Source organism: Callospermophilus lateralis, chromosome 15 (genome assembly GCF_048772815.1).
Source record: "Callospermophilus lateralis isolate mCalLat2 chromosome 15, mCalLat2.hap1, whole genome shotgun sequence".
Classification (NCBI taxonomy): Eukaryota; Metazoa; Chordata; class Mammalia; order Rodentia; family Sciuridae; genus Callospermophilus; species Callospermophilus lateralis.
In genome coordinates, this window is record NC_135319.1 from 17,765,352 (window position 1) to 17,909,530 (window position 144,179).

Consider the following 144,179-nt stretch of genomic DNA (forward strand, 5'->3'; position numbering starts at 1 on the left):
GGATGTTGTAAGACCAAAACCTGGTTCTAAAGCTGGTGGGTCTTTGGAGTATTAGGCAATATGCTGAAATTCTCTGGGACACATTTCACCAGGTAAGTGGTCTTTGACTCATTTACAATGCATAATTACTCTTAAACCAGTAAAGCCCGAAAAAATCCTTTTTATCAAAATAGCACTGCTCTGTTATTAGATGAAGGACAGATAAACCCTCACTGCCCACTGCCCTTACTTCTCTGACTGGCACTGCTCTCCCAGCTGGGCTTCCATGGAGCTTCCTCATTAGTGTTGCTGCCACTGCTGGGCACAGAAAATGTCACTGAGATGGTGACGTGTCAGGGGCAGCAATGTGGTTCCCACCATGCCACGGTCCTTGCAGGAGAGAAAGGGCTGCGACTCCCTTTCGTGCTCCATGCCTCCAACGGCCCACACACCTCTATCCCAGCAACTGCTTCAACCAACCTCCTCTGAGGCAGTGAGCAGCTTCTTTAAACCTCTGATTATTAATAAATAAACATCAATTTGTGAAGTCACAAGAATAAGACAAAATAAAAGCACAAAGACTATCTAAGACACCAAACTCCATAAAGAATGAAAAAACAAAACCAAGTTCATCATAACAAATTCCTTTGCAAATGTGTTTACATTTTCTCAGGCTGCCCTAACAAAATACACCAGACTTGTGGCTTAAACAGCAGAGATTTGTCATCTCATGGTTGTGAAGGCTGGAAGTCTGAGATCAAGGTGTCAGCAAAGCCATGCTCCCTAAGAAGGTGCTAGAGAAGGATCTGTACCCAGCCTCTCTCTTCGGCTTGTAGAAAATCCACCACTTGTGGGTTTTCTACAAGACACTACAGATGGGGTGGGACCTGTCTTGCCTCTGTATGTCTGTCTTGGTACCCAAATTTTCCTTTTACAAAGCCAGCAGTCTCATTTTAACTTAATTATCTCTTTAATAACCCTTTCTTGAATGATAGTCACATTCAAAGGTACTGAGGATTAGGATCTTAGCATTTGAATGGGGAGGGGGCACAATCCAGCCCATAACAATGTAAATAATAATAATTGGGTTTATGTTTATCTTCTTAGTAAGATTCAGGATGCCTCTGTCACAACCTAGCCCAACATCATGGGTGACCCAGCAGCCAAGGAGAGGGCAAGAGGGAACAGAGAACACTTCTTTGGGAGCCCAGAGCCTGCCTTGCTCAGTGGACTTGGCTATTCTCTGGGTCCTCTGTTTCTCCAGCAGTAAAATGAGGTTTGGATAGAAGGGCACCTCAGGAGTTTTCTATCCCTGAATCACTTTAAGTCAGTTTGTCACTGATCGTGAATGATAAGGGTTGCTCTCCCTGGCAGCTTAGGGCAGGACACACAAAGGAGGTAAATTCTGCCATCAAGAACAAAAGACTGAATTCCCCATCCAGTCTAGCCCTACTGGAATTGTGCTTGGGGTCCTTGTGGTCAGAGGCCAGCTGAAACAGAGGGCATACCAGTGGAGAAATGACTAGGATTTAATGTAGGAGCAGAGTTGCAGGAGGATATCAGAAACCCACAGGGCATAGTGAGAGGCTGGCACAGAGGAAACTGTGATCCCCATTCTGTCTGAAGATTCAGGGACAGTGAGCTGCTGGATCTTGAGACCTGGTAGAGTCATGGTTGTGGGGGGAGGGAACCCAAGGGAATCTGCGGGCTTAGAGATGGGGACATAAGTTTCTTGTCCTCCCAGTCTGGTTCTCTCAGGCTTTCCAGGTCCAGGGACAGGTATCAATGTGCTCTTCTGCCCCCAAGAGCAGATGTGTAAAGAAAAAGAAAGGAGCACCTGGGAGCAGGCACTATCTTACCTATTGCATTATCCTCCACCTCTACCCCAATATGACCCTCACCACAGAGGAGTGCAGGAGACGCACCACTTGTCAAGTTCTGCAAGACAGCTAACAGTCTGCAGATGGGGTGGGGCCCATTGACTTCTATGCATAAGCCCAGCTTGAAGCTTCCAGAAGGTGAAGACAGAGAAGCAGCCCTCTGACAGGCTAGGGACAGGGCAGGGATGGGTCAAGAAAGGCATCTGGCTCACATCACCTTGAAGAAAACAGCAGATCCTAGGTGGTGGGTGATAGAAATGAGCAGTTGCTCAAGTAAACCTTACCAAAGCCAAAATGTTTAAAGTGATGGATACATTAACTATCCTGATTTGACCATTCCACAATATCCTGTAACCCTGTATACATTAAAACATCACACTGTACCTTGGAGATATTTATAATTAGGTGTTAATAAAATAATTTAAAAGTAAAAATATCAATTAATTAATAAATGCATGTAGACTCAATATCAGGAGGTTCCCAGAGCCCAGGTCCTGGCATAGGGCTTCCTGCACAGGCCTCAGGTAGGCCCTAGCCCAGCACCCCCGCCCTCCCTATCTGGCCTTTTCCACAGCTCCTGAGAGGCCTAGTGAGAGAGATCATAAGCCAGAAAATCAGCGAGTTTCAGAAAGAGGACTGGGAGGGCCCAGACTGGACGCCCCAACACTCCCAGCAGACTCCGGGCAGCCCATGCACTCCCCTCCACCCCACCCCAGGCAGCAGGCCCAGCTGGCCCCATTTCTCATTCCTATCGATTATGGTGGCAGAGACCACAGCACAGAATGTAAATCAGTGTCCCTGGGGTATTTAACCCGAGGAGGGTTAGTTGAAAGTGGCATCCCTTATAAGTTCTGTATCTGATGTTTTTATATTAATTCCTATAGTAGCTAGATTAATTTTTATCCCACTGACTGTTATCTCTTCTTCATTGACTAGGAGACATTTCTGAGAAGTGCATATCTTGGTGAGTATCAGTCATTTAGTGGGGTGCTTCCCCTGGCTGCAAGGTTTTTATTAAAGAACAAAAATTCCTTGGATCCAAAAATTCAGTCTTTGGAAAATATAATGCTCAGTCTGGCTTGAGTCACTGTCAACGCTGACACCATCTGTTTGTGGCACTACCTGGGAGCCCCAAACCATGAATACCAGGTCCCCCGACTTCTCTCATCCCTTCAGCTTTCCCAACCCCAGAGCTGGCCATAAACAAAATAGGAGTCAGCCTTTACCAAGTGACTGTGATTGACAGAGGAACCCCAGAGATAAGCACATCATCCCTTGCTCTATGCTAGGTGCCCACCTCACATCTCATGGAGTCAGTGCCCACCTTCTTGAAGACAAGATGGAACTGTCACTGTAGCCATGTTGTAAGCAAAGGAAATGCAATAACCAGAAATTCCCTGAAGCTCAGTACTGTATAAGGCATTGACCTCAGGTGAAATCTTGCCCCAGGCCATAGAAATGACCAGCCTCTTGCTAATGAGGCAAAGGTACTGAAAAGTAGATTCCCAGGGTCCTGGGTCTGTCAGGAGGATTCCAAATAGGAATTGGGAGGAGCCCAGAACTGTCTTCAGATGCAAGTGCCTGCAGTTGGCAAGGCAGGTATGCTTTGGGTCCCAAGTGAATGCCAGGGCTATGGGCATAAATCAGGAGGATTGAGACTGAGTGCCTGAAGGAGCTGCAGGGAGGAGAAGCAGGTTGGCATTGCTGGGAGCAGCTGGCCAGGCTGACATAGGGGAGCCTCCACCCTGAGACTCACGGCCTCTTTCCCATCCCACCTTGCTCTAGAGCAGTGAATCCCAAATGTGAGCCAGGAACCAACAGCATCCACATACTCCAGGAACCCGTGACAAGTGCACACATACACCCATACTGTGGGGCTGTGAGAACCGCAAGGGATGTGGAGCAAGGGCTCCAGAGGAAGAATACCTGGACTTGCCTCTCAGTGACCTCACCTTCAAAAGGAGGACCCTACCACTACCAGGAGAGTGTGGTGGTCCTGGATGAGTTAGAGGTTCCATACAGTTTGTAGGTTCTCACCCATGCCTCACTGGGCTGGCCTCTGTTTCTAAAGGAGATTATTCAGGCCCCAGAACCACCCTCATTTGGCATTTCTTCCAGGAATCAGACATATATCATTAAACCCCAAACCTTTAGGATTTAGAAATTACTGATAAATAACAAATGCAAATGGATAACCAGGCAACCCACCACAATTCACTGAAGCTGTGTATCAGCCCTGGGAAATAAAGCAGAGATCATTTCCTCTCATCCTGCACACAGGTCATAAGAGCCCCAATGATGATATGTCATTTTATGGAGCTGTTTTTAATTTATAGAAAACTGCTTCCAAGACACAACTGTTTAAAAAATAAAAAAACTAAAAAAGTTGTCGTGAGTGGTAGCTAGGAAATCAGATGCATGCAGAGGTTTGGATTCCCAAATGATGAGATGGGAGTGATCCTTTAGATGACACTGGGTATTTCCTCCAAATTTTTCCTATCCATTTGTTAGGTGGTCTCCTGATGAGGTTTCTTGGCAAGTCCCAGAGACTGAGGAGATGGATTTAGGCACCCAAGAGGGGAGAAAGTGAGGAGTTGACACTGCAGGAGAAGCCAGTGTCAATTCCAGCTACTCAGCATCCACAGCCTTGTTTCGCTCAGACATCAATCCTGTTTATGCACAATCTCTGGAGATCCTCACAAGTGAGGCTTTAGCATGGTGAGGGTCTAAGCCCTGGAGGCTAGGTTGGGAGGGCAAAATATCCATACAAATGGAAAACCTGAGACACACTTTCTCTGGTCAACTCTCTTGGTTCCAGCACCAGAGCTGCTGAAAATGTGACTCTAGGTATGCATAAAACTCACCCAAGCAGAACATGAGCTTCATGGGACCCCTTCCTGCAATCAACATAGTCTCAAATGTTTCTGCTGCCCTGGAAAAGATAATAGAGATACCTGTCCCTTCTTTCTTAATAGCCCTTCTAGGAGCCCCCAGCATTACAAACCCACCCGGGATTCTCCTCTTTCATTCCCACCTGCTTGTTTTCTGACAGCCAGGTCCTAGGTGTGCCCTCTCCTGCCTAGGCTCCACATACCTACATCATGATATCCATGGCCCAGCAAAGACAAGCTTTCAATGGGCCCAGCCTGGCCCAAGGTGACCCAGAGCTGCAGTAAATTTGACCAGGTATGTAGCTTTTTAGTGCTGACTTCATTCAAAGATGAGTTGCAATTTGGGTTGCAATTTGAGGTAGTACTTACCCCCTTACACACAGTCCTGTCAAAGAGGGGGGTTCTGAGAGCAGAGAAGCACATGAGGGGTACACCCAATCTCATGTGTGGCCCCTGGGTTTGGCAGAGGGCAGCTGTGGGACCTGGCAGAGCTCAGGATGGGCAAGTGGGGGCCCGTCTCTAAGGCGGAAGGGAGAAGCTTCCAGACATGATTGCATCTGACCTTCTCCTTGAGTCTCCTGTCTCTGGCACAGGGCCTGCAGTGAGCTCAGCTCCTTCACACTCCTGGGCTTCATTGTGGGGAACTTTGTAAAGTTTCCAATCCACAGAAAATTACTAACCTCTGGGAGCCTCAGGAGGACCCACATCCTCTACACAGAGCCCTTCTCATCCTTGAGGACCACCTGTCCAGTCTCTTCTCCTGCAACAGTGGTAAGTTGAGAAAGGGAGCTGCTCTGAAAAAGCAGGATGCTTCCAAGCTTCCTAATCAGATTACAAGAGTACTTCCACCCCAGCCCCACTGACTTGGAGCTGAGGTCTTTAGAACCTTCCTGAGCATACCTCAGCTGAGCAATCCCAGTTTAGGCCAAATCCCAAGGGAACCTGGAGAAGGCAGCTCCTCCTCCTTGCTGTGATCCAGCTATCTTTGTGTTTAAAGGGCCAGAGGGAAAAGAATGTTCCTGAGCTTTTTAGAGAGAATCTCCACAAAACACTTCCTGATGCTTGTCTGACACTAAAAACCTATTAAAGTCATAAACTTCTCCTGCGGAACGCTTCTCAAAAATGTATTTATCTAAAGGGCATCTGTGTTTGGTCTCCAACGCAAACGCTTCAAATGTCGGGCCCCAGGTGATTTATTTGGGGCTCCTTGTTCTCTCTCTACTTGATCTGCTGATTTCAGCTCAAGTCCCTGGCTGCATTGTTTCTTCCACTGATGTTTATAGATGGCTTCTATTCACACTGAGGAGCAGCCCAGAGGGACAGAGGAGCCTGTGAACGTGCAATGGCAGGAGGGGAGGCTAGAGGAGTGAGGACTGATACTCATGGAAGACACCCACCCCTCCTGTCATCCTGAGCATATGCCTGTGCCTGTCTACCTGGAACACCATTCGTGTAGCAGACATGTGACCAGCAGCTGTCCCCTGCTGCACAAGATGCTAGGCGTTCAGCAGCCAGTGACCCACTGTCCCCACTGCAGAAAACAACAGACCAGAGAATATGGACAACAATGATGAATGTGACACATGGTGACACTGAGGGCTAGGAGGCCACAGTCATTCCAAAGCCACTTGCTGGGGCTCCAGACAAACCCAACACAGTTACACTAGGAGGCACACTAGGCCTGGAGCAGTATGTCCACACAACATATGAGCAGCCGCTGAGAAGAGTGTTAACTTCTGAGTGACAAGGAGTTGGGCAGCAAAGGGACTCTGAAGGAGGCAGTTGGGGCAGGGGCAGCAGCCAGAAAGTCTGGGAGTCTATGCAATTACAGATTGGGGGAACAGGGGACTTTCAGGAGCAGAGGGCAGAGGTACCGAGAGCCTAACCATAGCTAGTAGGCCCTTGGGCCTCAGGCTGCAGCACAGAGTCCCCTGACAGCCCTTCATCACTGCATCTTAATATGCACGAGCTCATCAGCCCCTTTCCAAAGAGGCCCCAGAGAGCAGGGCCCTGCCCAGGCTAGGCTGTGCTGTGCTCACTCCTGCCTGCAGTGGGAAGAAATTACAGGACTGGGGAGGCCAGGCACTGGGCATGGAGAGAAATATAATATTTCCCAGATGGGCGGGTGCCCAGGGTGTACCCCTGAAATGCCACCCTTCTCCTCTGGGCTATGACATTTTCAAGCGACCAGAAAGTCAGATCAATGAAGGAAAACTACTAAAGCACTCTGCTGGTACCTCATGGGCACTCCCAGCACTGGGCTGGGGGCTCTCAGTGGGCTGTTTCTCTATTGTCACTCCACTGGGTTCAGGGGTGTTATGCCAGGAGTCCTCCCTTTCCCTCAAGCACCCAGGGAGGATGGGGAGCTGTTTATCAGAGCCATGCTGCCTGATAAGTATGCTTGCCATGTGTGGCTATTTAATTTTATGTTATTTTAAACTCAACAAAATTAAAAATTCAATTCTTCTGTCATACTAGCCACATTGAGCACTATCCATAGCCAATTTACACCCCCCTGTTCCTGCCCTCCAGTTCATGACAGCTTCCCCATGTGCTTCCCCAGGCAGACACCACCTCAGCACCCTCACCATTCCTAGGGTTACAGCCCACCAAGATCCTGAACAAGAACAGCTTGCAGAAGCCATTAGAGGGCATTAAGTCAATGGACTTCCTATTTGTCAGCATTCCAAAAACAGAGCAGGTTTTTTTTAACCCCTAGATAGGCCAGAGTTGGAACTCTGCAGATTACAGAGGCATGAACCCTTTGAGAGACCAAAGGAATGCTGGGACCCCCTGGAAGAGGAGACAGAGGTTTGTCGAGGGTACTCTCTTCTGGGAAGATGAACGATGGCTCCTGCCCCTGCTGGGGCAGTGCAGAGAATTCCAAGGCCCGTTGGCCTTCCCATTTCCTGGTGTTTACAAGGCAACATCCTCCATCTCCATCTTCTTTACGCAAAGTTGGCTCCCCACCACCTACCAAAGCCTAAGCCTGTGTCCTTCCCTAATCTCATATGCACTAAATGTATATTTTGTGTTTTGGTGACTGTCCATGGGAAACACCATGAAAGGAGAATCTTTGTTTCTTTCACTGCAGTGTCTCCATTTCTGAAACTGGCACCTGGAATATAGTAAATACCCAATAAATAAATGAAATTTTCAAGAAGATCATATGGGAAGTGTATAGATTGCATGAAATGTGTGTTCACATACGAGTTTTTGGGCAAAAACAAGTCACAACTTTATTCTAAGTTGATCATTTTAGGTTCCATAACTGGGAAGAAGAAACACTGAGGTCATCAGGAACCTGGACTGGTGGCATGACCCCCTTCTATGTGCCCCCATTGAATGGCTTCTCCCCTTTGACTCAGCATCCTCTTCACAAAACTGGTTCTCTACAGCCCTCCAGCTCAGAACTCTGATTGTGCCTTTCCACAGCACACTGCTACCTGATCACTTCCCCACCCCCACTCCCCACTGAGCTAGAGACCAAATCGAGAAGCATCATCCATCTTACCTGAAGGCTTTGCCATTTTAGCCTGGAAACCTGAGGAGAAGTCATAAATAGATTTTGCGATGGTAAAAGTAAGCTTAATTTTTCATTTATCTCCAGCTAATAACATGGGTAGGTCCTCCCTCACTTCTAGAAGCCAAAAGGAAAAGAAAGGGCTTCCTAGTGGCAGGATAATTTGTCAGAAAGTTATGAGTGAGTCAAGCAGGGCTATATAGGAAGTGTATATTGAACAATATGACACACTGGCTTCTAATTGCTGCTGCCTTTCTGATCAATAATACATGTTTTCAAAAAGCCTTCTGTTTGCATTTACACAATGGACTGTAACTACTGCAAAGGATCCATTAAGACCTATTTTAAAAAGTGCATTCGTAAAAAGTTGTCTAAATCTGCATTACAAGGCAGATTATGAAACTGCCTTGGGAGATGTTTTTTTCTAAAAGGCATTCAGGCCATATCTGCTGGACTTGCCAACTGACTCCCCGGCTCTCTCATGGTTTGCTTGCAAACCAAGAAGGTTCTTTCCATGGCTCCAGATGATGACTTAAGCACTGTCAGGCTTGAGGTCCCAATTCATTCTACATAGGTCAGCTGTGCCTCTGGGTTGGGACACTGTGTGAGCAGTCTCCAGGAGCCTGGGTGGTGCAGGCATGAATCAATCTACCACTTCTGCCTGTATAATTACAAAGTTAGCTAAGTAACCCCTGCAGCAAAGTGGGCTCTTGGATTCTGAAGCTCTCTCTCCTTCCAGTCCTGAGAAGACCATGGGCTAAATGGGGAGGGCTGGAAGCCTATGACCAAGCCTTTGGTTTGGGCAGGCCAGGCTTATGTTTGGCATAGAGATATGAGTTGTTACATGTGCAGGTGGGAAGGCCAGAGGAGAGGAAAGCCAGCTGACTTTCTGTGCTGCCTTAACAATATACACTGACTTCTGTGGCCTGATGATTTCAGCTTCTATAGCTGGTAGAAATAAATGATAATAAAAATATGGCTTGTATGTACTGCCATGGGGCCCTGTCTGAGGGTTCTGTGCAGATGGAAAGGCTTGATCCTTGGACAACCTGGGAAGAAGGAATTGTACTTTCCCACTGAGGCCCTGAGACCCCATGGCTAGACTAGCCAACTGAGCCCCTGCCAAGGTCACAATTCAGAGCCACCTGAAAGTTTCACACCATACTCCTGCCCCTAGCCTACCCCCCAGTTTCCTAGATATGAGAAAATCCTGGGAGAGGAATGATTTAAAAAAAAAATTCTCAATGTGCTCACACATTCAGTGTCTATGAGTCCATCCATACATCATTGGATTTTATCCTCAAAACAATACTACTTGGCAATTACTGCATTGTTATTCCCATGTTACAGATGAAGAAACTGCAGCCCAGAAAGTCCTATAGAAGCTGCTGAATGACATAGCCAGCCTGGTTCTTGTGCTGGGTGAAAGAAATGAAAACAATATTCTTCTAGGAGAAGCAGGTAGGAAGAAAGGAAAGAAGGAGAAGGGAAAGTAGAAGAAATTTAAAAGAGTAACCCCAGTACAGAAGGGGTTCATGGAAGGGTAAACCAGGCAAAGAGATGAGGACAGATCAACTGGATGGAGGTGGACTCTGTCTAGACCCACAGGTCCACTGATGGTCAGGAACACCCTGTTGCCTTTGTTCAGGACCCAGAGCCTAAGGCCTCGGGTATCCTACCCATGTCAGGCACCAGAGAGGGTGCAAGGAAGGTTTTTTTTTCATAGGCCAGGCTCAGGCCGTGTCTGCAAATGCCCCCCATGGGCACCTGAGGCAGGAAGGCTGGTGGAACCTCCACAGAGTCACACCAGTAAGCCCAAACCTAGTGTACTGTCTGTTTGTTAATGGGGATAGATTATGTGAAAAGGAGGGTGGCCTGACCAAGGACCCCCTGCTGGGGTAACCTCAAAGCCAAATTACAGGCAATGGCTTTCTTCTTGCTGCTGTCCTTGAAGGGCATCAATAGCAGGGCCAGGAAGGCAAACCATGGGGGAGCAATAGACTTGCCCCCTACTTTGACACCCCATGAGATTGTAGAGTACAGTGGTAGGCAAAAGTGGGGAACTGGGTCACTCAGCAATTCATTAACAGTGTTCATGATCAGCCTCAGAGTCTGTGCTTCTAACCACTATGTCACACTGCCTGCAGGAGACTTAGACCCCTGCCTATGCCCACTCTGAGAGGGCTTGGTCAGAAGTTCTAGGAATACCCCTAGCATTCCAGTGCCTCCATGGCTGGGTCAGCTCTTGGATTTGTTTCCTCTCCTTTATAAGATCACTAGGGTTGGCATTTATGTCACTGTGCTTGGCCTTCTTGGTGCCTCTGGAACCCCCTATGCCTACCTGGTCCATGGTCCCATAACATCCTGCTCTGTCTCCCACCCCAGCAATAGCTCCTCCCTACCAGGGCATCTTTGTCCACACTAAGCTTGACTTCCTGCTCTCTGGCCAGTGCTGTTTGGGAGTCAGGCCTGCGAGCTCCAGATGCACCTCACCTGCTCAAAAGCCATGAATGAACCTCACATTCCCACTGGCTGTGGGAAGACCATGTGAACTGCCCACCCACTGACTCATCGGAGCCACCAGAGGGGAAATACTAGCTTAGACCCATTAGGAAATTGATAAAACTGAGGCTCAGAGAGGTTAAGCAACTTGTGCAAAGTTACCCATTTTAAGGGCAAGTCCAATTAGGTCTGATCACTCCAGAGCAAAAACCTGCATCAGAACCTCCTAAGAAACTTTTTTAAAAAGATGTAGATTTGGGGCTGGTATATGGCTGGGAGGTGGCCACTTCCTAGAATGTGTGAAGCCCTGGGTTCAATTCCTAGCAGCATGCACAAATTTTAAAAAATGGATTTTTATGGAGGCGTATGCATAGGAATCTATGTACTTATAAAAGTTGCCCTGTGGGTAGAGCCTAGTACCTACCACATTGTGGTGTGCCTTTGTCTAGCTCCTAGAACAGAGGGTTGGGGCAAGGGTGCCAAGGCCAAGTACCAGGGAGGCCTGGGCAAAACAATGGCTATGATCTTCTGAGCATTTACTGTGTGCTAGCATAGGGCTTCACCCTCACATGGACCCCCCCTTTTTATCTTCACTCCTCCCTCTGACAGAGATATGTTTACTAGAGGAAACTGAGACTCAGAGAAAGTTGATTACAAGGCATCAAGAAAGGGAGTTGAAGCCTCTTGCAGACCTCTCTTTCCCCCAAGATGAAAGGGAGCAAAAAATGGGGCTTCCTAGATAATCACAGGTTGGAACCTTTGGATTCTACATTAGCACAGCCTCTACCTCCCATCGTTGGACCACAGGGCATTGCATCCATTTCTTCTCTGCTAAATGAGGCAGCTCCCTCCTGCTGCCTTGAGTTTCTAGACCTTGAATGAATGCCCTGGGTCCAGTGAGGACTGAGTCACCTCTCCCTAAAGTCTCTAAGATCAGGAGACCCAGAGTTTCCTGTCTGCCCTCTACTGGATGATTCCCTCTCTGGTCAAAGCCCCTGGACAAGCCTGTGGGGAAAGGTATGCCCCAAATGCATATGTGCCCAAGGGCTCATATGGAAGTCTCTCCCCTTCCCAGATCTTTTTAAAGGAAAGGGTAACAGTCCCACTATGATATCATGTGTTCATTCAGGACCCCCAAGAGTGAGGGTAGGGAGAGGGTGAAGACCTGAGGGAGGCCAGGCAAGTCCTTGAGACAGTCACAGAACCAACTAACCACCCTCTGGGAGGTGTGGAAGTGAGGCTATAAGCAGGTGGGTCAAGCCACCCACTTCACTCTGCATTGTCCTAGGAGGCAGCCACAGAAAGCCAGTTGTAGAGAGTACCCCAGCACTTTCCTGGTCACAGGCCTCAGTGTACAACCCTGTGGCCCATAGCTCCAGAGATGGGAACTGTCGGCATCCTAGAGAACTTCCTGTGGACAACTCTAGCTCCATAAGTCTAAAGGCCCAGAGCCCTAGAGGTATATGGCAGATAGAATAAGGTCCAGTGTCTGCAAGGTAGCTCTCCTGGGCTGGCAGACCTGTGAAGTGTGGCCCACCCATCAGCAGGCAGACTGTGGATATCTTGGCCCAGCCCCAAGTCAGCCTCTGTCTTGGCAGCTCCTCCTTCTGCCTGCCAGAGTGACTTCACTTTGACTTCATATCTGCAGAGTGATGTGCAGATCGCTTATTCAGCCCTGAGATCAGCCAGGGATGAGGGTGGGGCTCTGCACACAGCAGAAGACAGCTTGTTCAGGGGCACCCTTGGCCCAGGGTTCTGGACTTGCACACTACAAGGCCCCATTGGCTTCCATTCCTCTATCCCTCTGCACCTAGGTGGAGGCCAGACCTCAAAAAGAAGGTGCAGGTTGGGTGAGAATGATGGACCTTCCCTAGAGGCCCACAATCCACATACAACCTCACTCCAAGACCTTCCATTTAGGGTACAGAGGCTTCCTCTGTAAATCCATGGGCAACATTTCTTTGAGGAGGGGGAACTCAATTCTAGGCTCCTGCTACCCACTTTCCTACTCTGTCTGTCCTACATCCTCAGAGTTGTTCTATTTAGAGGAGGGCAGGGCACCCACCATGCACCCCATTAGGCTACCAGTGTCAGATCTCTTTGAAAGGTGTGCCTGAGCCAGTTTCCTGGTCCCATTGGTTATTTCAGACCTAGGGTTCACAAACTAGACCTAGGGGACCCCCACTCTTTCCACCAGAAGATATTCTAAACTAGAAGACTACTCTCCCGCCTTCCTTTCTCTGCCGGTTTCCTCCACTCCTTATGCCTCTGGCCCCAGAAAAGGCCAAGCTCGCATGGCGCATCCCTCCTCTGAGAAATGGCGGAGGATGCGCTCCAAGCCCGGAGCCTGTGAGAAGGGCTCTGGCCTAATCTCTAAGACTATTTGGGCGCACCGGCAGCCAGTCAGCCAGACCCTGCATTCCCACGTGGCTTCTCTGCCTTCTTTGGGCGGCCAGAAAGGGCGAAACTCAAGGACCACAAGCAGGCAGACAAGATGAGAAAGTGGATGTATGTGTGCATGTTCCTGGATCCAGGCGACGGATAGCAGACCCGCACCGCACCCCATTCCGCAAGCACCCGGTTCTCCCAGGCGCCTGGGCCAGGGCTGCACAGCACGTCCCATATCCGACTCCTACCGGTGCCCCGCCTGCACCCCGCACTGACCCCAACTATACCCGGAGCCCCGCCCCTAATCCGCACCCTGGCCCCGCCCGGCCCGCTCCCCCACACACACACCCGCGCGCCGCCCCGCCCCTGCCCGCTGCTCGGGCTCAGCCCGCGACAGCCTTGCCTCAGTCCTGGGAGCGGAGCCCAGAGCGCAGCAGCCGAGAGCGCCCCGGAGTCCGCGCCCAGGGTCCCGCCCCGACGCACCGCGCCCGCAGTGTCCACTGTGCCCGCTGCTTCACGGACTGGCATGGGGCGGCCGGGTTGAGCGCCGCACCTCACCGCCAAGACCCGCCACTCTCCAGCCGCGGCCCCTGAGCGCACCGGCGATGGCGAAGGCGACGTCCGGCGCCGCGGGGCTGCGGCTGTTGCTGCTGCTGCCGCTGCTAGGAGAAGGTGAGTCCTGGCTGGCGTCCTCGGCGGCTGGGCTGAAGTTAGCGCTGCGCGCTGAGCGGCGGAGGGGACGCTTTCAGAACCGCGTTTGTTGGCGGCGGGTAACGGGCAGCAGGTTGCGCGGTGGCTGGTCGGTTGGCCTCAATTGGGAGTGAGGTTGTGATGGCCGGAGGCGGGCAGAGCGCCGCGGGCTCAGTGCTGGGCGGGTCTTGGCGGAGAGAGCGGGACGCGGGCGGGTTGGCGAGGGGTCGGTGTCCAGAGCCCAAGCAGCAGCCGTGCGTCTTAGGCTGGTCTTGCCTCCAGCCGCAGCTACGTCTTGGAGCAAAGCGGATGGACCATTCAGGCATTTGGGCACAGACAGGAGCTAATGGGTCAGGTAGCCACAAGATGCCTGCGACCTGCGCGGGGAGTTCTATTTCTGCAGAAGATCACTGTGTCCTGGTTTTCTTTTCGCGCTTCACTTCCGTGCATTCTCCTTCAGCTCTGTTGTCCCAGCTGGCTGAGTGGAGCGGAGGCTCTTTCATAGAAGATTGCTTTTCTCTTGTATTTTTGTTGCCCGCGTCTTTAAAATCCTAAAAGCCTATGGTTTCTGGGTTGTCTTCCCCTTGAGGGCCCTCGGTGGCCCGAGCCCCACCCGGCAACCAACAGACTCCTGTACCGCTGGCCTAGACTTACCTAGAGGGGCGGTTTTTGAGCTATAGGACGGCTCAGAGCGCTTCCGACCATCTTGTGGTATATGCGCTGTAGGATCCCAGTACTAGGTGTGGCCTTGGAAGTGTTGGTCACTGCCCCCACTGCCAACCTCAGACATAATGAACAACAAGGCTGAAGAACTATTGACCGACTGTCTTGGCTGTACATTTTAGAGTCCCTCAAACTCTTCCTAACTTGACCCTCTCCTAGAGTACTTAACATAGGCACCAAGCATCAAGTTTTCCTAGGAGAGGGAAAGAGCCCCGGCTACCCTCCCCCACTCCTTACAAAAGGAGGCTTTGGAAACCGAAGTCCAGTCACCCTGCCTCTATCCCCAGGTCCTTCACAGACTTTATATTCACAGACCTTCCCAAGGTTTCATTTGTGGTTCTGGTTCCTCAGCACAACAGAGACTGGGGTAGAATGGGTGCATGGTAGAAAGAGAAGGCAGGGGAGAAGCCCATTCCTTTCATTGGGGAAGAATGGAAATGGGGAGTCTGTTTCTAGATTTGGGACTGTGGAGTCACAGTCAGCAAGGGGGAGGCAGGAAGGAGGCTGTGCACAGGATAAAAGTAAACACAAAAGTTAACACCCGAGTTCTAAAGCTGTCCTGTGACTTTGGGTTGCAATTTTGCAATGTGGGTGTGTGGTTAGTTGTGGGAAGCTCATGTGCTGGGCAACCTCCCCATGCCCTTCCAGCCTTAGCTGGGTGTCCACCAAGTCCTTAGGGACCAGCCAGGGGTGGGGTGGGTCTGGCCTGTGGCACTTGTGGGATGGCAGGTAGCCTTCTGTGCCAAGAAACCTGACACTTGAGCTAGGTAATCACAGTCATCCTCCCCAATCCTAGGAACATAAGTCCCTGTCACCCACCACCTCCCCTGGGATGATCAAGAAACCAGGATTAGCGGCACTGGGGGTGGAATGGCAGCCTTGCATCCAAGAGGAGACAATTGGATCCTTTAGAGAGGCCTTCAAGGGCTCTTAATCAGAAGCAGCAGCTGTGGGGCTGTGGAGCTTTGCTCTATTGGAGCTGCTCTAGGCTGCTACTAGGGAGCCCTCGCAGCTCACTGGGCACACACAGATGGGGAGCAGCTTGGCCTCCAACGCCCTCTTGTGGAAGCAATGGTCTAATGGCCCTGCCTGTTGCTCAGGAAATGGGCTGGGTCTCTAGAGGTGATGGGCCTTCCTTAGCTTACATTCACACTCACTTATGGTCATCACCAAGTCACTCTGCACCCTTTCTAATGAAGACATGCTCATGAGATTTATAGACATGTACTCTCACACATTGTGGCCTTGCTCCTTATACCCCCACCCTCAAACAGGTACCCCTGGAGACCCAGCCCCTCTCTACCTACTCTGATGTCTCTAGGATCTCATATGTACACCTAAGGACACACACCCCTAACCTCCTCATATACTTGGACACTACCCATCATCCCCAGTTTTCCTGGAACTAGAGTTGAGGATCCTCCCTCTAAAAGTTTTTTGAAGTTTGGGCTTTTCAATGCTCAGCACAGCTACAGCTCCATCCATTTCATGGAAAAGGACATGAGTCCTGGCATCTGGGGCTCCCTCTGCATGTCCCAGGCTAACCCACTTCTGCCCTCCCACAGCTTCTCAGCAAGTGTCTTGCCCCTCATCTTCCTGGCCTGACTTCTTGGATCCTTCAGAGTGATCACCCAGGGACACAGCTTTATTTCGTTTTTCCTTTACATCCTCCCCTGTCTTTGGCCAGTGAAGACTTGTCCTGCCTTACCGGGTTTACCTGAGCCATGACCTATCTCCCCCATCCCAGCCACTGAGCCCCTCTGGTTTCAAGGAGCTGCCTGCACCCCTCACTCTGGACTAGGCCAGCTGGTGGGTACATGAGGGCGGAGCTTGAAAGCAGATAGCAAATGGGAAAGTTTATTGAGTCCATTCACTAAATTGCCTTTATTCTGTAGAATTGCTTTAGGGACTAGCTAAGTAAATCACTGTTTCCTTGGTGGTGTGAAGAAAATGGGAAGCATTCACATAATGGGGCGCTAATGGCCTTTTAGCCAGGGGAGGAGAAAACTAATTTAAATTATGGTATCTGTTGAAATGGGAGCCCAGGGTGCCAAAGGGATGGGAGGCCCGGAAGCCACCACTTCCCCTGGGGCCTTCCTTTCTCTGCAGCCTAATAGAGGACCCTCTAGGTCCTCTTGCCTTCACTGGGGAAGGATGATGCCAGCAACAGACTCTCTATTGGGGCCTCACAGCATGCTGATCCTTGGCATCATACTGCCAGTTTATTAGCTCACTTTATTTTCCTGACACCCTACAAGGGCTTTGGTTTTATTTTCCCATTTCACAGATGAGAAAACTGAGGGTGCCCCAGTCTATGGACTCTGGAGCCCATGGAGAGCACAGAGGGATTCTTCCACCCCTAGTCCTCTACCTTTCAGCAAGCCCCTTCTCAGGCCATTGGTGATGGGTACTAGGGTGGAGCTGAGGAGGGGTCCTAGGAGAAGAAATGACTCTGTACCTAATCACCCACTCTTCAGGGCTCTGGGTACCCTGGGGACATCCTGGCCCAGATCTCAGTGTGACATGTGACACTGTGCTCACATACCTAAGCAGGGCCCCCTCTGGATCTCAGCAGAGTTCTTATACGGGTATTGCTTTCTTTGATGTCAGGGTCTGTTTAACTGGGAATCAGTACCAGGCATGGTCCTATAAGAGCCAGCCCAGAGAAAGACAACATGTGCTTTGGGCATGACAGGAAAATATCTATATACTAATGTGGTGCAGCCATGTGGCCAGGATACCCAGAATGTGGTCCTTGCACCCCTCATCTGCCTGGGCACCAAGCATCTGATAGAGCTGCTATGCTGAGGAGAGGGATAGAAGGACAAGAGGACTAGGCTTTAGGGGTGTAGAAGACTGGGACAGACTGGGAGAAGGAAGCACCCAGTTGGTACCCAGGAAGCAAGGGCAGAGTTGAAGAGGCAATCCACCTCTCCCCTCCTGTGGCACTTCCTTCCATCCTTGGGCAAGTGGCCATGTTTGCACTGTAGAATTCCCGTTCCTGTGGGGATGGAGGAGGATTCCTTCTGGTGCCGGGGCTGTACCTCCCTTCCCTGCAGGTCCTATCAGTCTGAAGATCTCAGTTCAGGCCTCCTTCTTTTCCATTTCTGCTGTGCTCTCCTCCTCTTTCTCATTTCCACAATTGTTTTCTTGTGCAAGTGACTTAATAGTAACAATAATGTAACAATGATCAGCAGATGAATTCCCCCCAAAGAGGAAGTACACTGTGCTCAGGGCTTTTCTACTGCTGTGGATGCATTTGGGGAGACCAGCAGAAGGGCCCCTTGAGTTGATATGTTGTTGCTTCTCATGAAGAGAAATGTAAAGTAAATCCTAAGCAGTTAACTCGTGTGTGTGTGTGTGTGTGTGTGTGTGTGTGAGAGAGAGAGAGAGAGAGAGAGAGAGAGAGAGAGAGATTTCACATAGAGGTCTACAACAGGCAGCAAGGCAAAGTTGGCATGAGAATGAGGGGTGGAACCATAGGTGAGATGCTGGCATGGGGGACCTTCTTTCTTCCAGGGTCTGCAAGGGCTATTCTCTGTGTTCTGTGGTATGGGGATGCTTCAGTCCCACGGAATCTGTGGAGTCAGTGTGACTGACTCAGAGGTCAAGTTCACAGGTCTCTCTAGAAGCTATGACTTGGTACTGCTCTCTTAGGCACTGAATCTGGTTGGGCTAGAAGGGGTTAAAGTCTGCTTCAACCTTCCCCATCCCACAGTAACAACCCTGGGTATAGATTTTAGGGGCGACAGAGAGTGTGCCTCCTAAAGCAAGGCTCTAGTGCCCCCTCTGTGAACCATGGAGAATAAGGCTGTCTCCTGATTGAGGCTCTAGAATACTGGGGAGTCCCTGTGGACTGAGTCTTCCTCCTTACTTCTACCCAGTCCCCCCACCATCTTCCTTCCCTGAGCTCTGAGACCATAGACAGGTTCTGAGCCAGCCTAGGCCTCTTTCAAGCTCTGGCCTTCTAACTGCTTGATTTTTATCCCCCCTGAAGACTGACAGGTATAAAGCCAGTGAATCCCTGAGCTGTCCACGTGAGACCATGTACAGTGCAGGAAAGGACAAGAGGAGACAGCAAGGTACTTCTGTTCTTCCCCTGATGAAGCTGGTTCTTCCCTCTAGAAGCCTAGCTGTGGAGTAGATGACACTGATGGGACTTGAAGGTGGTTGTTCAGGCACCACCTGGACCCTGAGGAAAGCAGGTGGCCAGCCCAGAGCAAACACTTCTATTTGAATTTGCTTTGTGGGTGGCTCCACAAAGTACAGCACCATGAGCACTACCACAGAAGAGTCACTGGTGCACCAGGACAGTGAGTGCTCACACGGGGGTCTGGCTGGTGTAGACTTTTCTCCTTGACCTCACTGATACCTAGTGGGGCTGGGCCTGGGGCTCTGCAGCCAACAGACCATTTAGTTCTGGGACCTATTTAAGGGAGATGTCTATGGCCCTGCACCTCAAGTCCTGAATAACATAAGTTCCTCTCCCAGTTTGGGGTGGTGGCTGCTGCACCTCACTGTGGTCCTGGGCCTTAGATCCTCTGTAACATGAAGTGCTAATGTCTGGGTTTTGCAAAGCCCAGGGTGCCCAGGATATATCTAAAAAGTAGCATGACCCTGGAGCAAGAGGTAGGAGAGGCTGGACAATGTTCAGCAAAACTGATTCCAATTTCCCATGTGTGCCTTTGTGATTCCAGAAAAGTCTTACCTTTGAGTTCCAGAAAGGGGAAGAAAAAAAAAAAACTTACCATGAATTTTCTACCTCTGAGCCTTTGGACCCACCCATTCTACAGAGTTTTGAGGCACCAGACCTAAAGGAGACTATGTCATTTTGCTTGTGTTCCATAAGTCAAAATTCCATCACAGGGCCCTTCTTACTGCAGGGGAGGCTGGTGGTACAGAGAACACAGGTTGCATCCCATGCACATTCCTCGGGTGTCTCCAAACTTTCAGTCTACTCACTACTTTTCCATGTAGGCCTCTCTGAACATTGTTCTGGTCAACACAGGAGGGCTGGGCACAGAAGCTGGGGGTGGGAAGAGGTGGCAAATTATTACAATTTTATTTATGTATTTATTTGGTATAATTCATGTAACTGTTTCTCAATGAACAGTATAGTAACACTTGGCACATTTAGTATTGTATGGGCATCACCTTTTTTTTTTTTTTTTTTTGGTTCCAACATATTTCCATCACTCCAAAAGGAACTCTATTACTGTTCCTGTTTTCCTTCCCCCTGCCCTGGCAACCACCAGTCTGCATTCTGTCTGTGGATTTGCCTATTCTGGATATTTCATGTAAACAGACCTTGCACCTGGCATAACTCAGCAATCTTGTTTTCAAAGTTCATCTACTTTGTAGCACATGCCAGGATGTTATTCCTTTTTAAGGATGAATAATATTCCTTTATATGGATATACCACTTTTATGTATCTGTTCATCTGTTGATGCACATTCGGGTGTTTTCCACTTTTTGACTTTATGAACAATGTTGCTGTGAACTTGATGTACAAGTATTTGAGACCCTGTTTTCAGTTCTAAGAGCGAAATCGCCACCAGGAACAGTGGTGGTGGTTCAGCACTGAGCTGAACCACCTGGGGCAGCAGCTCAGGAGGCTGAGGCAGAAGGATCGTAAATTCAAAGCCAGCCTCAGTACTTTAGTGAGGCCCTAAGCAACTTAGTGAGATTCTGTCTCAAAAAATACAAAGGGCTGGGGATGTAGCTCAGTGGTTAAGTGTCCCTCCAATCCCCAGTACAAAAAAAAAAAGTATAATTTCTATGACCCACCTATGTTTTGGTTTTTGAGGAAATATAAACCGTTCTCCACAGTAGCAGGATCATTTTACATTCCCACCAGCCATACGCAAAAGTTTACAATTTGTCCACACCCTCACCAACACTTGTTAATTTTTGCTATTCAGTTTGTTTGTTGATTTGATTGATTGATTGAGTTTAATCCTGACATAAAGTAGGTACAAAGTGGAATCTCTTTGTGGTTTTGGTTTGCACTTCCCTACTTACTAGTGATGTCCAGGACCTTTCCTTGTGTTTATTGGTCAGTTGTGTATCTTTGAAGAAGTATCTGTTCAAGTCCTTTGGCCATTTTTTAATTGGGTGGCTTGTATAATATGGTTTACTTTGGTCTGTCCTAGTTTCACCAAGTACGGCATCTGAGTCAGTGCCTGAGCCTCAGGTCCCTCATCATAAGGGTCACCTGATGTCCTCCTGTGGGCATCGATTCACCGTTGCCCCCTGGGAGCGTGAGGTTCTCAGAAGACCTGGACTCTAAGGCCACTTGAAGCACAAAGGTACTGGAAGGAATGGTGTCTCAGCTAGTGCAGGAGAAGCCAATGCCCTGGAACCTCCCAATAAAGGACAGAGGAATGGGAAAGTGCCAGGAATCAGCAGCCCCCACCCCCCACCCAACAAGGCAGACTACATAGGAGCCCAGGGCTGCCCTCTCTCACTCAGCCTCTATCCAGACTCTAAAAATAACCAGGCAGATCCGATATAAATTGATTACCGTAATTGTAGCTGTGATGTCATGCTCCTAGCCCTGGAGCCCTATTCCAGAGATGGCAGTGCACACAGAGGCAATGGCCTCCTCTTCTACATCCCTAGTCTGGAGGCCAGCCTGGGGATGGGAAGGCCTTGTCCAAGGAATGGGAGGAGGCTTTTATGGGTCCCAGCAGTCTGATTTGGTGCAGGGGACTGCAATTGGTGGAGAACTGGTCTCCCTTGGCAGGTGCTCTGTGTCCAGCCTGCCCTAATAGGGCTCCCAGGAAGAGGTTCTGTCCCCATTCACAGCTGGAGATGTAGTCAGAGAGGCTGAGCACTGAGCTGAGCCACACACAAGCAGTGAAGAAAGTGGGCTTGGGCCCACACCACCCCTGTGTTTCTACTCTTCATATCATGTTGAAATCTCTTCTTTGGATCTGGGCTCATGCTGTGTCTTATTGTCAGAGTCCTAGGAGAACACTTGTGGTCCTAATCCTGTTCTGGTGCCATGTCCCTCAACCCCAAGGGGCCCCATAGATCAGAGCCTGCCCCAATTTCCCTCACACCCACCATCCTGCCTCTCAGCCTTTGGTCAGGAGGCTTATTCCATGAATGTTCCTGCACAAACTTCACAGGGACTCAAAGAGGGGCAGAACTTGAGCTGAGGGAAGCCTTAACTTTCAGTGCAACACTCTCATTTTGCAGGTGGGGAAACTGAGAGTCAGAGAGAGAGATGAGTTGTCACACCTGGGGTATCAGTTAAGGACTTGTAACACAACTCTCTTCATCCCCTTCTCTGCATGACCACTCAGGTCCTGGGGTGGGGTTCCCTTTTATTCCTGAAGTTGAAGCCTTCAAGATCTTCACACCCAGAAGCTTAATCACAGGGCCCAGATGCCGGTGATATGCCCCCAGCACTGGTGTGCCATGGTGCCTCCAGGATCCCAGCTTGTCTAGCCCCAGGCACTGGTAGGGCTAGAACCTGATCTCTCAAAGGCTCCCCAGCTTCCTTTTCTCCATCCTCCTACCAGAGCAGACACTGGGGCCTTCTTTGTGCCTTCCTCCCCAGAGAGACACCTGCTTCTGCTCTAGACACTGAGGCAGCCTCCCTCCTGAAGGCTGTAGCTGCTATTGTTTTAGCCCATGATGAGGAGGACACATCTGAATCATAGGGCTGGCCTTCCAGCCACCTCCTGAGAACTGCAGCAGGGCCCAGTCACTTTTCAAGGTGCCTCTTATGGATACTGTGCCCCCAAGGACTATCCTTCCCCATTCTCCCCCTCCCCTACTTCCCCAAGGTGCAAGTTTTGTATAACTCTACTCGAGTTCAAAAGCAGGAGGGCCTCTATACCAAACGTTGCAATATCCACCTTCCCAAGCGTTTGGTAACACCAGGACCTAGTGAGGGTGGAGGGAATAACCCCTCCAGGCTCAATTCTCTTCTGTTCAGTGTGGATGGGCATGTGAGACCTCTAGCACTGAATGGGTGCCTGGAAGGTGCTCCCTCCACACAAGTGACCATTATTTGCCTGACCCTAGTGGGCAGGCACTGCCTAAGCAAACTTCCTCCTGGTCTCGCCTTCCTGGGCCTTCACCCCATTTCACTGAAATATTAAAGACTCAGTTTGTACAAGGAGGTTCTTGAGGCACCTGCATTTTTGAGGAGGCTGAGGGAAGGTTATTTACAATGGTTACTATGGTGGCATTTTTTTGGTCTGGGACCTCAGGCAAGTGACCTGGAGTCCCAGGTCTCAGGACCCTGGCTTTTCTGTGTGTACAGCTGTCACTGAGCAGAAGAGCCTGGGCTAGACTCTAGCTTAAGTGCTAGCTCACTCTGTGTCCTTGGGCAAGGTACTTAAACTTTCTCTGCCTCAGATTACTCCTCTGTGGGACAGGAATCCTAATAGCCACTACCTCGGACAGTTGGTGGTTTGATGCACATGACATGTTTAAAACAACTCTGTAGAAATCTTGGTTAACATCGAGCATGACAAAAAGGGTACTGAGGATGAGGTGTAAAAATGCTCAGGACCAACTCGTGGCTTGAGGAACTTTGAGATATGTGGGGTGACTGGTTTGTTTAAATTAGCATGTGGACATGCTCTGAGTCATGGTTTCCTGCTGGGTGCATGGACAACAGCTGCCCAGTTTAGAAGCACCAGGGTCACAGCCGGTGATGTCTTGTCCCTGTTTTATTGAGGCTGGTGTACAATGCAGTTGACGGGGGTCAAGGAGCACCACAGAAAGCCCCTGGAGCCAAGGGGGTCTGGTGACCTGCCCCCGGTCATTGGCAGGCCACTTGGGTGGTCAGTCCTTTTCTAGTCATTATTTGCCCTAGGAAAGAAATTAATTGTAACTTAATTGGCAGTTCCTTTGCATAGAAACCGGAAGGAGCTGCCAGTGAGGCTGGTGATTAAGTTGGTAGCAGCTGGGAAATCACATTTGAGCAAGAGTGTCCATCATCTCGACAAGGCCACTGCAGCTGGTCTGGGTGGTGTGGAAGAGTGGGTGGTGGCGGTGGCACATGCTGAGTGCAAGGCTGGGGCCCAAGACCCTCAGAGCAGAAGGTTGGGTCTGTGTGCAGAGGACAGTCCTGAGGTGCCGGCTCCCCCAATGCCCAATAGCTCCCAAACCTTAGCCCTGTCCCAGAACCCTTCCTCAGCTACAGCAGAAGTGAGGAATCCTCATAGCCCCTGCCTCTGACAATTGGTGGTTTGATGCATGTGACCTGTTTAAAACAGCACTATAGAAATCTCAGTTAATATTGAACATGACAAAAAGAGTGCTAGTATAGGGTGTAAAAATAGATGGGACCAACACTTGCTGATGACCTAGGGGTATAGGAGAGAGGTCCCAGTTGCAGTTCCACTATGAGTGTGAGATATGAATGTGAATTCTGCACTGACATTTCCCAGCACTGAGTAGGAACAGAGATGTCTTCATTCTGTAGAGGGAGCTCAGGTGGCATATATGAGAAAGAATGTGAGAGATGTGCTTCAGGTATACAAGGATAGCTGTGGTTCCTCCTCTGTTCAGTTGCTCTTACAGGCCACCAGCCGCCCTGCTGACTGGGTTCGCAGTAGGACAGATGTTTTGAGAGACACTGCACTGCTTTCTGGATCCTCTGCTTTGCTCTATGTAGAGGACCAGACTGGAGGGATGACGTGGCCAGAGCCTTGAGAGTTGTATTGTGCATGAAGTCTGAGCAGATGAAGCAGGAGAATTTGGGGCACGAGACTTAGACACCTCGGGAATAGGAACATGGAGATCCCCATAGTTCATTTCAGGAAGCCCTGACATCCCATGTGTACTAGGATAGCTGCTTGTTCCTCCCTCTGGGCTGGGCATCTAGGTTTCTCTTACCATGTGTTCAGCCCAGACCAAGATAGCCACTCAAACCTCATGGTGCCTTCAGAGGCACAGGCTTCCTGCTGAGGGTTGTTCACAGAATTTTGAAAAGAACAAATCAAAATCTAGGGCTGAGGATGCACTGATGACTAGTATTGAACAATAGGAAAATAGCTGGCTCAGACAATTACTGAGCACCCGGTACATACACTAAGCTATCTATACATCTGCAGAGAGTAGCATTTTCTTGACGGTTGTGCAGAGGCTTAAACTCAGGGCACCAGGATTGAAACAAGCTGTCAGACTTTCCACAAAGGTAGCATTGGCTTGTCAATACAGCTGGGCCAAGAGCCAGAAGCCCAAGCAGTTGGTTCCTATGTACCATCAAGTTACTAAAGCTTGCCTTATGCCTTTCCTTTACACCTTCTCCAGGGCAGGCATCAGGGAAGTTTCTGAGATTCAACAATAAGCAAGACAGACCCACTGCTGCTCCTGTGTGTTTTTAAAGCACAGCTTTCTTAAAACATCTAGCGAGAGCCAAGTCTGGCAAAGTTGCTTTCATTTGGAAGTCCTCAAAGCCATGAGTAGTGATGGTGAAGGTGGTGATGATGGTGGAGAAGATGGTTATGGGGGAGATGGAGATGATGTTTATGATTATAATGGTGGTGATGGGGATGGTGGACATGGTGATGATGGTGGTGGTAGTGATGGGAATGGAAGTGGTGGGGATGAGGATGGTGACAGGTGCTGTTATTTGAGAACTTCATGTGCATTGACTCAGTTTAGTTTCTGACAGCCCTGTGAGATGGGAACTTTGAGTCTCCTTGGGTGCATAGGAGAAAACTGAGACACAGAACATGTATCCCTTGTCCAGGCCAGTGCCCCTACCCTGCCCACTTGGTGTTCTCCATCACCCTAAATGGAGTCCTCTCTTGCCTGGCACAAGCTGCTCAAATGCTTCTTCTGCCAGGTTCTCTAAATTCATGACTTTCTGGTCCCAAGCAGCTGGTCTTCTTGTTCCAGCCAGCATTTACCACCTGTAGCTCTTTCCTTCTAAACTGCCCTTACTATCTCCATTGCCTTCAGCCCACTCTTCCTGCCCCTCTGTCCTGGCTGCGCACTGTCTCCTCTTCCCTGGGTACTGTACCCCTTAGGACAGCTGCTTCTCTGGCTTCAATCTGTGGACAGCTCTCCTGCCTGCCTCTCAGTCTTTTTTTAGAATGGGCAGTTTAGGTCTGCCCAAGCCCCTGAGAAATAATATTTTAAAACTGATAACAGAGACAGTAGTGCCACATGGAATCAGCAAAGCAGAGAAGCACCTTCAGGTTAGGGCTTGCAGTGAAGGTTGGAGCTGGAGCAAGGGCTCACCTGGGGCAGCAGGTGGGACTTGGGTAGGTGGGGAGAACAGGAGGGAGCTGCACCCTGGACCCGTGACAAAGGCTGGGCAGAGCCAGTGCTGAGGCCTGGAGTCAAGGAGCAGATAATGAGAATGTGTAGGCTGCACATCCAGGCTGTGGTTGTGTGGGAGTGACAGGGTGCACTGCACATCTGTAAGCAGGCCAGTGCCCGCAAAAGGCACAGGAAGACACCTGGGAAAACAGATGTGTGTGGTAGCTGCCTCACACAGGTGGAAAGCCAAGAAGTCACTGAATCTCCAGGGTCACAGGCCATGAGAGCTATCCCACAGGTGCAGGGAAGACAGGGAATTGGGGAAATGGAGCAGGATATAGTTAATCCAGCATAAGAAGCCAATGCCTCGTGGTTGTTAGTAATGCTTCTGGGGTTGGCACCTTGCATGTGTAGATAGAAGCTTGGAAGGGGAAGGATTCTGCATTAGAAGATATTCAAGACTGACCTGAGTCTAGGCTGCCTTCTATATGGGACCTTGGGTGGGTCCCTGCCTTCCCCAAGGCTGAATGTGCTGAGTCTTGTCCTGGGGCCTCAGATACCCACCTAAGGCACTTGGATCACAGCCACACCATGAGCCATGGGCTCTTTCCCCATCAAAAAGTAAAATCTAGTCAGGCACAGTGGCACACACCCGTGATCCCAGCACTTGGGAGGCTGAAGAAGGAGGTATTTTATCTCTGTGATGGTATAAGACAAAACCCCAGGCCACTTTATCATTGTATTCCTTCTCATTATATTTAGTTCTTCCTTTTGATTTTAAAATAAATTTCAACCCAAATAACTTTTGTGGGCCCTGGGCACTATACACATGCCACCTGCTAGGGCAGATAGTGCCATCAGGAGCACACAAGCAGCTGTACCATGGCTGCTCTGTAGGCTTCCTGGCCCCTCAGTCCCACCAAGGATTGGTGCAGGTGAGCAGGCCAGTGTGTGCCCTCAGGTCTCCCCTAGTCCTGCATGCCATGGTCTTGTGAGTGACTAGCAGCCAAGGTAGGAACTGCCGTGGAATCCAGTGTGCCAAGGTCTTTACTCGTCCTGTGGCAGGCAGCCCGTGAGTCAAGGGTGAGATGCCAGATGAGCTGAGATTATTGCTTTTGCTTGACCTCAGTCCTGGCAAACGTTGTAGCTGTGGGCACTTCTTTAAAACTGGGCTCCTCCAGCAAGACACCAAAAACACAGGCAACAACTATAACAACCACAAATGGATTGGACTACATTAAAAGTAAAATTTTCTGTGAAGCAAGGACATAATCAATATGTATTTCATATAACCCATGGAATGGGATAAAATATTTGCAAGTCATATATCTAATACAGATTAATATCCAGAATCTAAAAGCACTACTATAACTCAACAACAACAGAAACCCAATTCAAAAATGTGTTAAAACATTTCTCAAGCAGATATTTACAAATGGCCAATAGGATCATGAAAAGATTTTCAATATTACTAATCATTAGGAAAATGCAAATCAAAATCACCATTTGATACCACTTACCACCCATTGGGATGTCTACTATCAAAGAAATAACAAACAACAGATGCTAGCAAGAATGTGGAGCAATTGGAACACTTGTACACTGATGGTGAGAATGTAAAATGGCACAGCCACTGTGGAAAACAGTATGGACGTTTCTCAAATAGACCTAGTAATTCCTCTTGAGTATATACTCCAAATAATTGAAAGCAGAGTCTTGAAGATATATATTTATACTTATGTTCACAGCATCATTATTCATAATAGCCAAAAGGCAGAAGCAATTACACATTTATTGATGGACAAATGAATTAACAAAACATAGTATTTGCCATGTCATATTATTCAACCTTAAAAAGGGGAGTAAATTCTGATATAGGCCATAGCTCAGATGAACCTTGAAAACATTACGCCAGGTGAAATAAACTAATCACAACAAAATAAATGCTGTGTGATTCCTCTCAGATGAAGTTCTTAGAGTGGTCAGAGTCATTAAGACAGAAAATTGAATGGTGGTTTCAGGGGTTGGGAGAGGAAGGAAGAAGGAGTTGATATTTAATGGGGACAGAGTTTGAGTTTACAAGATGAAAGTAGTTCTGTGGATGGATGTTGGTTATGATTGCACAGTTATGAATGTACCTAATGCCACTGAAATGTTCACTTAGAAATGATTTAGCTGGTCAATTTTTTGTTATGTGTATTTTACACATAACAATTTAAAATAATTTTAAAAAACAGATTCTTATTACTCCCTCCTCCAGAATTGTCATTTGCAGTAGAGTATCCCATAATCTATGCTTTCTTCCTAAAAGCAAAATTAGATTACAGTCTTGTGCAAAAGCAGCCTGCAGCTGCACAGAGCACCGTGACCACAGGGCCTCTGCAGCCCGCTGCAGGTGCCCCACCTGTGCATGCGTGCTGTGGTGGACAGCTACCAGCTGGCCATGCTCCTTGGTTACCAGTAAATCATTTCCTGAGCTGAAGGTGAGTGGTTTTATTCTCAGCCTGAGGCTTGTTTGCTCAGAGCAGGCTGCTGGCCTCATCAAGGCCACTAGTGAACTGGAAGACACTGCACATAAGCTCAGGAGGGCCATCTGCACAGTGGTGTCCTGCTGCTGATTGTCTAACAGGCTCCCCGCACCAGTGAGACCACCCAGAGGGTCTGATTTCACCCATCTCCCTGGCGCAGCCCCTGCTGTTCCTTTTCAGATTCTGACCATTTCCTAACCATGTCCAGCCCTTTCATACTCCTGTCCATGGACCCACTTCTTTATTAGTTTATTTGTGGATTCATTTATTGGCTCACTCATTCATTTGTACACTAGTTCATAGGTAGAAGTTGATGGATGTGGCTGGAAGGTGAGCTCTTACGCCATAGTAGGGTGAGTTGGGGACAGATGTGGCCCAGCTTCAGGACCTTGGTGAAGTGTTGTATCCTGCACACAATGGGCAGAAAATGCAGAGCACTACAAAGAGGGTGCCATGGTCTTACTGTCCCTGGCTGCTCTGTTGCAAGTGGCCTGAGGGGTTGAAAGTGGGCCCAGGGAGCCGCACATGACCTAGAGGATGGAGCACGATGAGTTGGGCTGGAGGAGGCCATGGGGATTCAGTGAGCTAGTGAAAGGGGTGAAAGAGGAAAGGTTCTGTGTGACTCAGGTATGTGGCCTGAATGACTAGGTAGAATGTTACCATGATGAGGGTGGAGCAGAATGAGGGGAGCAGGTTTAGTTGGGAGGGTCAGATCATTCTCCAAGCCAGACTGAGATATAGGAGTTGATGGATAATGGCTATGACAAAATCAGGGACAAAATCAGGGCTGAGGGTGGAAATGTCATGGTCATCAGCATAAAGAGTAAAGGATGGCTGCTCTTTACTGGGAAAGAATATAGACAGAGAACAGATAGCTTCCAATATCTAGAGGTTAGGCCCTTGTGCTAGTCCTTTTTTGTTACTATAACAGGATACCTGAAGCAGGTTTCCTTATGTAGAAAAAAGGTTTGCTTTGGCTCACAATTCTGGAGGTGAAAGGTCGAGCAACTACATCTAGCAACACCCTTCTTGCTGGCAGAGTCCCAAAGTGAGGCAGGGCATCACATGACAAAAAGACAGGGAACATGTGTACATGTGTATGTATGTGTTCATCTGGTCTGTCTCCTCTTATAAAGTCCCTAAAATTCAAGCATGGCAGGTTCACCCTAATACCTTCATCTAATCCCAATCATTTCTAAACACCATAGTCAAATCAAGTGTCCATCCTGTTAATACATCACAATGGGGATTAAATTCAACGTGTGAAGCCTTGGGGGACAGACACAAATCACATATAAACCATAGCAGCTGAGGAGGAGGAGGAGGCGGCCAGCAAAGGGGGTGAGCAGGCATGGATGGAATCAGAATGATGCTGGTGAACACCAAAGACAGAGGAGGTCCTCAGAGCAGCCAGAGAGGAGGGAGTGAATACCAGGGGGTAGGGGCAGCTGCCAGAGTGAGCACAGAGTGCTCAACAGAGCCAAAGAAGCAGAGAGTCCAAGAGCCCTGCCTTCAGAGGATTAAGAAAATGACCAACCACACAGAATTCTCTACCCGGAAAAATAAATAAATTGCCAAGATTAAAATAAAACTGGTTTTTTTTTTTTTTTTAAAAAAAAAAGGCAAGCCACAGGCTCCTATAACAATGAGTGGGATGGGGCAGGAATGCTTTTTTGGGGAACAGGGATCAAACTCAGGGGCACTCAGCCACTGAGTCACATCCCCAGCACCATTTTGTATTTTTATGTAGAGACAGGGTCTCACTGATTTGCTCAGTGCCTTATTTTTGCTGAGGCTGGCTTTGAACTTTGGCCATCCTCTTGCCTCAGCCTCCTGAGCCACTGGGATTATAGGAAGGCTTTTAAATGCCAGTTCAGTTGAGCCGGGGCCTCAAGGCTCCTGATTGCGCATTCAATGTAGACAGTCTGTAAAAATGTATTCTTTTGTGTCAAATATTTGACTACAGTAAAGAAAAAAACAGAATGGGAAGTGGGAGGGGAGCAGTAAGGTAGATGGGTCACATCCTGAGAGGATGACTGCCCAGCTCTAGGCTGAGGGACCCCCCACAGGGACAGCTGGTCTGCACTGGGGAGAGTCACCTCCTCATACCCTGGCCCCTGAGGAGGAGCCACAGAGGTCTGTTTCCCATTCTCAGGAAGATGATTGCATTAGGAAATCGTCTGTTAAGAAAATTCTGCTGGGTCATAATAAAACTGTCATCTGCATCGTCTGCCACTTGTCAAGGGTGGGAGCAGGGCTGGTGCCTGAGAGGGATTCTGCAGGAAGGGTCTGCCCTGCCCAAGCAATGGAGTGGCTTCTAATTTCACCAAGTGCTTGAACTGTACCATTCTTGCAATTTTTTTCCCCTTCCTTTGAAGTTCTGAATTCCAGCGTTTATGTGGCCATCCTGAAGAGATGTTTAATTGTCTGGAGCTGCATTTGTGTTTATGCACAGGATGGCATAAACTGTATTTCCTCTGGTCAACTTACCATGTTTGGGCCAAGGGAGGGCCTGCCCAGGTCTGCCCTGGAAGGGTCAAAGGGTAGCATGATTACCACAGATGATGGTGGTGAGGTCCAAGGAGCTTCAGGTGAGCCACATGTGGCTTTCAGTGGGCACTTGGGGCAGCCAGAACTCTGTGCAGAGCTAGTGACGGTCAGCCCCTGCCTCAGGCAGCCCAGTAGGCATGACTGGAGCATACAGTGCTGGGGCCATGCTTAGTGTGTCTGCACTGAGTGTACGAAAGAATGTATGCGAGAGTAGGTGAGCAGCAGAAAATATCTGTACTTGTATGGGATGGTGAGGGTACAACAGTGTGCAAGACTGTGACTATGAGAATATGTGTGACTGTGTGTGTGCTTATATATAAAAATAACGTGCCAGGGGCAGTGGTGCACGCCTGTAATCCCAGCAGCTCAGGAGGCTGAGACAGGAGGATCATGAGATCAAAGCCAGCCTCAGCAAAAGGGAGGCGCTAAGCAACTCAGTGAGACCCTGTATCTAAATAAAATCAAAAAGGATTGGAAATGTCGGTTAGTAGTTGAGAGGCCCTAAGTTCGAACCCTGGTATCAAGAAAAAATGAATGTGAGAAAGTATGGTGCAATGCCAGTGTATGAAAGAATGAGTCTAAGACAATGATGTATGTGTCAGTCTGGGTCCAACCAGAGATAGACCCATGCGGGCATTGTGGGCATTGAGACTGCAGCAGTTTAGCTAAAAGTTCCTGACTTCTGTGAAAGGGTAACCAGAGGCATGGAAGAGCCCTCTGATGTACCCTTGAAGAGGAAGAACACCCTCCCCAGCAATAGTCAGAGCTGGCTGAAGGAGCTGGGTCACAGGATCAGGACTGGCCATTGTGATAGAGCAGAGACTGTGACTAACACACGGGAAGATCATTTGAGGAATTTTTGGAAGCTTGTTGCTGGGCTTGGGCACGGGCTGCACAGAGACCAAGGGTCTGCAAGCTTTGGGCATATAGCTAGAGTGGAGCATCCTGGATATATCCTGGATATATCCATACCCCTTCCCTTCAGACTGCCAGGCAGCAGGATCCAGCAGGATCCAGAAGACACATGCATTGTGATAAGCAGCAGAATAGAATGCTCAGGATCCAGCAATGGACCTGAAAATGTACCTACATGGACAAAGTGTATGACAAAGCTTGTGTGAGACCGTGTGTACATGTATGGGAGGACGGAGCTCAGGACTGGTTCCCTCTGCATCCAAATATGAATAAACTCAAAATCTCGGGCAAGCGTGGAGTATTGGAAATGGTCTTGCCAGGCTGAAAACAGGTACACAATCAAAACAAAAATCACAGCTGGGTGACTGTGTGTCATGGTTTGGATGTGAGGTGTCCCTTAAAAGCTCACATGTGAGACAATGCAGGAAGGTTCAGAGGAAACAAGAGTCATAATCCAGTGAATTAATCCCCTAATAGGGATTAACTGAGTGGTAACTGAAGTGGTAGGGTGTGGCTGGAGGAGGTGGGGAGTTGGGGCATGGCTTTGGGGTATATATTTGGATCTGACAAATGGAGACCACTGTCTGTGCTTCCTGATAATCCTGTGAACTGCTTTCCTCTGCCACACTCTTCTGCCATTGTGTTCTGCCTCACTTCAAGCCCTGGAGAATGGCCTTCTGTGGACTAATACCTCTGAAACTGTGAGCCCGCAAATAAACTTTTCCTCCTCTACTGTTGTTCTGAGTGGGCCCTTTAGTCACAGCAATGAAAAAGCTGACTGAAACACTGTGTGTACCAGATGAAATCATCCATGCTGGCTAGCAGGCATGTGTTGGGTTTACCTGTGAAGGTAATTTTGAAGGAGGCACTGCCCCAAGGTGACATCACTATACCTCATTGAATACTGAAACTGAGTCCTTACTGAGATAGGGCAATGTGGAAGCAAATGGTATCTTGAACAGATGTGCCTCCATCTTCATTTATGTCAGCCTTTTGCAAAGAGGGAGCTGTGCCTAGCAGGTGTGAATCGACAGTGAGAGGTTGGTAATAATACACTGTAAGAAGTGAGGGCCTATATGCACCTGCACTGGCTGTTCCTCCTGTCCCCAGCACATCCTGTCTGGTTCATAGTTAAATTAAGGTCCCTCTTCTCTGCAGAAGCCACCCATCCCTATGATGCAAAACACCAACCACACTTCGCATCTACATATTTTAATTGGCTGCAACATTTGTGGGGCCCCTTTTTCTAGAATCATGCAGAATTTCAAGATAGTGGTAGCAGAGCTTTAAACCCAGCAGGAACCTTCCAAGAGTAGGTCCACTGAATTGTCCAGGCTGCACCCCTGAGACTGGCCCTGCACCCACCTCCTCAGTTCTTCCCTTGGACCATGTGTTTCTAACTAGAAGTGTCTTTGACAAGAAAGAACATTATAATCCTGAGCCCTGCCACAGGGACCACCTGGGAGGCATTTTAAATGCATTTAAGACTCTTTCTGTTCACAATCATTGCCCGACCCACAAATCCCTTCTGGCAGTAGCAACACTGGGCCCCACATGATCCTGAGGGCCCGGGTCTGCAAAGCAAGGGCCAGGCCAGCCCGTTCTCCCTGGACATGTGGAATTTGTTTTTATTTTTATTTTTTTCGGTGGGGGGTGGAGTGGGCCTATCCCACCTCCCAGCCTCTACCACTGAAGGTAGGAGTGCATCATGAATCACTGGGAGACTCCCAGATGGAATTTGCCCTTATGGCAGGAGGGGTGTGCTGAGCAGGGCATTCCCCCTGGCATGTGCCCAGCTGCTCTCCTATAGCCTCCAGGCATCACAGAGCTGTGTGTCATCAGCTGTCCTTTCCCAGGACCTGCCCTGAAGCTGAGAGTCACCTGCCTCATTGTCAGGGAGCAGGTAGGAACCTGTGGTTCTCTTGGGACCCAGCCCACTCAGCCGTCTGCCTGTGCTTCCAGCTATTAGATGCCATTAGGGGAGGCTTTGTCCTCCTAGGCCACTGGGAAAGGAGAATAGCATTGGGTGTGTGTGGGAAGCTCTGCTGTGGCCCCTCAGGAGACTCTGGTGGTTGGGGCCAGCGGGTAGTGCTCCAGTTGTGGCACTCCCTCTCCAGTATATCACAATGTGATTTTTTCTGGGACCTCCTTAGTTTCCCCTCTCCTTGACAGTGTGAAATTCTTGGTAGCTACAGGGAGAGGATATATAAAGAACTACAATATAAGCCCTGCTTCCCAGAGGTCATGGCCCTCCCTCTTCCCATACCCACTCTTCTATGGAGGGGCTTTCCATGAATGACCTTCCCTTCCATTCTTTGGCTACAATCAATCAATCCATCAATGCTGGGCGGTGGAGCATGGCAGCCCTACCATGGGACGGCCAGGACCAGAACAATATTCCATTTTATGTCCTGCCAGGACCAGAGGAAGGCTTGCTTCAGGTTGGCTTTCCCATCTTTGTTGTTTTTGAGGTTCTCTTTGAGAAACATTCCACAGTGCAAGAAGCCTTCTCGTTTTCTTACTACTTTGGAGCCCCATGTGGTCTTGCCTATTGCCTTTGCCTCCCTCCTGTTGCACTTCATTGCTTTCCCAAATCGCAGAGGAGAACCCATGCAGCTGCCTAATAGACATCTTCTGCTGGTGCCTGGAAGAGGAGCTGCTGTGAGGAGAGTGGGACCTAGGTGGGAATTAACTGATTGAAAAGATAAGTCAGTCATGCGGGAGTATAGGGTTTCTGGTATCTGCTTTGTGTGTTGATATTTTTGTGCATTGTAGAGTTATTTGAGTTTATCAATGTGTTTTAAACATTTTTGCCTGTTTACTCATCTTTTTAAAAATTTGTACTTTTTTGATTGTGGAAAAACATACATAACATAAAATTGACCATCTTAAACTTACATTTTAAGGGTATAGTTCATTAGCAATAAGAACACCCACAGTGTTCATGGTGTTGTGTAACCATCACCACCATCCAGCCACAGAACTTTTCCATCATCCCAAAGTGAAACTCACAATACCCATTAAATAATAATTCGCCATCCCATCCCCAGCCCCTCGCAACCCTCTTTCTACCTTGTGTTTTTGTGAGTGTGACTACTTTAGGTTTCCTAGTTAAGTGAAATCATACAATTTTTGTCTCTTTGTGACTGGTTTATTTCATTTAGCATAATGTCCTTGAAGTTCATCATGCTATAGCATGTGTCAGAAAATTCTTTCTTTTTATCTTTGCTGCCTGTACCTCAGATAGGGTAATAATTTCCAGGATATATAAAGAATTTTAACTCCCCCTCCCCGAAAAACAAATAATCCAGTCAATAAATGGGCAAAGGAACTGAACAGACACTTCTCAAAAGAAGAAATAGGAATGGTCAACAAATATATGAAAAATATTTTCTAGAAATTAGAGAAATGCAAATTAAAACTACACTGAGATTTCATCTCACTCCAGTCAGAATGGCAATTATCAATAATACAAGTAACAATACATTTTGGCGAGGATGTGGGGGAAAGTACACACATATATTGTTGGTGGGTCAGCAAATTGGTACAACTATTCTGGAAAGTGATATAGAGATTCCTCAAAAAACTAGGAATGGAAATAGCTAAACTATGTTCCCATGAACAGATGAATGGATAAAGAAAATGTACTGTATATACATAGTGGAGTATTACTCAGCCATTAAGAAGAATGACTTTATGACATTTGTTAGTAAATGATGGTCTTGGAAATTGTCATCCTAAGTGAAATAAGCCAGTCCCCCAAAGCCAAAAGTTGAATGTTTTCACTAATGACATGGAAGCTAACCCACAATAAAGAGGGTAAGGAAAGAATGGGAATTCAATAAATAGACAAAGGTGAATGAAGAGAAAGAAGAGGGGATGGGAAAAGGAGAGACACTGGAATGAATCTGTCATAATTTTCCTGTATACACCACAGTGAATCCCACCATCATGTACATCCACAAGAATGGAGGTCCTAATTAGAATAAGATATACCCCATGCTTGTATAATTATATCAAAATGGATTCTACTGTCATATATAACATAAGGTAAAAAATAAATAAAAGAATTTCCTTCCCTTTTTTTTAGGGGGTGTGATACCAGGAATTAAACTCAGGGGTACTCATCCTCTGAGCCCCATCCCCAGCCATATTTTGTATTTTATTTAGAGATAGGGTCTCACTGAATTGTTTAGCACCTTGCCATTGCTGAGGCTGGCTTTTAACTTGAGATCCTCCTGCTTCAGCCTCCTGAGCCACTGGTATTATAGGTATGCACCATCATGCCCAGCAAATTTCCTTCCTTTTTAAGGTAGCATACTATTCCATTGTATATACCATATATAGCACGTTTTGTTTATTCATTCATCCATTGATGAGCATTGGGGTTGCTTCCACCTTTTGGCTATTATGAATAGTGCTGCTATGAGCATGGGTGTGCAGATGTCTCTTTGAGACCTAACTTTCAGTTCTTTTGAGTGTATTCCCAGAAGTGGAATTGCTGGGTCTGATGGTAATTCTGTTTTAATGTTTTCAGGAACCGCCACACTGTTTCCTACAGCTTACTGTTCTATTTCATTCTCACCAATGGTGAGAAAATTCTTACTATTAAATAAAACACTCTAATTATGAAAATTATTGGACATATCCCAAATTGCAGCACAGTTCATGAAGCTCCTTTGTAGACTCATCCAGTCACAGCCAAGGTCAATATTCCAGCTTCCTCATTGCAGCTGCACCTCTGCCAATAATCACATTGGGGGTTTATCAGTTTTTTAAGGCAAAATTTGCAGAGGTCGAAATGCACAGATAAGCTGCACAATGTTGACAGATGGATATGGCCACATGACCTACCTCCTTATCATTTACATTTCCCATAAAGTCCCCTCCTGTCATTCCCAGGCAGTCAACCCTATCCCAGCCCAACAGACAACCAGTCTAATAAATTACCTAGAATCAGACCATGTGTCTTCGTTCTGTCTGACTTCTTCAGCATGGCATGATTTCCACGAGATCCATCCAGACTGTTATACCAGTAGTTCATCCCTTTATATTGATATCATCCCTTTGTATCATGGTATAGCACTGAGGCTCTTTCTAGCTCTCAGCTATTCTGAATAATCCTGCATTTACAATTATGTCATTTGATGGATGGATGTTTTTTTGTTTCTATTGGAAAATGGAATAGAGTTCTGGGTCATATAGTAGGAATGTGTTTAAAGGTTGACTACTTCGTTAGGAAGTTCTTTCTTTGTTTCGGGAAGTTGTTGCCTGTCCTGCTTGTCTGTCAGCATCTCATACCCTTGAAAATGCTAGCTCTGTGTGGTTTATTCAGAAGCCACCGTGAATGTGCCACTTGTGTGTGACTCAGGTGTTATGACACTTGGGTAATTAAATAATGATACTGAAGCAGTTTTATACTTCCTCCCCTTTGTCCCTCCTTTTCCATTTTTCTGTTTTAATGTAGTGTAATTTTAGTCAGTGTTTAGGTACACAAATAATTCTGTGTTCACATTCTTTGGACTAAAAGAAATTCCTGCTAAGCCAAGCTATGGAACCAAACCTAGGTGCCCTACAACAGATGAATGGATAAAGAAAATGTAGTATATATACATAAGAGTATTACTCAGCCATAAAGAAGAATAAAATTATGGCATTTTCCAGTAAATGGATGCATGTGAAATAAGCTAAATAAGCTAGTCCCCAAAACACCAAAGGCAGAATGTACTTTCTGGTATGTGGATGCTAACCCACAACAAGGGAGGGGAAAATTAGAAGTTCTTCAGACTAGACAAGGGGGCATGAAGGGAAGGGAGAGGGATGGGAATAGAAAAGACAATAGAAGGAATTGGACATATCTTTCCTATCCTTATATATGAGTACACAACCAATGTAACTCTACATCATATACAGCCACAATCATGGGATCTGATTTGAAACAAGTCATACTTGTTGTATATATGTACGTCAACATATACCCTACTGTCATGTATATCTAGAAGGAACAAATTTTAAAAAGACCATTATTAAAAATATCTGATCATTTAAGAAGTATTAATTTCATGACTTGCAAATAGAAGTTATTTATGATCCTTCAAGATATCAGGTAAATATGTATTAGTAGAGTTAAACTATAGAAACTCATATTACTTTACATGTTTTTATACATTATAAAAAAAAGACTTTAAAATAAATAAATTTTAAAAAAGACTATAAAATAAAATAAAATAAATCCCTGCTAAGATCAGAGTTTTAAATTAATGATGTTTTATTTTTAACTCATGAAGAAGCCATTATTTCCACCCTCCCTCACACACTTCCTTGCTTCTTGTAGCTCCCCTGGGCCTCTACTTCTCTAGAGATGCTTACTGGGAGAGGTTGTATGTGGACCAGCCAGCTGGCACACCCCTGCTCTATGTCCATGCCCTCCGAGATGCCCCTGGAGAGGTGCCCAGCTTTCACCTGGGCCAGCACCTCTATGGCTTCCATCGCCCACGGCTGCATGAGAATAACTGGATCCGTGTCCAGGAGGACACTGGCCTTCTCTACCTCAACCAGAGCCTGGATCACACTTCCTGGGAGAAGCTCAGCATTCGCAGTAAGAGAGCACACCCCACCTCTGCTTCATCCTCAGGCCACCCTCCCCAGGGCTTTTGTGGGTAAGGGTATAAGGGGCAAGGTGAGGCTGGTTGCCAGGCAAGGGACTCCCATAAGTTTGGGGCACTGATGATCCTTTGACTTGCAGAAGTTATAAGCTTAGAGACCACTGGGAATGATTTGGGTACTCTCTCCAGGACTCAGAAGCCTTTTTCAGTGAGGTTAACCATGAGCTTATGAAAGAAGGATTCAGAAGGGTTGGGGGAAAAACATCTCAAGGATTTGATTTAGCTGATGACCTGGAACTTGCTGGAGAAGAAGCAGTTCCCAGAAAACCTATCTTCCCACTGACAGCAGACTCCCCTTATACCTGGTGGGGACTCAGTCCTGGCCAAGGTATCCAAGGAGGGAAGCAGAGCAAAAGGAAGACCTGGCCGGCTGCACAGACCAGGAGTCAGAGTTGCAGCCAAGGCCACATGTGACCATGGCCCCAGGTGGGGTGGAGATACCTCACAATGCTTTGTGGTATGAAATGTTGATTACGTACCCAGTAGCTCCCCCTCCCTAATATCGCCCTCACCGCCCTGACCGCATGGCCTCACTCAACCTTACAATGGCCCTGAGCCCCTGTCCATAGGTGAGAGGCACGTCCTATGTCACAAATACAGAACAAGTGACACTGCCCAACATTGGAAGAATGACTGACCAGTCTTCCACGGCAGCCAAGGTCACACAGTCCCTTGGTGGGGAGTGGGGAAGGGATGGGCAGTTCTCTTCCAGGGCAGTTCCTGGAGGAGGTGGCTATGATATGGGCCTTGTTTCCATGTACATTTAGTTGCCGCCATCTTCCTCTTGAGCCCCCAGTAGGAAACTTGACGAACTCTAGAGATCCCCAGTGGGGGTCAGGGTGGAATTTGTTATGGGCCCGTGTTTCTTCAGAGCCCCGAGCCATCCACTGCCTAATTGAGCTAAGATCCAGACCTTCTTGAAGTTACTGTGGTTCCTCGGTGGTAGAACCTGATGGAAATTCCCCTCTAGGTGCTGGGGAAGTCTAATTACAGGATATGTCAAAAATAAGATCACCTGGGGAAGTTTGTGGTGTGTGGGGAGTGCTGCTAGTCACCATATACTGTAGGAGCCAACCCTGAGAAGCTGTCCACCTGCCGGAGGTCCGGGAACATTAAACCTAGTGCTCCGAGGCTCCCTGAGGAGAGACATTTGAAATGAGAGCTGAATTGCAAGAGGGTTGGGCTTGGGGGGCACTGGTGCTCCAGGCCCTAGGATCCAGCCAGCAAGATGGGGAGGTGGCGACTGGAGCTGGGAGCCCAGCAGAGTCCTGTGGACCACAGGTCTTGCCCCCTCCCATTCCCCATGACTTTTTCTCTCCCTACAGATGGTGGCTTCCCCCTGCTCACCATCTTCCTCCAGGTCTTCCTGTCATCCACACCCCTGCGTGAAAGTGAGTGCCAGTGGCCGGGTTGTGCCCGCGTGTACTTCTCCTTCTACAACACCTCCTTCCCAGCTTGCAGCTCCCTCAAACCCAGAGAGCTGTGCTTTCCTGAGACAGGCCTCTCCTTCCGCATCCGGGAAAATAGGCCCCCTGGCACCTTCCATCAGTTCCGCCTGCTGCCCGTGCAGTCCTTTTGCCCTAACATCAGTGTGGCCTACAGGCTTCTGGAAGGTGAGTGCCTACCTCATGGCGCTGCAGGCCAGATGCAGTGCTGTGAGCACTTAGGATAAGCCATCTGGTTTACTGTCCACCACTATTTAACATTCCATAAATATCTCTTGGATGTCTGCTGTGGGCCGGATACTGTTCTAGGAGCTAAGGAAGCAGCAGTGAATAAACAGGCTGGCATTCTACCTGCTAGGAACTTCCCTTTATACGAGAGATAGAACCTATGAACATACCAAAGAAATCAGATGGCTTCTGGAAAAAAAATGAGGTGGGAAGAAAAGCCAGGAGACAGGGAGTGGGGAGTGGTGGAGACCACTATCTTTAATTAGGTGGTTGGGGCAAGGGCCCCTGAGCAAAAATGAGTCCATGCCAGGTGGGACAGATCTTGCCCCTTGGAAGGTACCACAGTGGGACCCTGTGTCACCCACATGGAGTGCAGAAGAACAGAGGTTGATGGGAACAGGGTAGGTCCAGGTCTGGGAGCAACTTTCAGATCTGTGCACCCTGAGGGACACAGGGAGTCTCTGTAGAGCCTGTGGCAGTGCCAGGCATGGAGCAGCACTTCAGCCTTATCCCATCTGCTGGGGAGAAAACTGAGGCATGGAGGCAGAATCACCCATCTAAAGTTACAAGGCAAGAGGTATAGAGCTGGAATGCAAATCAGAAGTTGGGAAATATTTGTGCATTAACATCAAATCATATGCCTAATGTTCACCGTGTTTGTTTTCAAGTGGTAGAACTATTGGCTCTATTTCTCATTTTCTGAAATGAGCAAATATTATTTCAGTAATTTAAAAGTTGCTAAATATTTTTTTTAAATGAGCCATGGCCTGGAGCTGGCTCTCTGGACCTGCAGCCTCTCCACACAAACCTACTCCAGATGGAAGCTGGGGGTAAGATGGTGTGAGTGCATCCCAGGCCTTTCCTGCCTAATCAGGGAAGAGGATTGTCACACTGCTTCCTCTCCATCAGCCTGAGTGAAAGCCAGAAAAGAACAAAACCACACATCACTGCAAATCTGGGCTTGTGACACAGGGCTCCCTGCCCCTATGGAACCAGGAAGGTGGCATATAGAGCCCTCCCATGAACCAACTTCTCTTACTACCAGCATGCCTATGAGTTCCGGCAATGACTGCAGTGCCCCACCCACCCACCCATTCAGCTGCTCTGGGTGGGACCCTGAGGAAAGCAGTTCATCCTGTGCTCAGCCAGGTGGTCACTTGGGCTTCTGGTCTGCTTGGTGTACAGGTGAGAGTCTGCCCTTCCGCTGTGCTCCGGACAGCCTAGAGGTGAGCACGCGCTGGGCCCTGGATCGTGAGCAGCAGGAGAAATACGATCTGGTAGCCCAGTGCACCGTGCGCATTGGAAAACATGAGGAGGAGGTGATGGTGCCCTTCCCTGTGACCGTGTATGATGAGGACGACTCGGCCCCCACCTTCCTTGGAGGTGTGGACACCGCCAGTGCAGTGGTCAAATTCAAGCGGAAGGAGGTGTTTGTCTTGCACCTGCATGTCTGTCATTCCCATTCTTTCTGTTTGTTGTCTGTATCTATCCAAAGTTTATCCCTTGGTCTTTTAGCCATCCAACCATGTGACTGTCCTTTCATTTGTCCTTCTGTCTGTCAGGCTGTCTGCCTACCAGCAGCCTGCTGGGTCCCAACTTGAGAGCCAGGGTACCCTTTGTGCCCAGCTTGAGTCTGACCAGGTGGACCAAACAGAGTGTGTCTGGAGCACACTTTTGATCACCTGTGCCTCTGCACCCCAGCAGGGCTTCTTGCCAGGGGAGGATACACTTCCAAGAAGGCCTTCCCCATGCCCGTACATAGGTAACCACCCTTGCACAGGAGGGCCTTTAAGGCATAAGGGAAGGAGCTGGATATTGGAAAGACTGGAAGATCCTGCCTGGATCTTTCTGCATTGCCCAGGCGGATCCCTGCCCCACCCTTTTCTGTCCTGGAGTGATGGAGCGCTACTGCCACCTGCTGGGTCTCAGACCATAATGCAGTCAGTCCTATCCGCAGGCGCAATGGAATGGAGAAGCGGGAACCACCTTTGCCTTGCGTTGCCCTTTCCTGCTTCTCTGGGAACTGCAGGTGCAGGTTTGGGGGGGATGGGTTGGGGCTGAGAGGAAAGTTCATCATGTGGTAAAGAACACGTGATCTTGGCAGGGCAACCTTGGGATGACCACGGGGAGCTTGGTGAAGGAGCTCCAAGGTGCCCTGTGGCTTTATACACAGCCCTTTCCAACCTGGTGTACAGAAGATACTTGGGGGAGAGCATTTGGGGGTACACGTAAGTTTGGGTACCGTTCTGCCGTCTGTCACTGTAATGTTGAGCTGACCCTTGTTGTGGGGGCAGGCATCTTGCTTAGGGCAGAGTGAGGGTGCTCCTGCACTTTGGGGACCTGGAAGAGAACTGTTAGCACAGCACTTGGGCACCTGATCTGAGCCACCTTACAGGAAGTGCCTCAAACCTGTTGTACAGTTGAGGCAAAGTCACCCAAGGAAAGTGACTAGGCCAGCTGGCAAGTGGTCCCATGATGACTAAAACCCAGGTTGGTCAGTCTACAGGGTCGGCTCTGACAGCGCTCATCTGGCTCATCTGGTCCACTTGTGGGCTGTGCCACGTCATGTGTCCTCCCAAGGACACCTACTCTGACTGATGCTCTCTTTACCCCACAGGGCACTGTGGTAGCCACCCTCCGTGTCTTTGATGCGGATGTGGTGCCAGCATCTGGGGAACTTGTAAGGCGGTACACAAACACACTGCTCCCTGGTGACCCCTGGGCTCAGCAGATCTTCCGCGTGGAGCATTCGCCCAACGAGACCTTAGTCCAGGCCAACGGCAGCTTCGTGCGGGCAACTGTGCATGACTATAGTAAGGATGGCTGGTGGCACATAGCTCTTCCCAGGGCCTCAGGGCTGGCTGAGCTTACCTCCCTTGAGACCACACAACATACGCACATACCCCATATACTCACCACACAAATACCCCATACACATAAGACATACTATGCATATGTAGTATACACACCACACACACTACTATGCATTGCATACATATACCATGCACTCACCAAAACATACACATAGTACAAATATACCACACACCTCTCCACATCACTCACACTTTACATATAAACACAGCATACATCCTATCTACACACACTACACAATGCCCTGTACACAGACATCTTTTATACACAGCACATATGTATAAGCACTGCATAAATACACATAAACCACTCACCCCATACACATTAACACAAAAAATATGTACCAAAATACATAACACCCTGTACATACATGAAACAATCAGGACATATATACATACTCCACACACACACACACACACACACACATACACAACACACATTTTATGCATACACACATTCTCATCCATGCACACACAGGCCACCATAGCAAAGAAAGTTTGGGCTTCCATCTCAGTAGTATAGCCAACATTTAAATATTGGTTTTAACTGAGGGCTGACCATCAGACATGTTGTTTGGGACCATGCATGAAAGTAGCTGTTTGCACACATGTGTTCAGGGCTGCATGTCTGGGAGGAGGTGTGCTGTGCCATGGTGTTAGGGATCCATCCCAAACCAAAGCAGCTTGATTGTCATCATCATGTTCCCTACCCACAGAGCTGGTTCTCAACCGGAGCATCTCCATCTCAGAGAACCGATCCCTGCAGCTCACTGTGCTGGTCAATGATTCGGACTTCCAGGGTCCAGGGACAGGTGTTCTCCTCCTCCACTTCAATGTGTCAGTGCTACCTGTCATCCTACGCCTTCCCAGCACCTATTCCTTCTCTGTAAACAAGGGGGCCCGCCATTATGCCCAGGTGAGCCCGTGGCCCACTGTCTGCCAAGGTGTTGGGAAACCCCAGTGGTGGGGTTCTTTATTTAGCAGATCAAAGGTAAGGTTTGGGGTGGGTGACTCCCCTTCCCTAAGCTACCCAGTGAGAGTTACTCAGGTGGAACCACAGACACAAGGCAAGGGAGGCAGTGGTCTGGGTACTCAGAAAAGGTCTGGGAGCAAGCAGGGTTGGGAGCTTCTTAAACCCCTCTATTTTTGCCCTTTTCCTCTTTATTTCTTTAAAACATTTTTGTGCTAATATAAGAGCAATGTAAGTATGAATGCTGACTTGGAAAAGATGTCCCTAGGGGATTGTTAGGTTAAAAAAAAGTGGTTTGTAGGAATGACTATATTTGTGCAAAACCAAATTTTTCTTGAAAATTTTTTTAAGTCCTTTTTTTAATTGGTTGTTCAAAATATTACAAATCTCTTGACATATCATATTTCATACATTAGATTCAAGTGGATTATGAACTCCCATTTTTACCCCAAATACAGATTGCAGAATCACATCGGTTACACATCCACATTTTTACATAATGCCCTATTAGTAACTGTTGTATTCTGCTACCAAGCATACAGAATGTGGTTAACAGTGATGCCCTTCTGGGGTGAGGAGGAGGGGAATGGTTCTGCTTTTTACTTTCTATAAGAGCATTTGCTGGAAACATTTCTCTGTATTTATATTTGCCATTGGGAATAATAAAGAGAAGTAGAAAGATAAAAGTAATAAATATTTGTTAAAGAAGATGAGGAGAGGGAACAAATAATCCTTTCCCTTCATATACACCAGTGTGTGGAGCATTTTGATCCTGCTCTTCCTTGAATGTTTTTCTTAAGCATTTTTTTAGTTTACTTGCAATTTCAGCATGCATAACTTAGCGTATTTTCTCCTAATGGAGCAACATGTGATTATGTCTTTTTTAGAATGTCATGTTTAGGGCTCTTTCCTTTTGTACCAGTAGTTTCCCAGTTCCAACAAGTGATTCTGTTCCCCATCAGCTCCTGGCAGCCACTTGGGTCCAGCATAAAAGGAACCTCTCCCTGGGATATATCCAAGCTCCCTGCCTGGTTGTTCCCTGAAGCACTTTCATGGAGGGAGGGGTTAGAGATAGGGGCAACAAGGCAGAGGGGCCTAGGGATCTCAGAGAGGGGCTGAGAGAGAGCAGGCATTGCTGGAGATGGTTCAATTATATCTGTCAGACTTAGGAGACAACAGGGGCCTTAGTCTCAGTTCAATATCAGATTCAATGTGATTCCTCATCCCCTCCTCAGTTTTTAAAAGTAAATTGAGGTCAGGGATCTTTCGGACAGCTTTGAGGATCTTATGAGAAGATGGAAGAGAACTCGCTCTGCAGGGGAAAGCAAGGTGGCCCAGGAGGCAGGTTGGTGGTGGTATCCAGTGGCGGCTTGGAGGCACTGGTTTCTGCTCTGACCTAAGTGCTGACCTCTAGGGCTGGTTCTGCACCCATAAGCAGGGCCCTGCCCCATTCTACCACTTCTGAAGCTCTTGGCTTTAAGCTGCTACCACCATAACTCTTAACTGAAGTAGCCAAAAGGTAAAAGTTTATCTGTCTAGCTCCAGAGCCTGGTGTCCTGGGAAAGAGGCCCCTTGGTCTCATGTGGGACAAGCAGCCACACTGCATTTGTCATGTCAAGAGTCATGTCGTATCCAAATGCAGTACTGTGACTGTGACTAGCAGTTGGGTAACTGAGGTAGGGTGCGTTACCTTCATCTCTGGCTCCAGGACCAGGGGCAGCCAGTTCCTTGGTGCACTGAGCAGACCTGGGCAGGGCAGAGTTGTGGCAGGTGGCTGGGTCTGCAGATTCTGTGGGAGTGGAAGACTTATCATTGAGGAGGGCATGAATGCTCCAAGGCTAAGCTGGAAACCATTTGGGGGCTCAAGCTGCCCAGAAGCCTTTCTTGCTATTTTCAGGCCAATCCAGCTGCTTGGCTAAGGTGTTCCCTGTGCCCCTCACCTAGATTGGGAAAGTCTGTGTGGAAAACTGCCAGGAATTCAGCGGCATCCACGTCCAGTACAAGCTACAGCCATCCAGCGCCAACTGTAGTATCCTGGGGGTGGTCACCTCAGCTGAGGACACCTCGGGGACACTGTTCGTAAATGATACGGAGACCCTGCAGCGGCCCGAGTGTGCCGAACTCCAGTACACCGTGGTGGCCAATGACCGGCAGGCCCGCAAGCAGGCCCAGGCCCCGCTGCTTCTCACAGTGGAGGGGACATGTGAGTGCCACAAGCCATGGAGGGATGGCAGAGCCTACTTCCCTCACCTGCTGATGGCTTCCCTGAGCCATCAATGAGAATAGCAGTGCATACTGCACAACTTAACTGGAAGGAAGGACGATGTGGGGGTAGTGTGAACCAGCTTAACCCAGAGCAACTGTGTGGTGAATGGTCACCACTCCTCGCCAGTCAGCACATTCTGTATGTGCTCTTTAGGGCTGCCAGGTAAAAGACAGGATCCTGCTTAAGCTTAAGTTTCAGGTAAATAACTAGCAACTTATTTGTACGGGTTAAGTGTTTCTAATCTGAGATGCTCCAGAATCTAAAACTTTCTGATCCCCAACATGATGTCACAAGTGGAAAATTCCACATTTAACCCTGTGGCAAGTTGCAGTCAAATGCAGGTATACCAAAAATATTATCTAAACCTACCTTCATGCTGTGTGTTTAAAGTGCACAGAAGTATAAGTGAATTTCTTACCCCCCAATATACTCATTGTGATATGAAAATATCATAATGATAAAGATCTGGAAAAAAAAAGCATTTCTGGTCTCTCATATATTAGATAAAGGACACAGCCTTTTGGATATGTTCTGTGCAACAGCCATTGTGAGGTTTCTTGATAGTCAAACCTTCAAGTATATCTCACAGAAGAGGTATTCATCCTTTATCTGAAACTCAGGTGTAACTGGGCATCCTGGGTGGTGTTTGCTCTGCCTGGTTTTCCTCACATCCCCCTGTCCTTACTCCCTGCTCCCCCCAAGCAGCTGCCCACATCTGTGATCCTCATGTCCCATCCCCCATCCTGTTCCCAGTGCTCTCAGGTCACCCCAAACTTCCTGGTCTTGTGCTGCTCTCTCCGTGGGTACAGGCTGGATGCTGGGCCCAGGCTGGCCCACTGTGACCAGCTTGTCTGCTCCCCACAGATGTGGCTGAGAAGGAAGGCTGCCCCCTATCCTGTGCAGTCAACAAGAGGCGGTCTGAGTGTGAGGAGTGTGGTGGCCTGGGCTCTCCAACAGGCAGGTGTGAGTGGAGGCAAGGTGATGGCAAAGGTAGGTCCCAGGAACCTTAAGGAGACTGGTGCTGGTGGCTACCAGGAGTTAGGGTTGTTGGAATATACAGGGTCCTGCAGGCCCTGCTGGCTTCTACAGTGACCCAACAACCTTGTCCCTTGTATGGCTTCACAATGCCAGGATAGAGGGGAGGGTACGGTCATGAGGGCCTTTGCCATCCTAGAACCCTGGGTTGGATTCACTCCAGGCTTTGGAAGGTCTGGGCCAACGTTTGGTTGTGCAAAGAATAGCATGGCTCTTTCAGGAGGTCTCAGACTGGAGGATATAACACCAAGCAGGAGGGACCATTGTTTGCCTCACTGAGTGTGCCTGTGACTACAAAGGCCCTACTCATAGTGTCACCTAAGGGGGTTCTGGCCTTCCTGATCTCCATCCCAGGACTGCCCAACCCTTCTTGCCCTTGGAATCCTTGCCTCTCTCACTCCTCGGGGATACTTCCATTGGTGTTAAGGTTTATGTAGTATTTCTCTGCATAAGCTTCAGTTTGCCTCTTCCTAGAGGGGCAGGGTCAGCTTAGGAGGCTGTGGGGAAGTCTGATAGGAGTGGGGCTCTTCCACATGGGGTGACAGCCTACCATGTTTCGTGTCATAGGGATCACCAGGAACTTCTCCACCTGTTCCCCCAACACCAAGACTTGCCCTGATGGTCACTGTGATGCCGTGGAGAATCGGAATATCAACATCTGCCCCCAAGACTGCCTCAGTAAGCTGCCCACTCATCTCCAGTGGTGGTATTTAATCAGTGTGCATGGGGACAGCTAGCAGTAGAGAGACTTGAATCTCCCCTGCACACAAAGTGGCTATATCCATTGGTTTGCTACATCAAGCTGCATTGTGGATATAACTCAATGGTAGAGTACCTGCTTAGCATGTATGAAGCCCTGGGTTCAATCCCCAGCATAGAAAAAAAGATAAAAGTGTGCTCTGTTAGTTTCACTAAGCATGATTCATCAAGCCAAGCCTCTTTCTAACATTTCGTTTAAACAAAACTTGGGATCCTGGTGACTCCCAGTGTCACACTGGCTGACTCACAGGGCTACAGCCCTCACATCCTGCTGGCTGCTCAGGGCCAACTTTTCCTTTTGGATACCTAAGTACCCATTTTCTGCTTCTGAAAAGTAACCATGTGGAGTGTTTTCTGGGACTCAGCAAGGATCCTGGGCAATCTGGTTTCCTCTCCTATCCCCCATGGCCAGAGAATCATCTTGGGAGCATTGTGTCTAAGACCCCTGCCCAGGTGAGCAGGGCTTCTGAAGTTACTACCGTTGCTGGGTCTGACAACACCGTTGCTTGCTGACATCCAGTGGGGATGGGTGCTTGTTTCCTTAGGACACTACTTTCATAATCTGGGGACCCAGAGGTGGCAGGCTACCCTAGAGGCTGAATGGACTGTGTGTATCCTCAGGGGGCAGCATTGTTGGGGGACATGAGCCAGGGGAGCGCCGGGGTATTAAAGCTGGCTATGGCATCTGCAACTGCTTCCCTGAGAAGAAGAAGTGCTTCTGTGAGCCAGAGGACAGCCTGGGTGAGTAAGGGATTGGGGCCCCTACTCAGAGCCCTCCCCCTCCCTGAGCCCTAAGGAGGGTTTCCAGTGGCACTTGTGAGTTTCCCAAAATGAGGAGATTACAGGGAGGCTAGTGAACCTCACAAGTCTCCTCCACCCTCTGGGTCTCAATTTCCTCATTGGAACAACCCTGGAGAAGGCTTAGGGACCCCTGCAAAGTTCTTCTGGTCCTAAATTTTCTAATGAAGGATGGGGCAAAAAAGCTGTTCTTCCTCCAAATAATTTGTTATCTGCCTAGATTGTCTCTATGTAGGGCTCTTGCTGGGCCCTGACATTGTGCTTGGGACCAACCCTCCTAGCCAAACCATCTAGTCACACCTTCAGAAGCTGCAGATGTTGTAGGAGGTGGAGGCTGCAATGACTATGCTGGGGGAAACTTTGATGCCTGAGCCCAGGGACAATTTCCTGGTATCTGAGTTATTACAGGGCCCTAGGTCCAAAGCCTTAAGTGCTTTTTTCCTCTCCTTCTGCTTTTTTTGTGAAAAAAAAGTACCAAAGATATTTGAAGCAGAGGAAAACTTGTTGCTCACATTCCTTTGCTGTGACCTCAGCAGGTTTCTCAACCTCTCTGACTATTTTACCCTCCTCTCTGGGAGGGTACTAGCAGGTTACCCTCCTACTAGGGTAGGGGGCACATACACAGTAGCACCTGAATTCAGTGGGTTCCATTGGCCAGCTCACAGGAAACTTATCATTGTGCCCCTGCTGCAGGCCCATTGTGTGATGAGTTGTGTCGCACAGTGATCGCAGCAGCTGTCCTCTTCTCCTTCATCGTCTCAGTCCTGCTCTCTACCTTCTGCATCCACCGCTACCACAAGCATGCCCACAAACCATCCATTGCCTCTGCTGAGATGACCTTCTGTCGGCCTGCCCAGGCCTTCCCGGTCAGCTACTCCTCATCTGGTGCCCGCCGGCCCTCACTGGACTCCGTGGAGAACCAGGTCTCTGTGGATGCCTTCAAGATCCCGGTGAGGGTCCCCAAGAGATCTGGGAGCAATGGGAAAGTGTAAAGGAGAGAGACACATGGGGTTTCCTTACTACTCATCTGTATCTCACAGCTTGGGGCTCGGCAAACAGCCCACAGGTGACCCCATGCATCCTTGCCCACACACCTCGCATCACCACCAGGAGGCCCCCTGCCTGCCCTGAGTTGCTTTCCAGTGGAGGAGACTGGCTGTGAGACAGGTGGTCCTATGGGTATAGTCTGATGGGTACTAATTTAGACAGACTGGGATGTCAGTTGTGAGGAACCCAGGGAGGGTAGAGTGGGCCCCACTAGTAGGGGAGGTATGAACAGAAGCCCTAAGGTGGAGGCCAAGTAATGAAGTCCCCACAAGCCTTCTTAGAGGCTGGAGCCCCTATGGGTAGGAGTCAGGCACAGGAGGCCTGTGTTCTGCCATAATTTCCATTCTGTTGGGAAGCCTTGGGCAGCAGTAGTCATAGGTGTGGCCTGATGAGGTGTTATCCCATCCAGGCCAGATGTGTTGGAGGGCCAGGGTGCAGCCAGGGTGCAGCCATAGGAGAGCATGTCTGCTGGTGTGGAGGAAGAAGGCACTGAGGGTGGGGAGGACCATGGCAGCCAGAGCCCACAGGCATCAGAGCCCACTTCTGCTGGAATCCCGCCCACCAATCCTGACCAAACCTCCCCTGGTCCTGCCATGCAGTCTCTGCCCTTTTCTTCCAGGTGGGCCTGCCCCTTCAGCATCCTGCTGGCAGATATTCTAGGAGCTGGAAGCCAATCTGGGTTTGGGGAGTAGCCCAGGAAAGTGCTCTGAGGGCCTGGAATATGCAAACAAAGTGAACCAAGAAGCTTGGGCAGCAAGCATTATGAAGTATACAACTTTGCAGGATACAAAGTACTCAGTACCCAGTGGCCCTTGGGCCCAAGCAGGTCCCATTTCAGGCTAGAAGATAGTTGGGATTACTAGGAGTGGCTTTGCCTGGGGCCTCAGCCCTGGGGCATGTTTGGCAACACCCAGTCCTTGATCAGAGTCAGGACCACAGATGTGGTTCCTGCTCTCTCCCTCTGGACCTTCCTAGTCTGTAATTCCTATCCCCAGCAGCATCTTGGCCCTTCAGCAGGGCTCTGGGATGAGCCATCAGAATCCTCCACAAACTCAGTATGGGGTTAGGCTGCACAGAAAGGCTGTGCTGGCTGGGTACTGGATTTGTCTGGGGTTCTTGGGGAATGTAAGATAAGACCAAGATAGCCCAGGAGCTCTGTGCTGTTGAGAGGAGGCCACCTGCACATGCCATGCAGATATCAGAGAGGGTGACTCCGGAACTAGAGTAGTAGATTCTACTGAACCATCTTTGTGGATGGGGGAACCTAGCAGAACTATCATGAGCTTCAAAGAGACTTGTACAAGGAGTGCACATGCCTGGTGCCAGCACGGTGGAAAGGGGTTCCTGACAGGCTTTATCCCCATCACAGTTCAAGTACCTGGGGCACACCTGGATCTGGGAAGGTGTCCAGAGAAATCATAATTGAGACTTGGTTGGGAGGGCATAGAGGATGGCATTCCAGACACAGATTAAGTGGGGGATTTGGTGATCCCATGTATCCAAGATGGGCCCATGAGAGGGGCATCTGCTTCCATGCTTCAGGTTAGAGGTTTCCCAAGGAGCTCAGTGGCACTTTTGTTGTTGTTGTTGTTGTTGGGACAACCACACAGGGAAGTTGCCCTGGATGTTTCCATTATAGTTGAGGGTTCTGGGCTAGCAGGTGGCCTCAGCCATGGATGCCCATTTGGTCCTCTGGGAACCTCAGGGGAATCAGGAAGAACAGAGCCTGAGCTGCAGCCGACATAAGTATTCATGGGTGTCAGGCAGTCTCAGGACTAACTTGAGAAACAGGGACTTGCGTCCTGAGTGGTTCAGGCATGTTCAGTAGACTGGCATTGAGTCCAGACCCCCACTTGAGGAAACCCACCATGGAAGGGCACTCAGGACCTGGCCATGAGCTTCTTTTTTAATGGAGCACATATCATTAATCCTAGTTTAGATGATGACCAGTTCTTCACATGCTTGCCCTTTTCCATGGACGGGGGGCGGTGGGGGGGGGAGCTCCTTGATGGCCTTGCCTTCATCCTTTCCTGTTCCTTCACACATTTCTCTCCTTTTCTTCTGTCCCCACCCTCAACCCCAATGTAGGAGGATCCAAAGTGGGAATTCCCTCGGAAGAACTTGGTTCTTGGAAAAACCCTGGGAGAAGGCGAATTTGGAAAAGTAGTCAAGGCAACAGCATTCCGTCTGAAGGGCAGAGCAGGGTACACCACTGTGGCTGTGAAGATGCTGAAAGGTACTCATCTAGGCACGTGCATAGGCACATATTGGAGTCACCAGGGTGTGTGGGGCCCATTGCTGTTAATGAGCAGCCACAATCTGGGCATCTCCCACAGACATATGCTAGCTGGGTACATGGCCAGTGGTCCTAGGGAAACAGAGTAAGGATTTCTTCTTAGAAGGTGCTAAGGATGCTATTTCTGCACTGTTGTCCATGAAGAGTCTGGGGTTTAAAAAACTAACTCATTTTATCCTATCATCCCAGATATAGAGCACCTATAAAAATTTAAATATAGTATATAATATATAATTATATAAAATAATATAATTATGTTATAATGGTTATAGTGTCAAGTAATATCATATGTGTAAGCTCTAGATTATGATTTACAACCTATTTTAATGCACCTATATGTCAATTTCATTGAAATATTTGCAGAATTGAAAACTTAGGACTCAATGGGTTAAAAAGCTCCTTGTTTTTCAGCTGACAGTTGCCCCCACCCAAATCCAGCACATTCATTTCTCTCAGCTAAGTGTCTGCTAGAGTCATGGTAAAGAGATCCCTTATAAGGATTGGCCCAAAATCCCAGCAACCCCTATAGACTTATGACCATTCATTCCTTGAGTTTGGTTCTTGATGGGCATGCCCACCTTCCTGCACAATACAGGCAGGACTCTGGGCAGAGGCTGTGGCTGCACTGGGTGGACTACATAGCATAAGGTGTTTCTAAATAGTTCCCTAGACCCTCACACTAGGTTCAAACCCAGATCCTGTGAAAGAGCACAGTTAGATCCTTGTAGTCTTAGTGCAGCCCAGCACAGTCCTAGCCCACCCAAATCTAGTCCAAGGAGAGGAGTTCTAAAGTCCTATCTTTCATCTCTTCCTCCTCTCCAGACAAGTGTGGGACAGAGAAAGTGGTGTGACATATTTTAGCCACAGCTTCTGACTCTACCAGTTCCTCCACTCCTAGGCACCTGATGGGAGCCTGAGCATAGCTCTGGTCGCCCCTGGAATGTATGTGCTTAGCAGGCCTTTCTGTGAAATCTGGTCATCTGCACAGTGTGCCAAGTACAGTTAGGCTGTCACAGGGGAGTGTGGCAAGCATTCAGAAGGCCCAGGCCAGATGTCCTGATATGCAGCGAAAAGCTAACCTGCCTTACTCAGGTGTGTCCAAATTGGTTTTCTGTGGCAACTAGCCCAGTGTGAGCTCCAAAAACACATGTGTGTTCAGGCACATTGGAAATCCCAGTATTCCTGTAGGGCTCCAGGCACATGTCTCAGAGAGGAGAGGAAGCCTAGCCTCACCTTTCTGGTGTTTAGGGACATTGAGGAGTCCTCTCACCTTCCAGAAGGATTAAGGAAGGGGGTTTTCTGCAGGCCACTGTCTTCTAAGGACTATAACTATAGGGACATGATGCCACTTACACAGCCCAGCCCTGACAAACTTTCTGCAGAAAGGTCTAGCTTACATGGGAGCTTTCTCCCTGGGTTCTTATTGCCTGGGGCACATGAAGTCCCTATTGGCTGTGGGGAGCCTTGAGCATCTGGGTGCTACTCTGTGCGGGAGATGATAATTTGTTCCCCACTCAGCATGGCCACACAAGGAGCTTCCAGGAGGACCCATGTGCAACATGCTGTTTGTGCTACATTTCAGAGAATGCCTCCCCAAGTGAGCTGCGGGACCTGCTGTCTGAATTCAACCTCCTGAAGCAGGTCAACCACCCCCATGTCATCAAGCTCTATGGGGCCTGCAGCCAGGATGGTAAGGCTCAATAGGCAACTGCTGGGCATAGGACAGGAACTTCAGGTGGTTCCATTCTCCCTCTTCTCCCCTTTTCTGTCCTCTCCTTCCCTGTCCCATTTGCCCTTTAGAATCTTGGGCTTCTGGCTCCATCTGTAGCCTGGAGCTTGGGTCTGGCTGTGTCCACTGACTTAGCAGGCACTTTCTGTCAAAAGGGCTCCCACCTGTAGCACTTCCTGGGCCTGCTGGGGCTGCTCAGAGATCTCTGATATGACATCTCAGTTGTCAGCACCTGTTCCAGGCTGAGCACCCAGGGCAGGGAGCTCTAGAATGGATAGTTCATCCTGGAAAACTACAGGATACTAGGTGTGCCATGACCTCCTGGTAAACTCTAATAGTAGCCCTGCATAGCAGGAACGTTAGCACCGTCTCAGAGAAGGACACAGTATACCACCCCATCTGTTGTTTTTCCAAGCCAAGTGTGCTGCCCTGGGGTTCTAGCAGAGGTCATGTGAAAAGGACAGGGAACAATAGGTAAAAGGCAGCAGGCACCCAGCTCAGTATCATCATAGCTCAGGGCTGGGCCTAGGATAGGACTGCAGCCCTGGGAGCCACGGAGGGCAGGTGGGAATAGGGAGATGACCTGGGAGCAGAGCCAGGTACAGCCAAGGCAGAGCTATCAGACTTGCACAAGACTGCCTCAACCAGTGCTCCCTAGCTAGTGTTGTACAGGACCAAAGATTTAGAAAGGCACAAAGTCTTAGTATCAGGGAGGGGTTTCTCCTAGGGCAGGGATGAGCACAGTGGACATCTGTCTTAGGAAGCTTGAAGAAGCTTTCACAGTATTTTGAGGGGGCTGGTGCCTACACTGGCATCCTGATTCAAGAGTGAATAAAACTGAGTCAAGAGTGAATAGGGTCTTCCAGGTCCTCACAACTCACAGAGCCTCAACCGCTCACTGCCTAGAACAGTACTATGCCTGAGCCAACTTGCTGATAGTGGCCTACAGCCTTTCCCTATGCCTGCGCTCCCAGAAGCCCAGAGCTGGCATGGCTTTACATGCCCACAGGTGCCTCTCTCTCTGCCCCCAGGGCCACTCCTTCTCATTGTGGAATATGCCAAGTATGGCTCCCTGCGGGGTTTCCTCCGAGACAGCCGCAAAGTGGGGCCCGGCTACATGGGCAGTGGAGGCAGCCGCAATTCCAGCTCCTTGGACCACCCGGATGAGCGGGCACTAACCATGGGTGACCTCATCTCCTTCGCCTGGCAGATCTCAAGGGGCATGCAGTATCTGGCTGAGATGAAGGTGTGTGCCATTGACACTGTTGCTCTAACCCACCTAGTCCAGCCCCTGCCCTCTACAGATCCTGGCCTGGGGGTTCCTGATGTTTTTTTTTTCCTCACAGCTTGTCCATCGGGACTTGGCAGCCAGAAATATCCTGGTTGCTGAGGGCCGGAAGATGAAGATTTCAGATTTTGGGCTGTCTCGAGATGTTTATGAAGAGGATTCTTACGTGAAGAGAAGCAAGGTAATTGTTTGTCCTGTCTAGCAACCCTGGATTAGGGGTAGGGTTAGCTGCGGAGGGGGACATGTGGTACTGCTGGGTGTCACAGAGTGGGGTGTGCCCATAGAACATCTAGAAAAGATGAAACAGACTTTTAGATTACTGAACTTTTTCTAGACTTCAATCCCAAATCTTCCCTCAGAGACCCCATTAAGGCTCTTGCCGTGTCTGATCCTTCTCTTCCTGAGGTCCCTTCATGTCTTTTGTAGCCATTAATCGTCACTTTCTAAGGTTAACTAATTAATTCTGTAAAAAATAACAATCCCCCTCTCCACAGTTAGCCTTCTTGATTCTACAGAATAAAAGGCTACCATCTACCATCTGTATAACTTTATCTCTTTGCTTAAAGAAAGGTGAAATGAAATAAACAGAAGCTTGGCAATCATTCTATGCAGAAAGGAATGGAATGCTTCACAAGGAGGGTCTCCCGTAGAGGCCTGGGACCTTTGGGCTGGGTGAGCTTGGAAGTACAGGGAGTTCCTTGAAAGATGGAGTCCAGTTTAGGGTTCTTGGGAACTTCCTCCAAGCCTACAAAAAAATGTGGGACATCTGATTTCCCAGCATTGTCCTGTTCCTTTGGCATTTACCTCGACCCCCTTAGTTTTGTTTCTTACTCCCGAATCTTTCCAGTGATGGCCCAGGTGAGGCAAGTTCAAGGATCCCATTGACTAGGCATTTAGAGAGAACCCCACTCAAAGAAGAAGAAAAAAGCACACAAAGTGCAGCTTCTTATGATTCAGTTTTACTCTACAGGGTCAGAAGCAGTTTGTGTTGCCACTTATTGTGAGGAGCATGTTTGTCTTCTGAGGTTTCCGTTGTGACAGCATATCTCAGAACTGCTAAAGGGAAGTGGAAGGGGCTGCTCCCTGCACCAGGGATAGTGTGACAGCCTTCCTGTTGACACATGGATACTTCTGGAGGCCTTGTGTCCTCGATGGAGTGGATTGGACAAGGCATCACCCACAAGAGTCATTGCAGCCATCTGAGAGCACAGGCTGCCAGGACTCTGCAGACAGCATTGTTGAGAACATGGTCATGCTTCATTAAGTACATAAGTCCTAAAGAATATGTGCAAGAAAAATAAATTATAGCAAATGTTGGGTTAAAATCCAAGGCATGCATTTTTTAAATTAATTTGTTCTCAAGACTTACAGATAGTACATACCTATAGTTCCAGCTACTCAGAAGGATCACTTAAGCCCACAGGTTCAAGACCAGCCTGGGCAATATAGCAAGAGCCCATCTCAAAAAAAAAAAAAAGAAAGAAAGAAAGAAAAAGACTTACCCATTGAAAAACTATTCCTCAAGTTGCATTGTAAAAGATTGGTTTCCTGTCATGGGAGACGAGAGAGGCACTTGTTCAGAGATGCCAAAAGGGCCCTGGGAAGAGGGAATATTCAGCCTCAAGAGAAATGAACAGATTTCTCCCCTTAAGTCTTCTTCAGAAGAGCCTTTAGAGTTGGTTGCTACCAGAAGTCCCCAACACAGAGCTGGGATGTAGCTCAGTGGTAAAGTACTTGCCTAATATCTGCAAGGCCCTGGGTTCCATTCCCAGCAGGGAGAAAGAAAAGGGGGCAAAAAAGAAGAAGTCCCTAAGACAGGATTAGTTTTTCGAGCACATGTGCCTTGAGAACATCAGGACATATCTTGCTGGAGAGTTCTTGGCCCTCTATTTGCCCCATCCAGGACTTCCCAAAGCCCTCACATTGTTGCTTCCTTGGGTTTTTTTTTTTTCTTAGCAGAGATGTGGTGCATGACAAATCACCCTGTGTGGCTGTGGGCAACTGCCTAATTCCTGCCCCCATCTCGAAAAGCTCAGGAAATTCAGGCTGGACCTCCAGCTCCTTTGAGGCTGTGCTCTGCATTGTTAAGCCTATACTTAGGCCTTGGTACTCAGGACTCCCTCCAGAGCTGTAACTCTTCCACCCTTGGTTTCTAAAGCTTCAGAGTAACATTATTGCCTTTCTTCCACCTCCTCTTTAGGGCCGGATTCCTGTCAAATGGATGGCAATTGAGTCCCTTTTTGATCATATCTACACCACCCAAAGTGATGTGTAAGTGTGGATATTGCCATTCTGGGGTGGGGGTTACAGAGGCCACAACGCCCATCTGTGCAACTTGGCCAGGGAACAAGGCTGGCTGCAATACCAGCCATCTACAATGACCCCTGAGCTGAGGGATTTTAACATATTCATTCAACAATTGGTCAGGCCCAGGTAGCAGTTATGAAAACCAGTGGAATGGGAGCAGTTGGTCAAAAACCTTTCTCCCTCCATTCACCTTTTCCACACCTCCCTCCTCATCTCTGGCCAAACGTGGCCAAACAGTTCCCCTTCTGTGGATCTGTGGCAAGGTCAATTCAGGCAGAAGACCCTGAGCTGTTCCCCCACCCATAAGAGGGACTTGGGGGGAGCTTCCACTTGGAGATCTCCTTACGTGAGTTTTGGGCTGGTGTATCTCAAACTGCTCAAAGGTAGGAGCTAAAATTTGTTCTTTCAGGTTGGATGAAACATGATTGATTCTAAAAACATAACATGCTTGCTTCTAAAGTGTTCTGCAATCCATAAATATGCAGATCTTGAGTAAGATCTGTGAAAATGCCATACTTAAGCAGTTTTAAACAATAGATTCCTGATTATGTAACTTGAATTGAAAAATTTAAAGACAAATACAATGGGAAGATTAAAGTTACTTGGACCAAACTACCCTAGTGACTCCTGCTGGTTTCACAGGCTTGGCCATCCAGCATCTTTGGTGGTATAGGTATATATACTTTTTATAAGTGGGCTCATGTGATGTATGCTATTTTGTGATATTTTTATTCCCACTTCATAGTAAGTTTTCACTAACAGTTTAATATTTTTCTATAACATTTTTCTCCTCTAAGACTTTATGAAAATTTCCTGACACACAGAAATGGTGAAAGGAATGTCACCCTTGTAGCTCTTCCATGGAAATGGCTTGTGTGAGGATGTCAGCATCCATGGGTTTGGGTGCCAAGCAGGCAGTCCTTTCCCACTTCCATGCTGCATCCATCTGTGCAGCTAGACCCAGGCTGAAATCTGTGCACATGGGGCCATTCTGGCACTGGGGTTGATAGGGTCAGCAGCTGCTGGGGGAATGTATGTCTGGGTTCTAACAAGGATGCCCAGATGAAGACACTTACTGGTCACTTGCTTACCACAGGTGGTCCTTCGGGGTCCTACTGTGGGAGATCGTTACCCTGGGGGGAAACCCCTACCCTGGGATTCCTCCTGAGCGGCTCTTCAACCTTCTGAAGACAGGCCACCGGATGGAGAGGCCAGACAACTGCAGTGAAGAGATGTGAGCAGGGTTTGCAGCTGTCCTCTGACACGAGCACACTGGGCTTTGGATGGGAGGAGACACCATCACCATTTCCTCTCCACTCCTGAACAGCCCTGGGCCATCAACCCTAGGAAATCTGGGTAGTGGGTGTAACAGGACGAGGTTAGAGAGGCAGCCTTGGTTGTGGGGCAGATACGGGAACCCCTGGCTTCACTGGGAGCTAATGGGCTTTTGGGAACTTTTAAGAATGAATAGGAGCAGGGACCACTATAGTGTGAGCTTAAAGCATCCTGCAGGTTGCTTGAGGAGGAGCATGTGTTGGAGAGTCCCAGGTGGAGGCAGAGTCAGGCAGGGGCTGCCCTAGGGCACTAGAATCATGATTCTTTGTACCAGTTCCAAGAATCCTGGTGGAAAACAGATGAGAGAGGGCCATCCAGTAGCAAAGATGAGTTGGTCCACTCCTGTCACAGTCTGCCCAACTTGGGGCAAGGTGAACCATGCCAGGGCAAGGAGGTACTCCCTCCTTGAATGCCCTGGCTTTCAGTCAGCCTCCCAAGTACATACCCGTATCATAGCTTCAGAGCCCTGTGGCTTTGTGCAGGTTTCTGGGAAAGCAGGAAAGGTGCAAGACAAAGATGTGATTGATTGCCAAAAATTTTGTTCCTTTCCACACCTAAATCCCTTAGTTGGTTTATTCTTCTTAAGAGTTTTAAGGATTAGCACTTCCTACTCAGCTACCATAGTAGATGCAACATCTGGTTCACTATCTGTCAGTGTCTTTGTAATGAAAGATATGCTAGACCACAGTGCCTGGTGCCCTAGGCCCCTGAGTTCTCAGTGAGGCTCAAAGATATTAACAATGCATAAACATTGGTGATGTCTGGGTACAGAGCCCCCCAGAGGTATCATGCTGGTTGTGGTGGCCCTGCTGGGTGGTCCTAGAGACCTGGCCTTGCTGGGTCATCACTACCTGTCTACTCTTCCCTTCAGGTACCGTCTGATGCTGCAGTGCTGGAAGCAAGAACCGGACAAGAGGCCAGTGTTTGCTGACATCAGCAAAGACTTGGAGAAGATGATGGTCAAGAGCAGAGTGAGTCTAAGAGCTGTTTCCCCCAGGCAGAGGTGGAGGGGATTCCAGCCTCACCCCCAGAGCACTGGATTTAGGCTCTCTGAGTTCCCAGGGTGAGACCACACTAGGGCTGGCCAGAGGGAGAGAGTCATGCTGTGTATCAAAGGTAGACAGCAGATTGAGCCTGCTTCTCAAGCCAGGCCCCTTGAGCATCTTTTCATTTTGAAAAATACATGATTCTTAGCTTGTCACTTAGGAAGAGCTCCCCAGAGACAGGCATACAAGGACAATATTCCAAACCAAAGGAAATTTTTTGCTGTAATGAAATAAAAGAAAGTAGAATTGAAGCAGGCATCCTATATGCCTACACCCTGAGGTGTCTGGCTCTGGGGGTGGGCAGTAACTAGGGAATGGTGGGGACTGTGACACACAGGACCACTCCAGGCAGCCTTTCTAAAGGACCCCTTGCTGTCACCATGTGTGGTCTATAGAAATAGGCTCTCAATCTTCTGAATTTTAAAAGGTTTATGTTAAAGGTGGGTGTAGTGGTGCACATCTGTACTCCTAGCTCCTTGGGAGCCTGAGTCAAGAGTATCACAAGTTTGAGGTTAAACTGGACAACTTAGCAAAATCTTGTCTTAAGATAAAAAGGGCTCAGGACATATAAGACCCTGGCTTCAATCCCAGCACTGCACCAAAGAGAAAAAAAGGAAAAGGTTTATGTTACATCTGCCAGTTTTTATTGTTAACAACTCATTTAAATTTCCCAAAGCCCAGTGTGGGCCAAAGAAACTTGCCTGGGGGTCCAGCATCAGCCTGCACGTCTTCAGTTTACAATTCTGTAAGTAAATGAGAAAGTCACCAAAATTTTGGGTCGATATTTATTGAGTGACTATTATGTACTATATTCTATCTTATCTGCAAGTAAACAAGACTAGGTCCAGTCTACTCTTACACTGCTTACATAGAAGTTTCATCTTCACACTGGTAGATTTACTGAAAGTCATTTTCAAATTTAGTAGGGTGCACAACCTAGGCCTGCCCTAACAAAACTTAACATTGTTATTACTTGGGCAAATCTCTGATTTCTGTGAGTGCAGGATGGTCCTAAACAGAGGTAGTTGCTGATACCAAAGAGCTGGCCTTCCTAGAACAGTGCTAAGAAACATATAGGAAAATGCAGGAACCCTCTGTACTTGTTTAAGTAGGACAGTATAAGTAACTGGGGCACATTGTGCTTGGGAGCTGAAGCCTGTAGTAGCATCCCATGTAAAACCAATATCGGTGACATATGTCAGATTTCTAAGCCTTGATATGATATTCTAGATGGCAGAGGCCCTTGGAGGGAAGCTGAAAAGCATCCATCAGATTGAAGCTGCTTCTTGGTATGTGTTGCTTCAGCCTGAGTAATATGGCCACAGTGAGCTCTCCCAGGGCCTCTCCCAGTTTATAACTAAACTGGTTCCCCAACCCTCCACTCAGAGGTAGGCTGGACATGGCTGGATGTGGCAGACCAGGCTGTATGGCACCTGCTGCCCTGTAGGCCCTGGAGGTACAGTGCTGAGATAACACATTTGTCTCTAGGAAATGACTTTCCATGGGGAGAGAGGCAGAATAAATAACACCCAGGTCCAGGTAAGATAGGAGCCTCGGGCTCAGTGCCTGCCTCCTGGGTGAGGGGCTTAGGTCTTAAAGAAAGGTCGAGCGCAGAGGGGGTTGCAGACAATGCCTCTGCCCTGGCATCCAGAGTACTGGGGTATTTCCAGAAGTGGCCCAGGGTGGGGGTGACAGACCATTTTTCTCTTCCAGGACTACTTGGACCTTGCTGCATCCACCCCATCCGATTCATTGCTTTATGATGATGGCCTCTCAGAAGAGGAGACACCCCTGGTGGACTGTAATAATGCTCCCCTCTCTCGCACCCTCCCTTCCACATGGATTGAAAACAAACTCTATGGTAGAATTTCACATGCATTTACTAGATTCTAGCAACGTTGTTCCCTTCTGCACTCTTTACTCTCTGTAATGCTTTTTAAGAGTGTTTCCGATCTGAATGAAACCAAAGTCCACTCTGAACCTTTTTCTTTGTAAATGTCTGACTTTGCATCCAGTTTATATTCAGGCATTTTTGCAACTATGTCTTTCTAAAAGGATGTGAAAATAAGTGTCATTACCATACCGCCCAGCAACTTAATATGATAGAGAAGAAACACTTCAGGGCAGAATTCTCAGGGGACATTGAGAAAATGATGAATAAGTGACTTCCAGGGAGGGAAGCAAGACACAGTACTTCTGATTTAGTTACTTGGATAAATTTACCTGATCTGGGGGAAGATTTAAATTAGAAGTGAGCAGATGGCATCTCCGGCCTGCACGCCGAGGGACCCCCAGGTTCCTCCTGGGCTGGTGAGTGCCTCCATGAGGCTTCCCAAGTCCCCACTCCCAGCCATGTGTCCACCATCAAGGGCAGTGAACAGCTGGAGCCAAGCAGGCCCTGGGCAGGCATACCAGACTGCTGTTTTCACATCCTTCGCATTCCCCCTTCCCTATCACAACTGTTGTCACTTACAAAGCCAGTGCTAAACACTGGAGCCACTGCTTTTGAAAGAATGTAGTCTGTGGTGCTGTGGCCTTGCGATGGACAGTAAATATGGTTCTTGCCAAAACTCCTTCTATTGTCTTGGATTAAATACTTGAAATTTTTTTCTGCTTCCTAACTTCATCATTGACCATTTTGAAATCTTGGAGTTTCAAGCATTTCTCAAGCTGAGATTGTTCCTCCTGCATGCTATCGAACTCATGGAGTCCTCACTGGCTTTGGGTCTGGCACTACATACATGCCATGTGTGCTGACAATACTGTGGGGTGGCCTGCGTGCACCCTCCATGGGGAAACTCTTCTCCTCCATTATAGGCTGGGATGACAGATGAATAGGCCCCTTTGCATTACAGAATGTTTTTATGGAACGTTCCCACTTCAGTAAGCCATTTAATGCAGCAATGTGCTGATGCTTTATGCTGCTTCAGGAAAAAAGTTAAGCAGTTCAACAAATATGCATCAGATTTGAGAGTCTGAATCTCATAAAAGTCAAAATTGATAGTGTCTATTAAATTACATTTACCAAGAGAGCACGTGATATTTCCCCTAAGTAGAACAGTGTTTTGGAAACCTGGAACTCAAAACTGTTACTGTAATTGGCACAGAAAACGCGAGTTTGGTTTGAACATCAAAGGGAGTTTTGCCAAGGCCTTACTGTCTGCACATGAAGTTTGGGTTCTTCAGTGCAGAACAAATTATCTGTTTTCATTTTTAGGCATGTCAGACCCGAACTGGCCTGGAGAGAGTCCTGTACCACTCACGAGAGCCGATGGCACTAACACTGGGTTTCCAAGATATGCAAATGATAGTGTATATGCTAACTGGATGGTTTCACCCTCAGCGGCAAAATTAATGGACACGTTTGATAGTTAACATTTCTTTGCGAAAGGTAACGGAATCAGGAGGGGAAGAAATATGCTGACAATGGAAAGCCCACCGGCCCCTTTTTGTGTACATCACACTGGCCAAGCTAAGGTCAGTTTCTAGGTGGCAGACTCATTTTCAGTAGTAAGTTGTAACTGATTTCCAAAGTGGTTTTACTTCCAATAGTTGGGGATTTTCCCTCCTAACAGACATGCCCCACTAGAAGAATGTTCTGAGTCTTAGTGGTTAAATATTCCTTTCTCTTTGGCACCAGGCAGTGCCTCTGTTAGTCTGTGTCCATCATTAACCACCATGCACTCTGTGTTCATATGTGTGGGTCTGCCACTTGCTACCTTGTATAAGAAATTGTACCCGAACTGTTTGATTTTTCTGGTTGCCCAAACAATGCAACAAGGTTTAAACATGAAGCACACACACCAAAAAAGGCAGTCTGAAAAAACTGGCCAAAATGACCTTTGTTCAAAATGAGAGGCAGGTGGAGCCTGGGTGGTGGCATCAAAGCTCCACCAGGGATGTAGGGGAAAGGGGAACCTCAGGATAGGCCTCGGCTCAACATTTGAAATCCTGAGAATGGTTTTTAAAAATCATGTAGCCTTTTTTTAGTTTTTATCATGATTAAAATGATTCTTAGATTTAGCACAATGGAGAGATTTGATGCCTTCTTTGCTGTGTACATGGCGGCTTGAGGAAAAGGGGTCACCAGACATATTTGTCCCCACTGGGCTTACTACACTGTCCTCATATGTCTGTACTGGGCGACCACTATTCCTGGACCAGAACGGGATGAAGAAAGAGAGCATTTGGAGTGAGTGGAGTGTCCTCAGTCCCAGGATTGCTGACAGCAGAGGTCTTTTGCTGTGAATACCGCCATCCTGCAGTGCACCCCACTGTCAAAAATCAGCACCTCATCTTCTGCATTAGGAGTAGGTGGAGCTTGTGCACATTTTATTTGGTATCTTATCCACCCACTCCTAAAGGTACAGTGTGTTAAAAGTAGCATTGACAGGAAACCAAAGACTGCTACACTTCTGTTACAATTCTGATGTGAAGACAATGTTTTGGCTCTTATAGAGTTCATGTGAAAAGGCACATGGATGGGCTCTTCCTGTGTTTGTCATTTAATGCTGCTATAACAAGACATTTTGGTTTCTTCAGTTCTGATCATGACTCATACATAAGCTTCTTGTCATTCTCCACCACTAGTTTGTGGTCACAGACACTCAGCACTCCTCCAGGTTTGTGGGGGTGGCTCTTGGGAAGTCCCAGCAGCTCTTTTGGCTGTCCCAGCACTGTCACTTCACAGGAAAGGGTCGCATTACCAAAACACTGCCTGGTCTTCAGACTTAAAGCACTGTGATAGGACTTTTAAATAGTCTCGGTAAAATACTGTATTTTGTAGGCATTTCACAAACACAGTAAAATTATGGCACTTTGTGGCCAAGAAGGCTTGGATGAGTATGTGATAGAGCCTTATGGTATTTGTGAGTACACATGTGTTCTCACACATCTAGAGAGAGTTGGAAAATGCTTATTTGGACATGTAACATGGCTTTAATTTGGGCCATTTTTCAGATAGACTGTGAGAACTTCCTTTACAAATATCTGTAGTAGTGGCAAACTTTTGGTTTTCTGATGTGCTTAGTGATAGTTTTAGTAAATGCAGAAATAAGTATAAACTCTCAAATTATTAAAAATAAAAATGCCTACATAGTAAGTGTGAATTGTTACAGCAGGTTTGTTCTCATGGGATAAGAACTGTGGGTCCAAACAGATGATGGGGAATTAACACTTGACTAATAACCAGTTGTCTGTCTATTCCTGAATTATAAAAGTACCCCTACTTGTTAGTCCTATCAGATGGGATTTTCATATACATATATACAGAAGTTACTAAGTATTAAGTATTACCAAGTATTAAGTAGCAAACTGTCAGCTATTAAAATTTGTAAAATCCATTTATGAAAAGTTATTAAACCATACCATGTTAACTTGTTTTTGTAATCAAGGTGACTAAGGAAATAATTTCAGTTGTGTAAATAAAATTATGTGTCATAAGATGTGTAAAGTTCTTTTCTCTTTTTAACTTCATAGTTGGAAACATCAGATCTTTGATTCTGAAGTTTCCATACAAGTATTAAAATGTCACAAGAGAATGCATTATGGTAGCTACTGGGGACTGGATAGTGATCAAGGACCATGGGCCCTTGGTGACTTTACTGGCTTATCTTGCACAATATGCATTAAAACCTGGCACATGGATAATACCTGCCAAAGCTCAGTTAATTCCACCTTTCAAGGAATTCCTTCCTTCAGGCTACTTTCCCTACGATAAAGAAGACGCAAAGCTGAGTTTAGGAATTCCAATTTTCTAGCAATTCCTTGCAGCTCATTTCTTGAAACTGGAGTTGAGTTATATCAAAGAGAATATATTATTGAGTATTAAGTAGCAATCTATCAGCTATTAAAATTTATAAAATTTACATAGTCATGCATGAAGATCCATTAGAAAAGAAAAATTGCTGTCCTGAACCACTATGGTACTTAACACACTTACTGTTTCTGTTTGTCTTCTTGGTGTGTATTGGAATTCCTTGAGATATTCCTCCAGTCTGATCAGTTAACAAATGTGACTTGTTAGCAACAGAAATCTGACTCTGTGATCACATTGTTCATTGAACGCCAAGTGCCTACATCATTTCCACTGCACATGTGTGTGTAAACACAGGCCTGTGTGGGTATCACCCAGCTGCTGCCCCAGCCTTGCAAGGCCACAGCTCCAGGCCCTCTGTGTCTATATCTGCTCATAGCTTCCTCTTTCAATCTGGACCATGGAGGCTAGAAAGAAAATGAATGTTATGTTGCACAGGTGGCTCTGGGTAATATTTGTCCTCCAACTTCCAATGGACCTTTACTCATAACTGTGCATTTTATATCTCTAGAGTCAGTTATTCACTTCAGCCTTTGTCTAGGATTATTAAGAAACCCAGGCTGAGAAAAGCTAATGAAAACATCCCCTTTTTCAAGAGCATAGACCCTCCATGACGAATGTATGTTTTTTCGTTGTTTTCCCTAAAATATTTTTTTTTCACTAGTCTCCATGAAAGATTTCTTCTTGCCAGCTTATTTGGGGGGAAATCTAGTTGATTTTTTCTGAAAGCAGGTCTTGAATAAATACTACATGTATAAAAGAAAATTCAAAAGGGAAAGCATAATTTCCACCTGTACAAAGAATGCATTCTCCCATCCCTGGTTCCTCTCCTTCCTTCAAGCATATTCACACGTAGCCTATTTAGCTGTCCTTGCAACTGGAGGGTTGTTCCAGGAAGTCCTAGGAAATCTGTTCTTCCATGTCTGTGAACAAGGCATAGTAAGAGTGAGGCTGAGGGCACATACAGCTGTGCCCCTCACATTTCCAGTGTAAAACTTGATTTCTGTTTTTATGTACAGTCAGAAAGCCACTTCCCTCTTCTTCACAGCAATGGCATTGACTAGAACTTTGTAGAATCTCCCATCTCGTTAGGAGAAGAGAACTGGAGCTAGAACCCACATGAGGGACCATTTTAGCTAAGAACATAGAAAACACAACATGTGTAGAGAATGGTTCAATTTGGGCACATTGCTGTGTCCACAGAGAGGTACAGTGTGTGGCCATCTAAAGTTACAAGGGTGAGCTTCACTTCCAGAGTTAAGGAGGCAAACACAGTGAACACCACCCACCCACCCACCCCCAAAACATTAGTTAATCTTTGAAACTGTGATATTTTTGAGTGTTATGTCAAGTGATAAGATATTTTTGCAGATGTTATAGACTCTGTGAAATCACAGGACCTGGCCAATTGACCTCTCACAGCTAGAGACAAGACAGAGGAATCTTAACAAGGGCTACATCTCACTGTGGTGGCTTCAGGGAACTCAGCCGGACAGCATGGAGGGAGCCTGTGGCCCAAGACCACCCCAGCCACTGTGACTTCAGCAGTTCCCCACCAAACCAGGAAAGACCATAAAGCTACATTGAGCAATTCAAGTTAAAAATAAATGTCAGCAAACAAGGTAAGGAAAGTACATTCTGAAACAAACAAAAAAAATTGTTGTTTTTTTTTTGAGAAGAGTTTCTGTATTTCATACATAAGCAGTACTTTCCATGCAAATTATCAACTTCTTAAATAAAAATATGAAGCTTATTTTAAGTGTCTGAATTTTATCTTTGTCATTGCTGTAAAGAGTACCAAAGCAAGCATGTAAGTATGTCCATTTTGACTGCTCTCATTTCTCACTGCCCTCCAATCCTTTTCTGCATTTGCCTATGGAGGAAGGGATCTATGAAGGATTAAGAAGGGTCTAAGTCCAAGTGAAAAAGTACATAAGGCTGCCTGTGTTATCTCAGGCAAGCAACCTTGGCCAGAGGACTGTGGGGACCAGGTGGTGCCTCATCGTGGAGTCTCTCTTCTCACCAAGGCACTCAACTTCTCTATGTTTCATGCCTTTCTTCTGAGAATTTTAAAGAACTTGAGGATTTTTCTGGAAACTGTGGCTCCAGGTACTGGGAAACTGAAAACTTCAATTACTCAGAACCCCATGGTAAAGGAATACATTGAGGGTTTGGGGGACTTCATCAGTGTCTGGAAAGAAAGATGAATTACAGTTAGGGATTTTTAAGAATAGGAATGATGTTGTCGATGGAAGAATTCTGACTTCTCACATTTGAAAGAAGTAAAGGGAGTGTCATGGGAAATTGTATCTTTTGGAGATGTCCAAATAATTTGCATATACTGTAGTCACCCTTATTGAAGAGATATGTTCCAAGATCCCCAGGGGGTACCTGAAACCACAGATAGTACCAAACTATGTATCGATAACCAGAATGGACACTAAGTGACTAATGGATGGGTAGTGCATACAGCATATATATGCCAGACAAAGGGATGATTCATGTCCTGGGCACGATGGAGCAAGATGGTAGGAGATGTCATTAGGTGACTCAGAATGGCACACAATCTAAATGTGAATTGTTTGTTTATGGTTTTCATTAATATTTTCAGACAATGGTTGATCATGGGTAAATGGAAGCCTGGAAAGCAAAGCCACAGATAAGGGTTAACTTATCTTTTAACTTTGTAGAAATAAAGACTAAAAGGAGAAGCCCTTTATTCTGGTTTTGCTATATTAAGGGAGTCAGCCAGCATCACTTGTCACTTTTGGGCAGAGATTCAAAGGCAGGCAAAAGATTGGGGATGCTTTATAGTGGGTGGGGGGCGGATGGAGGTGTGTGAAGAAGGCTTCAGGTATACTGTGACTAGAAGTTGGTTGGGGAAGCTGTAGGCAGGTTAATTAGCAAAAAGGCATCTTACTGTTACTGGTTTAAGAAACAGTTGCTTTCTTTGGTTTTTAGTTGGAAATGAAGCAAAAAAATAAGGAAGCTGACAGTTATTGACCAATCTCTCTTTGTTCCGGGCCAACAGTTGTGATATTGTGGTTTGGTCTCCTGGGTTGGTTGCTGTATTTCATTATGGTTTCAATATTTGTCTCCTCCCAAACTCATGCTGATATTTAATTACCATTGTAACATTATAGTACTGCACTTTCTAGCCTACAGAACTGTAAGAATCTGTAGAATTTACCTGTATGTGGTGAGGACTGGAACCCTGCTACCTTGCATGTTTAGCACTCTTTTCACTAAGCTACACCTCCAACCCAGAAGATACATTTTCACTCATTATAAATTTCCCAGTCTCGGGTATTCTGTTATACCAGCACAAAATGGACTGAGACCATGGCTTGAGTATGGAACTCATATCTGAGTCATAATTTTCAGCCTTGGTAATTTACAGAATTAGGGTCTCTATGACAACAAGTCTTGAAAAGCTACTCCTAAAGTGCTTCAGATATTATCTAAAGCAAACAAGATACTCTGTACCTTGGTGCCCTGACCACAAAGGAAGTAGTGTTCAAAAGGAAGACATGGGGAGCCAAGAAAAAGGAGTTGTTCATGACAGTAGGACAGAACTATTAACTGGGTTACATATTTGGGTCTCTATTTGATGTTGCAAAAATTTAACTCATTGCTATATGGAGGTTGTTCAATTCAAACTAGAATTACCGGGGATCTGATAAACACATTATAATAATTGGTTCTTTTTTGAGGGGGATTTTAGTGAGGTCAGAGATTATTTTGGTTGTGATCATTTATCCATATTGCTACAAGTGGAAATGCTATCAATAGTGATTTCTTGTAGATTCCTTTGTAGACTGGAATTTCTCAGAGGTTTCCATTATGGGGGTCTGATGATGGGTGGCATCTTCAGTAGTCAGGAAGTTCGAGGGGCAATAGCTACTATTTGGGATACTTGAAGAAAGGTATTAGAATGTATACATACTGACCTAAAAATCATAAGTGAGGAAAGAACAGAAAGGAAAAGGGTCTCTTAGTATGTGAGAATCAGAAAATGAGGGGAAAAAAAACCAGGAATTAGACGGGTATTGATTCAGCATTTTGGGTGGAAATTGTGCACTAGCCAAGGTCATTGATACGTTCCAAAGATCTTGAGTTAGTTATCTGCTCCTAATGATTAGCTACTTTAGAAGATCATTGAGAGCTCCCAGTTTGAGGTTTTATAGAAGAGCAGTCAAAATTCTGTGTAATTCTGGATTGCTTCTTTAGTTATGCAAAGTGAACCCAGGATTGACATCCTGAGGCTTCACTGCTATAAAAATACTCACATATAAAACACATTCACATCCCATGGAAGGTAGAAGCTGGATAAAATCCATCCAAGGGTGTTCAAGAGCCCTTGAGGCTTTGGTTCCTGGCCACATTATACCTTGAAGTTTTTCAGGATTATATTGTTGACAGGTGACACATGACTTGGTTGTCTCTCTAAAGCTTCTCCTCCAATATTGATTTAAGCTAGTAATCAGTTTAGCTGAGTGCAATGGCACACTCCTATAATCCCAGAAACTTACGAGGCTGAGGCAGGATGATCACAAGTTCAAGGCCAGCCCCAACATTAGTGAAACCCTCAGCAAGTCAGTGAGAATGGCTTAAACAACAGACTCATAAGGCCCAGACCTGTGTTCTAACTTGTGAGTTTCCTTCTTATGGCAGATAACACTAGTAGCTAGAACAACACAAAACAGCAAAATGAAAGCCAGCAAAAGGGATGAAAATAAATGAGCTGATTCTACCAATGATGCTAAACACGTAGAAATCAGTAACAACTCCTGGGTATCAAGCTGAGCTTAAGCAGATAGGAAGCTCAATGCAAAGAGCAGAGTTCAGGCCCAATACTAACTTAACCAAATTGATGTGGACTCCATAAGCCAAGAATATCTAGGCACCAACAGCTTCCCTAGTACTACACCTGGGGGAAGACTAGGGTCTTTGGTGAGAAGCAGTATAGAATATATATTGGGGCCACCAAGGAAAACTGGAAACAAATGAAGTCCACACAAAGAAGAACAAGTAAAGGCTATTTATTCTGAATTTGCTATAGCAAAGGAGTTGGTCACCATCCTTTGCTTTTGGTAGAGATTCACGGTCAAGAAGTGGAACAGAAAAGCTTTATAGTTAAAAAAGGGGGAGGGAGATGGTAGGCCTTCAGATTAAATGTTAGTGGATAAGTTTTTTTAAAATTACATATTTATGATTTGTATTTTCATACAAGGTAACTTCTTATTTTACAAGCCCCAGTGTATCACCAACAATCTGCCTGAATTATATAATTAAAAATATATGTGTGTATACTTATGTCCACATGTACACATATATGTATTTGAATTATATATTATATACCCTCCATATTCAAATGACATACTTTTTGGTACTCAACTTGGCTATGTAAAAAAGATCATAAAAGCTAATGACTTAAATCCGTTGATGGAAGAACCCCTTTTGCTTTAAAAACAATTTTAATCGTGAGGTGTGGTGGCACACACCTGTAATCCCAGTGGCTTAGGAGGCTGAGGCAGGAGGATCTAGGGTACAAAACCAGTCTCAGCAACAGAAAGGCGCTAGCAACTCAGTGAGACCCTGTCTCTAAATAAAACAAAATAGGACTGGGGATGTGGCTCAGCGGTTGAGTGCCCCTGAGTTCAATCCCTGGTATAAAACAACAACAACAAAAAATCCACAAACAATTTTAATCAGTGATTCAAATTGCATTTAAAAATAAGTGATAACTGAGCCTCACCAGCTACTTTGATTTCATGCCAGGTCCCATCCTAGAATAGTTTTGGTATTTTCCTCTCTGAATTTTTGTTTTCTTCACTCTAAACTGAAGACCCTGACCTACTCCACAGGGATGTTAGGATAATTAAAAGATTCAGAGGGGCCTAGGGGAATAGCTCATGTAGAGTGCCTTCCTAGCATGTGTACAAGGGCCTGGGTTCAATCCCCAACCCCACACACACACAAAAAAAAAAAAGCAGGAAAAACAAGGTATAGAAAACACTGGAGAAGCTCCTTTTGCTGTGTTCTCTACATGTAACAAACATGTGGCTATATGGTATGATCAGGAAGAAGGAGGATAATGGAAGGAAAGCAAATACAATAAATGAGACAAAAACTCAGTGTCTATGGCTTGTGGAGGGGGACAAGGAAAGAACATGCTAGACACAGAGGGGAGTGTTCTCTCTTGCATTGCAACACACCAAGAAGTGAGGGAGGTTTGAATTTGGTTATCATAGATTAGACTTTTCCTTCTAGAAGGTTTACCAGCATTCATTCATTCATTTACAAATCCCAGAAGATGCAAAGAATGCTAACAATAGGATCTGACCCTGTACTTGGTTGGCATGGGGATGTCAGAGAGAGTAGGAGAGGCCATATATGTGCCCTCATGAGAATGGACAATCTGGTCCGATTTTAAGGATTCAGAAAGAAAGAGCAAGCCTAAAAATTTGCTATTACTGGACATGAGACTAAAGAGTGAGGTCCCGAGGCCCCTGTATTCTATGGACTTCTTAACAATCATTTGGGGGAAACATTAAATACAGTATCATATTCAAGGGACATGTAATAGACTTAGACTTGGACTGAGAACTTCAAATCTCTAACAGTTCGGTGAGCTGCCATTTATATTTGTATTGATACTTTATATTTTGTTTTATTCTCTTAAACCTACCAATGTTGTGTTCAGTACCATTTACTAGTTTCCCCACCTTCTAATTCCTTCAAGAGAGAATTATTACTAACACACCTTTACATTCACACTCCCAAGTTGGATCATCAGACTTATGGGATAAATATCAAAGGCAGCATCAGAGAATCAGAGAATAGAGACACTAGAGCTTTACACTTAGCTTACACTAAGTAGGTTCACACTAAGCTGATCTGCATACTAGAGCATAACCAGCCAACTAAGCAATTTAATCAGGAGGGGCAGTTAATGTTATCAGACATGCCTTCAGCTCAAGGAGCTGGTCAAGTGGCAGAGATGGTGGGCACCACAGAGATACCTGCATGTTCTTAAACAACTGAATTTATCGAATACTATGTGCTAAGAGAGGAAAAAGACATAGTCCTTATTTCCCAGAGTTCACAGACCAATTCTGTCTGTGACTAGATTAATTCTTTATTCTTAGGCCGGTTTGAGGGGGAAGAGGTGTTGGAACTATAAAATTTTACAGTTGCTCAGAAATGACACTAGAGGATTGAGACTTTGATGTTTGGAATAGAATGGATATTCAGCAAGCCTGGCTTGGTGGTCCAGACTCTTGAAGGATTTCCCACAGGGCATTCAAGAACATCTGGGCTAAAAACTTCCCAGCACATGTCAGCTAACAAAGATAGCTGTGATTAGAACAAACCTCCTCCCCTGGAATGCTATTTCTATAGGATGTACTCTACAGTCACCCCAGCCTTCCACTCTAACTAATGCATTTAATGATGGTAATAAGCACCAATTGCCTGCCACCTGCCAGGTACAGTGTCAGATATTTCAAATACAAAAGTGCATTTAATCCTCACAACAATTTTAGGAACACATATTATTTTTGTTTCCAAAACACAGCTGAGTAAACTGAGTCTCAGAGGCTAAGTCCTGAAGCCAGAATTAGACAGTCAGCACAGATAGGTAAATCGAGTCAGGTTGCTTCACGGAGGCTAATTTTGGGTGAGTCTGGGAAGTTGGAGACTGTCCCCTGAAGGATTAAAGTGTTAATTCCTTCAGAGTCTTTCTTCCACCCTTATCAAGAACCAGCCCCTGCTCCAACTTGTTGCCAAGGTAACCTGTCCCAGGAATTGCCCCCCCTACAGGGAGCTATAAGGTGGTTAATGTGTCCTTGGCTGCACCATCCTGCCCTTCCCCCTTCAGCTCACCTGTTTCCTACCTTTTAGCCATCCCACCAGCATTTTTCCTAGGCCTAATCACATACTCAGGAAGGAGAAAGATTAGGGGAAGAGGGCAGGAGAACAAAGGAAGCCTAGGACATATAAAAAGGGCAGAAAACCTCGTTTCTGGGGATAGCAGGATACCAGCTATGGACTCTTCTCCCTCCTGGGAGAAACCTGTTACCCACCATACCCCCTTTTAATTTTTTTATTTTGTTTTTATTGTTGTAGTCGGACACAATACCTTTATTTTATTTATTTTTATGTGGGACCGAACCCGAGGCCCCACGCATGCGAGGCAAGCGCTCTACCACTGAGCTTCAGCCCTGTGTTACCTCTTAATTAAATAAACCTGCTTTATATGCTTGCCTCCTGCTTCTCTAGGGTTCAGACTTCAACATGTGAGGAAGCAGGACTCGTCACCGATAACCGCGGTATCACAGCCAGGGTGGAATAAACCCCAGAGCTGGTTTTTAGCACAGTGTTCTGCCCAGACACAAGCAGGCCCTGGTGCTGTGGTGCTCCTCTCACCGGCTCAGTCTGGTACTCTAGAGGACAAAGTGCCTTAAGGATGTTCCTGGAACAATCACTTGAATGAAGGAGGCATGGGAGAGGATTTTTCCTCATTTACTAAAATCATACGATATTGAACTTCAAATCCATTTTCCAGAAAGTGCACTTCAGCTGTCTCATTTAGCATATGAGGAAACTCCAGTCCAGTGAAATGGGATGACTAGACCCAAAAGATCACTGGCAGCCCAGAGCCCTCCTGGCTGGAGCCTACTGCTCAGGCCAACATTCCTGAGGATGCTCAGATACCTCTGGAGACTTTTAACTCGGGGACTACATCTGCACTCGTGGCTCCTTGGGGCTCCCGGGACAGGGCTACCAGGGCAGGGCAGCGCTGCCAACGGAGATCTGGCCGGGACTCCTACCAGTCGCTGCAGGTGCTTGCTCCAGCCACACTGGTTACCTGGCCCGGGCACTCTGCGGGCCTCCACAGGTAGATTTAGAAGTCCACACCCATATGTATTTTTTAAATTCAGCAATTCTAGCACGCCAGTCCTGAGCAGGTCCGAGGCAGTGGGCGGGGCATGCGGCTGCAGTCTCATTTCCTCGCGCGCGCCGGAAGTGGCCGTCCTTAGCGCGGCGGCGCGCCCGGCGGGTGGGCTGCTGAGGCGGCGGCGGCCCCAGTGCGCGGGGCGCCGCCCATGTGCGCCCGCCGACCCGGAGGTGGGGGTGGCTTGGTGGCCGCGGTGGACCGAGAGGGCCAGCGCGGTGAGTACCCGGCCTGGCCTGAGACTCCCGCCGGCTCGGGCGGAGCGGTGCAGGCAACCGGAACGCGGGCTGGGGTCTGCGGGCACTGGTCCCTGTCAGGTCACATCAGACGAACCCTCCGGGGCCCTGTCCCTGTGTGGTAGCTTCGCGGACAGCCCTCTGGAGTCCGCTCGGATTTCAGGGGAAAGCTGCAGTTTTTTTCCGAGACCGGTGCTGCCAGGGACCTTTGGTTTGCGTGTCAGTGTTTTGTTTTGTTTTGATCACTTTTTTAAAAAAAACTTACTATCTCCTCTCGGTGGATAAACTTTTTAGTCGGCTGTTACCACTTGGGGGGGGGGCTTTAAAATCGTTTTCTCTGACAGCAGCACTCCCATCTCTTGAAAGACATCAGAAGGAACGCCTTTAAAAGATGCACGTTTTGTAGGAATTAGGGGAGGGGGGGGTCGAGCATCCCATGGGACAGGGAGCCTCTGGCCTTGTCAAAAAATTCACCTTGAAAATTACTCTATTGTGAAGCAAGTGACAGAGAAGAAATTTGTAAAGCATGAAATTGATGCTCCTTCTGTGGTGATGGTATTGACAGCATGACAATATGATCATAAATTCGAAGCTTTTCCGTTTAAGTCCTTGTTAAACCTGAAGGTATTTTCTAGCCTGCTTTTGAGATAATGTATGCAATGTCGTGGCAGTTCACTGTCATTTGAAGGCTCCTGGGCCTTCATTTCTGGTGAGATTAATGATATCTTTATATCATTAATGTATTTTAAAAGTACCTTTGGTCTTGGAAGTGAGAAACCAAGTATTTTATGACAGAGAATGTTTGCATTCATTTTGTATTCTTTCTAGTTGTTTAAAGTTGTTATGTGATTAAAAGAATGCAAAAGCTGCTGGATTTGCAATATGTATGGCTCAGATAATTTGAACATAAGTACAATTAGTTCCAAGCGGTTTAGAAATTACATTTTTTTCCTTAACTTTTTTGTAGCTGTATAAAATAACATATTAAGTCAACAAGTACATAAACTTGTATAACTCAATTAATTTTTGCATATTCATTATCTGTTTAACCACTATATACATCATATTATAACTGAACATTACAGTGTGAACATTTTGATTAAACTTTTCAATCATCCTCTGCTTCTTCAAGTCACTTATACTCCTATCCCCAATCTGTATTTTGACTCTTCTCATCAACTATTAATTTTGTCTATTTTGAGCTTCATATTAATGAAATTCCATTGCTTGTGATAGTATGGTGTCAGTGGTGCTTTTTATTGCTATGCTATATTCTGCTCTCTATGACTACTCTTCTGCTGATGAGCATTTGTGTTTCCAATTTCTGTATACTATGTATTTGTATATTAAGAATGTTATGAACATTCTTGGTGAGCATGTAGATGAATTTGTTAGATGTAGAATGATTGAATCATAAGGTAAGCAGCAAATGACATTTTATCTAATGCGTAACATTCCTTTTTTTAAAAAAAAGTAATAGAAGCTTTTGTTAAATAATCTAATATTAAGGATGATTAAAAATGGTTGAACTAAAAAAATGGTTGAACTATTATGAGTGCAAGACTTAGGAGATTCCATTACCATGTTATTATTTATTATTTATATATGTGTGTATTACACATAACAGTCTTCTTTAGGTGGTCATTACTTTTTAAAAGTCTGTTAGATATGATTATGATCTAACTCTGAAGTTTGGTATAACAAGGAGGAACTGTGTTACTCAAGTTAGTAGTTGTTAGGGGAAATTAAGTAGTTGTTGTTAGGGGAAACAAAACACCACAAGAATATAACTAAAAATGGATTGAAAAATCATGGGATTATAAAACAATGAATTTAAATTGTTATTTTCATGCTACATGAATACTAAGTATAAATGTAAAATTGAATTATAGGGTTGTTACAAATGTGAATTGTTACAGGCATATAGTTATTTCCATACATATGAAGGTATTAGAATATTTATAATGTGAACTGAAAACAAAAAGCACTAAATAATTGTGGGAAATCAGTGGAACCCCAGAATGAACAAAAACAAGAACTAAGCCTAAAGGAGTTAATATAAGAAACAAAAAAAAAAAACGTTAAAATAAATGTTAGTTATCTTAAATTGGGAGCTTATCCCACTTGTTGAATACATACAGGCTGCCATGAAAAAAAGCAGTCTGTTTTTAACTATTAAAACATAGAAAGTGCTGGGCACAGTACTTTCAAGTATTTTGTATAAGAAAACAGTTAACTTATTTCTCAACTCCATGTCACAGATAATTATAACTAAGAAATTTAGTGGAGTGTTACGAAAGGATGCATAAGCTAGAGTAGGTAGAATTTAAAAATCTTTAATAATCTGAATCAAAAATTTAATAATCTAGAGCATGATTTCAAAGTCAGGTTTTTTCCCCCACATCAGACAGGTAATGTGCTAAAATAAGAAAGGTGCATGTCACACAGCACTGAATACCTACATTTACAAACCAAAAAGGATCTCAAAGTTGGTTTTTAATCAGCTTTCTGTTGCTGTGACAAAATACTTGAAATAATCAACTTAAAAGGAGGAAGGGTTTATTTTGGCTCACAGGTTTCAGTACATAGTAAATTGGCCTGTCACTTTGGGGCCTATAGCAAGGCAGTATGTCATGATGGAAGCCCATGGCAGAGGTGGCTTCCAACCTTGTGGTAGGCAGGAAGCAAGAAGGACAAGAAACAACTGGAATCCCAATAACCCCTTCAAGAGCAGGCCCCAAAAGACCTAAACTTCCTTCCACTAGGCCCCACCTACTAAAGGTTCTACCACCTCCCAATAGCACCACAGACTAGTGATCACACCTTCAACACATGGGCTTTTAGGTTACATTTCAGATCCAAAATATAGCAATTGGGAACGTGGGAAGTAGGTTTAGGAAGTTGGAAGCAGCAAATACTGACCAATTATGTGTTGCAATGAATAATTTAAGTAAATTTAACCAGGAATTTCATTCCAGGGATTTATCCTATAGATGAAATAACATATATTCAAGTCCTATATGCTAAGGCTATTCATGCCAAGATGCTTAATAGTGGCATTAGATTTGCAAAGATACACCAAAACCAGAGAAGGGAACTTAGACTCTAGGATAGAAGAGAGACTTCACTGTATGCCCTTTTATCATTTTTAATCTTTTTATCTCATGTTTTTATTTTTTGATATTTTAGAAGTATAAAAGAATTAGGGCTGGAGTTGTAGCTCAGTGATAGAGCACTTGCGTAGCATGTATGAGGCACTGATTTCGATTCTCAGTACCACATATAAATAAATAAACAAAATAAAGATCAACAACTAAAAATATTTTTAAAAAAAGAATTATAAGTTGGACTTTGTGGTACATGCACAAGTTCCAGACCAGCCTGAGCAACACAATAAGACCCTGTTTAAAGGAAAAGAAAAAAAATTTTTTTCTTTTAAAAGTATTAAAAAAATTAAGGACTTAGAGCTGGGGTTGCCATATCTGGCAGGCCACCTATATTTTTATTTATCTTATTTTTTAGTTTTGGCATCAGGAATTAAACTAAGAAGCAATTAACCACTGAACAACGTTCCCAGCCCTTTTTATTTTTGAGACAGGGTCTCAATGAGTTGCTTAGGGCTCACTAAATTTCTAAGGCTGGCCTTGAACTTGCAATCCTTCTGCCTCAGCCTCCGAAGTTGTTGAGATTACAGACATGCACCACCACACCAGACCACTGGCCATCTATTTTAATGTGACCTGTGACTTAAGGGTAGTTTTTACATTTTTAAATATTTTGGGGAAAAGAGAAAAACAATACTTTATGACATGTGAAGATTATATGAAGTTTGAATTTCAGTGTCCTTTGAAACAAATATGTGTATTAATTCACATATCATCAGCGTATGCTTTGCATGCTACAATGGCAGAATTGACTGGTATAACATTATCTGACCTAAAATGTTTGCTGACCCCTAGTTTGGGGCCAAAAATAGATTTCTCTATATACAGGAATTTGGTTTGTTATAAAGGTAACTTGCATTTCAAATTAAGGACAGGAGCATGTATTATAATATGAGTGACAAGAAGTACCTATTTAAGGAAAAAAAATTACTTATTTTACATTAGAATTACTTCAGATAGGGAGGCTAAAATTGAAAAGTCATTTAGGAAAAGCTTGATAGATTCAACTATTAACAAGAGAGACCAAAATTTGTGTAATGGGAAATTCCTTTCAGTTTTTTAAAGATATTGCTTCATTGTCTTCTCATTTGCATTGTTTCCAAGAGTAATCTTCTATAATCTGACATCATTGCCTTTTGTTTCTTATATATGATACATGCTTTTTGTCTGGCTGCATTTAAGATTCTTTTGATCATTGAGTTTGAGCAGTTTAATCATCATATGCCTTGGTTTTGTTGTTATTTTGAGATAAATTCTTGTCTGTTATGTGGCCAGGCTTGAACTTGGAATCCTCCTGCCTGAACTTCCTAAATAGCTGGAATTACAGGTGTGTACCATCATGCCTGGCTGTATGCCTTGTTTTATTTATGGTTCTTACACTTGAGGTTGGTTGAGCTCCTTAAATCTATGAATTCACAGTTTTCATCAAATTTGCAAAATGTTCAGCCTTATTTCTTTAAATGTTCTAATCTCCCCATTCTCAGGGGCCTTCAATTACGTATATATTATACTATTTGAAGTCATCACACAGCTCTGTTCATATATTTCGTTCTTTTTCCTTCTGAAGTAGTTTCTACTGCTGTGTCTGCAATTCACTTTCTTTTGAAACATCTAAGTTACTCTTAATCCCATCCAGTGCATTTTTTCACTTTGGCGTTGAAATTTTCATCTCCCAAAGTTTAATTTGGATCTTTTTTTTAAATGTCATACGTGTTTCTACTTTGTTTTTGAACAGGAACATCTTTTTAAATACAATTATACTGTTTTAATGTCATTTTCTGTGAATTCTCATAGTTGTGTCTGTTCTAGATCAGTTTTAGTCAGTAATTATTTTCATTATGGCTGGTGATTTTTGTTTGAATGTCATATATTGTAAATTTTACTTTGTTGTGTGGTATTTTTATATTTCTATAAATATTCTTGAGGCTTGTGCTGTTACTTGGAAACAATTTGATCCTTTCACGTTTTGTTTTTAAGATTTGTTGGTAGGACTAGAGCCATGTTTAGAGCTAATTAGTTCCCATCACTGAGGCAAGATATTTTTGAATACTTTACACAATTCCCCATGAATTTTGAGGTTTTCCAGTCTGTTTGGTGAGAGCATGCCTATTTCTGGCCCTGCATGAATACTAGGTTCTGTGTCCTCAAATTTTTTGTGTGCTCTTTTCCTCAGCCTATTAATTTCTCCATAAGCTTACATTGAACAGGACTCCACTGAATATCCAAAGGGTGTCTCTTCTTCAGACCTCTGGAGTTCTCTCTTTTTGTAACTGTCTCCTTTGAACCCTTGCTGCCTTAGTCTTCTCAGACTGTCAACTCAGGAAATCTGCTAATCTATGCTTAAGTTCCTCTCCCTGGGCTGGAAACTTAGGCAGTAAATTGGTAGTCATTTGTTTCTTGTTCCAGGATCGCTGACCTTTTTTACTTGAGGTTGAATATCTTGAAAATTGTTGTTTCATATTTTGGGGTCTTTTTGAGGGGGAGGAATTTTTTTTCTTTTTGGTTGGCTGTATATTTCTGAAATCTTTGACTTTTATATTTCATTCCTTTAACAATTCATTTTCTTATCTCTGCAGTATCCCTTTCTCTGTAAATAAACCGTATCTGTGATATAAACACATTGCATAGTGTGATAGTAATCAAGATGAAATTTTTTTGTTTTGCTTTTTTGTGGGGCTGGGAATTGAACCCATGGCCTTGTGAGGCAAGCACTGTACCAGTGAGCACATTCCTCCTAGTCTTTCTAATATTCTTAACATACTTAGAGCTGTTATAAACTAGTCTTCTAGGATTTGGTTGAAGAGTTTCCTACAGGAACTAAACAAGTAAGATTTTAATGGAAATTTCTCATAAAAATAAGACAATCACCACAGAACTATGCAACTAACATTTACATTCTGAGATAATTACAGCAGCTTTTCTTTCATTTCAGTAGAAAACATTCTGCTATAATATTAGCCTATTAAGTCACAAGTTTTCAATTCTGTGCATAGTGCAATGAAATTGGCACAGGTACATTAAAAATGTTTGGAAATAATATTCTAGAACTTAAATATAATAATTAATATTAAAATTATATTACATATTGTATAATTCTATATTATTATTTTATAATTATTGTATTACGTATTGTGTAATTCTATACACTATCTAAATTTTTATAGATGTTCCATATCTGGAATGATGGAGCAAAATGGGTTAAATAGTATGTAAACCATCTCAAATCAAACAGTGCTATCCTGAAAAAACTGTATGGAGAATGTATAAAAATACATTTTAAATCAGTGGGTTTCTTCCAGGATTTTTGAATTGCAACCCAGTTATAAATACATTTTACATGAAAAGTTCATACATATGCACATATATAATCACAACACAAAACTTACTACTAAATGTGATTCACGTTGATATTTTTTATACTGTTGAAAAGTTAACCTTTACAAGTGGCCCATTTAAGTCATAGCTCACAGTATAAAATATATTGTCTGCATACCAAAAAAAAAAAGCTATGAGGTACCCTATTAATAAAAGGTAGTGGTATTTAGATTATATATTTTTGGTTCTTTTATAAAGTTTCACTCCCAAACTGTTTGAGTATATAATCGTACTATGGTTAAGTCTGTCTACCTTAATAATAATTTATACAAATTATGTTTCTACATTTTCAATTTTAGCCTTTCTTTTCCCTAACAAGTAGGCTGATAATAACTTACAAATAGTTAAGAAATTCCTCTCAGTTTTTCTTTTCAAAATGACATTCAAGTGATTTCTTATTGCTAATGATTATGGTTTTGAGGCATGCTAAGTTCCTAGAACTAATATTAGCTTTGCATGCTTATTTTTAAATTAGTATTTTTTTTTCTTTTCTTTGGACTGGGGATTGAACCTGGAGCACTTTACCATCCCCAGTCCCTTTTATTTTTTATTTTGAAACAGGGTTTCACTCAATTGCTTAGGGATTCACTAAGTTACTAAGACTGGCCTTGAACTTGCCCACCCTCCTGCCTCAACCTTCAGAGTCACTAGGATTACAGGCATGTGCTTCCACACCCCGTTTAGGTAGTATTTCTAGAAAGTAAAAATGTCTCCTATTTTTTTCTACATCATTTAAGATTTACAATCAGTGGGAAAGAGGCTGTTAATAGTAAAAGACTTTGTTGTCATGAATTAAATTTTTCAAGATACTTGTTTATTATTTGTTTTATTAAAATAATAAATGGTTAAAGGGAGTTAAGTTCTATCCTACATTTTAAACAGATATGTGCCACAAAAATGTGTACACTGGAGCATTTTCCACAGAGGCATCCAGGCTTTCCTAATCACTAAGAAAGTGACTAAGACTGATGTTTCCCAGTCATCTTCTTCCATTGGTTCTACTGCACTGGAGAAACCATTACCATAAAATATCTGCAGTTAACACATTATCCTTCTTGATAAATTACTTGGTGAGAATGGAAGTTCTTTTGCAAGGAAGGCCTCCCTGCTTCTTCTCTTCTAAGTTTAACCTTCTCTACTTCTGGAATTAAAAATCCTTAGTTTAGAAATAGATACAGAATAGCTTATACAACTAGTTGTAGCATGAAAGGTAGCATATAATTTTGTAAATTTATAATGGTATTTGAATTTTTTCTCAAACATATTTAAAATATTCATATTTTTTCTTTATATAGACACTAAGCTTTCCAAACTTGTAGGAAATCTGTTGCTGTGCAATACAGTGAAAAGAATTATGTGATCTAATCTTCCAATAATCTACCAGAGAACTTTGGACATAAAAATGTTTTCTTAATGGTTTTCAGCTGTCTGTGACCTTTTGATATTGCCCCCCTTCCCGCCACACACACACACACACACTTAATTTTAATATTCCTAGATTGGCTGAGTTGAGCAATAGAAATTAATGCGGTAGAATATTTGAATCAAATAAATTGGAAAAAACTCTTTCCCATGAAAACCATTATTACTATGGTAGAAACAATTTATAGGAATTCATTTCCTAAGTGTATGCTAGTTGAACTATTGTGTTAATACAGAGTTATAAGCAATTTAATTAAAATAATTAGAAAACAGTAGAATCTATGTAACACAAACTATAGAATACAAATCATGAATGTAATTTTAATGTTTCTGTGATTCAGGAGATTATGGGTGGATAGCCATACTGTTTAAAAATATTATACATAGTATTTTAGAATTTTAAAAGGCATTTTAATAATTTCTCCAAGTACTTACCAATATTCTAAATTATATTTGTGCTTCTAGAGGTGCTCAATATATAGTTTATTGAACATATAAGTTTATTGAAGCTACCAACAGTTTGGTTTTCTTAAGAAAACAAAATTCTGATTGATTCTGATCTGTTTCTTTCAGAAAGCTCACTACCCATATAATGGATTTTATAGTTCAGATTGTATTATTCTGGATTTCATGGTAACAAAACAGGAAGTATACTTAATTTCTCATTTCTACAAGTAGTCATGACTACTGAGAAAACAATTTTTTTAAGCTACAGCAGAATTCATCTTGGTACCTTTTGTGGAAATCCTGATTTTGTTTTTAATTTTGATAACCTTTTGCTAAAGGTATGAAGAAGCAACTTATCTTGTTAGGCAAATACACATTAATAAGAATGTCTAGAAGAGGATCAATCCTTCACACCCGGACCCACTGGCTACTGTTAGGACTGGCTTTGCTCTGTAGTTTGGTATTATTTATGTACCTTCTGGAGTGTGCCCCTCAGACTGATGGAAATGCATCTCTTCCTGGTGTTGTCGGAGAAAATTATGGTAAAGAGTACTATCAAGCCCTCCTACAGGAGCAAGAAGAACATTATCAAACCAGGGCAACCAGTCTGAAACGCCAAATTGCCCAACTAAAACAAGAATTACAAGAAATGAGTGAGAAGATGAAATCATTACAAGAGAGAAAGAATATAGGGGCTAATGGCATAGGCTATCAAGGTAACAAAGAACAAGCACCTAGCGATCTTTTAGAATTTCTTCATTCCCAGATTGACAAAGCTGAAGTTAGCACAGGAGCCAAACTACCCAGTGAGTATGGGGTGATTCCTTTTGAAAGTTTTACTTTAATGAAAGTATTTCAGTTGGAAATGGGTCTCACTCGACATCCTGAAGAAAAGCCGGTTAGAAAAGACAAACGAGATGAATTGACAGACGTTATTGAAGCTGGCTTGGAGGTCATTAATAATCCTGATGAAGATGATGAACAGGAAGATGAGGAGGGTCCCCTGGGAGAGAAACTTATATTTAATGAAAATGACTTCATAGAAGGTAATATGAAAAATAAATTGGTAAATAGTTGTGTTATTGTGACAATATGCTAGTGTTTATGCTGACATGTCAGTTATCACACACAGTATTAAAACATTTAAGTTCTTACCTGCTTAATTCCACCAAGAATTTGAAGTGGCTTTTTGGAAAAATGCTATAATGAGATCATAATAAAATTGAGAATAAGGACCAGGGAAGTACAAGAATATAAACTATTGAAGCTGAAGAGCTCTTTTGAGCAGTGTGTATATTTACATGTGTATGATTTGCATTCCTCGCTTATCTGATCTTGATATTCCTTTTTAAAACATAAAAATTTTATGGTTTTTTTTATTTTAATTTTAACACCTCCTGCTAGATATTTAAATAGCAATTTTGGAAATAAATCTTTCTTAAAAGTTCTTTTTGCTTGATTCCATAAGCAGCCTACCACATTTTTTGTTGTTGTTGTTGTTGTTGTTGTTGTTGTTGTTTTGTTTTTACTCCAAATTATCATGACTAACACTTACCATACTATAGTATAATATATGGATGTCTTTGGAAGCCATCAGTCAGGACATAGTGGTTTGCTGGGCAGTTTCACCCTGTGGTTCCTTTTTTTTTCTACTGTCACTTCCTGACATTTTTTAAGGTTTTATCTTTTTTCTCACAACTCTTCTAATTTTTCCACAAGCTCAACTTTTTGTCTTATTCTATGTTTGTATTTGTGACAGAACTGAAAGATGCAGAGGAAATAAGATAATTAAGTACCATATAAAATGTCCACACATTAGATCTGCCTTAAAAAAAAAAAAAAAAAAGGAAGCTGAGCCAGTTTTATATTCTACAACTTCTGTGTATTTTATAACTTTTCTTTCAGGATATTTTTCTGCATGAAACATATTCCACACATCACTTTTTCTCCACTATGCCACTACTCTCTCTCCGAAAATAATTCTGGCAACCACTGAGTAGATCCTATTCCTCTTCCAGATTTTAGCTCAGGTGTCACTTCCAGGAAGTCATCTCCAGCTTCAAGTTTAAGATAGCAGTGCTTCCTGTATGCTTTTGTCATCTCTACACTGCATCCTCTCTCCTAGGACTTGTTGTAGTATATGTTATTGCCCATTTTCTGGTTCATTTTCCTGCCTCAGGAGGGTTGGGACAAGTCTATCTTATTCACCATTTTATTACCATATATTGACTGAGTGACCCACACATTTGTATGTCTAACTTCTCTCTTGAGTGTCATGCTTAAAAATCAGATTGCTGTGAAAAAGTACTGGAAAACAATATCAATCATATTATATTATGTCCAAGTATAAATATACCACAATGAACCCCATGTTTTTACATAATTATAATCTACTAATTAAAAAAAGAGTAATAGAAAGGAGACCAGTAGAGTAGAGCTGAGGATCAGGGGGAGGGAGGAGGAGAAGGAAAGATATTGGGAAATGAGATTGATCAAGTTACGTTATGTACATGTACAAATATGGAATAAGGATTCCTACTATTATGTAAAATTTTAATGCATTAATAACAAATAATAAACAGCAAAGGCAAAAAATTAGATTGCCCAGTAGATTTCTATACTTTTATCCTAAAAGCATCTCAAATCACTGTTGATATATAAACTAATTTTTCAACTTCACTATATTCAGTGTATTGCTACTATTTATTTTTCCTGTCTTTCTCAAAATTCAGACCATGTTGTCTGTTTATATTATTAATATAAATATTGATGAAGACACCTGATTCATTTTTTTTGTACTGAACAGAGCAACAGAAGTTTTTTTTTTTTTAACACTTGGGCTCAGAATTTAATATTGCTTTAAGTAATTTCTTTGTCATATGATTACTGTAATGATAAACTATTATTTTTAAAGTCATGTATAAAGGAATAATTATCATTTGGAGGGTATTTCATGGATTGAATAATATAACAGGGTGATAAGCTTTTTAAAAAAACCCTCTTCTACTTCAAGAATAGTTTTTTTTTGTCTAGACAGTGGGAATAAATATTTTCACAAATAGACTAAGACTCTATAGATCTGGTTTAATACTTTCAATCTTTGAGTAAAGTCCTGTTGAATTTATAAATTTTGATATGAACATGACTTTGAAAACTCTTTCCTTTAGGTTATTATCGCACTGAGAGAGATAAGGGAACACAGTATGAACTCTTTTTTAAGAAAGCAGACCTTATGGAATATAGACATGTGACCCTCTTCCGCCCTTTTGGACCTCTCATGAAAGTGAAGAGTGAGATGATTGACATTACTAGATCAATTATTAATATCATTGTGCCACTTGCTGAAAGAACTGAAGCATTTGCACAGTTTATGCAGAACTTCAGGTAATTGTCGGGACTTAATGATTTTGCTAAGTTCTAAAAAAAAAATAACATTTTGCACAGATTTGCTTAATTTATTTCCACTGATTACTTAGAATTATAGAATAATTTTATTGCTTTAGGGGAATTTTCCTTTTTTATATTCTCCTTTTTCTTTAAGAATGAATCATATGTTGTATTTCTTGAAATTTTCAACCATATTGTAAATTGAGGGTGACAACTGTTACAAACTAAATATGATGGCCTTTATAATAGTGTGTGAATTCATTTTAGGACTAGTTAAATTTTTAAGAATTACTTTATTGAGGCATTTTTGTATACAATAAAATCCATGTAATAAGGATAATTTTAAGGATGTTTTAAGGATAAGAAATCATATTTTCATTACTTTGGACAAATGTATACATTCACAAACTACCACCGCAATCAAGATATAAAGGTTGCTATCTCCCAAGAAAATCCTCTAAAGAACAATTTGAGTTTCAAGGCTGAAATAAATTTAGAAATATAAGTATTCAACAAAAATTTGGAGAAAGTCATTCCATCTTGGAAAGCAGAATATGTATGGCTTTATTTTTTGGTCATTAAATTTGGATATTTTAAAATGTTGAAGTGTTAAGAATTAGAATACCTAAGAAAATAAGGCTTTTGTTTTAAATTAACAATTGTCATTTTCAATTATTCTAATGCACTAGGTTTAGTTCTTTTTTAATCCTAATCTTTATTCTCATATTAAAAGATTGGTTAACACCATTCTGCAGCATAATATCTGGAAATTGGACTTGTAAATGAGATCTGATTTTTTTTTTTTTTTGGAAAGGGGCAGTACCAGGGATTGAACTCAAGGGCTCTCAACCACTGAGCCGCATCCCCAGCCCTATTTTGTATTTTATTTAAAGACAGGGTCTCACTGAATTGCTTAGTCCCTCACTTTTGCTGAGGCTGGCAATCTCAGTCGCAATCGCAATCCTCCTGTCTCAGCCTCCCCAGCCTCTGGGATTATAGTCATGCACCACCTCCCCCAACTTAGATCTGATTTCTTGAAGCTTTGTTTTTTAAATCACCTTTCTTGAAATTACCTTCAGAGGCTACATCTTTCTTTACAGTGGATAATCTCAGTGATGGCAAATATTTGTTCCTTGATAACAGATAAAATTTTTTATATTAGCTAGTTTGAGGACAAAATAATTCTTGATCCAAAACTTAAATATTTGTCTATTTGGTTTTGAACACATTGAACTTACTTCCTTAAATAGCAATCCCAAGGTAAAAGTTTGCCAAATGTTTTGAAATATGAGAGTAATGTTGGATTCCTTCCATAGCCCTTGAGGATTATACTCATTGACATAGGCTTCATGCCTTTACCTAATGCTTCATGTGATTTCATTCTTTATCAGTAGTGCCTCATTCATTTTCTTGTTGAAACTTTATGTGATTGCATTTTGAGTAGTGCCTTATATATGTTCTTGAACAAACTTTATTTTTCAATTCTGTTAGGGATGTTTGTATTCATCAAGACAAGAGGATTCATCTCACAGTGGTGTATTTTGGTAAAGAAGGTCTCTCTAAAGTCAAGTCTATCCTAGAATCTGTCGCAAGGTTGGTGAACCATGTCCACAGTAAAATCCTTGACATATAACCTTAATAGAAAAATAAGAATTTCGGACATTTAAAGAGTTATTAATTTTGAATAGTTACTATTAAGAAGAATTTTGAATAACTACAACTAGGAAGTTGACTGAGCATGTGGGTGGTAAATGGTGATGATATATGTTCCTCATTTCACAAGCAACCCTACACAACTCATCTTCCTTTAATTGCTTAGCAGGCAGCCTGGCAAAATCAGGATGCTCTCCCTTTATGGCCCACTTACCTATATGTTTGCTGCTGCTTTCCCTTTTTTTAAATCTAATCCCTGCACTTTGATACCATCTTCTGGGCATGTCACTTTTCTTTTATTCCTTCTTCTCCCCCTATAAATGATACTTAGGTCCTCCATATCTTTAACAAAAAAAAAAAAAAAGAAGAAGAAGAAGAAGAAGAAGACCTAATTCTACTGTATGCAGTAGCTACTGTTATATTTCTGTTCTTTCACAGCCAAACCTCACCGAACAGTAGATCTGTAACTGAGAAGTCCATATAGTACCTGGCACATGGTGGGTGCTCAGGTTTGAATGAATGAATTAGTAATCTTTAAAACTTGTTTTTTTACTCTTTAGCTTCTCAGCCTTTTTCTCTCTTAAGTTGTAGGTCCAAAGGTACAGCCCTCTGCCAAATGCAGCTTTTCTCTGTTATCCTCGTCAATCACTTTTATACATTTGATAGTCTAATCAGGGCTTTCTTCTTGACCCATGCTTATGTTTGTAAAACAAATATTTTGTGAATGTAATATGTCATAACATATACTGGTAGAGTGTCTTCTCTAATCATACCAGTTCTGTACACCTTACTTGTTTCTTTACCTTTCTGCTAGTTTTTGGTCACTCCCTAAGTGTTTAGATTTGGCCAGCCTTTCTTCTCCAACCATTCAACTAACATTGATTGAATCCTACTTATTATATTCTGGGGTACACTACTTGGGAGTCTGACTGAGGTAGTTGGAAGAAGACTGAGCATAGCTGAGTATATCTATGCCCTGCAGGGACTCTCATAGCTTTGATATATATAAACAGTGTTCATTGTCTTCCCCTTCTCTATACCAGTTCAGTGTGGCCCTCTTTCAGCTCAGAGTCAGAACGTTTTCACACGGCCATAGACCTAATGTTTGAGATACAGAGTCTTTTACTCATCTTTACCTGTAATTGTCTTTGATGAGTTACTTCCTACTTATGTCAAAGGACCTCTTCTTTCTTCCTTCCTTGCTACTGCCACTATCTACCCCAGTTCCCCCTCCATTTCTTCCCTCCCTCTCTTCCCTTATTGTTTTTCAATTGCCTACTAAGTACCAAGCATTCACCCTAATATTACTGAAGTTGTCTCTATGTTGTAAAGACACTTCTGTGGCATATAGTAGAAACTTACCTTGAGCTTGCTTAAGGAAAATAGGAACAGTATTGAAGAAACTTGAATACCTCCCAGAAATGAAAGGATTGTTGTAACCAAATTTGGAAAAGAAAAATAAAAACAACTTTGGGTCTCAGTGACTGGAACCAGAGAATTAAATACCATCAAAATTCTCTTGTCATTATCTTGTCTGTTTTCTCTGCATGTTGACTTCATTCTCCTGTTGCAGATTGGCTTCTTCCACATGGTGAGGGATATGGCTGTTGGCGGCTCTGGGCTCACATCTTCTCAGCTTTGCCATCAGAGAGGAAAGAGCTTTCTCCCAGCTCCCGTTGAGGAAATCCCAGGAAAGGACATTTTGCCCACTCTTGAGCCAATCACATTGGCCAGGTGGGGTGGGGGTTTTGTGATTGGCCCCACTTGAGCCTGGTCCCCACTCCTAGGACATTATGTGGTTGGGCCGGGTAGAGTGAAGGGTATTCTGTGATCAGTGTTTTACTTGGTACTGGGCATGTGGGGTGGCAATGGACAGTTTCCACAAAAGAAGGGAAAGGTTTATATGACATAAGATAAGGAGAAGAATATGGACACCCAGAACACTTAGAGTCCAATCCATGCATTATTTGAGCTTTTACTTCCATCTCTCCATTACCCAAGCTATACTGTTATAGGAGTAATCTTCCTCACATGTTCCTGTTTTTGATTCAACTGTATCCCTAGTGCAGTGGTTCTCTAGCTTTAGTGTCAGAGGCACCTGGAGGGCTTACTGAAACACAGAGACTTGGTTCCACCCTTGGCCTCTGAGTCAGTGTCTAAGGTGGAACCTGAAAATTTGCATCTAATATGGTGCTAGGGAGTACTGGTGCTGTGGGTTTGAGGGTCTCGGGGTGAGAACCACTGTCCTAGCAGAAAACCTTGCTGACTCCCCCCTTATCTTTAGGATACTGACCAAGTTCTGTAACTTTGCATGATAGTGTACCTCAATCTAAGCCTCCTCTCGTTGTTCCCATGTTAGGGTCCCTTTGTTCCCATCTGATTTGTCTGACCTCTAAATGCTTTCTTTCTTACCTCTTTCACTTTTGAGAACAATTATTTGGAATGACCTGTACACTTACCACTGACTTCAGGATTTTAACCCAGGCATAACTCAAGTTCTGCTTCTAATATCTTCTCTAACTACTCCATACATAAGCAATCTCTTCCTAGACCTGCTATTCATTTATTCATTCATTCATTCAGCAAATACATATTGAACTCCTACTCCGTGAGGAGCACTGTGTGCATGGTAATGAACAAAACAAAATCCCTACTCTCATGGAGTCAGGAAGACACTCACACAAACATGTCTGGTGATACTAAGGAAAACAGCCAGGGAAGAGGATGGAAATTAAAGAGTGGGAGATTGGACTACTTCTGAAATGGTATCTGGAAATATCCCCCTGATAAGGAGGCATTTATGCAGTGACCTAAAAGATATCAGAAAAGCTCTCTTTGTGTGTATCATCTATGCCCAGAATTTATTATTATTATTATTATCATCATCATCATCATCAAATATTATGGCTATTTTCCATGTGTGTATTTCTTATCTCCCCAGTAGGTTTTTAAAATTTTAAGGGTCTGTGGCCACTTGGTAACTGGAAATCTCATACCATACCACCAGCATATTTCCTTGTATGTGGGCAATTAGTGAATATCTGTCCCTGATGATGGGAAGCTGATGATTTCCTTTCCCTTGTGTGAATATAGAACCAACATAATAAAATATTTGAAGTATAAGACATTTTGTAAGTTCTATTGAAGAAAAAGCATTGTTAACTTTAAGTGGGACTTAGCATTTGTTGTATGTGCTTTCCTCATAGTGAGTCTAATTTTCACAATTACACCTTGGTTTCATTGAATGAAGAATTTAATCGTGGACGAGGACTCAATGTGGGTGCCAGAGCTTGGGACAAGGGAGAGGTCTTGATGTTTTTCTGTGATGTTGACATATTTTTCTCAGCCGAATTCCTTAACAGCTGCCGATTAAATGCTGAGCCAGGTGCGTAAAACGTTATGAGCTGAATTTAGAATTTAGAACAGCATTGGCATGTCCCATGTTTTGAATCAAGTTAATTTGAGGAAAAGGAAATTTTAATTAAACGCTAGGATGTTTTTTTCTTGTTAGGTATAATTTAACTAAAATACATAATTTAACTGAAATAATTTAACTGGAAAATTTGACCCTCTGAAATTCATATCTTTTGTTCTCTTGGAAACAAATTCTATTGGCTACATTTGAAGCCAAATAAAGAAGGCCAGGAATAGAAGACTGGAAATTGATGAGGAGGAAGCAACTCAGGTCAGAAAAAGAACCATACAGATGGTGTGGAGATGTGACAGTGAGAAATATCCAGTCTCAGGCAGATAGTCCACCACCATACACGTGCATGTGCACACATCTACACATGTGCACACTCATGCAGAGGTCTGGATACAGGTAGTATTTGGTCTCCAGACTTTGCATTTTGGGGTTGTTTCCTATACTTTGCTTTATGCTGTAGATATTTTGAAAATGAATGAGCAAATGACAGTTTTATAAATCAAATTTTATTTTAAATTTAAAATCAAGAGTTTTCTGTATTAAAGAGCCTCAACAGGAAAATAAGTTCAGTAAATATATATTATATAACATGGTGATTACAGTTAGTGACAATGTGTTATATACTTGAAAATTGCTAAGAGAATAGATTTTAAATGTTCTTACCATAATAAAAAGTGTATGAGGTAATAGTTAATTGGCTTGGTTTAGTCAATTCACAGAATATACATACATCAAAACATTATGTTATATACCATAAATATATACGTTTTTCAATTAAATCATTTTTAAATAAAAGAATTTCATATTAAATGTTTTTATGTGGAACTCTTCCTATACAAAAATGACTAATTTCTTATTAGTGAGTTTGATTGGGGAAAGTTGTCAGGAGCTCCCTCAGAACCCAATGAGTAAATGTGGGTTAGGTATGTTTTTTTTACTTAAGACAGCATGAAATTCAAAACATGGAAGTTGAAGGACACATATTTGCTCAGTGTAAAAAAAATATTTTTATATCCAGAAATAGACCATCCTCTGAGAAGTTGAGCATCCCTATCCCTTAAGTGAGTGTGAATGAAGGTGTCATGTTCATCAGTTATGCATCTTATAGTAAAAAGGCTGCTGTCACTTCTAGGCTGCTTGACGGTTATTGAGCACTTCATGCTACCATGATTGAATTCAGTCATATCAGGGTTTCTCTTTTGAGGGCAAATGGGCCAGTTATCCTTTAAGGTCCTTAAGATGCTATCAGTTTGAAAGCTAATGCCAAGGTCTTCTGTAAGGGCTATTAACATCAGATACTTTTAATCCTTATCTAACCCAGCTTTTCCAGATCTTGGTTTAAATCTGTCTGCAGTTCTGTTTTAATTATTTCCTACATATCTATGCATTGTACAGTATTCTCTGTATTTGCAATTTTTTAATATTTATTTTTTTAGTTGTAGTTAGATACAATGCTTTTATTTTATTTATTCATTTTTATGTGGTGCTGAGGGTTGAACCCAGGGCCTCACATGTGCTAGGCGAGCACTTTACCACTGAGCCACAACCCCAACCCTATTTAATGTTTTTGATTATTCTGTTTGAAGGGTAGATTTAACTGAAGTTTCTAAGTTTTTGGTATTGTCAGTTATTAATCTACATCTAGTGCTGCTAATTAGATGAAATAATGAGTAATAGGTGGGTCACCTAATTAATAGCTCAGAGAATTCATTTGTGTATCTCCCCAAAGTTCAAGGGAATAAACATATGAAGCATCCTTTAGTCTGTTTTAATCTCTGTTCTTTTGCAGTTGTGTTTTCATAGCCTGACCTACCAATATGTCACAAAATCATCATCATGTTCATCAAATTGACATAACGTTCTATAGATTGAATATTGATAAAATAAATATTGCTAAAATAAAATCATATGTGATTACAAAAGGACTTTAATAAAATCTCAATATATAGAGAGTAATAAAGATCTCATCTTACAACTTTCTTGTATGATATAAACATATATTTTAATTTATAGGTAAAAAAGTGTTTTACCCTGTGGTGTTCAGTCTTTACAATCCTGCCATCGTTTATGCCAACCAGGATGTACCACCACCTGTGGAGCAGCAGCTGGTAAGACTTTTACATTGCCAGTTAGGAAAGGCTGTTTTTTAAGTTTGTTGTACAAATAGGAAACAGAGTTTCAGTTATTATAAACACATTCCCATGTCTCTTTCACACTTCCAATCCCCAGTAAAATGCCTTATTACTTCAAAATTGTCGGCTGGCAAGGGAGAAGGGGTTGGGAAAAGTTAGATTACAAAGAAAAACTTCATATTCTGGAATTTGAAATTATACGTTTTTGCCAACTTATTTTTACTAATACTAAAAGTTTAATTTTTCGAAACTCTACTGACCAGGGGTGGGCATATAGCTCTGTGATAGAATGCCTACCTAGCATGCAAAGGCCCTGCACTGGGAAAAACAAAAACCTCCACTAACTAGAAATTAAAACTCCTCTGCCAAATCAATTAAGAAGAAAAATTATACTAAGGAAATTACTTAGACAATCATATATCAAAATTTATGGTTGTTACCAAACTGTACTTACGTATGTCATTTTAATTTTTTAAATAAACATTATTTTGGAATAATTGAAGTTTACAAAGAAAGTCAAGAGTTCCTGTAAGTCCAGCTTCCCTTAATTTTTAAATAACCATAGTACATTTGTCAGAATTAAGAAATTACTACTGGTGAGTTACTGCTAACTATACTACAGATTTTATTAGAATTTTACCATTTTTCCTACTGGTCTCCTTTTTCTGCTCCAGGATCCAGATACCAAATTTCACATAGTATAATCTTTTAACGTTAGAGTTAAGAAAAAGTAAAAACAAAAAGTAAAAACACTAAATCATCAATTGAAAACTCCAAGGAAAGCAGGAGGAAAGAAAGATAAAGGTAGAAATGAATGAAGTAAAAATAGATTGACAAATATAGAAGCTTATTGTTTATGTGCAAAAAATCGTTTTTTAAAATATAAAGTGGGCAGGGGCTAGGGCCATGGCTTAGTGGTAGCATACTTGCCTGGCATGTGTGAGGCACTGGGTTCAATTCTCAGCACTGCATATAAATAAATAAATAAATAAATAAATAAAGGTCTATCAACAAAAAAAAAATTTTTTAAATATATATATACACACATATATGTGTGTGTGTGTGTGTGTGTGTGTGTGTGTGTATATATATATATATATATATATATGTATATAGTGGGAAAATATCGGGTAAAAAAACTACATTGAAAATTAGAATATGAATACATGACAGAATTAAGTTTATATAGTAAGCTGAAAAATTCTAAATAGAAGGAAAGATTTGAGAATTTATAAAATATTAAACAAGAGAAGTTCTTATAAATAAGAAGTGAAGAAACTTAAAAGCCTTTTAAAAAATTAGAGCAGTTATCAAAAAGTTACATTGTATATACATAAATGTTTTATTGATGAGTTTTTCCATACTTTCAAATAGGTAATACTAACACATTATAATCTACTTAAGATATTTCATCTTGATATCAGTACATAGTAGAGCGTGTACACACACACACACACACACACACACACACTTCCCTCCACTTTATCTGTAGGCCAGTATTACTTAGGAATATTGACACTAAATTAGAAGGACAAACAGCACTGACATCTACCTTATATGATACCCCAAATCCTTTTACAATTAGTTATTAAAAAGAAATAGGTACATTAATATTGGAAAATGAGAAAAGCCATCAGTAGACATAAATTTTGAGAAACCTCTATCAGATTATAACAGTTAGCATAGGATTGCTAGAGGAGAGAACAGTCTAGAACATGTTCAGGAGAGCAGTGAGTAAAGATGAATCTGCTTTGCATTCTCTGAGCTCATAGCAGATAGGGAGTAGAGGGAACCCATGCTGAGCATCATAGGATCAACCATTAGGCCACAGAAGTGCCTGTGGTCCCTGGAGCTGGAGAGGCAGGTCAGGGTGGATAGGAAACCCCGCTAGACTCCAAAGATGAGCCACTTTGAGCCCATTCTTTCTGTGACCCTATTATGCCCCTATTCTACTATTACTGGAGATAGTCCCCCATAATCATGACTGAAAGCCATAGATTTTTGAAACAAAAATAAGTAACAATTAACCAAGACTAAACAAATGTTTAAGGAAAACCAGTACTATTAAATTTTAATAAACAGAAAAATCAACACATGAGAATATGAATGTAGGTATAAAATAACTTTAAAATACATATTATCTTTATGATCATTAGAGAAAACATTAAAAATCTTAAAATCTTATGATTTCTTAGTAAAAAAGGATCAGAACTTGGAAATTATGAAAAAATAGAAATCAGTAAATGAGCTGAAGAGTGGAATCGTCACAGATGAAATGGCACATATGACCAAGAAATAATGAGAGAGAAAAACTGAGACATGGAGAATCAGTTCAGAAGCTCTCAAATTGTTTAATAGAAGTTCCAGAAAGAAAACAAAAGAGAATGGGGCAGGGAGGATAGGGAAGAAACCTTGGCAGAGATAAGGAAAAATAAATCTTCCTGGCATTTGAGAGCAATCAATGGAAAATCCTGGTACCTTCCAGAGACACTAAAAATAGCATAACCCAACTTGTCCACAAAGAAGTAAGAATCAGATTGACATTAACCTTCTTTTTGATAATATTGGTGCTAAAAAAATAAGCAACACCATGAAAATTCTGAAAAATAATCTTTGATTCTAGAGTCCATATTTGACCTACTATTTGAAGGTAAAATAGACATTTTGGACACTGAAGACTCAAAATTTATTTCTCACAGATCCCTTTTTATCTAGTTTAGCAGAATGAAAAATGAGAGAGGAAGACTAGACAATAAAATAGTTATCAACAAACAACAACCAAAAAACAAAACTTTCGATTAAGTCTAAATAGTTGTGCTGAAACACATATTTTGCTTTTGAAAAAGCAAATAGCAATTTGGGATTAAAAAATCAAAGGGTGTATACATGGCATATAGGTGTGTTTTACCTAGCTCTGTGAGCTGATAGGATCTAAACCAGTGACACCCCAATAGTAACAAACATAACCAGTTCCAAAATCTTGTTTTTTAATATCCTTCTCCAATAAAAGGAACCAAGGCTCCTTGGAAAAATAATTGATTGTAGGACTAGAAAAGGAAATATACAAGAGGAGCTTGGAGCATTTTCTAGCACCAATAAATAACAGTCTTAAATGACAGAGGATGGAGATGTGTCAGAGTCTCAGGATCCAACTAAAAATCCTCCTATGGAATAACTTGAGCAACAAAATAATCTAGACCTGAATTATAACTAAAGCATAAAATAAATATCTGTGAGTCCATCCTGAGATAAATAAGTGAGTAAATAAATAATAATAATAATAATAAATGAATGAATAAGTTATATTAGGTTAATAGGGAAAAAGAGATGAATCTTCCTTACAGAATTTCAGAGTAGTAAATACCCCTCTTCCAGAAAGTGGAGCTAGGTAACTCACTCACAAATTATATAATATAAAAAGAGAAAATTAACTTTTTAAAAATTTATTTTTAACTGATGCATAAAAATTACACATACTGAGGCTGGGGATATAGCTCAGTTGGTAGATAAAAATAAAAATATTGTGTCCAACTACATCTTGCATGCACAAGGCCCCAGGTTCAATCTCTAGCACCAAAAAAAATTACACATATTTATGGGTATCATAATATTTCCATAAAGGTGGTGTTATGTTCAAATCAGGATAAACACATGTATTTAAACATCTATTGTTTTTTTTTTAAGTTGGAAACAATACCTTTATTTTATTTATTTATTTATTTTTTATGTGTTGCTGAGGATCAAATCCAGCACCTCACATATGCTAGGCAAGCACTCTACTGCTGAGCCACAACCCCAGCCCCCATCTACTGTTTCTTTATGGTGAAAACATTTAAAATTTTTTCTTCTAGATTTTTGAAATATGCAATACATTTCGTTATTTATTGTCACCCTGCTGTGCAATAGCACATCAGAGCTTCTTATTCTTTTTTTTTTTTTATAACAGTACTCACTGATCAACCTTTTCCCATCCCTTCTTTCTCCCAACTCTCTCCAACCTCGGGTAACCACCATTCTACTTTCAACTTCTAAGTTAAACTTTTTTATATTTCACATGTAAGTAAGATCAGAAAATGAACCAGATCAGAAAATGCACCAGGCATGGTGGCACATACCTGTAATCCCAGCAGCTTGGAAGGCTGAGGCAGGAGGATCATGAGTTCAAAGCCAGCCTCAGCAAAAGCAAGATGATAAGCAACTCAGTGAGACCCTGTCTCTAAATAAAATACAGAATAGGGCTGGGGATGTAGCTCAGTGGTCAAGTGCCCCTGAGTTCAATCCCTGGTACCAGGAAAAAAAAAAGAAAAAACAAGAAAATGTCAGTCAGGAACCCAGCAGATATTAATCTAGGGATAAAGAAATACCTGACCATTAGTTCTCAAAACTGTCAAGGTCATCAAAAACAAGGAAGACTTAGAAACCATAGGCAAGAGGAGACATAACAATTGAATGCAATGTAGTGCTCTTGACTAGATCTGGAACAGAAAAAAATATATTCAAGGGAAAATTGGTGAAATCCAAACAAAGTCTGGAACTCAGTTGAGTGTTCTTTAATTTTGACAAAATACACTGCAACAATGTAAGATAAGAATGTTAGGGGGCTGGGATTGTGGCTCAGTGGTAGAATGCTCGCCTAGCACGTGCAAGGCCCTGGGTTTGAGTCTCAGCACCACATAAAATAAAAATATTGTGTCCAACTACATCTAAAAAATAAATATTTAAAAAATAATAATGTTAGGAAAAACTAAAACTGTGTGAGGAAAACTGTTGACTGTTAATGCAACTTTCTGTAAATCTAAGTTATTACAAAATAAAAAACTTTAGTAAACTTAATTGAAAAACTAACTAAAAGACAAAAATAAGTGCCAGATAGAGTCAACACACAAGCCTGAAAAGGAATGTAAGAGCATGCTAATATTCTTGTCTGGCTTGGAGGGATGTGAAGAAGAATGATTTGAATACTGATTCATTTTAGATGTTGCATAGCAAAATAAGTTTAAGCACTTCAGCTTCTCATTTCACCATTTGTAACTGTTGCAAGTTGCCTAATTTTTCTAAGTTTCAGTGGCCTCACTTAAGACAAAAACTGCTCTATTTAATGTTTAAAATTATATTAGAAGTAAGTCAATAGTAAACACATAATAGAAAAAATGAGTTAAAAAACATTTGATAATAATTCACAATAAACATTTAAATAGTCATCCTTACTAGAAATATAATACGTTTTTCTGCTGCTTTTTTTTTTAGTTGTTGATGGACCTTTATTTTATTTATTTATATGTGGTGCTGAGAATCAAACCCAGTGCCTTACATATGCTAGGCAAATGCTCTATCACTGAGCTACAAGCCCAGCCCCTCCTGCTGCTTTTAAAAATCATAGCCATGCAATGAGGCTAGTAAGAATATAGGCCAGCTCCATGGGTCTAGGAGGTTTCAACAGGTTTATCCCTCTGATCCAGCAATTTTCACTTCTAGGAATCTCTCCTGAGCAAATAATCAGAGCTGTAGAATAACAAAATATATATAAACTGGAAATATTAAAGGCAAGCAAAACTCTTTTTTTTATTAATTGCTCATGACAATACAATGATTTTGACATATCATACATTTGATTCAAATGGGGTATGAATTCTCATTTTTCCACGTGTATAGATTGCAGGATCACATTGGTTATACAGCTACATATATACATACAGCAATACTAGTGTCTGTTGTATTCTGCTGCCCTTCCTATCCCCCCCTCCCCTCCCCTCCCATCACCTCTCTCTACCCAATCTACTGTTACACATTTCTCTCTTTTTTTCTTCCCCCTCACACCATCATATATGTATTTTGTATAATGATGAGGGTCTCCTTTCATCTTCCATGCAATTCCCCTTCTCCCTCCCATTCCCTCCCACCTCTCTTCCCTATTTAGTGGTAATCTTCTTCTCATGCTCTTCCTCCCTACTCTATTTTGAGTCACCCCCCCTTATATCAGAGAAGACATTCAGCATTTATTTTTTAGGGATTGGCTAACTTCACTTAGCATAATCTGCTCTAACGCCATCCATTTCCCTGCAAATGCCATGATCTTGTTATTTTTTAGTGCTGAGTAATATTCCATTGTGTATAAATGCCACATATTTTTATCCATTCATCTATTGAAGGGCATCTAGGTTGGTTCCACAGTCTAGCTATTGTGAATTGTGCTGCTATGAACATTGATGTGGCTGTGTCCCTGTAGTATGCTCTTTTTAGGTCTTTTGGGTATAGTCCGAGAAGGGGAATAGCTGGGTCAAAAGGCAATATCACAACAGACACTACAGAAATGCAGAAGATAATTAGAAATTATTTTGGAACCTTATACTCCAATAAAATAGAAGATAGTGAAGGCATCGATAAATTTCTTAAGTCATATTATCTGCCCAGATTGAGTCAGGAGGATATACACAACTTAAACAGACCAATATCAATTGAGGAAATAGAAGAAACCATCAAAATAGTACCAACCAAGAAAAGCCCAGGACCGGATGGGTATACAGCAGAGTTTTACAAAACCTTTAAAGAAGAACTAATACCAATACTTTTCAAGCTATTTCAGGAAATAGAAAAAGAGGGAGTACTTCCAGATTCATTCTACGAGGCCAACATCACCCTGATTCCTAAACCACACAGACACTTCAAAGAAAGAAAACTACAGACCAATATCTCTAATGAACATAGATGCAAAAATCCTCAATAAAATTCTGGCAAATCTGATACAAAAACATATCAAACAGATCGTGCACCATGATCAAGTAGGATTCATCCCTGGGATGCAAGACTGGTTCAGTATATGGAAATCAATAAATGTAATTCACCACATCAATAGACTTAAAGATAAGAACCATATGATCATCTCGATAGACGCAAAAAAAGCATTTGATAAAATACAGCAACCCTTTATGTTCAAAACACTAGAAAAACTAGGGATAACAGGAACTTACCCCAACATTGTAAAAGCTATTTATGCTAAGCCTCAGGCTAGCATCATTCTAAATGGAGAAAACTTGAAGGCATTCCCTCTAAATTCTAGAACAAAACTCTTAATAATAAAATGATAAATTGAATTGTAGTACTTACTGAGGTGAATATTATGTATCAAAAGGAAAGTGTGTATGAAATGTACAAATGCAGTGCAAATGTAGAGGGTGTATAAAATTAAAAATAGGATATGGTATGTATAGTTTATGGCATATATAATTTCTGACATTTTAATGATAATAACTAATATTTTAACGTGCCCTTTACTATGTGCACAGTACTATTCTGTTTTGCCTACATGTTAATTCATTTAATCCTCCTGACAACCTCTGCAGTAGGTGCTATTATTATCCCCTCTTAACAGATGAGGGCACAGCTGTGCTATGGTTGAATGCAACCTCAAGTACATAGCTGGCTGGAGGGGGCCCAGGCAGCATGCTCCACACTGTCCATTCATGTATTACACAGACTGCCTCTATTGTATTGAGCCATCAAATATTGAGGGCTCATTCTATGTCAGGCAGTATTAACCTTTAGAACCCCAGAACCCTACAGACATGGTGATAGCTCGTAAGAATCCTTATTCTAGTAATAGAAGAAAGTGGAGGTAATCATACAATACATGCCATGCAGATCATTAAAACAGGCCAAATTGTAAAGACTGAAGTAATTTCTGTGGTGTGTTCTGTCAGAAAGGCATTTCTGAGAGGTCACTGTAGGAGGAACTATCCAATGGCAGGAACCAGCTAAATAGTGATTAGGGCAAGTGGTTGCAGCAGAAGGAACAGCTGCTCAGTCTCCTATGGTTGGACAACAACCAGGAGACAATGTGCACAAAGCTGATCCAGGTATGATGTTCCTACCATCTCCAGAAATGTCCTGTGCCTATGCTGCAGATGATTCATAATGAATATATGACCAGAATCCAGTTCTTCATCGTTCGTTTCTGGGATGGCCCTTTCCCTGGACTCCATCTCCAAGAAAGACACCCACTGAAGATCCTAAATCTTTCACATTAATACTTTCTTTCTTTCTTTCTCTCTCTCTCTCCCTCCCTCCCTCCCTCCCTCCCTCTCTCTCTCTCTCTCTCTCTCTCTCTCTCTCTCTCTCTCTCTCTCTCTCTCTCTCTCTCACATACCAGAATAATCTATACCACTTATTTCCCATTTGTAGTTATAGTCATTGCCTCTTAACTGGCCTCCCTTCTTACCTCTTCTAGTTTGTTCTCTGTATTCCAGCCAAAGTGATCTTCCAAAAACATCACATTACTTCTTCTCCAGCTCTTCAAAGAACATTTATTGCCATTAGGATAAACCTGAACCACAGGTATATCCTTATGTACCACAAGCAGTTATGGCTTGTGGTCCAAGTCAGTCCTTCTACCTTGTTTTATATAGCCTATAAATTACGAGTTATGTTTACAATGTTAATAACTAAAAAAATTAAATAATATTTCATAACACATGAAAATTATATGAAATATGAATTTAAGTGTCCATAGTAAAGTTTACTGGAACACAGTACACTCATTTGATTATTTATGGTCAGCAACTACTTTCACAGTACAGGCACAGAACAATAATTGTGACAGATTATATGTTACTTGACCCTGAAATGTAGACTCCATGGCCTTGTATGGAATAAGTTTGCTGAGCCATCTCTATACTGTAGTCACCTCTCCTTCTGACTATAGCCTTTAGTCTTCTCCATCCCTAACCTACAGTGCTCTCCTATTTGCTGGCTTTTGCACAAACTGTTCTTTTTCCGGAACTCTACCCTAAGATATCATCTTTCACTCGTTCATTCATCTAAAAGATCCCACTCCAGCTTCATTTTCTGAAGGAAACTGTCTTAGCATGCTACAGTTTGTGTGAGGCACCTCTCTCTTTTCTCTTGTTCCTCTCACATCCAGGTTCTTGCTTCCTACCCAAGTCAAGCTCCATGGTCAGTCATAGCCACAACCTCTTTGCTGTGTACTCACCTCCTTTGTTCCTTACTCCTTCCAGTGTTCCCATAGAACTCCAAGTCTATCACCCAGACCCAAAGCAGTGGATGTATAGCCCTAATTTATAGACTTTAGAGTCTCAGGCTCCTTGACTGCTCTAGAGTCTTGTGCCTTACACTTTCATCATTCTCTGTCCTTGAGGCCACAGTGGACTCTCATAACCATCCCAGTACCCTTCACCCTCCAATTATCTTGCTTACTATTTCACATGGAAAAAGAGAAGCAGCCAGAAGTTCTCTTCCTCATTATCATCTCAAGAGTTCTGTCAGCCTTACTGCCTCAACTTATCACATTCCCAATGGAATGTCGCATGTCCCTTCATAAGACCAGCGTATCCTTTTGTGGTGACCTCTGTTGTATTTATAAGGACCTCCTCTAGCCATTCTTCCCCTCTCCTGTCCTAACATTTGCCTCTTCTAAATTATTCCCATAACCATACAAAAATAGCGTATACTACTTATCTTTAAGAAATACTAACAGTGCCTTCTTGACTCCAGAGCCTCATTTTCTGCTCTTGCCACAGTCATTCCCTTGTTATTTGTTAAATGCTACAAGCATGCTCCTGCCAGAGTCATATTGCCTGCTGCTCTCCTAATCTGCAATGATTTCTTTCACATAATTTGCCTAGTTGCCTCCTCATGTCAGTCAGGTTCCTGCTCAAAGTTTACCTCCTCAGAGAAGCCTTTTATGGCAATTATATAAGAAAGGCTTTTCTTCTGTCATTGTTACTTCTTGTCATGGCGTGTATTGCCACCAGAATATATATGTATTTATTTGCTAATTTTCCACAAAGCCCTGATTTTACATTACTTTCTGTACTTGGAATTCAGCAGTGACAACTTCATTTTGAATTTGGTTTCCCTCATGGTGGAAAAGAACTGAGCATTTCCAAGCTTTGTATCTGCATCCTGCATGAGGGATTGGCAAACTTTTCTGTAAAGAACCAGATAGGAAATATTTCTACTCAACTGCAACACTGTAAATTAAATAACTTACAAAAGCAGTCAGCAGTCCAGAGTCAGCCCAAGGCCATAGTTTGCTGACCCTTGCCTTATACCATCCAAAAAGAACAAGTGAATTTTCTAGTAGAAGAAGAATAAAGGGGCTTTGTTTTCTTAAGTCCCCAACAACCCTCCCTTTTTAGCTTGTTGGCCTGAATTTTGTCTAATACCTAATGGTGAACTCTTCTCTAAAGTAAGTAGAATGAGATTTTCTCATTGGTGTAAAGTACTCAGGGCTTACTCAGAAACTACCAGGTGACAGGAGTTTCCCTGCATGGGGCCAGGTAATTACCAGAACAAAACTATTATCAAGAGGGGGCCTGAGAAATGTGTACTGGGGAGGCACCCAAATAAGGTATTTGTATGGTTAATCATGGTGCATTGCAGTGTAAGTTTGTGCAATTCTTGTCCTCCTAGAATGTATGCCCCTTGAGGTCAGGACTGCACTATTTGATTATTAGTTACCAGCTTGCACCTTGTATAGAGCTCAAACACTTTCATCACTTGCAAGTGGTAAAAATCCTTGGCTCACACAGATTACTATATTTTTGGTTTTTGTACGAAGGTAATAACAAAAATCCTTTGTCAGTCATATAAATAATAGTAAAAAAGTATACTTTGGAAAAGAACTTGATTCGTTATTGATTAAAACTTCTAGTTCTCAAGGAATTAAATTGAATATTTTCTTTTTTTTAACTTAAGGTTCACAAAAAGGATTCTGGTTTTTGGCGAGATTTTGGCTTCGGAATGACTTGTCAATATCGATCTGATTTTCTGACCATTGGTAAGTTTATCTTACATTTAAGGATGGGACTTTACATATTTACTATAGACCTTATGGTGTTTTTCAAAAATATATCATACTTGAGTGGTTTTCTTCCTTTTTTTTCGGGGGGTGGGGGGGAGCCAGGTTACTGGGGATTGAACTCAGGGGCACTCAACCACTGTCTCAGCCTCCCAAGCCACTGGGAATAAGTGTTTTTCTTTTAAATCATGTGTGTCTCAGGTTATATTTAGAAATGTAAAAGGCAAAGTGAGTTTATAATTAATGTCTTTGACAAGCAGAGATAAAGATAAAAGTGTAATATTTACTAATTCCTTTGAAATCAAAACACCACTAGTTTTTTAAAACACCTATTTGGCATGTTGCCTAAATTGTAGTTGATTGCAGTACTCTTACAAAAGGTCTGTCTATAACCTACTGTAATATTCCTGGGTTGTTACAGCTGCAAGTAGTCTTAGGTTGTCTAGTTTAAGGATTTTCATATGTTTTCATTTAAAGATGAAGTTCTTTTTTGTCTATTGAACTATTATGCAAAATTCCATTGTTTAGGAAAAGAGAAATTTTCTTTCTAGCCTGATTGAAGTGGGAGTCAGCGGCTTAGTTGTTCATCCCATAAGCTCAAAGATGTGGTGAAGAATCTGATCTAGCCAGGTGTGGTGGTGCATGCCTGTTATCCCAGTGACTCAGGAGGCTGAGGCAAGAGAATCATGAGTTCAAAGCCAGCCTTAGCAAAAGCAAGGCAATAAGCAACTTAGTGAGACCCTGTCTCTAATAAAATATAAAAAAGGGCTGGGGATGTGGTTCAGTGGTTAAGTGCCCCTTGGTCAATCCCTGATACCAAAAAATAAAAATAAAAAGTGTTCAGCAAAGCCTGCTGACCTGAATTCCATGTCTCCTGATTCATTTATGATTCCCTTGCCACATCATAGTAGAAGTCATATGTCTTATGTACATTTTAATTCCATATTACATTTATTTTTTAAATTAGCCATTTGTTTTGGAAATCCCTCCATGTTGTCTCTTTCTAGGAAATAATGATAAAAAGACTTAAATGAAACTAATGCCCTTTTCCCTGATTTCATATTTATTATAACTTTAAGCATTCACTTTCGAAAACAGAAATACTAATCTATCTTAAAGTTCTCTCTGTTTTTAGTTCAGATATACTGTTGAGTTGTTCTAATGGTTTTCTCATTTCAGTTATTTTAACTTCAGAATTTCTATTTGGTTATTTTTCTATAGATGTAATTTCTCTTCAAATAATATGCTGTATTTAATGAGATATTGTTATCTTACATTCTTATACTTCTTTAAGCATGAATTTTTTTAATACTTTGAATATATTAATAATGGCAACTTTGGAATTTTTGTCTGTTAAAGCCTACATCTGGGCCCTATCATAGGGCCCTACATTTTTTTATGCTTTTGTAATTTTTTTCTTAAACTGGACATTTTGGCAATATATTGTGGCAATTCTGGATACTGATTCCCCTGTTCCTATGGCTTGTTTTTCCTTTTTCTTATTTATTTATTGACTTGGCAGGACTATTTAGTGAATTTTCCTACCTCCACCCTAACTCCCCATCAATATGAAGCCTCTGATGTCCCTCCTCAGGACATGTGCACAATCTTCTGAGGTGGCACTGGATTTAGCAGGCCTCTCTTTGACTCTTTCCATGCCCTTGTTGGTATTATTCTCAACTGTTAGGAATCACTAATTGCTCACTAATTGCTATCTTGTTTATGACAATATTCGAATGCACTGATTGTTCTGCAATCTGAACCAATTAAATTAGGCTTTTTTCCAGGGGTAGTTTTTGAGGCAAGTGTTTGGACTCCAGAAGGGATATACTTCCTGTCTCTGCCCTCATTCTCTCTAGTAAACTAACTGGTCTACACAGTTCAGGTTTTGCCCTCATGAAGTTACCAGCCTCTTAAGTGCTTAAAACCAAAATCTCCATTATTTTCAAGAATCCCTTTAGACTTGAATTTTTCTATGCCATGTTCAAATTAAGTCACATTCTTTTGAGCAGTTTATTCTTGTGGACTGTCTCTTCCCTTAGGAAAAATTTCTGAGCAGCTGTTCTGGAGCTGAGAATAGAAACAGTAGCACACTTCTCATAAAGCAAACACCTCTGCTTTATGAGAAAGATGCTGGATAGGGGCAGTAAAGCCCCCAATATTTTCTGTCTGCCTTGTCTGGAGTAGAGCTTCCATACTAAGTGTGTGAACTGGTGAAAAGGGAGTTTCCCATTTGGAATTTTGCCTCTTTTATTTGGATCTCCTCTTTTCTTCATTTCTTCTATTATTAGTATTCCCATTATGTATATGTTACATCTTTTGTAGTTGTCCCACAGTTTTTGGTATTCTGTTCTTTTTTTTAACTTTTTTTCTCTTTGCTTTTCAGTTTTAGAAGTTTCTTTTATATCCTCAAGGACAGAGATCCTTTCTTCAACCAAATGTAGTTTACCAATGAGCCCATCGAAGGCATCCTTCATTTCTGTTACAATGTTTGTGATCTGAAGCATTCCTTTTGAATACCTTCTTAGAATTTCCATTTTGCTTGTATTACCCACCACACATGTTATCTACATTTTCCATTTGATCCCTTAACATATTACTCATAGTTGTTTTAAATCCCCAACCTGATAATTCCAGTATCCCTGCTGTATCTGAATCTGGGTCTGATTATTACATTCTCTTCAAATTATTTTTTTCCTTTTAGGATGCTTGTGTTTTGCTGTTGTTGTTATTGTTGTTGAAAGCTGGGCTTTATGTACTGGGTAAAAACAACTGCACTAAGTAGGCCTTTGTGATGTGGTCATGAAGTGTGGAGGGAGGAATGTTATTCTATAGCACTATGATTAGGTCTCAGTGTTTAGTGAGCTTGTGCCTCTGGACTGTGAACTTCACATATCCTTTTCAGTCCCTTTTCTCTTCAAAGATAGGATGGCTAGAGGGGCTAAAATTGATTATTTCCTTCACCCAGGTCATTTAGACTGGGATTAAATAGTTTCTCCTGAGGTCTTGCCTTTTTAATAAGAACAGAATGCTCTGGCATATTTCAAAATGGTTACCTTTGCCTCCCTCCCCTTGTCAGAAACATGAGAGGATCTTTCTCTGATCTTCAGTATGAGAACATGGTAGAGCTTCTAAAGGTAAAACTCTCAAGTGTGGGGATCCCAGTATCACTGGGGACCCCCGGAATTTTTAACTCTCAGATATGTTTACACTAAGCCTCTAGCAATTTGGCAATTATTGGTTTTTCTCCTCTGTACTGTCTCCTGTAGAGATTTCTTCTCTAGTAACCTGTGATCCATTTTATCTACCTATCAGTCTCTCTAAAAAATTGAGGGGGGGGGCAGAATTTCACCCAATGACCTCATTTCTATGAGCAATCTAAAAGGAATTGTTGATTTTTCAGTTTGTTCAGCTCTTTGTTAGGACCAAGTGATGATTTCTAGGCTCCTGAAATGCCAAACCAAAAACCAGGAGTTCCCCATTTATATTTATGTATCTGCATCATTGTATTTTGAAGAGCTTATTCATAGCTGTAAGGAAGAAAAGCTGAGATGTAATCAGACATAGCATTTTGTAAAGCTATAACTGTTAAAAGCAATCCTTTAGAGTTTTCATGACTATTGTCTATGCTACAAATGTGAAATTAAGTAGGATACAATTATTTGGAAGGAGACACAATTTAGAAACTTAGCCCTTATAGAATTTTTCTCAGCTTTTAAGATATTGTTTTCTTACTCTTCAAAAACTCCAAGTGGTTTGTGTTATACATGCTTCTTTTAAAAGTTGTTCAGCTTGAAATCAGTTTAAAAATAATCTCAATTCTATTTCCCATGTCATTGTCAGCCCACTATAGTTAGTCTCTACTTCGTAGTTCCATCAGAATTATTCTAGGCAAGGTTATAAATAGCACTTATGCTGCCAAGTATATTGATTCTTTTTCAGTTCTTAATTGAGTAGCACACCTGCCAGCTTCTTCCTTGAGGCACTTTCTTATTTTTTTTCTATTTATTACAAGGTGTGTTTTTTTTTATTTGTTCTTTTTAGTTATACATGACAGTAGAACATATTTTGATATATCATACATACATGGAGTATAACTTCCCATTCTTGTGGTTATAAATGATATAGAGTTACACTGCTCATGTATTTATATATGAACATGAGAAAGTTATGTCCAATACATTCTGTATTTCCCATTCCCATCCTCCTTTTGCTTCTCCCCATTCCACCCTGTCCAATCCAGTGAACTTCCACCTCTTCCCTCCTTCATCTATTTTGTGAGTCAGCACCCGCATATCAGAGAGAACATTCAGCCTTTGGTTTGGGGAGATTGGCTTATTTCACTTAGCATGGTAGTCTCCAGTTCCATCCATGTTCTGACAAATGCCATAATTTCATTTCTCTTACCGTGAGTTGTATTCCATTGTGTATACATACCACATTTTCTTTATCCATTCATCTGTTAAATGGAACCTAGACTGGTTCCACAGTTTAGCTATTGTGAATTGAGCTGCTATGAACATTATGTAGCTGTGTCACTATAGTATGTTGAAGTCCTTTGAGTATATGCTGAGAGTGGGATAACTGTGTCAAATGGTGGTTCCATTCCAAGTTTTCTGAGGAATCTCCATAGTGCTTTCAACAATGGTTGCACTGATTTGCACTCCCAGCAGCACTGTATGAATGTACCTTTTTCCCCACATTCCTTGAGACACTTTCTTCAGTTGGTTACTGAGATGCATCTTTTCCAAAGGTTTCCACTGATCTGGGTTCACTTTTAGTCTCTTTTGCTGACTTATCTTTCTTCACAAGAAATTGACATTTTTTTTTTCCTTTTCTTTTCTTTTTTTTTTCCTTCTTCTTCTTCTTCTTCTTCTTCTTATTTATTTATTTTTTTTTTTTTTGGTACCAGGAGTTGAACCCAGAGACACTAAACCACTGAGCCACACCTCCAGCCCTTTTGTGCTTTTTATTTTGAGACAGAATCTCGCTAATCTTACTAAATTGCTGAAGCTGGCTTTGAACTTGCAATGCTCCTCCTTCAGCCTACTAAACTGCTGGGATTATAGGTGTGCACCACTGCTTCCGGCTTAGAAATTGGTATTTCTTAGTGTTTAGACCTTGGCCCTATTTTTCTTATGAATTTCTTCAATAATTTTATTCATTCCTGTGGCTGTAAATCATCTATGTATCCATTCTCAGATTTATATCCAGCTTGACCTTTTCTTCTGTTGTCCCCTGAGGAAAGTTTCCTGTAATCCAGAAAAACTCAAGTCTTGAAGTTTAGGTGATTTGTATTTCCTTCTCTTTTATTGACCATATAGAACTTTAAAGTTTACAAAGTATTCTCAAATATCTAATCTCATTCTGATAGTCTCAGCAACTGAACTTGAGCTCTAGAGTTTAACTAAATGTCAACATGTAACTGGACTTACAAAGCAGGAGTTCAGGTCTCTGTATCAGTGATTTTGTGCTATACCATGTCATCTCACTTGAAATAGAACATTTAAACTATTTATTGTGTCTGCTTGTGCTCTGGCTGTCAGGCAATTACTTATGGTGTCAATTTTGATCCCACAGGTGGATTTGACATGGAAGTAAAAGGTTGGGGTGGAGAAGATGTTCATCTTTATCGAAAATACTTACATGGTGACCTTATTGTGATTCGGACTCCAGTTCCTGGTCTTTTCCACCTCTGGCATGAAAAACACTGTGCAGATGAGCTAACCCCTGAGCAGTACCGCATGTGCATACAGTCCAAAGCCATGAATGAGGCTTCTCACTCCCACCTGGGAATGATGGTCTTCAGGGAAGAAATAGAGATGCATCTTCATAAACAGGCATACAGGACAAACAGTGAAGCTGTTGGTTAACAAAATTGTTAATGTATAACAGTATAACCATAAACCAGCACTATTTATTTAGCCTTAATTCCAGTTCGAGATATTGTGCCTCTTCCAGAAAAGACTTGTTTATTTTTAATATTCTTTCCGACATTATGTTGGCAGTTCAACTTGATAGAAGAAGAAAAACAAGTGTTTCAATGCAAAGCCTATTTGACAATACTGCACTATGGAATAGTAGACAAAATGAAACCTGGTGTCTGCCCCAAAAGTAGATTTGAGTCAGTTTTCTGCCTGGTGCCCATGTTCTGATTCTATGGGATTGCATGCTGTGATTGCATCTGGTGAAGGGATAGAATATGCTAGGCACATTGCTACAGAGGAGATGATTGGTACAGACGTGGTGCAGGGACAGGTACTATTTCTTCACTTCACCTGCTGACCACTAAGTCAGTCAATCTGATTTTTGTTTTGTTTTTCTTTGTTTTTTTCATGGTACTGGGGATTGAACTCAGGGGCCCTCTACCACTGAGCTGTATCCCCAACCCTTTTTATTTTTTGAAACAAGTTCTCACTAACTTGCCAAGGCTGGCTCCAACTTGAAGTCCTCCTGCCTCAGCCTCCTGAGTAGCTGGGATTACAGGCAGATACCACCACACCCAGCAATCTGCTTCATTTTTAAAGGAAGACTATTAACTTTGGTTAATAGCTTAAAAATCCTTTTTTACTGAAGCAGATAATAATTAATTGACATATCTGAAATTCCCAACCAGTCAAGAGATGACAAAAACCAAAATCCCTTAACTTAATATGGCTTAACCCCCAAAATGTCTGTTTTTAAATAAGTGGATAATAATAGAAAATAGTTTAGAATCTGTTACTTGATTAAAAATATGTTGTTACACTATCAATATGTTGGTCAAAGTTGCTATCGACTGTTTTGAACAAATGTGGAAGCATTTTTAACAGAGCATTTAATATGTTGGAATGCAGGATGCTAGCTATGTTTGATCATCAAGTTTATGTGAGTGAGAGATATCAGTGCCTTCCTGAAGAGGCTCAGGATAGATGAGCATAGCATGTGTTTTTGCTTTGTATTATCTCATTTAGCATGGATCCATATGTATTGTTATCCTTTATTTTATAATGTGTATATTTGCTATATCTGTATTTGCATAATTACAGTATTTTGAATTGAAAGAGAATTTCTGAGGGGAGGAAAAAAGCAATTGAATGAGGTATATACAATAAGACCAATCTGATTTGAGAAAAGGGAATAAGGGGAAGGTAGTTTGAATAAAAATCTGAATTACAAACTATTTTAGAGAAATATATACTTATAGATAGAATGTTTTAATTGAAGTATAATATTAATGAGACAAGATGAATAAGAAATTATATTCACATAGGACTATACTACATTATTTATCACACATGGATCTTTTGCCATTAGGTCAATTGCTAGATCCAGAAATTAGAAGGTTAAAGGCATTGCATACACTTTTTTATCCTTTGACTTTTAAAAGGGACCTACTATTTGTATACAAACCCCTGAAAATTCATAGAAGAAAAATTATTATTCATTTTGCTCTGTAAGTCATATTATCTGAAATATTACAAATTCTGAATTTCTGGGTGCTACATGAATTAAATTTTACAGTAACTTAACTAATTATTTTTACAGATTTTAAGTTGGGGAAGTGTTAGGTATTTTTAAAGATGTGTAAAATGTCCTCTGAAAAATTAATTCAGGCTATTGTCCCTTTTGTATGCAGTTATTTATTATGAAGACCAGTAAATTATGGCATTTAAAATGAGAGAACTTATTTGTAATGGTAAGTTGCAGCTTGTTTTTTGAGGAAATCAAGTTTTTTTTACTTTTACTCCTATTTTTTAAAACTCTCTTCTAATTTAAAAATAGAAATGATAGAAAGTAAGCAGTAGAAACATTACTGTTTTGACATTAAAATGGTACCAATAAAATATTTTATTATCAAAAGTTAAATGAAAATTATTTCTAGTGTAAAATGTCACAAATACAGAAAAGTATATAATATGCAATTGTGTATAAAGAACAATGAAGCAAACAGCAGTATATGCCACCTGGGTAAAGATACAGGATATCACCAATGACAGGCCCCTGTGGCCCTTCTAGAGCACATATCTTTTCCCTTTCCACAATAGTCACCATCTGATTTTTGTGGTAATTTCCACTTGATTTTTTTTTTGTCATAGTTCCTCCAACAGTGTACATATCTCTATCTGGAAATTCTGTTTAATTTTCCTTTTTAAAGTTTTTTATATATTATTTCATACTATATTCTTTTTGTATTATGTTTTGAGATTCACCATATTAACCTCAAAACTGGTTCATTTTTATTACTGAATAATATTTTATTGTATGAACACACTACAATATTTATTAATTGTTCTATTTTACTGATAAATACTTGGATTTTTTTCTAATTATTTGTTGTTATTCTATTGTTGGTAGTTTTTTGGGTTGTATATAGTTTTGTGTGGCTTGTTTGCTTTGTTCTTAGAAGCAGTGGTGTCCTAAACACCACTCTACATGCTTCTCACAAGCTAGTATTTCTCTAGGAGTAAAAATGCTGAGTCATTGGGTGGGTACATGTTTAACTTACTTTCCAAAATGGATCACCTTCCAGTACTGGGAAAATTTACTTTTCATGCTTGATAATACTTATTATCAGTAGTAATTCTTGCCGACCTAGTGAGCTTTAGGCATGAATTGTAGTTATAATTTGTATTTCCAGTGTTTTTGCCCATTTTTACCAGCTCATAGAAATTCTTCATATTCTAGATACCAATTTTTCTTGATTAAATATTTATCCTAATCAAGATGATTATCTTCTCCCAGGATGTGGCTTCTCTTTTTCCATTCTTGATAGTACTTTTTTTTTTTTTAGTTGTTGATGGATCTTTATTTTATTCATTTATTTATATGCAGTGCTGAGAATCGAACCCATTGCCTCACACATACACATGTACCACTGTACCACTGAGCCACAACCCCAGCCCTTGATTGTACTTTTTGATGAGTAAAAATTAACTTCAATTTGACTAGTCTTTTTTCCTTTATGATTTCTACTTTAACGAACTTTGTTTTTTAGAGAAGTTTTAAGTTCATAGAAAAATTGAACAGAAAGTACAGAGCGTTACCATTCAGTAGTCCCACCTTATCTACAGTTTTACTCTTTGCAGTTTGGGTTACCTGTGGTCAGCTGATCCAAAAATATTAAATGGAAAATTCTAGAAATAAGCAATTTAGAAGTTTTAAATTGTGCACTATTCTGAACAGTATGATGAATATTCTGAGCAGTGTGATGAAATCACATGCCATCCCACTCCACCCTGCCTGGAATATGAATCATCCCTTTGTCCTGCATATTGATACTATGTAGTACCCATCTAGTTATCAGATCCACTGGCATGGTATCACAGTGTTTGTGTTGAACTTAGAAGGTCAGTAGTAGCCTAACCCCATGTCCCAGTGTCTATGTCATTTATCTCATTTTATCACATAGGCATTGTATCATTTTACATCTTAAGAAAGGTAAATATAGCACAACAAGATATTCTGAGAGAGGGACTGGGGTAGTTTGGATATCAGCTGTATCCCAAAAGCTTCTATGTTAATGCAGGAATGTTCAGAGGTAAAATTATTGAATTATAAGAGCTGTAACCTAATCAAGCCATCTTCGTTTGAATAGACTGGATAATAAATACGCAGGCAATCTGGAGGAGGTGGGTCACTGGGAAAGGGCCCAAGAAGGATATATCTTGCCTAAAGCCCAGCTTCTCTGCTTCCTGGATGCCATAAATGAAGCATCACTCTTCCACCATGATATTCTGTCTCACTTTGGGCACAAAGCAATGAAGTTGATCCACCATGGACTGAACCTCTGATATTTTGTGAGCCAAAACAAACTTTTCCTCCTCTAAGTTGTTGTTTCCTCCTCTAAGGCATTTTGGTCACAGCAATGAAAAACCTAACAGAAATTTGTATGGAGACGTAGGGTTGTAGCTATAGCTGACTTCACCATTTGGTTCAGAAGGCTTTAGAGCTTGCAGGAGGAATTTGGAAAAGTTTAGAGATGCAACCAGAGAAGCTTTAGAATAATGTAAGGAGAGCTTAATGGGAGATTCTTGGAAAACTTGGAATAGCCAGAATGCCAATAGGAATGCAACTGTGCTCATGAGATTTCAGAGGGAAATGAAGATTCCATAGGGAATTGAACTAGAGGCCACTCGTGTCACATTCTGTCAAAGAACTTGTCTACAATTTGCCCATGTCCTGACTTTGAGACTATATTTAAAAGTGATGGACTAATTAATCTAGCAGAGGAAATTTCAAGCCAGCAGTGTTTTATCAGTGGCATGGATATTGCTGGCAACTTTTACTCAGATTTACTATGAAAATTGGGAGCAAAAATCAGAACTAAAAAGATTTTAAAAGCTTACAATTTGACCAGAGAAGTGCTGGTAAAACTGGAGCCAAGAGAGGTGTGCTTGTTGAAAAAATTATAGACCCTAAAGAGATACTAAGTACTTTCACAGAGACAATAGGAAAGATAGCTTGAGGGCTTCTCAGGATTTTGCAAGACCACACCTTATTGCAGGCTCAAGTGTGTAGAAAGGAAAATTCCTTGAAGGAGAGATCCTGGGGATGCCTTGTTTGCACATGAGGGCCTAGGAAGTTGTTTCACCATACTCAGCCAGCCAAATTCTCACAGGCTACTACAGCTGTGATCCCTGAGAGCTCAGCTACTACATGAACTGGCAGCAGACCTTGGCGTAATCCACATGGTGCTGTTTCTGCACAAATTCAGGATGCTTCGGTTAGAGGGTCAGAAAAGCTCCCACTGAGATTTTAAAGGAAGGTATGAGAGGCCAGGTAAAGTTTAGCAGGATTGGAATCCCTGCAGGCTGGCCCTGAGAAGACAATGCATGATGCTGTGAAGTTGAAGCCATAGCTGAAATGGAGACCCCAAGAATTTAGAGATGCCAGTAATGTGGGTTGTCTGAAAAGAAAAGTTGCTGGCTGTGGAGAGAACCAGCCTAAAATAAAGCCCATGTGTGCTGCAACCAGGAAAGTCAAAGGGCAGAGCTGCCCAAGCTCTTTGGAAAGAACACCTCACAGCCATGTGTCCTAAATGCTGTACAAGGAGTTACAGTGGAGTTACAGGACCTGTTTGTCCAATTTGGTTTTGGTCTTGCTTTGGCCCCATTTCTTTTTTCTTCCTTTCTTTTTTTTTTTTTTTTTTTTTTTTTTGTAGTTGTAGGTAGACAGATGCCTTTATTCTATTTGTTTATTTTATGTGGTGCTGAGGATCAAACCCAGTGCTTCATGCATGCTAGGCAAGCGCTATGCCACTGAGCCACAACCCCAGCCCCCCATCTCTTCTTTCTATGCCCCTATTCCTTCCATTTGGAATGGGAATATTTATTCTGTGCCACTGTATTTTAGATACATGTAACTTGCTTTTGACTTTTACAAAGACTCAGCCAAGAGTTTGCTTTAGATCTCAGAGGGAAGACTATGGACTAGGACTTTTGGGCAATGCTGGAACTGTTAAGACTATGGGATTCTTAGAGATAAACATTGTATTTTGTGTTGTGAGGTACACATGAGCTTTTGGGGACCAGGGACAGAACGTAGTATGATATGAAGTATCCCCACAAAGCTTCTGTGTTAATGCAGGAATATTTGGAGGTGAAATAATTGATTTGTAAGAGCTGTAGCCTAATTGGGCCATCCTAGTTTGAATGGGTACTAAGTGCAGGCAGATGGGACATGGCTAGAGAAAGAGTTCATCTTCCCTTTAGCACCCTGCCTTTACTTCCTTGTTGCCATGAATGGAGCAGTTCTCCTCAACCATGCCCATCTGCCATGATATTCTCCCTCATCTTGGGCCCAGAGCAATGGAGTTCATCCACCATGGACTCAACAACTGGTACTATGAGCCAAAATAAACTTTTCCTCCTTCAAGTTGCTCTTACCAAGTATTTTGGTCATAGTGATGAAAAATCTTGACTAAAACAAGTGCCATGGTCATACAATTTTTGTTATAATAATTGTTCTATTTTATTATTAATTATTTAATTGTTCTATTTTATTATTAATTCTATTTTATTATTAATAATTTAATTATTAACCTCTTACTGTGCCTAATTGATAAGTTTTATCATAGGTATAGATGTATAGGAAAATACAGTGTATATAGGGTTTAGTACTTTCTGAGTTTCAGGCATCCACTGGGAGTCTTATAATGTATCTTCCACAAATAAGGTGGACTACTGTGTCCCTTGCTCATGCATATGAACAGATTTCCCTATTAAATCCCCCTATCAAAGTTACAACATTTGTTACAGTTGATGATCCTGCACTGATACCTTATTATGACCCAAAGACCATTATTTACATGAGGGTTCACTCTTGGTATTTATTATATATTCTGTGCACTTAGACATATCAATGTTAATGATATGTCATTAACTGAGCTGTATCCCCAACCCTTTTTATTTTTTGAAACAAGTTCTCACTAACTTGCCAAGGCTGGCTCCAACTTGAAGTCCTCCTGCCTGGCAACCACTGATATTTTTATTGTCTTCAGAGTTTTGCTGTTAGCAGAATGTCATATAGTTGAAAGCATATAATATGTAGCCTTTATATAAACTGACTTCCCTCACATGGTAATATCCATTTAAAGTTTCCTCCATGTTTTTTCATGGCTTGATGCTTCATTTCTCTCTAGCACTGAAAATATTCCATTGTTTATTCACTCAACTGTGATGGCATCGTGGTTGCTTCTCAGTTTTGGCCATTATGATGATGCTAGTCTGTAACCATCTATGTGCAGGTTTTTATTTGTACCTAAGTTTTCAGCTCCTTTAGGCAGACACCAAGGAGCACAATTGCTAGATCATATACTTAAGCATATGATCAGTTTTGTGAGAAATCACCAGTCTTCCAAAATGACTACAACATTTTTTTTATTGGTTGTTCAAAACATTACAAAGCTCTTGATATATCATATTTCATACATTAGATTCAAGTGGGTTATGAATTCCCATTTTTACCCCAAATACAGATTGCAGAATCACATCGGTTACACATCCACATTTTTACATAATGCCCTATTAGTAACTGTTGTATTCTGCTACCTTTCCTATCCTCTACTATCCCCCCTCCCCTCCCCTCCCATCTTCTCTCTCTACCCCATCTACTGTAATTCATTTCTCTCCTTGTTTATTTTCCCATTCCCCTCACAACCTCTTATATGTAATTTTGTATAACAATGAGGGTCTCCCTCCATTTCCATGCAATTTCACATTTCTCTCCCTTTCCCTCCCACCTCATGTCTCTGTTTAATGTTAATCTTTTCTTCCTGCTCTTCCTGCCTGCTTTGTTCTTAGTTGCTCTCATTATATCAAAGAAGACATTTGGTAGTTGTTTTTTAGGGATTGGCTAGCTTCACTAAGCATAATCTGCTCTAGTGCCATCCATTTCCCTGCAAATTCCATGATTTTGTCATTTTTTAGTGCTGCATAATACTCCATGGTGTATAAATGCCACATTTTTTTATCCATTCATCTATTGAAGGGCATTTGGGTTGGTTCCACAGTCTAGCTATCGTAAATTGTGCTGCTATGAACATCGATGTGGCAGTATCCCTGTAGTACGCTCTTTTAAGGTCTTCAGGGAATAGTCCGAGAAGGGCAATAGCTGGGTCAAATGGTGGTTCCATTCCCAGCTTTCCAAGGAATCTCCATACTGCTTTCCAAATTGTCCGCACCAATTTGCAGTCCCACCAGCAATGTACAAGAGTACCCTTTTCCCCACATCCTCGCCAGCACTTGTTGTTGTTTGACTTCCTAATGGCTGCCAATCTTACTGGAGTGAGACGGTATCTTAGGGTGGTTTTGATTTGCATTTCTCTGACTGCTAGAGATGGTGAGCATTTTTTCATGTACTTGTTGATTGATTGTATGTCCTCCTCTGAGAAGTGTCTGTTCAGGTCCTTGGCCCATTTGTTGATTGGGTTATTTGTTATCTTATAGTCTAATTTTTTGAGTTCTTTGTATACTCTGGATATTAGGGCTCTATCTGAAGTGTGGGGAGTAAAAATTTGTTCCCATGATGTAGGCTCCCTATTTACCTCTCTTATTGTTTCTCTTGCTGAGAAAAAACTTTTCAGTTTAAATAAGTCCCATTTGTTGATTCTTGTTATTAACTCTTGTGCTATGGGTGTCCTATTAAGAAATTTGGAGCTCGACCCCACAATATGTAGATCGGAGCCAACTTTTTCTTCTATCAGATGCAGAGTCTCTGATTTGATATCAAGCTCCTTGATCCACTTTGAGTTAACTTTTGTGCATGGCGAGAGGAGGGGATTCAGTTTCATTTTGTTGCATATGGATTTCCAGTTTTCCCAACACCATTTGTTGAAGATGCTATCCTTCCTCCATTGCATGCTTTTAGCCCCTTTATCAATTATAAGATAGTTGTAACTTTGTGGATTGGTTTCTGTGTCCTCTATTCTATACCATTGGTCCACCCGCCTGTTTTGGTACCAGTACCATGCTGTTTTTGTTACTATTGCTCTGTAATATAGTTTGAAATCTGGTATCGCTATACCGCCTGATTCACACTTCCTGCTTAGAATTGCTTTTGCTATTCTGGGTCTTTTATTTTTCCATATGAATTTCATGATTGCTTTATCTATTTCTACAAGAAATGCCGTTGGGATTTTGATTGGCGTTGCATTAAACCTATAGAGAACTTTTGGTAATATCACCATTTTGATGATGTTAGTTCTGCCTATCCATGAACAGGGTATATTTTTCCATCTTCTAAGATCTTCTTCTACTTCTCTTTTTAGGGTTCTGTAGTTTTCATTGTATAAATCTTTCACCTCTTTTGTTTGGTTGATTCCCAAGTATTTTTTTTTTTTGAGGATATTGTGAATGGAGTGTTTTTCCTCATTTCCATTTCAGAAGTTTTGTCGCTGATGAACAGAAATGCCTTTGATTTATGCGTGTTGATTTTATATCCTGCCACTTTGCTGAATTCATTTATTAGTTCTAGTAGTTTTTTTGTAGACTCTTTTGAGTCTTCTAGGTATAGAATCATGTCATCCGCAAATAGTGATAATTTTAAGTTCTTCTTTTCCTATTTTTATGCCTTTAATTTCTTTTGTCTGTCTAATTGCTCTGGCCAGTGATTCAAGAACTATATTGAATAGAAGTGGTGATAGAGGGCATCCCTGTCTTGTTCCAGATTTTAGAGGGAATGCTTTCAATTTTTCTCCATTCAGAATGATGCTAGCCTGAGGCTTAGCATAGATAGCTTTTACAATGTCAAGGTAAGTTCCTGTTATCCCTAGTTTTTCTAATGTTTTGAACATAAAGGGATGCTGTACTTTGTCGAATGCTTTTTCTGCATCTATCGAGATGATCATATGGTTCTTATCTTTAAGTCTATTGATGTGGTGAATAACATTTGTTGATTTCCATATATTGAACCATCCTTGCATCCCAGGGATGAATCCTACTTGATCACGGTGCACAATTTTTTTGATGTGCCTTTGTATCCGATTCGCCAGAATTTTATTGAGGATTTTTGCATCAAGGTTCATCAGAGATATTGGTCTGTAGTTTCCTTTCTTTGAGGTGTCTTTGTCTGGTTTCGGAATCAGGGTGATGTTGGCTTCATAGAATGAATTTGGAAGAGCTCCCTCTTTTTCTATTTCCTGAAATAACTTGAAAAGTATTGGTATTAATTCTTCTTTAAAGGTTTTGTAAAAATCTGCTGTATTCCCATCCAGTCCTGGGCTTTTCTTGGATGGTAGTCTTTTGATTGCTTTTTCTATTTCATCCATTGATATTGGATGAAATTGTGTGTATCCTCCTGACTCAGTCTGGGCAGATCATATGACTTAAGAAATTTATCAATGTCTTCACTATCTTCTATTTTATTGGAATATAGGTTTTCAAAATAATTTCTAATTGTCTTCTGTATTTCTGTAGCATCTGTTGTGATATTGCCTTTTTCATCCCATATGTTAGTAATTTGAGTTCTCTCTCTTCTTCTCTTCATTAGCATGGCTAAGGGTCTGTCGATCTTGTTTATTTTTTCGAAGAACCAACTTTTAGTTTTGTTAATTTTTTCAATAGTTTCTTTTGTTTCAATTTCGTTGATTTCCGCTCTGATTTTAATTATTTCTTGCCTTCTGCTACATTTGCTGTTGTTTTGCTCTTCTTTTTCTAGGGTTTTGAGATGAAGTGTGAGCTCATTTATTTGTTGGTTTTTCCTTTTTTTGAGGAATGACCTCCAGGCGATGAATTTCTCTCTTAAAACTGCTTTCATTGTGTCCCATAGATTCCGATATGTTGTGTCTGTATTTTCATTTATCTCTAAGAAGTTTTTGATTTCCTCCTTTATGTCTTCTGTAACCCATTGATCATTCAGTAACATATTGTTCATTTTCCATGTGATGTAGGATTTTTCCTTCCTTCTTCTATCATTGATTTCCAGTTTCATTCCATTATGATCAGATAAAATGCATGGTATTATCTCCACCCCTTTATATTTACTGAGGTTTGCCCTATGGCATAATATATGGTCTGTTTTTGAGAAGGATCCATGTGCTGCTGAGAAAAAAGTATATCCACTTGATGATGGTTGATATATTCTATATATGTCAGGTAAGTCTAGGTTATTGATTGTGATATTGAGTTCTATAGTTTCTTTATTCAACTTTTGTTTGGAGGATCTGTCCAATGGTGAGAGAGGTGTGTTGAAGTCACCCATAATTATTGTGTTGTTATCTGTTTGATTCTTGAACTTGAGGGGAATTTGTTTTATGAACGTCGCAGCACCATTATTTGGTGCATAAATATTGATTATTGTTATGTCTTGTTGGTGAATGTTTCCTTTTAACAGTATATAATGTCCTTCCTTATCCCTTTTGATTAACTTATTCTTGAAGTCGATTTTATTCGATATGAGGATGGCCACCCCTGCTTGCTTACGAGGACTGTGTGCGTGGTATATTTTTTCCCAACCTTTCACCTTCAGCCTGTGTATGTCTTTTCCAATCAGATGTGTCTCCTGGAGGCAGCATAATGTTGGATTTGGTTTTTTAATCCATGTTACCAGCCTATGTCGCTTTATTGGACAGTTTAAGCCATTAACATTTAGAGTTACTATTGATATATGTTTTGTACTTCCAGCCATGTTCGATTATTTATCTTCTTTTTTTTAATTTAGTTTGCTTCTCCATGATTAGCTTTCCCCCCGCCCTCTGTCTTTACCGAGGCACTTCCCACTGATGGTTTTGGTTATTGTTTTTCATTTCTTCCTCGTGTAGTGTTTTGCTAAAGACACTTTGCAATGCTGGTTTTCTGGCTGCAAATTCTTTTAGCTTTTGTTTATCATGAAAGTTTTTTATTTCGTTGTCGTACCTGAAGCTTAATTTTGCTGGATACAGAATTCTTGGTTGGCATCCATTGTCTTTCAGTGTTTGAAATAAGTTGTTCCAGGATCTTCTCGCTTTCAGCGTCTGTGATGAAAAATCCGTTGTTAATCTTATTGGTTTACCCCTGAATGTAATCTGCCTCCTTTCTCTTGTAGATTTTAATATTTTCTCTTTGTTCTGTATATTGGATATCTTCATAACAATGTGTCTTGGCATTGGTCTACTGTGATTTTTGTGTGCTCGGTGTCCTGTATGCATCTACAATTTGTATATCCGTTTCCTTTTTTATTTCTGGAAAGTTTTCTGTAATTATTTCATTCAGCATGTTACTCATTCCCTTGGTTTGAATCTCTATACCTTCCTCTATCCCGATGACTCGTAAGTTTGGTTTTTTTATGTTATCCCATACCTCGATGCTTTTCTCATGATTTTTTACCAGCCTTTCTGAGTTGGCTAGACTCTTTTCAAGATGATATATTTTGTCTTCATTATCTGACGTTCTGGCTTCTACTTGTTCCACTCTGTTAGTGATACTCTCATTTGAGTTTTTAATTTGGTTTATAGTTTCCTTCATTTCTAGAATTATTGTTTGATTTTTTATAATCTCTATCTCCTGATAAAGGTGCTTAACTTCTTCTTTTATCTGTTTATGTAATTCATTTTCAATGAGTTCTTTCACTGTTTGAATTTGCTGTCTCGTATCCTCTTTAAAGTTCCATTCCATCTGTCTAAGGTATTCCTTGAGTTCTTTATATGACCATTTTTCTGATGCCTCTAGGTCCTCCTGACTATTTAGGCTGTCCTGCATTGTTTGTACTCCTTTTCTTCCTTGCTTTTTCATGCTGCTCATGTTACTTTTTGTTCTGTTTGACTGCTGAGTTACTGTTTATTCTTATAAATTTATTTGATGCTGTCGCCGCTGGTTTCAATGAAGTTATCTCCTCCACCGCGTTTTGGTGGCATGCCGCTGGTTTCAATGAAGTTATCTCCTCCACCGCGTTTTGGTGGCATCAATTCTCTGCCATGGTGGTATCCCATGCAAATGGTGACAGTTCCTTCTCTTTGCCGGGTGACCAATGCAACGGGTGGGTCCTGACTGTCTCTCCCAAGCCCCGTTTCAATCCTGTGGCCACTGCCTATGAAGGCTCGGTTGGCTTTTACCTCCGCAGTTCAGAAGGGCCGAGCAGTTGTCTCAGCAGGATCGTTAGTGCTGAGTCACAGCAGTATGGCTGCGAGAAGCAGGCGAACCAGAGCTTGAATGCAGCCGATCCGGGCTCGGTGTGCGTTCCGAGAGGCCCAGACTGTTCGCCCCAGATCCACGTCAGCTCAGCATTGCCTAGTGATCTTGAGCAAACAGCATTTAGACAGTTTACGACTCTCTATGCCTGCACAGCTGAAGAGGTCAGAGACTTGATCTCTCCGCGGCCACCGCCTTGTTGGATCTCCCTGGCTACAACATTTTGCATTCCCACCATCTCTGAAAAATAAAAGGTCTTACAGCTCAGCAGCATTTTGTGGTATCTGTTCTGTAATTTGACTCTCCATTAGGTGTGTAGTAATATAGCATTTGAATTTGCATTTCCTTAATAACATGATGTGGAGCATATTTTCACATGCTTATTTTCCATCTGTATAACTTTGGTGAACTGTTGGTTTCTACTCTGTATTACTGATTTATGACCTCATAATAAGGAAGGATTTCATAGAAATATTGTTATCTATTTTCTTCTAAATATCTCATTTGTAGGTTTGCTTTTCTTGATCTATAACCAAATAGATTTTGAGTATGATCTGAGATAAGGATTATATTTTACTTTTTTCCCCACAATTATAATAAGGTAATGCTGGAAAAAAGTGAAATACTTTTTACCCATTGATTTGCAAAACCACTCTGTCATCCATCAGACATTCATACACATGTCTAATTCTGGGCTATCTTTTGTGCCATCAGTTTTTCTGTCCATCAGTACACCACAACCACATGGTCTGAATCACTGTAACTTTTTATACAATGTGACATTTGGGAGAGCTGTCCACTTGTCTTGTCCTTAAAAGAAGTCATGACTATTTTATAGACTTTGTACATTCATATAAATGTTGGAATAAGCTTCAAAAAAAGTTTATGAATTTGTAATCTCATTAAGTCTGTAAGATCACATTGAGAAGAACCAATCATTATGATGTGAATCTTCCAGACCCTGAACATGTCATATCTCTTTATTGTCTGTATATGTCTTCATTGTCTTCCAATTAAGTTTATAATTTTTCACACAGTGGACTCACTTGTATTATTTTCCCCCTAGGTACTTTGTATTTTTTATACCATTGTGCCTGTTGTTTTGTTTTTGTTTTGTTTCTCTTTTTGTCTGTTTAAAAATCTAAGCCTGGTGTTTAGAAACCACTGATTTTAGTTTTGTATTCAGAAACCTTCCAAAAATTTCTTAATTCTATTAATATATTTCTAGTTTCTCTTGTATTGTTCCTATTATACAACCATGTCATATTTTTAAGAGAGGGAGTTTTTTAGCTTGGTTTGGTTTTTATTTCCAGTTTTTAGACCTTTGATTTATTCATTTTCCTGTGCTTATTAGGATTTGTTCAGTGATGATGGAAGTGGTAATAATGGGTTCCCTGCCTGTGTTACTGATTTCCAGAGTAACACTTTCAGTGTTTCATCTGTAAATAAAACTGGAGGGTTTTTGTTTGTTTGTTTGTTTTGTAAATACCTTTTATCGGGCTATGAAAGTCTCTTCTAGTATTACTTGGTGAGATTTTATCATATCAGATGATCATACAACTTCTTTTCCTCCTATGTTAAGTTGATGAATTAAATTCATAGGTTTTCTGACATGCCCTTGCATTCATGGGGCAAGCTCCAATTGGTCATGATGTTTTAGCCTTTTTTTATGTTGCTGTATTTGATTTCATCCATATACATACACACATATATTCATTTGCATCTCTGTATTCATGTGGGTGTGTTTATAATATTTTTTTCAGACGTTTTCATCTATATTCTTGAAGAAATGTCATGTACCTTTCCTCTCTCATCCTTGTTGGACTTTTCTATTAAGGTTCTAGCTTCTAAAATAAGTTACAAGTGTTCCCTCTTACTGTTTTTAGAAAGATTTTTTAAAACAGGAATTATTTGAATATGAGGTATAGCTACCTGAAAGCCATATGGGCATGAACTTTTCATGGGAAAAGTTCATGCCAAAAGTTCATGCCCAGGGGAAGCTTTGTGATCACTGGTTCGATTTATGTAATGATTATATAACTATTCAGATTTTCTGTTTTACCTAGAGTCAGTTTTGATTACTTAAAGTAAATTATAATTTTCTAGAAATTTATACTGATAAATTTGAAAGTGTAGATGAAATGCATACAGTTGTTTACAGTAACTCTATTTATGTGTAATATGTACAGGATTCATAGTGATGTTCTCTTTTACATTCTTGGTATTGTTTATTTGTACTGATTTTTATTTTTCTATGTATTTTTATTTAGATGGATTCTTGCTATTTTGTCCAGGCTGGCCCCAAACTCAGCAGTTCTCCTGCCTCAGTCTCTGGCTTCAGCCTGCCATGTCGCTTGGACTAAAGAGATGTACCATCATGTCTAGCTCATATTTTTTCTTGGTTGGCTTTGTGAGGTGTTGGCAAATGATTTTCAGTCCTTTCAAATAACTGGCCTTTATCAACCATGTATGAAACATCCAGTAGCTTCACATTCTCCCCAGCACCATATTTATAGTAGTTTTAATTTAGACTCAGTAGATATGTATAGTTATCTCATTTGGGTTTTAATTTAGTATATCATCAGGGAAATGTTAAAAACCTTATATCAATGACTTTTTGGCCATTTAGCTTCCTCCTTTTGTGATAAAAAAGTCTTTTGCCTTTTTAAAAAATTGGCTTATATTTTTAAAAACTGATTCATGGGAGTTACTTCAATATTATAGATTTGAGTCCTTTGTCAGATTTATATATTACAAATATCTTTTCCCAGGTATGGGCCTATTTTTCACTCTCTTAATGGTATCTGTTAATAAGAGTTCTTAATTACAAAAAAGTCCAAATTATCAGTTGTCTTTCTTTTATAGCCAATGATTTTGGTGTTAAGAAACCTTTGCCTATTCCAAAATATAGAAGAAAATTTCATGTTTTCTTTTAGATAATTTATTATATTGTCTTTAAAATTTAGAACTATGATAAATCTAGAAATTTTAGGAGCCAAGAGTTGTTCTTTAGTTTGTTTTTTTATTGTTGATGTCATTGTTTGGGGGTTTGTGTGTGTGTGTGTTTGGTTGGTTGGTTGGTTGGTTAGTTTTTTTGGTTTTTTGTTTTGATGAAGGTCTGCTGATAGTCAGCTCCATTGTAGTTTGTAAATATCTTTATTTTTTCTCATTTAAACAACATATTTTTGAAGGGCAAAGAATTCTAGGTTGGCAATTATTTTTCTTTTCAGCCACATGGATGTTATTCCATAGCCTCCTGTCTTTAGTTATTTCTGCTGTGAATTATTACCTGCGTTGGCTCTTTTTTGAAAGTAATCAGCCTTCTTTTCTCTGACTGGCTATCCATCTCCTCTTAATCTTTCTTCTGTATCATTCTGATATATCTATATGTGAGTTTATTTTTTTCTGACCCTGCAAAACTTTGTAGAGCTCACTGGCTTGTGATTACAAATGTTGAGTTTCCCTGACTCCATTTAATGTTGAGGTTCAGAACAGACACTTTTTCTTAACATCCTTGGTTGGGCTTTAGTTAGGGCATTTTATTTCAAGTTCACTGTTACACTGAGGGGTGGTTTTCTGGGATGCCAGCTTTAGCAGGCAGGGTTTCCTCTTTGATCCCTCTTCTTGAGCAGACTCTGGATCACCTTCTGCATCTCCCTGTGGACTTAAAAAAAAATGGATGCTCATGAGACAAAAGCTGGATTCAGCTCTTTCTGGACTTCTCTGGGTCCTGCCTTCATTTAGATTTGTAGATTGTGTACAACTTTATGGGTTGTTTTTATCAGGCAGTTACTTAGTCTTTCATAGTATCAGAAATGGACAGGTGCATAATTTGCTTTCCTATATCCTTTCCAACATTGTTTACTCAACTCTGCTGCTGAAGATCCATCATGAGTGTCCTGATTATGTTGGGGTAGACACTTGTAGTGTTTTGGCAGTCCCTTACCCTCCTCACAGTACTAGGATTCTTTTGGAAGGAATAAAGATAGAAATTGTGTTAACATGATCTAAACTAGTCTTTATGTGGCTTATAGAATTTGTTTAGGAAGTAGTTTTAAATCCCAAATTTTCAAATATCTTTTTTCCTCATGTAAGTTTGTATACTGGTTGGATTTAATAACTAAGTGGCTCTTTGGTGATGATAGTGTATTTTGGCATTGATAGGACTTCAAGTGTTCCTGTGAGAAGGGTGCTGATCATAAGGCTTGCCTCTTGTTTGCCAAGAACTGCTCCTCTCTGCAGAAGAGCAGCTCAGCATCATGAGGTGCCACCCATGCTCCGTGCCATCTACTCTTCCAAACCATGAGACAGGTGATCCTAATTTCCCCACATCCTTACTAGAGATTGAACCCAGAGCCTTGAACCTACTAGGGTGATTCCCATTTTAATCCTGGGACAATGGAGGTTTAAAGAGCCAGATAACTTGTTCAGGCATCTGGCAGCTGAAGACCAAAACTTAGATCCAGTAGTTTTAACTTCACTTCTCACTCTGACCGTTGCCTTTTTTGGCCTCCCTAAGAAACATGGCAAACAGGTGTAGGTGTGGGAGATATGTATGTCAAAGTAATCTGTCACAAAGGTCTCAACAGGATCTTAGTAGATCCTTAGCTCCTCTTCTTGCCACACCTGGAGCTCTAATATAGATCTGTTTGTGCAACTTTGTGAGGTGAGAGGTAACATTTGGATATCACAGGTGTTGTGAGAAACCATGTACTTACTTTTCACTGGGCATAGCTACAGAGGAAATGGCACTTCACAGAAGAACCAGGACATGAGATGGACACTGGCAGCCCACATACAGTGTGACAAAGAAATGAGGGACAACCCCAAGGAGCCTAGTCACCATTCCCAGGGAACATTTCAGGGGCTCATGCAGACTGAACTGCAGTCTCCTAGCTTTGCAAGAATGGGAGCAGGGTACAGGAGTATGATGTGTTGGCAGAAATACAAAAGTTCCTTGTGTGAGTAGAGGGCGCCTGGGAGAGGTGGGCTATAAGGAGGCAGACATGCAGGAGCCCACCCACAGCCCCCTAACTGCACATGGTTTGCAGCCAGGCTATACTAGGCTTCCCCTGGCTTTCCAATTCAGCATATCTGGAATGGGGCCTGAGAATGCACAAGGCTGGGCAAAGGATGGTGTCGTTGCAGGTCACACAAGCTCACATCCAGTGCACAGATGTGCTGCCCCTTCTTTGGTTGGGCAGGTGAAACTCAAAAATAACTTTACCAGGAAACTAGGAATGCCATAAACATATTGTCATTTGCCCAAAGTTCAGATATCTTCACATGTTCTGTACAAACTATAAGCTCATGTTCTTTACAAACACCTGAGCACCTGTTAGTGCTGTGTACCAGATGCTGGGGGGAGAGCAGCAGACAGGCTCACACTCAGCCTTGGTCTGATGCAGTGGCTACCAGCTCTTTAAACTTAATTAGACATTTAGTTCCTTGAGCACACTGGCCACATTTCAATACTCAGTACCCACAAAATGTAGTTAGTGGCCATTATATTGGACAGTATAGTTAGAGAACATTCTGTCACTGCAGAAAGTTTTCTGTTGGGTTGTGCTGGTCTTGCGGAAATGTTGGATAATGAACAAATTAGAAATTAGTAGCGTTTACTGTGAATGCACAGGTTAGACTGTAGTGAGGACCTCGTCCAGCTTGGGCCTTGTCTACAGCAAGGAATGGGCAGGCTGGAAAAGAAGGGGGACTCCCCATTTTTGGTGCCTCAGTTCCTTTAGTTTCCCAAGTTTCATGTGCCCTTCAGTAAACCCTGCTTGAATATTCTTGAATGCAAGGACAAGCCCCATCCAGACCTGTATCCAGCATATGCCTCCACGGGAAGATGTTAACAAGTGCTGCCCAGCCCTCCCTGGGCCTAAAGACCCACAATGTCCACATTCATACAGGTTCCGACTGTGAAGGCTCCTGCAGTGAAAGAGCCTTTGCAGTTTTTCACTAAGTGTCCTCAACTTACCTGACCATGTACTAAAGCAGCTAGTGGCATCCTTTGCTTTGAGGACAGCAGGACTGGAACACTGTGCAGCCTGTTCTAGTCTTGCACTGCACATTGGAAAAGCCCTTTGTGAGAATATGTTGCCCAACTACAGATGAATGCTCCCTGCCAGGTCCCCCCTTGGATGCCTGGTATGTCCTCCCTTCTCTTCCTCCCTAGCCTGGGCTGCTGGCACCACGTATGGCATACCACCTGGCACACACAAGAGTGGGGAGCAACATGTTCTTTTATTGATGCAAGTACGTCCAGTCACACCAAAACTGACATCCTGTGCTATGGTACAGCTTTATACTCAGAGATCAGCTCCAAATACCAAAACATCAAATTGAAGGTATGTATCAAATTGGGAAAATAAAATAGCAAACATAGACACTGTTTCAAGTAGAACTGGTGACCCGTGAAGCGCACATTGACATAAAGGCTCTTTAACACACATACAGAAAATGTTCTAACATTGTATTCCAAATATATATTCTCAAGTTTCAGCCTTTCTTTATCTCAAAGACATAAACAAAGCAAGATGTACTATCAGTATACAATCTGGACTAGCTAGAATGTCTGAAAAGTGCAAACACACTGTGACAATACAGTGTAACTATTCAGCTCCACTCCGGCTGAGGGCAGCAGCCACTTTGCCTCCTTCACGAGGCCTGGCCCACTCGTCTCCAGGCTCTCCCTCTGAGCTCTGGAATTGGGACCTTAACGGGTCCCTGCCTTGGCTTCCTGACTCGTGGCTCCTGCCAAAGCCAGGCAAGTGGAGAGGGACAAGGATGAGAAGCTCCTGCAAGGGAGACAGTCAGTGTGGATGGACCGCCTCTGGCTTTCTAAAGGAGAGAGCCGTCCAGTCCCACGGTCAGTAAGGCCCAAGGTTCACGCCAGGAAGTCAGACATGAAAAATGGAGTGTTCTCTTCTGGTTTGGGTTTAGAAAAATACCTCTCAGTGTTGGGCAGTTCCATCTGAAAGAGCTCCAGCAGTTTCAGCCTGGCTAATTTTCTGATTTTAGATTCCAGTGAGGTTGCCTCCCACCAGAGAGAAGAGGAGGGCAAGTCCCCTAGCACACTGACTTTGCTTCTTTCTTTTCCTTTTGTGCGTGGGTTTCGAGAACAGCTTTAAATGTCACCATCCCGAGTCTACTTGGTGTTCTCTTCATTACAGCTCAGTGTGTCTTTCAGTTACAGCCATGAAAACTGCAATGCTATGACTCCCTCCCCCTTATTACTTTAGATTTTCTCTTATCTAAAACACAATCGAAGAATTTGCCAGACATATTCTTACAGAAAATATGCCACCAGGTGTCCCCCTGCCCCTCCCCGACCCCATAAATCCCTGATAAAGGAAAATGAAAATGTAAACTTTGGAGAGCCCGCACTCAAAGGTTCACTTCCAGAAGTATACACGAGACCTCCCAGGTGCCCCAGCCCTTCCCCCTGGAACCTCATGGCCTAGGCTGTTGAGGGTGAGCACCTCACAGCTCAGGGCAGAGCTCACTGCAGGCTCAAACAACAGAGCAGGAAGACCGGACCCCCAGTACCCTCTAAGGCACTAACCCCGACATCAGAGACACTGGCTGGAAAGGCGTCCAAGCAGGCAGGGCTCACGTTGGTTTTGGTTGGGTTTTTTAAAATATTTTTTTCATAAGATGTTAATAATCAAAAGTATAAAATAAAAATCTACATTTCATTAGAATAAGATGTTATCATGGATACCATCTCCCATGATACTCTTTCCCCACCCCTCCCCAAAGCAGGGCCCTGCCCTGTTATTTAAAATAAACAAAAAAACTTTATAAGTGCCAAAGGTTGATGCATGAAATAATTACCATTTTCTTTTTCATAAAAGTTATATACAAAATGGACCCCAACCAGTGAGGCCTCCTCATCTCAACCCATATCAATCAAGATTCAGACTTGGTTTGTGCATGTGCTTCATCCGGTTACGTGCAGGCTGCATCCACACCCTCAGGCTCTATTAAGGAGAGTGGTCCTAAAGGTGGGCAAGGGACAGGACAACAGTCAGGCTCCTGAACAGGCAGAAAGTGTAGGTCCTTGATTTGTGAGGGGAGGGCCCAAATCCAGACCCAGTCCTCAGTCTCCCACTGCCCCAGGACCCCTTTCAGAAAGGAAGATTGTCATGTTTGCTCCCAGTCCTCTCCCTTCCTTGTGGGCTCCTGGGTCCCTGGGGTATCCTACCTGAGGGCCTTCCAGCTGTCCTTTTCCATATGGTTCTCAGGACCTTCACTTTCAAAGGAGGCGATGAAGAGAGCTGAGGATGGGAAAGCTCTTAGAACCAGTATCTCCTTGGGTGTCTGCCTGCCACACCCAATTATCCCTTCCAGGGGCAAAGCTAGTCCTGGGACAAAGGGACAAAAACCTCTGGCTGGGTAATATGCAGGTTTCTACTGCAAGGAATTCCTAGACTTCTTGTCAAGGGACTCGGGTACTTCCTTGTTTTGGTTCTCTTGAATAGCATCCTGTCCTCCTTATCCGTCATATGTCCATAACCCACCCTCATGCACACTCATGCTGCAAGCTGAGTAGCCCCTATGTGATTCTGGGCAATCCCAAGAGGACAAGGGGCCTAGATGGGGAGTCAGGGCAATTGTCCAGCTGGCAAGTGGGGGCCCTTACCTTCCTCGCTGTAGATGGGCGCTGTAAGCAGGTAACTCTGAATTTTCTTGTCCTTCTCAAAGGGACACTCTACTTGTGTCCATGTCATAAACTCATGGATCTGTCTGGAGATCTCCCAAAATTTCTGAAGGTACAGAAAACCAATAAGGTATTCATCTGTCATTGTCAGCTTAAAACCCAGTCAGGGGCAGGGGGTATGGTTTCTGGTCTTGCCACTCCAGTCATTAGTGCCATTGAGATGGAGACAATGGCCCTGCATGACTGACCCCAGGGCCATGGTGTCTTGTGCTACATTAAAACCAGCATATGTTCCCTGAGGCCACTCTATCATGCCTTCTGCCTGGGCCATCAGACTATAGCAGGGTCTGTGTCTCCCCTGATAGGGCTCCATTTATGATTCAAGCCTGAGGCAGCATCCTGGCCACACCCAACACAGAAGTATCAGCCAGGACATGCCATGATCTCATTTCTAGGGCCTATATAGGCATCCACAGTGCCCACCCTTTCTTTACCTGTATGAGCCCAGTGCCACCTATACTTCCCCAGCACTTTTGTCCTGTCCTCCTGTCCTTGGTCAGAGCCCTTTTCTGCTGCTATCTCATCTGTTTTCAAATTCCTTCTTGCATAAAACCCTCCTGACCCCCAATTCCCCAGAAGTGGCCTCTGCTCTATCTCCTGGGTGGGATCAATGGTGAAACCAGGATCCGGGTAAATATAGGTTCCCTGTGTTAACAAGCTCTGTGATCAAGTCGTCCCTCAAGAAGGGCACAGTCCACTCCTTGAGCCTCACATCTCATGGCCAAGCAGTAATGCTGATGTTTCAGTCCTTAAAGCCCTTCCAAACCTCAGGCAGAGCTTGGGAAACCTGCAAATACTGCCACAAAGCCACTATCACACCTGTGGGGACACATGGTCTCTGCCTGCCCAACTGTGCTAGAACCACAAGGGACTGGGCTCACCTTAAAGTTAATGTGCCCATTGGGTAAATGGTTGGTGTGGATTTTGTGCAGGAAATAGATGTCCTTAACGAAGAGGTTGAATACTGGGATGACAATCTTCTCACGGCTGCTATTGGCCATCTGGGACCGCTGTGTGGCCCCCTGCAGGGCAGTGCGGTAGTTACAGAAGTTGCTGGATGGATCCATGTGGTGCTGTGGGCATAGCAAGGACCAGGTGAGCCCCTCAGACCCACTCAGCATGCCCTCTGCAGAGCACAAGACAGCAAGAGGAGAAGTCACTGTCCCTAAAGGAGCCCAGGAGTGAGCACAGTGGGTAAAACCAAAAGGTGCATGCTGAACACTGGGGCCTGTGGAAAACTATAAAGAAGTGTCACAGCCCTGCCCTGTTATGCCCAGGTCTCATCCCCCTTCCTTCAAAACCTTGCTTTGCTCTTTTATATATACTGACACCTCTAAGACCTGACCAGCTCCACGGGACAAATGTTTTGCCAGAGGTCAGGAGGTGGTGATAGAAATATATCTGGGAAGGACTGCAGATGAGCTAAATGGTCTGCCAGCCTCTGGGCAACCCAGATAATCCAGAACTAGGGAAAGCTGACCAAGGAAAAGGCCAGTAAGACTGCTCAGTGGATATCATCCCTTTTGTCAAACTCTCCATTCTTTAACTTGCTCTAGGCAATGCTAGTTCTACTGGATACAGCAATGGCCAAGGACAGCTTGAGAACCCACCAACAGGCCAGCTCCATACATGTCAGAATAAAAGGAAAGATCCCACCCCTGCTACCAACACAGGACAAAGGTGGGGCAATAGGCTGTGCCATGAACTTAGGTACCTACCTCCAAGACGTCAAACTTGGCTGTCTTGACTTTGGACCATGTTTTCTTCAGCCGAGCCACTGGACTAAGGTTCATGCCAGCTGCAGGGACAGTGGGCAGGGGTCAGAGCATGAGGAGGCAGGTGGTGTGGGCAGCCCCCAACCTGTGCCAGCACTCACAAATGATGGCCATCATGGAGTTGAAGTTTCCAATGTTGAAGCACTCTCGGGCCACATCAATGAAAAACTCCAGCATGCGGGTCCGATGCTTCTTCTTAACCACCTGGAAGGCAACAGGATGACCTCAGCGTGGAGTCACCAATAGACCACAGGAGCTGGGGCCACTGGACAGAGGGTCAAGAAGTTCCTTGGGACTTAGTTTCCAGGACTGGAAGATTCAAGGCTATATCTGTGAGACTCAGACACATGTCCAACACTTGATGTATCTCCTCAGCCATAAAAGGGATGGGCTGTTTGCCGGCCAAGGCTGGCAGAATGGTGCTGGGCACAAGGGGCACACTCCCACATATGGGATCCCTATTGTCATTTAAGGAATCATTGGATATGGAGGCTTCAGGGTGGGAGCACTACCAAGGCCCTGGCAATGGACACTTCATATGCTTACTTTGAAAGTTCCATCATCTAAAGGGGAAATACAGGGGAATGATATTAGCCAAATTATAATGTTTTATTGTATAAAAATATGAATTTTTTCATATTTTTTCATATTTTTCTTAATTTTTAAAGTGACAAAAAGAGAGAGAGAGAGAAAGTTCCATATAAGTTGAGGCAGGCAGGGCAAAATTCACAACCTCACCAGGTCTGGAAAGGGCATGGCCACCCCACCCACATCTGCTGTGTCACGTGCTTACCCGGCACACCTCAGTAGCCACCAGCATGCTCAGGCAGTTGAACCAGTTGTCATAGGCCTCCAGGCTGTAGGTCTTGTTCATGTCCCCTCGGCACTGGGGGTTACAAAGCAAGTTACAGGGATCCCAGAAGAGCCTGATTGGGCAAGTCAGTTCCCATTGCTCACACCTGTCTGCTCCTTGGCTGCCCAGTGCTCAGCTAATCTGGGAGGTCATGCTAGCTCCCCAACCCCAAGCAGAGCCTGTGTCCATCCCAGCATGCATCACTCTGTGTGGCCATTGCTGAACCCTATCATGGGTACCAGGAAAGCCATCAGGTTTCATGATCTGACACTCCAAAAGTCATGCTGAGTGCGGCCTGGACCTCAGCCCACTCACCCTGTGGTTGTCCAAGGAGTCCATGTGGCTGATGATCTGCATCAGGTCCTCAGGGTGAATGCTGCTGACCCTCTCCTATGGGGGAGAGACAGCAAAGGGAGGGTGACCAGCCTCCCCTAAAAGAGGAAAAAGAACTGCAGGGGAGAGGGACTAAGGCCTTGGAGACAGTGGAGGCCTGCCTAGGGCACAGGCCCTTCTCCTCCCAGGCCAATCTTCCATCCTGGGACTAGGACAATGCAGTACCAAACCCTCCCATTCACACAGGGCTGCCATGCTCCTTCAGACCTGATACCAGCTGGACACAGCCAGCCTGAGGCACACAGGCCAAGGCTGGCAAGCCAGCTTCCCTGTGACAGCCCAGTCTGGCTGACAAGGATCTTGGCAGCACTACATTGAGAGGGACACTTGGGTCCAGCAGTCCTGTCCAAGCAGCAGTGAATGTGGCCCTAGTCCCACCCTACTCCATGCAGAGCATTTGGCTGCACTGACCAGCTCGATGTGGGTCAGCTGCTGGGCCAGCACCAGGGGGTCACAGCACACGCCCAGGATGTCTTTCTGAGCGGCCGGTGGCTTGGCCTTGAGGACAGGCCCTTTTTCAACAGCTGGTGGCCGGAGCTTCTCCCGCAGCTCCTGGAGCTGGCTCCGGGTGGCCAGGGATAGCAGCAGGCTCTGTATCATCTGGGTGATGGCCTTCTTTACTGTGCCATTCTCCTGTGAGTGTCAGAGAGTGGTGAGGGTGCTGAAGTGGGCTTGTGGTAAGTCCACTGCCATCATGAGAAACCCATCTCAACGACAGAGACATGGTTGACTTTGAGCCCACATGCCCTTTCCAAAGCTGCTCTGAGCCTCTGAACCCTTGATGAGAGAGGAGTGTAGTGTGGGCTCCTCTGAGGCCTACTGGGGAAGGTGGGCTCCATGAACTGTCCTGCTAGCAGAAGGGCTGAGGGCAGGGTCAGAACTGGTCTTCTGGGTCTGAAAAGTGTGGCTTTCCCAGAGGTGGGCCAGCTGAGCTGCTTGTCACTGCCTCCCAGCATCAGGAGGGGGCCATGGCATGAGTCAAGGCATCAAGAAGGGCCTTTACCCTGGGTGGGGAAAGCCTGGGTCCCCAATCTCTCCCAAAGCTCTCCCAGGGCTTCCTGAGTCCCCCAGGGAATAGGAGCTGTGGAACACAAAGAAATTCTTCAGCACAGAGAGACCCTCTCAGCTCCTTGGGTTTCCTATCTCCAGCGAAGGCCAACAGTGAGCTAGGAGCTAGAAAGAGCATACAGACTCATATCCTCTCAATAGGTCCTAACAAGGGTGCCAAGGGCCAGAAGAGGGTTCATAGCAACAGTCTTGCATGCAGTGTTTGTAGGTAAAGCTGACCCAATTCTGGCCAGCTAAGCTGCATCTGGGGATGTGGCAGATCCAGTGGAGCCACCTTGCCACTCTCTTCAGGGAGTAACAGGGAAGGGGATCAATACTAGTCTGTGTCTGTATACCCCACCTTCCAGAAGACATACCCAAGCAGCCTGACCAGGGGCTCAGGGAGGACCTCACCTCATCGCACTGGGTGACACGGTGAGCAATGGCCTTCAGCTCCGCCATGGCCTTCTCATCCTGGAAGTCATAGGGGAAGGCCTCTGTCCACTCCTTCAGGAGCTGCACAATCTTGGCGGAGAAGGACTTTAGCTTGGCCTAGGGCAGCAGGGATCGGTGTGAGGCCCCATGGGCCAGATTGGACTGCAAGATGGCAAGTGTCACAGCTTCCTTTTCCCTCAGGACCCACACCCCTAAGCCCAGGGCCTGTGCTGGGCATGTCTCTCTGCCACACATGCCACCTATGGTTTTGCCACACCAGAATGACCTATGAGACTTCTTTTTGTTTCCTACTTCCCTTAAATAAACTTTTTTTTGTCATTTAAACAAATTAATTTCCAAAACCATAACCCATCACTATTATAACATAGATTTACTTGCAATACTTAAATGTTACCCATAAAAAGCATACAGGAAAATCAAATAAAATCATAATGTTAAATTAGAAGCTTATCTGCCCTCTCTGTTCAAGACAATTTTGCAAGTGCTGTAGGGCAGGGTGTGGACTTGAGGAGCAAGTAAGTTAACGACTCCTGGTCAAGAAAGGCAGAGGTTATCCCTTGTCACCTGTGTCAACTTGCACATGCAGCCTGGGGACAGGTGCCCTGCACCCTGGCACAGGGCTGAGGGAAGGAGGGTGTGGGTGCAGCTGCCCATCTTGTTCAGAGGATGCCTACATGGCCTCTGCCCCCATGAAGTAGAGAGGAAGCAATGCAGGATGCTCTGTTGCCAAATTCCCACTAACCCACCAGAATGCCCACAGAGGCCAGAACGACTCCTGCACCCACCATGGCTCCTCCCATACCTGATCAACTCCCCACCACACTGTTCCAATCCAACTGTTATGGCCACAGCATGAACCATGACTGCTCTGGGGACCCAGGCTATCATGACCCCTAATGCTCTGGGGACCCAGGCTCTCACACAACTCAGCCCCCAGCCCTGCATATGCTTGGAACCTGCCCCTTTTGGGTGACATGACTGGCCAGTGGACCACCTGGTGCCAGCTACTCTGAGAAGACTATGTGGAGGGCACATGGCATTCACGGGCCTCTTCTGCAAACCTCCAGTGACAGAAGGTCTGGCCACATGAAGCAGGGAGGTGAAGGGCAGGTCGGGCCCCACTCCTCTGCTGCTCTGACAGCCATGCCAGCTCCTGGATATCATGTCCACCACCCATTTTTCCACTTTGGACTCTGAGCTTCTGAAAGTCTTGTCCAAATGCCTGCCTCTGAGGGCCTCAGGGTCAAGCTATGGCTTCCTGACTGTCTGAAACCTGGCTCAATCCAGAAGAGACTGTGGCCCCTATAAAATACTCGAGCAGTGACAGGCTGAGGACACTGCCACCTGACCCCCACCCCCCATGAGGTGGCAATGGTCCAGGTCCTACTGGCTATAACAGAACCTTCCATATCAGGGAGACTGGCATTGGTCTGGAGGGCTGTCTATGGGGCCCTTCCCTGGAAGGGGCGCAAATGTCATCAATAGTAGGGACTTGGAGCATCCTAGAAGGAGTTCTCTGCTCTGGCAACACCCCTCAGACCAAGAGAAGCCACACCCCAAGAGACACGGACAGCACCAGCATCCCTTCGCACTCATACCTTCTCAGGCCCAGCCTCCAGCTGCTGCCTTTGCTCCAGGCAGATCTGCCCCACTCGGGCCAGCAGGTCATGAGGGGGCATAAAGACCCGGGAGCTCAGGAGGAATGTGAAGATGTATGTCCTCTGAAGAAAGGAGACAGGCAAAGTGCTGGTCAGGCCTGGAATGGCAGCATCCAGGTAGGCTCATGCCACTGCTCTTCCTGGCCTGGCCCTTCCCAGGCCAGCATCACGTGTGGGGCCTCTGTGCCTTCACCTGCTTGGTTTCCTTCACCTTACATACCTTGCTCCTCTCATACTGCTACTCCAATCCCACCCACCTTGGAGGAACAGCTTGCTGGAATTCTCCAGCACCCTTTGTCCCACTCTATAATGGGAGCCAGCCTTGGATGATGGTGGGGCTGTCTGGGCATGCTGCCCAGCCCAAGCTGCTCCCTGAGACCGGGTCCTGGCCTCTTGCTTCTCCAGATCCTTGCAGGCTTTGCCCAAGGTCAGTGGGGGACCCCTGGGAGAGATGGCTTGCTCAGTGAGGCAGGGCTATGTTGGCAGCAGAGTGGCTTGATGGGGAGGGTGGGCAGAGCGGTCAGAGGGAAAGGATCGGGCCTAGCCAGTGGGAATGTGACCTGGTGGACTAAGTGGAGCTGATGGGTCAAGTAGGACATGGCCCGGTCAGCAGGGACAGGGCCTTGGAGGACAGGACCTGGAAAGCTATGGGTCTTGTGATTAGGTGTGGCCCTTCACCCCAACTGCCATTCCAGGGCCCCTCCATCCCACACCCATGTGCCCTTATCACCAGGATCCCCAAGGACTGGACTACAGGGTGGCGAGGAGAATCTGTGGCCAAGGGTTCTCAGGCCTTCCATCTGCAGGGTCAGTTCCTATGGAATCTTCATACTGGACTCTGCTTATAGGTAGGGTGGACTTGTGGGTCAATACCATCTCCACGAGGCTGCTTGGGGCTCCTGGGAGGGAATCTACCCCACTCAGCCTCACTCTGTCCTGAAATGGCTGCCACAGGCTGAGAAGTGGGAGGGCAGGTCCATCCACCCCAACGCCCAGCCCAAAGGACAAATTTCCTTGCTCCAGCCCAAAGATAACATGGCCAAGCTTCCTGGGAGTGCAGACCTCCTGGAGCAGGACACAGGGCCAGGGGTCCTCACTGCCCCCAAGCAGCCCTCCATGTGGGGAATAAGACTACTAGGAGTCCTCCCTGGAATATCAGGGTATCCTCTACCTCCACACACACTTCCTGCGCTCTGTGCTAGGCTGTGCAGCATGGGTGCTTATGGGTCCCAGCTGCAGGTAAGGACTCAGTTCCTCCTCATAAGCAGACAACTCAGATACATAAGGAAAAGCACACTATCACCTCTTGGCTAAGGCAGAAAGGGGAGGAGCCATTACCATCTCCAGGAAAAGTGAAGACTTACTGGGGTGTATGTGTCTGGCCCACATGCCTGTCTGGCAGTGAGGAAAGGGGGAACCCAGGCACTCTGCAGAGGAGCCAAGACCCAGCTAGACTCTCCTGGCCTACTTTCTGCCCTTGTCATCTCTCTGTTCTCTCCTGGGAAGCAGTCAGGATGGCAGAGCACAATGTTCTAAGAACTACATTGGATAATAGCTGGATGGCTCCTCTGGGATAAGCCTATGAGATGAGGAGTTCTTCCTGCTGTGGCACAGGACCACTGCCCCACAGGCTGACTAGCATTGAAGGGTCACAGTCCTGCCTTGGGCTTCTTCAGGACCTGAGGTTTCTCCTCCTGGCTCTGCCCCCAGGCACTCAGCAGCAATGTCTATACTATCAGCACTGTCCCTGACAGGGCTTATGGGGTGGACAGAAAAACAGGGGAGTGGACAATGCAAAGGTGTATCTTCCCAGAGCCCCAGAAGGAGGGAAGTGGCCTGACAGGAGGGGAAGCTGAGCTGACTCCAGCACAGCCAATAGGAAGAAGCTGGAGAGCAGCGATTCTGCCTGCACCTCCTGCAAACTGCATCCGACAGCCAAAGCCAAGGCGATGACTGCCCTCAGAGGATGAAGGGTCCAGGACAGGCCCTCCCAGAAGATGGATGCTCAGCTCACAAAAGGAAGCATGCAAGCCTACAGACCCACTGTTGCTAAGAGACGTCACTCATCAGAGGAGGAAGGAAGCCACACATGACAAGGGAATATTTTCTCAATTCTCAGAATATACGACACCATATTTAGGTTAAAAGGAAGGATTTGTGTTGATGAAGAACAGCCTTGCCCTTGAGGGCCTGCTGCTCCATATGTTAGGGTCTGCATACCTCAGGGTGGGACTGTCATCCTTTGTTCTGGATCATGAGGTTTATGCACAAAATAAGTCTGTCAGCTCAGAGATGGCTTCCAGGAAATGAGCTGGATTACCCTCACCAGGACCTGAGTTCTGGACTCGCTCTTTAAACTCCTCTTCCTCCCCTAGGGGCTGGGTCCTTTGTGTGTTTCTGCTTCCTATGCCTCCAGGGCCATCCCAGCAGCAGCAGAGAAGCCACTGCAGCTTCTTCCAGGCATGAGCTGATGTGTGCAGGTCAAAGGGTGAAGAAGGTACAGGAAGTGGGACTGTCTGGGCCTCCCCCTCCTCTCAGAAGCAGCCTCTCCTGGAACCAGATACATTTCCCTGTAACTTTCCCCAAGACCCCAGGCACTCACATCGGGGTAATAGTCCACCGTGGGGACCAGGTGCTCCATCAAGGCTTCCAGGGACCCAGAAATGAGGCGTCCATCTTGGAAGATGAGGTCCCCAGAGCCACTGCCAGCCCCGCCTCCTCGCTCCCCCATGCCGGGTTGCACCTGTCCACTAGAGCTGGGTCCGAGGATGCTGGAGAAGACCACAGATGTCTGGGGCATAGTTTCCTAGGAGAGAAGAATAGGGCCATTAGGCAGCCTGCATATACTCAGGGGTATGTGGTGAGAGCCCCAGACGTACCACCCAAGTGGTCGCTTAGCCACCGCACACCTGATAAATGTTTCTTTAGCACCTGCTATGGGCACATGGGGCCTCATCTTGGGATCTGGACACGAAGCCTGCCTCCTAAGGTTATAAGCAGGAGAAGAAGAGAAATTGTGGAGAAAATGCCAGGAGGAAATACAGGGAGCCTGTGGTCAAGGCGGCCTGAGGGAAGGTGATGTATGTAAAATGGTGTTGGCCATATAGAAAGGAACATCCTAGGAATGGGAGAGTCCAAAGCCCAGTGTGTATGAAGGGGATAAACAGAGACGGTGGTCTGAGACTAGGATGACCACACGTACCCCAGGGCCAGCATGAGAAGAAGCCACTCTGAACATAGTTAAGGGAGCCTTCATGGGAGGCATCTGGAAGCCATTTGAGCCAGATTTGCCATAAACAAGAGAGAGCTCCTCAGGTCAGGTAGGAGCAGAAGAACAGGGGCAAGGCCGACCCTGGACACTGTGAAGGACTGTCTCAGTCCTGGAACATTGACCAGCACAAGACAGAGCATGAAGGCAGGGTCTAAGGAAAGATGTGGGACTTGCTTTTGGACATGTGGAATCTGACATGCCAATGACATGTAGACACTTGAGCATGCAGGCATCCTGTTGACCTCCCTAGGGCTGTCCCCTGTGGCTGCCCTGCTGAGGGCTACAGGGTTTCCACCTAACATTGCAGCTAGGCCTCTTTTGAAAGTTCTCATGAAGCAGGGGAGACTCTGAAGTCCTCCAGGCCTCAGTCTCTGCATCAGGCAACTGACCAAGTGTAAAAGGATAATGAAGCTTTTGCCAGCCCCGGCCTCTGAGACCCAGGCCTGGAAGTGTGCTCTCCCTCCTGTGGCTGCACACATAGTCTCACCCCTCCCACCCCTAGGAGACAGATGGGCATGGGGCATAGGCGGCTGAGGTCAGGTGGCAGAACTGGACCTTCCTGCCATGGCAGGGGGCACAGACAGCACAAGCATGTGCTTCTGCTCCAGCATTGGCACAAGCACAAAGCCACATTGCCCTCTCTCAGCAGGGTGCTCCTCATAGGATGGTTCCTTGTACTAAGAGGGGTGTTATTGGGAAAGCAGTGGGAAGGGCTCCATACCCTCCTCTGGCTTCATGCCCCCCTGCACAGTCCATGAGGGCTCAGCCTTGTAGACTAGGGCAAGCCTCAGAGCCATCCTAGCCTCAGTTTTCTCACTATGTCAAGCAAATACTAGCCATGATTACTGCTGCAAGAGGACCACGGGGGGGTGCTCGCCAGGGGCTTTACAAGCAGAGGACCACCTCCCTATGACACAGCATACTGCACTGACCCCAGGCTCAGGGCAGCCTCCACTCCAGGATCGGGAGGAGAGCCTGTCTCAGAGTTAGCTTGCAGCAGCAGCAGCACCTCATGCATGTTAGATGAACATTCTCAATGCCCAGCCCTGTCCCCTGTCATATCAGAAACTCAAAGATAAGCTTGACATTTGTTTTTTAATAAGCCCTCTCGGGACTTGTGTGCTCAAGTCTGAGGATCACTGATATGAGTGAACCCTTCATTTCTCAGACGCTACATCAGGGGCCCAGTGGAAACAGACTCCACTAAGGAAATCCTAGAATTTCCAAGTCCTCCCCAGGTCCCTCCCTGGATTAAGCCTAGACTACTGACCTATAAGTCCTCACCCCAATTCCTGAGGTCATGAGATGTTGTTTTCCCATGGAAGAGGTAGGAGGTGCTATGATAGGAGAAGGGAATGCCCTAACATGCTGCTAACAAATAGCCCTTGCCAAAGGGAGACCTGCCCCAGTGCTGGGGAGGTTTGCCTGGGAGACCAGGAGAGTCAGCCTAGAGACTCAGCTCATTGTGATTCTGCTGCCAGGGAGGGATTAGATGAGCCTAGTAGGAACAGGTCCCCTTCAAGGACAGGGTCCTGGATGAGGGACCAGCACGAATACCCAAGGCAGGCAAGGTTCAGTGGGGGATTGGCAGAGCCCATAGAGGCCCCGTGGGAGGAAACACACAGCATTAGCTAACGCTCTCAGTACATAATATGTACTATAAGTGACACTAAGTGCTGGTGTTGAATCATCTCATTTATTTCTCACAATAACACCAACCCACACTGAGAGCATCCAAAGATGAGGACAAGGCACCAAGGGCGAAATCACACTCCAAATCTCACAGTGAGACACAGAGGACCAGGATTCAGGGCAACTAGCTGCAAAGAGGTGAGTTTTGCCAGGATCCTCAACTCTGGGAATCTTAATGGGTAGAGGGAGCACTAACTACTGCAGAGGTTTGCTGGGAGGATCAAATGAGCCCTCAGTATAAGTCGCACACTGCACTAGCTGGTTATCACTTCCCTGGGATCTGATTCCCATCTGTGAGATTACTCAGCACCTCTCACAGGCCACAAGGGTGCCAGGACTCAGGAAGCCAACCCTGTGCTGACACTCTAAAACTAAACAGCAGTAGGCACCTGGTCATGGTTAAAATGCACAAATCATTCCAGGCAAGGCCTGGTGGTCAAATCTGCATCTAATTGAGACACACAGGTGACTCACATGCAGGAAGGATAAAAGGCCACAAACCTATCCCGCTGAGAGTTCCAGCCTCCAATGCCTTCTGCCAGCTAACCCAGGTGCCCTCAACTGTGGTTGCACATCCCAGAGGCTTTTCAAAGCCATTCTGCCCAGCTCCCACCCCAGTGGGTCTGTCTTAACTGGTCTAGCGGGCAACTCAGGTGCTGGCATTTTCCAAGAATTTCCAGGTGCAAATGGGAGGAGGAAGCCCAGGCAGGCCTTCTCCTGCCTCTGCTGCACCTGGCTAAGCCAGACCCATTGCCAGGTTACTGACACTGCAGAGAGCTCAGTGAGACCCAACGACCAAGCAAAGGGATGGTGAGGATGGAGCTGGCTGGTGTGGGCCACCTTCTTTAGGACCCACCTTCACCTCTGCTCAAGTTAGATGGAGTTGGCCTAGACCAAGCATCAGCCTAGACCAGCAGAAGGAGTGGGGGGGCAAAACAGTACCCCTAGATGGATTCCTCTCAACTCCTAGCACCTCCTCCTCTGTTCAGGCAGAAAGGCAAGC

The 144,179-nt window shown here is 43.5% G+C and overlaps 3 protein-coding genes across 5 annotated transcripts; 2 read left to right on the plus strand and 1 right to left on the minus strand.

Moving 5' to 3' along the window:
- Positions 1-13,762: 13,762 nt before the first annotated feature.
- Positions 13,763-65,245, plus strand: Ret (ret proto-oncogene). The gene is made up of 20 exons (XM_076835284.1): positions 13,763-13,835; positions 38,140-38,403; positions 39,796-40,083; positions 41,329-41,570; positions 42,761-42,956; positions 43,730-43,929; positions 45,928-46,186; positions 47,114-47,239; positions 47,852-47,962; positions 48,665-48,784; positions 49,535-49,791; positions 51,977-52,124; positions 53,767-53,874; positions 54,945-55,159; positions 55,260-55,382; positions 57,402-57,472; positions 58,605-58,742; positions 59,715-59,814; positions 61,603-61,750; positions 64,493-65,245. Exons 1-20 carry the CDS (start codon positions 13,769-13,771, stop codon positions 64,621-64,623), a joined length of 3,312 nt encoding a protein of 1,103 aa, XP_076691399.1. The 5' UTR covers positions 13,763-13,768; the 3' UTR covers positions 64,624-65,245.
- A 9,508-nt stretch (positions 65,246-74,753) lies between these two features.
- Csgalnact2 (chondroitin sulfate N-acetylgalactosaminyltransferase 2) lies at positions 74,754-113,649 on the plus strand. 3 transcript variants are annotated; one of them, XM_076834702.1, is made up of 8 exons: positions 74,754-74,881; positions 83,434-84,353; positions 86,475-86,691; positions 88,186-88,287; positions 91,554-91,732; positions 93,788-93,882; positions 104,620-104,701; positions 110,303-113,649. In XM_076834702.1, exons 2-8 carry the CDS (start codon positions 83,648-83,650, stop codon positions 110,593-110,595), a joined length of 1,674 nt encoding a protein of 557 aa, XP_076690817.1. In that variant the 5' UTR covers positions 74,754-74,881; positions 83,434-83,647; the 3' UTR covers positions 110,596-113,649. The 3 variants fall into 3 exon arrangements, with proteins under 3 accessions (XP_076690817.1, XP_076961526.1, XP_076690818.1); XM_077105411.1 differs by having other exon boundaries at positions 83,438-84,353; XM_076834703.1 differs by lacking the exons at positions 91,554-91,732; positions 93,788-93,882; positions 104,620-104,701; positions 110,303-113,649 and adding an exon at positions 89,921-90,477.
- A 17,594-nt stretch (positions 113,650-131,243) lies between these two features.
- Positions 131,244-141,013, minus strand: Rasgef1a (RasGEF domain family member 1A). Its single transcript, XM_076834668.1, has 12 exons — positions 140,816-141,013; positions 138,154-138,276; positions 136,514-136,651; positions 135,464-135,685; positions 134,975-135,049; positions 134,600-134,692; positions 133,908-134,010; positions 133,750-133,829; positions 132,913-133,104; positions 131,954-132,077; positions 131,516-131,588; positions 131,244-131,309 (listed from the first exon to the last, which is right to left on the minus strand). Exons 1-12 carry the CDS (start codon positions 141,011-141,013, stop codon positions 131,285-131,287), a joined length of 1,446 nt encoding a protein of 481 aa, XP_076690783.1. The 3' UTR covers positions 131,244-131,284.
- Between the last annotated feature and the right edge of the window lie 3,166 nt (positions 141,014-144,179).

Bases quoted from the DNA above. Each gene is read 5' to 3' on its own strand.
- Ret (XM_076835284.1), top strand. From the start codon at position 13,769: ATGGCGAAGGCGACGTCCGGCGCCGCGGGGCTGCGGCTGTTGCTGCTG. The intron at 42,957-43,729 runs GTAAGGATGGCT...CCCTACCCACAG, and splicing joins GGCAACTGTGCATGACTATA to AGCTGGTTCTCAACCGGAGC. The intron at 61,751-64,492 runs GTAGAATTTCAC...TTGTGGTCACAG, and splicing joins GATTGAAAACAAACTCTATG to ACACTCAGCACTCCTCCAGG.
- Csgalnact2 (XM_076834702.1), top strand. From the start codon at position 83,648: ATGAAGAAGCAACTTATCTTGTTAGGCAAATACACATTAATAAGAATG. The intron at 84,354-86,474 runs GTAATATGAAAA...TCTTTCCTTTAG, and splicing joins TGAAAATGACTTCATAGAAG to GTTATTATCGCACTGAGAGA. The intron at 86,692-88,185 runs GTAATTGTCGGG...CAATTCTGTTAG, and splicing joins CAGTTTATGCAGAACTTCAG to GGATGTTTGTATTCATCAAG.
- Rasgef1a (XM_076834668.1), bottom strand. From the start codon at position 141,013: ATGCCCCAGACATCTGTGGTCTTCTCCAGCATCCTCGGACCCAGCTCT. The intron at 134,693-134,974 runs GTGAGTGGGCTG...TGTAACCCCCAG, and splicing joins ACTCCTTGGACAACCACAGG to TGCCGAGGGGACATGAACAA. The intron at 134,011-134,599 runs GTAAGCACGTGA...GTTGCCTTCCAG, and splicing joins TGGCTACTGAGGTGTGCCGG to GTGGTTAAGAAGAAGCATCG.